At 47.5% G+C, this 110,779-nt stretch overlaps 2 protein-coding genes and 1 long non-coding RNA gene across 9 annotated transcripts; 1 reads left to right on the top strand and 2 right to left on the bottom strand.

The window, feature by feature from the left end:
- Window positions 1-24,946: 24,946 nt before the first annotated feature.
- Window positions 24,947-47,965, bottom strand: LOC119976033. Of its 4 annotated transcripts, none has more exons than XM_038816133.1 (8): window positions 47,896-47,965; window positions 43,841-43,957; window positions 42,425-42,751; window positions 41,593-41,715; window positions 37,921-37,939; window positions 37,336-37,370; window positions 34,372-34,406; window positions 24,947-25,823 (listed from the first exon to the last, which is right to left on the bottom strand). In XM_038816133.1, the coding sequence occupies exons 2-8, from the start codon at window positions 43,899-43,901 to the stop codon at window positions 25,695-25,697; spliced, it is 729 nt and encodes a 242-aa protein (XP_038672061.1). In that variant the 5' UTR covers window positions 43,902-43,957; window positions 47,896-47,965; the 3' UTR covers window positions 24,947-25,694. The 4 variants fall into 4 exon arrangements, with proteins under 4 accessions (XP_038672061.1, XP_038672060.1, XP_038672062.1 ...); XM_038816132.1 differs by having other exon boundaries at window positions 47,827-47,962; XM_038816134.1 differs by lacking the exon at window positions 47,896-47,965 and adding an exon at window positions 47,055-47,156.
- LOC119976035 lies at window positions 47,404-92,291 on the top strand. 4 transcript variants are annotated; one of them, XR_005462859.1, is made up of 4 exons: window positions 47,422-47,555; window positions 54,294-54,413; window positions 59,453-59,526; window positions 91,987-92,291. It is a non-coding gene; the product is annotated as an uncharacterized LOC119976035 (long non-coding RNA). The 4 variants fall into 4 exon arrangements; XR_005462857.1 differs by lacking the exon at window positions 54,294-54,413 and having other exon boundaries at window positions 47,410-47,555; XR_005462858.1 differs by lacking the exon at window positions 59,453-59,526.
- On the bottom strand, window positions 81,625-110,134 carry LOC119976034 (allograft inflammatory factor 1-like). Its single transcript, XM_038816135.1, has 6 exons — window positions 109,980-110,134; window positions 97,870-97,931; window positions 91,959-92,025; window positions 89,200-89,241; window positions 87,014-87,176; window positions 81,625-82,980 (listed from the first exon to the last, which is right to left on the bottom strand). The coding sequence occupies exons 1-6, from the start codon at window positions 109,990-109,992 to the stop codon at window positions 82,896-82,898; spliced, it is 432 nt and encodes a 143-aa protein (XP_038672063.1). The 5' UTR covers window positions 109,993-110,134; the 3' UTR covers window positions 81,625-82,895.
- Between the last annotated feature and the right edge of the window lie 645 nt (window positions 110,135-110,779).

The following is a 110,779-nucleotide window of genomic DNA, read 5'->3' on the forward strand; positions in this document are numbered from 1 at the left end:
TACGGTTCTACGGTTCAATTATATATCATTATACCGATATATAAATCTGTAACTTCACGGTACACACATAGAACATAGAACAGTACAGCACAGAACAGGCCCTTCGGCCCTCAATGTTGCGCCGAGCCATGATCACCCTACTCAAACCCACGTATCCACCCTATACCCGTAACCCAACAACCCCCCCCCCTCCCTTAACCTTACTTTTATTAGGACACTACGGGCAATTTAGCATGGCCAATCCACCTATCCCGCACATCTTTGGACTGTGGGAGGAAACCGGAGCACCCGGAGGAAACCCACGCACACAGGGGGAGGACGTGCAGACTCCACACAGACAGTGACCCAGCCGGGAATCGAACCTGGGACCCTGGAGCTGTGAAGCATTTATGCTAACCACCATGCTACCCTGCTGCCCCGAACACCTGACATAACTCCACACTCCTTAATACCCATTTGTATTCAACATATCAGTCCAACTCAGATTGTATTTAATTAATTGTCTTTCATGGGAGAGTGTTTGACATTGTTTATGACATCATTATAACTCACAACAAAGATGTATCCCAGTGAGCAAGGATGCAGAGAAGGGGGCAAATAAGTCGGAGGTAACCAAGACAGTTAAGATGTGGAGATGCAGGCGTTGGACTGGGTTGGGTGACAAATTAAGTTCTTTTCCCGTCAGTCTGGCCTCAATAAAACTCGAGAGGGATCTGTAGGTATAGCATTATTTATTTTTAAACAACTTGCAAGGCTGACCCGCTCTATAGAGATTCAGAACACATACAGTCTCCTGAATCTCCCAGAACCGAGTGAGGTCGAAGACAAAGAGATCTCTGCACATATCATTCAAATGGCATCAAGTTTCGCATACAAGATTCCCATAGGTCCTATACACCTCCTGACCTGGCCATATATCCTGATTGGCTCACTTCGCATTCCTCAACCCTGAGCCTCTTGTTACCCAGCATATTTTTCACCATCCTCTGCACGAGGCTCCCCTTCCCTCCCTTCCTGGCCATGCTTTGCTGAATTACTTTGTTCTTTGTCTGTGAACTCACTATCATCAGACCGGCTCTATCATCTACATTATTCTAACTAATAATTCTATTTTATATCACATTAGTTTGTTCAATTCCTCATGGGCACAGTAAGAATTATTTCAACACCGGGTTAAAGAAATAAAAAAGATACAATGTGGCAATGATTAGAGGTAAGCCAGAAGATTTTTTTTAAACAACAAAATAAGAGAAACAAATAAAGAGGGTGAAGTTAAACTGCGAGGATAAACTAGCAAGTAATATAAAAACCGACAGAAGAGCTTCTTTAGATATATAAAACGAAAAAGAGAAGCCAAAGTGAGTATAGGTCTCTAAGAGAATGAAACTGGGTAAAAATTGGGAACCAGGAAATTACAGAGGAGTTCAAAACATAATTTGCGTTGATTGTGGTGGAAAACACTAACGACTAGTTAACACTCAAAAGAGGTCGGAAATAACTGCAACTCGGGCGGCACGGTGGTGCAGTGGTTCATACTGCTGCCACACGGTGCTGAGGACCTGGGTTCGATCCCGGCCCGGGTTACTGGAGTTTACATTCTCCCAATGTCTGCCTGGGTCTCATCTGCACAACCCAAAGATGTGCAGGGTAGATGGATTGGCCACGCTAAACTGCCTCTTAAGTGGAAGAAAAAAATAAAAAATGGAAATAAATACAACCACTATCACCAGGGGAAAAAGACACCAGGGAAACTAAAGGATGATAAGTGTCTTAGAACTGGTGGCTTGCATTTTAGAATATTAAACAAAGTATCGATGGAGATGGTTGATGCACTGTAGAAATCACCAAACTGTCCTTTAATTCTGGTAACGCACAAGAGAATTTCGAAAACAACCTTATTCCAAACTGGAGAGAAAAAAGCAGGTAATGACAGGCCAGTCAGCTTAAGATCTGTCATTGGGAAAATGTTAGAGTCCATCATAAAGGATGTAAAAGCAGTGTATTAAAAAATACATAATATAATCAAGCAGAGTCAACATGGCTTCATGAAGGGGAAATTATGACTGACAAATTTATGACTGACAAATTTCTTTGAGGTGATAATGAGCAGGATAGACAGAGGGGGACCAGATATAACATACTTGGATTTCCAAAAAGCAATCGATAATGTTCCAGACAGAAAGCTACTTAATAAGATAAGAGTCTCTGCTGTTGGGTCTAGTATATTAGCATGAATAGTGGATTGGCCAGCTCATAGAAGGCTGAGAGTTGTGACAAGAGGTGCTTTTTCAGGAATGCAACTTGTTACGAATGGAATCCCACAGGGGTTACTGCTGGGGCCACAATTATTTATAATGTGCATTAATTACTTTAACGAGGCAAGTGAGTATACTATTGCCATTTTTCTGGAAGACACAAAATAGATGCGAAGGCAAGTGTTGAGGATGGCATAAAGCGTCTACAGAGTGATAGAGACAGGTTAGGTATATGGGCAAAAACTTGGTCGCTCGAATATAATGTAGCAAAGTATGTAGTTATGTCCTTTGGTAGGAGTAATGAAGCGGCTGAATCTTTTTTAAATGAAGAAAAATTTCTGAAACCTGGAGCATAGAGGGATTTGAGTGTTCGTGCATAAATCACAAGCGGCTAGCATGCAAGTTCAGCAGGTAATAGGGAATGTTTCGACTTTATTCCAAAGGGAATCGAGTATAAAGATAGAATAGTCTTCCTGAAACTATACAAGGCACTCGTTAGACACACGTGCAATACCGTGAACAGTTTTAGCCCCTTATCTAAGAAAATATATACTGGCATTGGAGGCAGTCGAGGGAAGGTTCAAGCAGTTGATCCCGGTTATGGAGGAATTATCTCATCAGAAGAAGTGGAGTCCGTGGCCCTGTACTCAATGGAGGTTTGAAGAATAAGAGACAATTTTATTGAGACATATAGAATTGTCAGGGGGCTTTGTAGAGTAGATGGCGAGATGTTTTCCTTTGTGCGAGACTCTTGGGCCTGAGGGTATAATCGCAGAGTTAGAAATCCCCTATTTAAGATAGACTTGAGGTGGAGATTTTTCTGTCAATTGATAGCGAATCTATGGAACTCTTTATCGCAGCGGGTTGTCAAAGTGGGCCAACAAATATGCGCAAGGCTCAGGTGGCACACATACACATGTTCTTGCTTGCCCGAACCTGGTAAGCATGCTGGGAATTCTGGATATTCAGCTGGAACCAAATCCATTGGGGGCTATTTTTGTTGCGGATTCGCTGGTGCTGCAGACGAGGGTGAAAGCAGATAACCTCGCCGTCGCCTCATTGATAGTCAGAGGCGAATTTTGCGCAGGTTGAGACACCCGGTACCGCCCAGTGCCTCGTTCTGGCTGAGTGACCCAACGGGATTTTTGTACCTTGAAAAGGTGAAGTACACCATGAAGGGCGGGGGTCGTCGGTGGAAGGGTTCTACTCGAGGTGGCAGCTTATCTATTTCAGAGAGTTAGTCACCGCCAGTTGCTGATGGGCTGGGAAAGGTTGGAGGTATGCGTTTTTGTTTGTTTATGAGGAGTTGGAATTTGGGGAGGGGGTTAGATGTGGGTGGGTTTATTTTGAAATGGTGTTTACTGTATTTTATTCTTTTGTTTTACTTTGTTCTAATGGAAAACTGTCCTGAATAAAAATACATATTTACGTCTCACTGTTTTCATTACATTTATAAATGACTTGGCCGACCAGACGAAATAGGAACAGTAGATCATTCAGCCCCTCTAGCCTGTTCCGCCATTTAATAAGATCATGGCTGATAATATTCTTTCGTAATATCACAAGTAGGCTTACATTGACACTGCAATGAAGCTGCTGTGAAAATCCCCTAGTCGCCACAATCCGGCGCCCGATCAGGTATACAGAGGGAGAATTCAGAATGTCCAATTCACCTAACAAGCACGTTTTTGGGGGTTTGTGGGAGGAAACTGGAGCACCCGGCGGAAGCCCACGGAGACACAGGGAGAATGTGCAGACTCCACACAGACAGTGACCCAAGCCAGGAATCGAACCCGGGTCCCTGGCGCTGTGAAGCAACAGTGCTATAAAATCTAATACTCATAAGTCGACTTTCCAATCTTATCTCAATTGCCCTTAATTGCCATACTGATTAAAAACCTATCAATCTCCGCCTTGTAAAAGTTCAACAACTCGGCTCCAGAGCTTCCTGAAGTAAATAATACCGAAAATTTGCCAACTTTGAGAACAGAATCTTTTCCTCAGATCCGTCTTCAATGAGCATTCCCTTATTCTACAACTATCTCTTCTAATCCTATTCTTTCCCATGAGTGTAAACAACCCACCAATCTTTACCCTGTTTGATCCCCATGAATGTTTTATGTTTCAATCCTATCACGTCTCATTCATCTGAACTCCGAGAAGTACAGACCAACCTGTTTAATGATTCCTCATATGGCCATACCAAGGATAATCCTAGTAAACCCCCTCTGTACGGCCTCCAATGATAATATATCTCTGCTTAAATAAGGCAACCAAAACTGCACACAGTCACTAAACGTGGACTCACTATTACCGTGTACGGTTGCAGCAACACCTATTTACTTTTAGACTCCAGCCCCCTTGAAATAAAAGCCAACATTCCATTTGCCTTCTCTATTGTCTTCTGAACCTGTATTCTGGATTTCTGGGTGTAATGAACAAAGACCCCCAAGTCTTTTTGTGCTTAAGCTTTATGCAGGCTCTCTCCATTTAAATAATAACCCACCTACTCATTCTTTCTTCCAAAATGACATGCATTTTCCCATATTGAATTACATTTTTGCAGTTTCTGCCCATTCACTAACCTGACAGAATATCTAGAACATAGAATCATAGAATTTACAGTGCAGAAGGAAGCCATTCAGCCCATCGAGTCTGCACCGGCTCTTGGAAAGAGCACCCTACCCAAGGTCAATAACTCCACCCTATCCCCATAACCCAGTAACCCCACCCAACACTAAGGGCAATTTTGGACACTAAGGGCAATTTATCATGGCCAATCCACCTAACCTGCACATCTTTGGACTGTGGGAGGAAACCGGAGCACCCGGAGGAAACCCACGCACACACGGGGAGGATGTGCAGACTCCGCACAGACAGTGACCCAAGCTGGATTCGAACCTGGGACCCTGGAGCTGTGAAGCGATTGTGCTATCCACAATGCTACCGTGCTGGGGCAACATAGAACAGTACAGCACAGAACAGGCCCTTCGGCCCTCGATGTTATGCCGAGCAATGATCACCCTACTCAAACCCACGTATCCACCCTATACCCGTAACGCAACAACCCAAGTCAGGAACCCAACTTCAGGAACTGCAGGACTATAAGACTATGAGAGGCATACTGTTTAAACCAAAAGAGAAAAATAATAAAGAAGCAAATGAAGAATAACTGCCGAGGGGAGTACAGACCAATTAAGAGTTATACATACTAACGCACCAAGTGTAAGGAATAATCTAGATTATCTGCAGGTGCAAATATGCAACTTGAAGATTAGGATTTGGTAGCTATTACAGAGACATGACTGCAGGATATTCGGGACTGGGAAATAAATACACCTGATTATAACATATACAGGAGGGTCAGGGAAGATGGTGGAGGGGATGGAGTCACCTTACTGATTAGAAATACTATCACCGCATTGGTGAGGGAGAATGTAATGTGGGGAAAGTATCCAATGGAGACCATATGGGTGGAACAGAGGAACAAACAATGATCTAAAACTGTAATGTGTGCTGTGTACTGACGCCCTGGTACCAGTTCTGAGGCGTTAGATTGCAGAAATCAAAAGATAGCAGGAATAAAAAGTTTTAAGTAAGAGGACAGTTCACTTAGATTAGGCCAGCACGGTAGCACAGTGCTAGCAAGGTTGCTTCACAGCGCTAGGGTCCCAGGTTCGTCACTTGGGTCACTGTCGGTGCGGAGTCTGCACGTTCTCCCCGTGTCTGCGTCGGTTTCCTCCGGGTGCTCCGGTTTCCTCCCACAGTCCAAAGATGTGCAGGTTAGATGTATTGGCCATGTTAAATTGCCCTTAGTTCCAAAAAGGTTAGGTGGGCTAACTGGGTTATAGGGATAGGGTGGAGGTGTGGGGCTTAAGTGTGGTGCTCTTTCCAAGGGCCGGTGCAGAATTGATGGGCCGAATGGCCTCCTTCTGCACTGTAAATTCTGTGTTCTATGTTCTAGTATACTCGCATTCCCTTGAACTCAAATGATAAAGGGATGATATTAATTGAGATGTTCAAGAATATTAAAGGATTTGATAATGTGGACATAAATAAACTATTTCCTGTTGAGGGGAAGTCCAATGTAAGGAGGCAGAATCTTAAAATTGGCAATCGGCGTTCACGTGAGAAAACTGTACAAAATCTCAAAAAGCGATTCAGTTTGGGCAGATTTAAAATTTCGTCGATAGATATTTGTTAAATCAGAGTATAAAGGTTTACAGAAGCAAGTCAGTTGAGGTACAAGTCATCCATGATGTAATTGAAAAGTGGAACAGGCTCGGGAGGCCGAATATCCTCCTCCTCTGATGTCCCCATGGTACTTCTTCGTAAATATTGAAGCAGATCTGATGTTACGTTTTGGGTGGCAGTGGTTTCGTGGCATTATCATTGGATTGGCAATCCAGTCGACCGAAGGTAATGCACATTCGAATTCAATGACAAGTCTAATTTAAGGAAGGAAATATGCCATTCTGGTCTGCCCTATCGATATGTGGACTACTGGGGCACACTTGCTTAGCTCTTCCTCATACCTTTATTAGTGCTTTATAGTGCTTACAATATGATACTTGCAATGTATTACAGCAGGACGAATTCATTCTCGGCATACAATGAATGAATGGATGACTGGGCCCGTGATGGACTGTCATTTCATGTTCGTAATGTATCCCGAGGAATCCACAGAATCGTAGAATGAGGCCTTGTTAAAGTACACCAGCCTCAAAGTTATCGCGAGTGTTGCTCAATGCAAGGCATGCTGTGCCTGCACAATTGCAGAATGGTGCCCTCCTGTACTGTATCGTTCTATGAGGATTTGCGTGTTTCCCTGACGCACAATGTGCCAAATGCAAACAATCCGGCCCGTTAATCATACTGTGGACGACTGACAACGAAGCAACGTTCTTGCAGGCAGCACAAGTGAACCCTTACTTGGAGAGATCACTTGTGTAGCTGTCATCCAAGTTCACGCAGATTCACAGAATTCTTACAGCGCAGAAGGAGACCATTCGACCCAGCAAATCTGCATCGACTCTCCGAATGAGCATTTCACATCATGCCACCCTCCTCCCTGCTCCCCATAAACCTGCCAATTGTCTATTTTTCAATCAAATAATTCTCTTTTGAATGCCTCGATTGAAGCAGCCTCCCCATACTCTCAGGCAGTGAATTCTAGATCCGAGCCATTCCCTGTGTAAACACGTTTTTTCCATTATTCCTTCAACTTCTTTTGCCAATTATTTTAAATATGTGGCCTCTCGATGTCGATCCTTTCAGGAATGGGAACAGTTTCGCCTTATCTAAGTTGTGCAGACACCACGTGATTTTGAAGAGCTCTGTTAAATCTCATCTTAGCCTTCTTTACTCTGTTGGAAAGGGTTCCAATTATTACGATTTTACTTCATAGCAGAAGTTTCTCAACCTCGAACCATTATGCTAAATCCCTTTTCTACTCCCCCAATGTCTTCACATCCTTCCGGAAATCCATTGTCCAGAACAGTATGCAGTTGAGGTTTAACTGGTGCCTGATGCAAGTTCAACATAACCTTCTTGCTCTTATACTTCATGCCCCTATTAGTAAAGTCTGGCATGCTGTATGTGTTATGAACTGCTCTCTCAACGTCTCCTGCCACGTTTAATGACTTATATAAGCCTAGATTCGACTGCTTCAGAATCTCTTTTGGAGTACACAACTTTATTTAGTATTGTCTCTCCATGTTCTTCCTACCAAAATGTATAATTTATCATTTCTCATTTCTCCGTATTGAACTACATCTGCCACCAGTCCTCCCATTCCACCAACTTGTCTATGTTATCTTCAATTTCTACGCTGTCCTCTTCATTGTTTACAATTGTAGGAGTTCTTCCTGTTTATTTCTTTTGTGCCCATTTCCTTTATGTTTATTTTATTATTTTTGGTCCCTGGACCAATAATCGGGATGTGCCTTTAAGCAGAAGCTGAAGCAGCCTGCTTGTCAGGACATTGTGTTGCAACGTTTAATATTTTTTGAGGAGAGGTCAGTCTCTTTGGCGCCGAGTGGATCTGAGGAACCAACTTTGGAGGAAGTTGGCTCGATTGGCTAACAGGCAACTGGTAGGTTATCCAGTAACAGTATTCTGCCTGACAACAGTCAATGATTGGTTCCTGCGTGATGCCTTTTGAAAAAATTGGGCAGAAGCGATTAGACCTTGAAATGAATAGGAACAGTCTCTATCTCTCTCTCTCTCGTTGAAACAATTGCTTTATTGTTCTAAGATCAGTAAGTGTCTAGCATGCCTTTGCTGTAAACTTGGAATAATCCTGAATCCTGAAAAAGAATCTCCAGACAATCTTGCTGGAAGTCTCTAGATTCTCGAAAGAAGGGAAGCTGTAGTTTCTCCCCATCTCTACTGACGGCCTCGTGCTGTCTTTGTGAGCCTACAGTCAAGATCGTTACAAGCTGAAGGAAGGGGAGACGTGAGTGTAGTTTTATTGTCACTGAACTGGTGATTCAGATACCCAGGATAATACTCTCGGGAACAAGATTCGAATCCTTCACCAGCAAGTGGTGGAAATTGATCCCAATGAATATCTGGAATTAAAAGTCCCATCAAAGCATTGTCGATTATTGTTTAAACCCAAGATGATTCGCGAATGTCGTTTACAGAAGGAAATCATGGTCTACATGTGACTCCAGATCTATGACACTGTGGTTGACTTTTGAATGCTCATCGTCATTCTGACAGAATAATACCTTACAGATAACGTTCCTGACACTACTTTGATAAGTATATAAGTATATTAGTCCTTGATAAGTATGTACCTGTCAGGCAGGGAGGAAGTGGCCGAGCGAGGGAACCGTGGTTTACTAAAGCAGTTGAAACACTTGTCAAGAGGAAGAAGGAGGCTTATGTAAAGATGAGACGTGAAGGTTCAGTTAGGGCGCTCGAGAGTTACAAGTTAGCTAGGAAAGGTCGAAAGAGAGAACTAAGTAGAGCCAGGAGGGGACATGAGAAGTCTTTGGCAGGTAGGATCAAGGAGAACCCTAAAGCTATCTATAGATATGTCAGGAATAAAAGAATGACTAGGGTAAGAGTAGGGCCAGTCAAGGACAGTATTGGGAGGTTGTACATGGAGTCCCAGGAGATAGGAGAGGTGCTAAATGAATATGTTTCGTCAGTATTCACACAGGAAAAAGACAATGTTGTCGAGGAGAATACTGAGATACAGGCTACTAGACTAGAAGGGCTTGGGGTTCATAAGGAGGAGGTGTTAGCAATTCTGGAAAGTGTTCAAATAGATAAGTCCCCTGGGCCGGATGGGATTTATCCTAGGATTCTCTGGGAAGCTAGGGAGGAGATTGCTGAACCATTGGCTTTGATCTTTAAGTCATCTTTGTCTACAGGAATAGTGCCAGAAGACTGGAGGATAGCAAATGTTGTCCCCTTGTTCAAGAAGGAGAGTAGAGACAACCCAGGTAACTACAGAACAGTGAGCCTTACTTCTGTTGTGGGCAAAGTATTGGAAAGGTTTATAAAGAGATAGGATGTATAATCATCTGGAAAGGGATAATTTGATTAGAGATAGTCAACATGGTTTTGTGGAGGGTAGGTCATGCCTCACAAACCTTATTGAGTTCTTCGAGAAGAGGACCAAACAGGTGGATGAGGGTACAGCAGTTGATCTGGTGTATATGGATTTCAGTAAAGTGTTTGATAAGGTTCCCCAAGGTAGGCTATTGCAGAAAATACGTAGGCATGGGATTCAGGGTGATTTAGCAGTTTGGATCAGAAATTGGCTAGCTGGAAGAAGACAAAGTGTGGTGGTTGATGGGAAATGTTCAGACTGGAGTCCTGTTACTAGTGGTGTACCACAAGGATCTGTTTTGGGGCCACTGCTGTTTGTCATTTTTACAAATGACCTGGAGGAGGGCGTAGAAGGATGGGTGAGTAAATTTGCAGATGACACTAAAGTCGGTGGAGTTGTGCCCAGTGCGGAAGGATGTTACCAGTTACAGAGGGACATAGATAAGCTGCAGAGCTGGGCTGACAGGTGGCAAATGGAGTTTAATGCAGAAAAGTGTGAGGTGATTCATTTTGGAAGGAATAACAGGAAGACAGAGTACTGGGCTAATGGTAAGATTCTTGGTAGTGTGGACGAGCAGAGAGATCTCGGTGTCCATGTACATAGATCCCTGAAAGTTTCCACCCTGGTTGATCGGGTTGTTAAGAATGCGTACGGTGTGTTAACTTTTATTGTTAGGGGGATTGAGCTTCGGAGCCATGAGGTCATGTTGCTGTTGTACAATACTCTGGTGCGGCCGTATTTGGAGTATTGTGTGCAATTCTGGTCACGGCATTATAGGAAAGATGGGGAAGCATTAGAAAGTGTGCAGAGGAGATTTACCAGAATGTTGCCTGGTATGGAGGGAAGATCTTATGAGGGAAGGCTGAGGGGCTTGAGGCTGTTTTCGTTAGAGAGAAGAAGGTTAAGAGGTGACTTAATTGAGGCATACAAGATGATCAGAGGATTAGATAGGATGGACAGTGAGAGCCTTTTCCTCGAATTGTGATGTCTATCATAGCTTCAACTTGAGGGGAGATAGAAATAGGACAGATGTCAGAGGCAGGTTCTTTACTCAGAGAGTAATAAGGGCGTGGAATGCCCTGCCTGCAACAGTAGTGGACTTGCCAACACTAAGGGCGTTCAAATGGTCATTGGATAGACATGTGGACGATAAGGGAATAGTGCAGATGGGCTTTAGAAGGGTTTCACAGGTCGGCGCAACATCAAGGGCCGAAGGGCCTGTACTTCGCTGCAATGTTCTCTGTTCTTCTTCTATCCAGCAGAGTGGTATACAGTCAGGAGGGAGTTCTCCTTGTAGTTTCAACATCGACTCTGGAACCCATGAAATCGCATGGCTTCAGATCAAACCACTGGAAGCGCTGAGGGTGGCAAGGGAACAAAATGTACTCTTGGTAGGGAACTTCAGTGCCCATCACCAAGAGTGTCTCGGTAGCACCACTACTGACTGAGTTGGCCGTCGTCAACCTGGCCGTCTTCAGGTCTCCTGAAGGACATTCCTGCTAGACTGGGTCCACGACAGTTGATGAGGGAACCAACAACCAGGGGAGGGGGGTGACGGGGGTGGGGGGGTTATGTACTAGACATCACCAATCTGGCTGCCCAGATGCATCTGTTCATGACAGTGTAGGTTTGGGTGACCATCGCACAGTACTTGTGGAGACGAAATTCCATCTTCACATTGAGGATATAGTCCATCGTATTGTGCAGCACTACCATTGTGATAAATGGGACATATTCAGAAAGGATCCGGCAATTCAAGACTGGCCACCCATCAGGCGCTTTGTGCCAACACCAGCAGCTGAATTGTGTTCAGCCACAATCTGTACCATTATGGTCCGACAAAACCCCCCACTCTGGCTGTACCACCAAGACAGTGGATCAACCTTAGTTCAATGAAGAGTAAAGGAGTGCAAGCCAGGAGCAGCACCGGGCATACTGAAAATGAGGTGTCAACCTGGGGAAGTTACAACACAGGACTACTCGCATGCAAACAACATTAGCAACAAGATATAGACAGAGCTAAGTGATCCCACAACCAATGGATCAGATCTACGAACTGCAGTCCTGTCAAGTCCAATCGTGAATGATGGTGGATAATTAATCAACTCACTGGAGGAGTAGGCTCAAAAAGCACCCACATCCTCAATATGGAGCCCAGCACGTCTGTGCAAAAGATCAGGCTGAAGCATTCTCAATAACTTTCAACTGGAAGTGCTGAGTGGATGATCCATCTCGGTCTCCTCCAGAGGCACCAGCATACAGATGCCGGTCTTCAGCCAATTTGATTCACCACACGTGATATTAGGAAACTGCAGAAGGCACTGTATACTGAAAAGTCTAAGTCTAAGGAGTTTAGAAGGTTAAGGGGAGATCTAATAGAAACTTACAAGATAATACATGGCTTAGAAAGGGTGGACGCAAAGAAACTGTTTCCGTTAGGCGAGGAGACGAGGGCCCGTGGGCACAGCCTTAGAATTAGATGGGGTATATTCAGAACAGAAATGCGGAGACATTTCTTCATCTAGAGAGTGGTGGGCCTGTGGAATTCATTGCCGCGGAGTGCAATGGAGGCCGGGACGCTAAATGGCTTCAAGGCAGAGATAGATAAATTCTTGATGTCGCGAGGAATTAAGGGCTACGGGGAGAATGCTGGTAGGTGGAGTTGAAATGCCCATCAGCCATGATTGAATGGCGGAGTGGACTCGATGGGCCGAATGGCCTTACTTCCACTCCTATGTCTTATGGTCTTATGGTCTTATGGACCCTGACAATAATCTGATAATAGTACTGAAGACTTGTGCTTCAGTATTTGCTGTACCCCTGGCCAAGCTCTTCCAGTACAGCTACAACACTGGCACCTACCCAGAAATGTGAAAATAATTCCCAGGTGTGGCCTGTACACATAAATCAGGACAACTGCAACTTGGTCAATTACTGCCCTATCAGTCTACTCTCAATCATCAGTAAAGTGATAGAAGGAGTCATCAACAGTGCTATCAAGCGGCACTAACTTAGCAATAACACACTCACTAACGCTCAGTTTGAGTCCTGCCAGGGTCACTCAGCTCCTGACTTAATTGCAGCCGTGGTTCAAACATCAATAAAGGAGTTGGACTGCAGAGGTGAGGTGAGAGTGACTGCTCTTTACGTTAAGTCAGCATTTGATCGAGTGTGGCACCAAAGTTCCCTAGCAAAACTGGAGTCAGTCGGAATCACGAGGGAAACCCACTATTGGTTGGAGTCATACCTGGCACAAAGGAAGATGGTTCTGGTTGTTGGAGGTCAGTCATCTCAGTCCCAGAACGTCACTGCAGAAGTTCCTCAGTGTAGTGCACTGGACCCAACCATCATTGCCTGTTTCATCAATGACCTTCCTTCCAACAGAAGGTCAGATGTGAGGATGTTCGTTGATAATTGGTCAATGTTCAGCATCATTCGCGAGTCCTCAGACACTGACGTATTCCACGAGCAAATACAGCAAGTCCTGGACAATATCCAGACTTGGGCTTACATGTAGCAAGGAACATTTGCACCACACAAGTGCCAGGCAATGAGTATCTTCAATAAGAGAGTGTCAAGCCACCTCCCCTTGACAATCAATGGCATTTTCATCACTGAACCCCTCCCCACTCCTCCCACTAGTAAGACAAACTAGAACCCGAGGCCACGGCCTCAAACTGAAGGGACAACCCTTTAAAACTGAGATGAGGAGGAACTTCTTCAGCCAGAGGGTGCTGAATCTGTGGAACTCTGCTGCAGACGGCTGTGGAGGCCTAATCACTGTGTGTCTTTAAGATAGATATAGATAGGATCTTGATTAATAATGGGATGGGGCTACGGGGAGAAGGTAAGAGAATGGGGATAAGAAACACATGAGCCATGATTGAGTGGCGGAGCCCAGTCGATGGGCCGAATGGCCTAAATGTGCTCCTATGTCTTATGGTCTTCTGGTCTGAGTTGCTGAAATTCTCCTGCCGTTGCGATTCTCTGTTCCCACTGCCAGCTCATGCCCCCTCCCCCCTTCCCGTGGGTTTCCCGGCGGCGTAGCGCATCGTCAAAGGAAATCCTGGTCAGAATTCTAGGTCATTGCGATTTACCGTTCTCGCCGCCAGCGCATTACTTGCCCTTGGGTTCTCCGCCGGAGTGGGGCGGCTTGAATGAGAAATCTCCATTGACAAACGGTGGGAAGGGAGAATCCGGTCGCCAGCGAGCGGGGAGCCGCCAAGAAACACGCGGCTGGCGGGCAGGAGAATCTCACCCACCAACTGGCAAAAGAAAATGCTTGATTATACGACAGAGAGCTGCAATTTTAAAGATTTCCAAATTTAAGTGAGGGTTGATACTATCATGCATTCTCAGGAAGTTCGCCCCCTAGTATTGCCACACAAATAAAGGCAACTTTAATAAACCGTTTCACGTTAACCCTAATTGTTGGGACCCTTGTTGAGAGGGTTCCTGTTCAACCAGCTTCCAGTTGACGCTTTACGTACCTACTGACTGGAAAGGAGTAGGCGTGCAGACGGAAGAAATTTTCTCCGTCGGCCATTAGATGGCGCCAGTTGCAGCGCCGAAGAAGAAAACAACAAGACAGAGCCATTGGTCTAATCCACAGGCAGCATGTAGGAAAACTGACAAAATGGAAGGGAAACGGGCCTCTTCGAGGTGAACTCAGTCATTTACTGAAACTTGGTAATGTTACTCGGCGTGTTAGAATTAGTCGCTGTGTTGGTAACGTCCTGAGCAAAAGCAAAATTGTAATTAAAATTCATAGGTTTGTAAATTAAATAGCAAGTTATAGCAGAGCATTTGATTTATTTGTTAACTATTTCATGGAACTTGTATATTGCCCATCCCTAATTGCCCTGTAGACGGTGCTGGTGAGCTGGCTTCTTGAAATTCTGTAGTCCATGTGCAGAAGGTTAGGTTTTGAGTTCCAGGATTTTCACCCAATTATGATAAAATAATAGCAATTTTCTCCAAGGCAAAATGTTGTATGACTTGTAGGAAACTTCCGTACGATGGTGTTCCATATGCATGTTTACTTCCTCTACTAGCCAGTAGAGGTCGCAAGTCTGGAAGATACTGTCCAAGATGCCTCAGAGTTGCTGTAGTGCATTTTCAGATTGTACACACTGCTGTCACTGTACGCTGGTGGTGAAGGAAATGTGTGTTTAAGGTGCTGGGTGGGGTGTCAAACGAGGGTGTCGCTTTTTTTGGGGGTTGGGTGTGTCATATCAGAGTACCTTTAAGAAATGGGTGTTTATAAATGGGTGTGTCTATAAATATCTGTAGTGAGAGTACTTTTAAGAAATGGGTATTTAATACTGCAGTGATATAAGAGAGTGGGTGGAGTTGGACTGTCTGTCAGCTTCTTACTTTCGTTTTAGGCTGTTTGCTGCAGGGTGTGTTTTAGTTTTGTTTTTAGAGCTGGCTAGCTGCAATCACAGCCAGAAGGGGTATTAGTCTCTCTCTCTGTAATCTAAAGGATGTAAATCGATCCTTTGGTGATTTAAAACGAATAACTGCTCTCAGTAGTGACGTTAACCTGATGTGCTTCTTTTAAAAGTTCTTTTTTTAAGTCTTATGGGTGTTAAAAGGACAGTTTATGGATTACTTAGTGTTGTATTCTTTGGGGGTTGTATTTGAATTAATGGTTGTTAAGATGTTCACTGTATGTTTTAAAAAGGTTAACTTGAGTTCATGGAATAGACATTGTTTTGCTTTAAAAATACTTTTCCATTTCTGCTATACCACACCTGTAGGGTGAGCTGTGTGCTCCCCATACCGCAATCTATTAAAAGTTGTGGGTCAGGTGAACTCCATGATACACTTTGGGGTTCTCTAAACCCGGGCCCATAACATGTATCTGGGCAAGTGCTATATACTACATCAAACTCGTAACATGTAGATGGAGGGGAGGCTTTGGGTAGTCAGGGGTGAGTTACTGGCTGCAGAATTCCTAGCTTCTGAACTGTTCTTCTCGCTACTGGATTTATGTGGCCGGTCCAGTTAAATGTTGTTCAATGATGACTCCTCCAATAGGTTGATGGTTAAGGGCACGGTGATAGTAATACGACTGATTGTTGAGTGGAGGTAATTACACTCTCTTGTTGGAGATGATCATTGCCTGCAACCTTATGGCATGAAAGCTACTTGCCATTTATCATCCCAAGCCTGAATGTTGTCCTCGCCTTGTTGCAACTGGGTACTGACTGCATAATTAGCTTAGAGTAGAAAATGGAGCAGAAGTTTGTGCAACTATCAGCGAAAGTACCCACTTTTGGTATCTTAAACAGGGAAAGTAATTGATGGACAACGAAACTGGGCTGAGCCGAGGACACTGCCATAAGGAATGTTTAGCAGTTCAAGAAGGCAGGTCACCACTACCGCCTGAAGGGCAACTAGGGGTGGGCAATAAATTCTGGACTAGCCAGCGACGCCCACATCCTTTAAATTATTATTTTTTTAAACTTTTCAGCGATCCCCTGGCATTGAGTTGGCTGGCCTATAATAACCACAGTTTTGAAACAGGTATCCTATTGAACTACGTATGACTCCATCACATGGCTAGTTTCCAACTGATTACCTTTGACTTCAGTGTTACGGGGCCTCTTGGTGTCACACTTGGTCAAATGCTGCTTGTATGACAACGATAGGCACTCTCGCCTCACCCCTAAATCTCAGCTCTTTTGTCTATGTTTGCACCTAGGTTCAATAACCGAGGCTGCACGGATCAAACCGAGGCGCATTGAGTAGGCTATTGGTGATTAAATGTTACTTGATATCAGTGCCCATGATAGCTTCCGCCAGTTTACTCATGATTTTACATAGGCCTGTGGGGCACATTGACCGGATGACCAGATTGGAAATACCTGATTTAAGATATGCCTGGACAGCTTTCCACATTGTTGGGTGGATGTCACTCTCTTTAGCCGAACTCGGCCAGTTACAAAGCGAATTCGGAAGCACAGGTCTTCAACACTAGAGCAGGAATAGCATTGAATGTCAGAGCTTTTGCACTATCCAGTATATCCGCCCCGTTTCTAATTAACAATTGGAGTTAATTGAATTCGCTCAAGACTGACATATGTGATCTTGGATATCACGGGAATAGACTAAAATGGATCATCCGCTCGTCGCTTCAGGCTGAAGATAGTTGAAAATAGCTCCGTGTTCTCGTGTTCATCCACGTCATCAGCCTCTATGGGGTAATTCGTGAAGTTTGAATGGTCTCGCCATGCTTAATATCAATTGTGACATGAAAATGAAAAGATGAAAATCGCTTATTGTCACGAGTAGGCTTCAAATGAAGTTATTGTGAAAAGCCCCTAGTCGCCACATTCCGGCGCCTGTTCGGAGAGGCTGGTACGGGAATCGAACCGTGCTGCTGGCCTGCTTGGTCTGCTTGAAAAGCCAGCCATTTAGCCCAGTGAGCTAAACCAGCCCCTTTGCACGGGAGCTAGATTTGTCCTCAATAATTAGTGCACCTGAACATGAAAAGGCTCGAAAAGCATTAGTTAATTTTAAAAAATCTAATTACCTCTAATTTTGTTGTGGGCGTTATTTTGTTTTCTGTATGTTCATTCTTTGCATTATGGCGAGAGGGTTCGAAAGCTGGAAGTGTCCGGGGCCCTTCTGAATCTCTGAGCGGGCCTTGTTGTGAGATCGCTTAGCTATGATTACAGCCAATGTGCAGTCCTGCATTGTAACTAAACTCGGTTGACAATTTATTTCCACTTTTTCCTGGGGCGGTTCCTGGCCTGGTTTCCTACCTCTTCATTGAGCCAGGGTTAATTGCTTTGTGGTTATGTCAGTGAAGTAAAGTGCTAAAATAAAGTTGCACTGCTGCCGATTGACCATATTGCCTCGTTGTTGCCAAGTTCTGAGCGTTTAGATTTAATCCATACCTGTCTCGTTTAGCACAATGGTTGTCAGTGCCACACAACACCGTCTGTTTTATTTAAAAGACCGGGCTTCATATATTCAAGTGATGATAGGTGGACATTCTGTTATGAATAGGTGTACTTGTAACAGGTAGATTTAGTGATGATTGCATGTGGTCAAGTCGGTTTATTTTTCTCTCAGGTTGGTTTTCTCACCGCCTTCTGTAAGGTCAGTCTGGCAGCTAAGTCCTTGAGGACTCTGCCAGCTCAGTTAGCAGTAATGTTGCCATGTTGAGGACCTCGCCCAGGGTAAATTAAAGCCCCTTGCCGCTCGCAGCGCATCTATCTATCAAGTGATGTTCAACACGGAGTACTGATCAGCTGAGGGAGGGCGAGAGTTTTCTTCCTCGTGTTTGAACTGTAGCAATGGGACTACAAGGGGACCAAAGTAAATGTTGAGCTTTCAAAGGCGTATATCCCCCCTGTGTAAACCACTGTGCACCATCTCTAGCCCACCGTTCCTGCTAGTGGTACAGAGCATTCCAAGAGTTGGTGATGGAGCAACCTGGGATGGTGGATCAAAGTTTTAATCCTGTGAGGACGGCTATATCAGGCCGTTGCTAGTCTGTGGAACAGCTCTCGCAAGTTTGACACAATTGCTCAGATTTGAGAGAAGGGAACGTTGCATTGTCGGCTGGACTGGCTGCCCCTGTGATGTGCGCAGTGCCTAGCCTGATATCAGGGTGGTCCGCCCAATTGTTCCTGTAGCAGTCTGATACTCGACTGTGAAAGTGGGGGGCGGGGGGGGGGCGGTTGAGTCAACATCCATCACTTTACTGTAGATCTGGAGACACATAATAGACCATACATGGCAAGGCTGACAGCTGTTAATGGAGCAAGTGGACTTTCACAACAATCACAATTTTTTTTAAAAATATGTTTAGAGTACCCAATTCATTTTTTCCAATTAAGGGGCAATTTAGCGTGGCCAATCCACCCAGCCTGCACATCTTTGTGTTGTGGGGAGAAACCCACACAAACACGGGGAGAATGTGTAAACTCCACACAGACAGTGACCCAAAGCCGGGATCAAACCTGGGACCTCGGCACCGTGAGGCTGCAGTGCTACCACTGCGCCACCGTGCTGTCCGAGCAATCCCAAACTTTGATTGTCACCACTAGCGGTAATGTTTATACTTCCATTTTTTTTAAAAATGTAACAAATTCAATTCACATTCCCCTGATACTGTGGTGATATTTGAATACCTGTCACGTCAACCACAGTTGAAAGCTCTGGATTGCTCGTCCATTGTGTAACTGCTATGCTATCATACACCATCTTATAGCTCCGAGAAGAACAGAGTAAAGGGCGAGAAGGATGAAAACGTCCTCCATCGGTAAGTTTCTCGCCCAACAAGGAATGAAACCATCCTGAATCAAGCTCAATGGAATGGTTCTTGGTATGGGACCGTATTTGGGAAATAATGATCATAATATAACGAGGTTGTAAGTAGTTCTGGAAGGAATAAGAACAAAGAACAAAGAAAAGCACAGCACAGGAACAGGCCCTTCGGCCCTCCAAGTCCGTGCCGACCATGCTGCCCGTCTAAACTCAACTCTTCTGCACTTTCTGGGTCCGTATCCCTCTATTCCCATCCTATTCATGTATTTGTCCAGATACCCCTTAAATGTCACTATCATCCCTGTTTCCACCACCTCCTCCGGTAGTGTGTTCCAGGCACCCACTACCCTCTGTGTAAAATACTTGCCTCGTACATCTATAAACCTTACCCCTCGCACTTCAAACCTATGCCCCCTAGCAATTGACCCCTCTACACTAGAGAAAAGCCTCTGACTATCCACTCTGTCAATGCCCCTCATAATTTTGTAGACCTCTATCAGGTCGCCCCTCAACTTCCATTGTTCCAGTGAGAACAAACCGAGTTTATTCAACCGCTCCTCATAGCTAATGCCCTCCATCCCAGGCAACATCCTGGTAAATCTCTTCTGCACCCTCTCTAAAGCCTCCACATCCTTCTGGTAGTGTGGCGACCAGAATTGAACACTAACATCCTTCTGGTAGTGTGGCGACCAGAATTGAACAGTAAATACAATAAAATGCATGAGTCAAATGGCCCGACGAGAATAAAGCCAAATGGAGCAGGCCTCTCCAGCCCGGGGAAAGAGAGGGAGGAGATCATAGAAGGACCGTTGGGCCCTGACAATTTCCCGGGAGGGGTTTCCCATCTGTGACTGGAACCCAGGATATTTTATTTTTCCTCTTTTGGTCTGTTGGCTCTCTGTCGGCCACAGTTCCCGTGAATTCCTCAGCAGAGACCACCTCGGCCGGTGGCTCAGGGAAGAGGACAGTGCTGCTGGCACTCCGATTGGCTGGCAACCTACTCGCCATTCCCTCGTTTGCCGGTAGGCGGCCATTGTGGCCGAGGGATAGTAAAATTGTGACCTCACTGGCAACTAAGACTCCCTTGTGAGGCGCTCTTTATGTCCATGTTAAGGATATAAAATTGAACTCGGCGACCTTCCATCGCATTTCCTCCTGTGCTGTCTAATCTGTGAGCCAATGATCGAGGAGCCTAACCGGTTCAATGGAGTTGAGGCGCAGACCAATTTTGATAGGTTTGAATGGCGGAACGTGTTCGAGGGGCTGAATGGCTCAATTTCCTCTATTCTGGTCAAAGGTCATGAACTCGGTTTCACATCCGTTTCTGCACATGGGGCCGCGGGTATTGAGCGTTTGCAGCACTTTCTATTGGAACTCAGTTCACATAGCCGGCTCAATTTGCGGCGGGAGGGGGGATTCTACACTCCCCCCGTTTGCCAATAGGATTTCCAATTGAAGCTACCCCACGCCGCTGGGAAACCCGCTGCCGGCAGGAACAGTGAATAGCAATTGTTCCCCATCCTGATTTGTAAAAAGTAGGCAAAAGGACATTCAGAGCGTGGCCAGGATCTATCGGGTTGAAAACTGCAATGAGTAAATGCTGCATAAACAGTCTCTACCATTCGGGACCAGCCCCCTCATGTTAATTCCCCGCCGCATTCAGTGTCAGTGGCCAGCCAGCCTGCAATGGAGGGTCACGCTGAGCTGTACCACTGCAAACCCACAGCCAGCTCACTGGTGAGTGCAGCTCACACTGTGGGTCAAACGACATAAACACCTTATTGCAAAGACCCGCAGAAAGAACAGGAAAAAAAACACGATGGTTAAAGTGTTGAAAAATGAGTAATTCAGCGGATTTGGTAGTTTAATTATCTCAGACACAATCGCTGCCATGCCTGAAAACACCGACAACTTATCTCTCCCTCATTATTCATGCCCGGTTGCTTCTGAACATGTTTTAATTTCATCTCTGTCCCAAAGTTTGAGCGACACGGTGGCACAGTGGTTATCACTGCTGCCTCACAAGGCCGGGTTCATTTCCGACCTTGGGTGGAATGTGCATGTTCTCCCCGTGTCTCCGTGGGTTTCCTCCTGGTGCCCCAGTTTCCTCTCCAAGTCCGCAGGCTACGTGGATTGGCCATGATAAAATTGCCCGAAGATGTTAAGGTTAGGTGGGGTTTACAGGGAGAGGGTGGGGATTGGGCCTAGGTAGGATGCTCTTTCAGAGGAATGGCCTCCTTCTGCACTGTAGGATTCTATATGCACCTTTCCCTTCTCCACCGCTCGGTCTCTCTCTCTCTTGCTTACTTATCGGCCCATCTCTTAGACTTTCTCCCTCTCCCCGATTATTTCACTGTCGCCCACACACTCTTTAATTGAAACTAATATATACTGCTGCCCTGCCTTATTCATGCTCACCAGTTTATCTCCGCCAACAAAAGCTGGCCGCCAGCAGCAAATGGCAAGCAGGAAAATATAATCGGCTGCAGGACCAATGTTAAGCTCACCAACTGGTAGACCCACCAGATCGCCAGAGGCTACCTCTCCCCTCCGGCCAATTACTTCAATGGAGGACATAAACCGTGCCGATCTGGTTAGATTCACCATGGAGGTGGTAGCTTGAGATTGTCTCATGTTTCTCTACTATGAAATGAAATGAAAATGAAAATCGCTTATTGCCACGAGTAGACTTCAACGAAGTTACTGTGAAAAGCCCCTAGTCGCCACATTCCAGCGCCTGTCTGGGGAGGCTGGTACGGGAATCTGCTTGGTCTGCTTTAAAAGCCAACGATTTAGCCGAGTGTGCTAAACCTGCCCCTACTGCCCCTCTACGCCTATTGCCCCTATTAACTGCCCCAATTCCAGGATTATTTAGGTTGCATGCTTCCTGAAGAATACCCCTAATTTGAAAATCCATCATTCTCTGTTTCTAAACTTGTTTACACCGCACTCTTGGGGCTATTACATTTCTCAAAGCAAAGAAAATTTCCCCCGTTTTAGTGCAAATTCCCAAAGGTGGATCCACTGAGCAAGTGGCTCATACTTTTCCAATTCTTGGAATGGAAACAGCAGAAATGGGATATTTAATGCAACATTGTGATAGTGGTGTGCTTCATTACTCTATTTGAAAACACCGCAGATGATTTCCTCACAGCGATGAATAATAATAGTTAGTCGCATATAAATTCAATTGGATTTTATTTCTATCTGATTGTTTTTTATATGTTAGTTGAAGTGATAGATTTGAAGTAATAGATTTAGGGACGGCGGTTAGCACTGCGTGGAGTATATACATTCTCCCCTGTCTGCGTGGGTTTCCATCAGGTGCTCCGGTTTCCTCCCTCTGTCCAAAGATGTACAGGTTAGATGGATTGCCCATGCTAAATTACTCCTTAGGCTGTATTTAAGGAATAGGGTGGGAATAGGCCCAAGCCGGGCATAGGTAAGGTTGTCTTTCGGGGTCTGTATAGACTCGATGGGCCGACTGACCTCCTTCTGCACTGTAGTGATTCTATGATTTGGGATTGAGATATTTCTGTTGAATATCAATCTCAAGTGATGTGCAGCTCAGGTCAGCCCTGATCTAATTGAATGGCACAGCCCGATTTGAGAGGCTCAATGACATTCCTATTTTTTGTTCCTCTTCCCCATGTTTGTCCCCATCAGATATTCTCAGGTCAGATGAATCAGACATACACTGAAGCATAGGTTAAAATTCCATTGAATCACAGAATCCTTACAGTACAGATGGAGGCCGTTCAGTCCATCGAGTTTGCACTGATCCTCCAACGGAGCACCCTACCTAACCCCCACATCCTCGCCCCCAAGCCCCACGCACTGATCATGGCCGCTCCATCTAACCTGCACATCTTTGGGCTGTGGGAGCAAAGCGGAGCACCCGGAGGAAACCCACGCAGACACGGAGCGAAAGTGCAAACTCCACACAGACAGTCATCCAAGGCCGGAATTGAACCTGGGTCCCTGGCGCTGTGAGGCAGCAGTGCTAAAGACCATGCCACCGTGCTGCCCCTTAATTATGTTTTGATCTCCCTATTGTGCGTTTCAGTTAGAATTAGAATTAGAACAGTACAGCACAGAACAGGCCCTTCGGCCCTTGATGTTGTGCCGAGCAATGATCACCCTACTCAAGCCCACGTATCCACCCTATACCAGTAACCCGACAACCCCCATTAACCTTATTTTTTAGGACACTAAGGGCAATTTAGCATGGCCAATCCACCTAACCCGCACATCTTTGGACTGTGGGAGGAAACCGGAGCACCCGGAGAAAACCCACGCACACACGGGGAGGACGTGCAGACTCCGCACAGACAGTGACCCAGCCGGGAATCGAACCTGGGACCCTGGAGCTGTGAAGCATTGATGCTAACCACCATGCTACCGTGCTGCCCCTTATAAGTTATAAGTGAAGAATTCTTATCAGGGGTCTGCTGTGTGAAAGTACCTTCAGACCGATGTTGAGCAACCGCCCCCTCCCCCCGCACATATCCCCACCTCCCCATCCGCTCACTCTGTGCTGGACGTTTCGCAATGTTGCACAGCGGTTAAGATCACCGAGTAAGATCTGAGCCAATGACCATGTGCCTAAAATAAACGAAATATCAGCAGTAGCCAGCGCATCAGAGTTTCCATCAGTCGTTTACTGAGAAACCCTGAGGCCAAAAGGGTGGCAAATGTTGCGCAAGTAGGCAGAAGAACCTGTGCAGGGGAGAAGCAGAGAAAGCTGAAACACATTACAGAACTCGCACTCACAGGTCGCCTGGGTGCCCATTCGCTCATCATCCACGTCCACTCAGACTTTAAATGTGTGATTTTTCAACTGAGAGGCTACGATTATTTCTACCACTTCTCAACACTACCACACATAAGGTTTTTAACAGCACAGAAAGCGGCCCTTCGGCCAATCGTGTCTGTGCTGGCTATCAAACACATATCTATTCTAATCCCAATATCCTGCACTTGGTGCGTAGCCGTGTCCGCCAAGGTGTCCAATTTATAAGAAATGGATTGCGTTTGGGCCCTTTTTTTTCTGTCTGTCCCCCCCCCCCCCCCCCCCCCCCACATTCCCCACCACCACCGTCACCACTCCCCCTGTAGTCACAGTGAGTGAACTTGCACGTTTCAAACGGAATCGGCCCTTAATTCTATCTTACTTTCCATTGATTAAATCTCCCCTTGGATTTCCTGTTGGGTAATTGAGGCAAAAAACATAGGCGCATTTATGGGGAGGGGGGAGAGTGAGTGCACAATGGAGAAAAGTATAGAAGGATGTGGTGATATAGAGGTCTCTGCGTGAGGGGAGTCCTGCGGGATAAACACCGACCTCCCCGAACAGGTTCAATAAGCAATCTCTGTGCCGTCGAATCGATGACCAGATTTGAAATGCAGGTTTAAAAACTGGCTCATGGGGCGGTTGTCTGTTCCGATTGCATTGCAAAGGCAGAAAACCGTCTGCTGTCCAATGAAGGCTAACACCTCCATGCCAGGCTATTTTGAACCATGTTAAGGAAGAGGCCATACGGCCCATCGAGTATGCACCGACCCTCCGAAAGAGCACCCCACCCAGACCACTCCCACGGAACCCCATCTTTGGTCATTAAGGGGCAACTTTATCATGGTCAACCCACGTAACCTGGGCATCTTTGCCTGTGTGGGAGGACCGGAGCACCCGGAGGAAACCCTCACAGACACGGGGAGAACGTGCATACTCTACACCGACATTCACCCGAGGCCGGAATTGAACCCGTGTTAACCGCTGTGCCACCTTACCGCCCTTAAACCTTTATAAAATATCGGTTCATAATATCGCTAACTGCAATTTTTATCTTTGGAAGCTTTGTTTTATTTTGCACATAGGATTTGTTCAAAATGCCTCTTGAATTGAAACATCGAGACAATGGGTATTTTATTTCACAAGTTCCCATTGATCGCAAGACTTTTTTTGGTGGCATTCCAGAGATGGCGGGATATAAATAAGTTGAGGTGACCAGAAAGGTCCTGAGTCCATTGCTGCCCAGCGAGCTCAGCGGCACCAGTCTGATTTACGAAAGCGGGAGGCTCCAGTTGGAACTAGTATCCTGAGGCAAGGCCAGGAAGACTGGTCCGGCTCAATAGGAGCGGATGTTCACTGCCCAAGTTCGCGGGAAATGTTTCCCCGATCCCGCCAGTGGATTGGCTTTTAGACGCCGCCCTGATTTTAATTTTCACTAAGGACAAATGCAGAGGGACGGTGGTTGGGGTATAAAACCGTGGAGGAACACATGAAATCAGAGGGGTTGGCCTTGCGTCTGATAACATACCGTTAAAAATAAAATAGCTTATTAAATTCAAATTGCAACGATTTCACTAAACCACCCCCTTCTATCCAATCGGTGTGGGTAATTAATACAACGATGTTAAGTATATTATTGGCATGGTGAAATTTACATGTTCATTATTTACTGTCAGAAGGTAAAAGCTTAAAACATTATAAACCACTGAAATTCTTTATACCCTTTGGGAAATAATTCGGGATGAACGATAAACCTTAAATAATGTCTGTTTGAGCGGCCCTGTGTTTCTTGAGATTAGGGCATCGTTCCCCGCTGTCGGCCGACGTGGACATAATCGTCATTGTCCTTCGTCTGACGCTCTTTCGCCTTCCTTTTCTTCTTCTTCCCTTCTGGGTCAGAGCTGGAAGTGTGTCCCTCTCGGCGCTTTGAAAACAAAGAACAATGAGAATCGTCAGGTACGTGGTAGGGAGCTACTGAACAAAGAAATGGCTGACCAACCAAATGCATACTTTGGTTCTGTCTCCACAAAGGAGGACACAAAAAAGATGCCAGATATGTTGGGGAACGCAGGGTTTGGCGAGAGGGAAGGACTGGCGGAGATCAGTATTCGCAGTGAAACGGTGTTGGGGAAACTGAAGGGATTGAAGGCCAATAAATACTCAGGACCTAATAATATATAATGCTAGAGTACTTAAGCAGGTGGCCCGAGAATTAGGGGATACATTGGAGGTCATTTTCCAAGATGCTATAGACTCTGGAACAGTTCTTACAGATTGGAGGGAGCTAATGTGAAAAGGGAGGTAGAGAGAAAACGGGGAATAATAGACCAGTACCCCTGACGTTGGTACTGAGGAGAATTCTAGAATCCATATCAAGGATTTTAAAGCTGATCACTTGGAAAACAGTGGCAGGATGGGACAGAGTCAGTATGGATTTATGAATGGGAAATCTTGCTTGACAAATCTACTGGAATTCTTCGAGGATGTAACTCGTAGAGTTGATGAGGGGGAGCCAGTGGATGTGGTTTATTTGGATTTTCAGAAAGCTTTTGACAAAGTCCCACATAAGAGATTATCGTGAAAAATTAAAGCATATGGGATTAGTGATAGTGTATTAAGATGGATAGAAAACTGGTAGGAAGACACAAAACAATGATTTGGAATAAATGCGTCTTTTTCAAATGACAGGCAGTGACTAGTGGGATACCACATAAATCATTGCTGGGGCCCCAGCTATTCACTGTATATATTATTCATTTAGGTGAGGGAATTGCATGTAAAATCTCCAAATTTGCAGATGACATAAAGCTGGGTGTGGGGGTGAGCTGTGAGGAGGATCTATAAATCCTTCAGTGCGATTTGAACAAGTTGAGTTAGTAAGCAAATGAATGGCAGATGCAGCATAATTTGTAAAAATGTGATGTCATCCACTCTAGAGAAGATAGATTATTATCTGAATGGCCATATATTAGGAGAGGGGAAATGAGAACGAGACCTCAGTGCACTCTACACCAGTCACGGAAGGTAAGCATGCAGGTATAGCAAGTGGTAAAGAAGGCAAACGGTATGTAGGCCTACACAGTAGGAGGATTTGAGTTCACAAGAAGGGTTGGCTTGCTGCTATTATATAGGGCCTTCGTAAGGCCAAACCTGGAATATTTGTGCAGTTTAGCTCCCCTTATCTGAAGGAGGATGTTCTTGCAATAGAGGAGTGCAGAGAACGTTTACCAGACTGATTTATGTGAAGGCAGAACAGACATAAGGGAAGAAACGGAGTCAGTTAGGATTGTATTCGCTGGAGTTCAGAAGAATGAAGGGAGATCTCACAGAAATCTGTAAAACTCTAACAGGGTTTGGCAGGGGAGATGCAAGAAGGATGTTCCCAATGGTGGGGGTCTCCAGAACCAGGGGTCACAGTGTGAGGATATGCGGCAGACCATGTATGCCTGAGGTGAGCAGAAATTCCTTCACCCAGAGGGTGATAAATCTGTGCAATTCGCTACCACAGTAAGTAGTTGAGGCCACAAGCTTCTGGCCATTGTGATTCCTTTCCCGCTGGCAGCACACCCCGTCTATGGATTTCGCAATGGTGTGGGATGGCTTCAGTGGGAAATCCCATTGACAAGCAATGGAAGAAAGGATCTCACCACCAGCGAATGGTGTGCCTCTGAGAAATGTGTGGCTTGGGTCTGGAGATTCCAGCCCCGTATGTTTCAAGAAGCAGTCAGATATAGCACTTGGGGCAAAGGGAATTAAACAATGTGGGGAGAAAGGTAAGATCAAGCTATTGAGTTGGATGATCAGCCATGATCATAATGAATGGTGGAGCAGGTTCGAAGGGCCGAATGGCCTCCCCTGTTCCTATTTTCGATGTTTCTATGTTCCTATAGCAAGTCATTCAATCCAGTCTGCATATCGTCTGCATAACACAAGATTTAGAAATTAAACCCGACAGACAGGAAGCTAGATAGACAGATGGATATTGAGACAAACATGTTAACAAGTGCAGAGGTAGGGAAATCTACTATTTCCACAGTGAGAGACAATGCAACTCCAGAATGGCTCATCATGGTGTCGTTTCTCTAACACAAACTCTGCATTATTGTTCCAAGAAGAGCAAGGAAGCTGATCATTTGCAATGTGCAGGATGCGTCACAACCACAATAACCGTGGTTACTACCCAAGAGGTAGCATGCCTTCAGCTATTAAACCGTCTTTGCAAACGCACATAAAAGGAGAAAGGAAATCGGCCTCATCTCTAATTTGTCAGATAATTGTGCTCAACAATGCAGTATACATTCATACGTTGCTTTAAGGGATATGAAACTGAACATTAGCAGGAGACTATTGTTGCACAGTATCATAGGTTGCATGATCAGAAATGTACAAAACCGTGAGGAGGGTAGTAATGGACTTCACGAGGACACAGGCTGATATTTAAGGCAGAGAGTCTCAAGTAATACACCTTGTGAGGAAAATTAGAGAGGCACTGTAAAATATATAGTGCAATTTGAAAGAGGGTGCAGGAACAACGAGACCTGGGGCTGTGTAAGATGGTGGCAGCAGGATAGCAGTGGCAGCAGGGTAGCAGTGGCAGCAGGGTAGCATGGTGGTTAGCATAAATGCTTCACAGCTCCAGGGTCCCAGGTTCGATTCCCGGCTGGGTCACTGTCTGTGTGGAGTCTGCACGTCCTCCCCCTGTGTGCGTGGGTTTCCTCCGGGTGCTCCGGTTTCCTCCCACAGTCCAAAGATGTGCGGGTTAGGTGGATTGGCCATGCTAAATTGCCCGTAGTGTCCTAGAAAAAGTAAGGTTAAGGGGGGGTTGTTGGGTTACGGGTATAGGGTGGATACGTGGGTTTGAGTAGGGTGATCATGGCTCGGCACAACATTGAGGGCCGAAGGGCCTGTTCTGTGCTGTACTGTTCTATGGTCGGAGAAGTTAAGAAGGAATCCTTGTATAAAGTGTGAATGAAGGAAGTCATGTTCAAACTTTTATAAAGCACTGGTTAGGCACAAGCTGTAGTATTGTGATCAATTCAATGCACCTGGCTTTAGGAAGGTGAAGCAATGTTTTGAAAGATCGTTATGCTTTGGGACTGTTTTTGGTTTAAGGTAAAATGGAGGAACGAAGACGGTCGTATGACTTGTTCTGAATGCTGCTCAGGGCAAACGTGCGTGGTCTGGTTGTTCAAGATTGAGGGGTTGTTTTACTGGCAAGAGAGTGCAAGGTTTTCACACCTGTAGACTATGGATGAAACATCTGTGCTTGCAATGATTAGGCTGTTAGTCTTCATAGTCCCAGGAAGGTTTTAGAATTATCATCTTTTATAAACGGTTACATATTAACTGCCTATTTAATTCCAATATATAACGAAATAGGGAAGATAGCAGTCAGCTAATTGGCTACCTGGATACAACGCTCATGCGATTCACCTTTGCCTGCAGAAAGGCTTTATGGCGGTACAGTCCAAGGGAAAGCATTGTAATATCATTGTGTTCCTCACAGAGGCTTGTGGGTCTCTGGAACCCCCTTCTTCAAATTGCAGTGGCAACAGAGTCTTTGAATATATTAAAGATAGAAGTTGATAGATTTTTGATAAGTACGGGGGTGAAATATTATGGGGTAGGCAGGAATGTGGAGGTATCAGATCAACTATAATCTTACTGAATGGCAGATCCTGCAGGGATACAAGAGAGAGATAGAGGCAGAACATTAATATCTCACCACAAAAGAATGCTGGTGGGAACTTGGATTGAAAGTAGATAATTTATCAACATTCAAACAAGGCTGAAAGATTCGCTTAGCTTGAGCTAATTTGCAGGGAAACCCTCATCAAGAACGACAAATCTGGGAGTAAAAGTTACCAAATTGAAAAGGGGGGGGGGGGAATGCTAAAGTAACCTCCCACCACCATACCCAGCCATTAAGAAGCACCTTGGACTGGTTCCAGAAGAACATCATTATGAATATCCGAACAAATGACTAAGGGACAGGAGTAAGCCACTCGGCCCCTCGAGCCTGATGCACCATTTGGTAAGATCTTGGAGGATCTGATTTCTCCATATTCCCGCCTACCCCTATAACCTATTCATACCTTTGTTAATCAAGAAAATGGCTTAAAATATTCAAAGACTCTCATTCCACTGCCCTTTGAGGAAGAAAGTTTCAAAGACACATCACCTCAATAAAGGGGGGAAAGTCCCATCCCTCTGGTAAATTAGGGACCCCTTATTTTTAAACAGTGACCCTAGTTCTAGACTCTCCCAGAAGGTGAAACATCCTCTACATATCTACCCTGTCAAGACCTGTCAAGTGTCAACAAGTCACCTATCACTCTTCTAAACACCTGTGGATACACACCTAGCCTTTTCTCTTAAGGCAACCTGCCCATTTCAAGTATTTATCTAGTAAATCTACCCTGGACTATTTCCAAAAAAATGTTCATCTTTCCTGAAATATGATGAGCAATATTATACACAGTACTCCAGATGTGGTCTCACCAGTGCCCTGTACAACCGTTATATTCAATTCCCCTCACAATTCTATTAGCCTTCATAATTACTTGCAAATGTCTACTTAAGAGAATGACTGTGGTGTGGGATTTTTGGTTGTGTTAAAAATAAAAAGGAACAGTACAAGATGCCTACAGATGGAAACAAGAATACCAGGACCTGAGAGAACATCCATAACAGATTCACTAGAATGGTGGCAGAATTTCAGACCAGCAAAGAATCTGGCCTTGTTTTCCATGGAGTAGACATTTTTTTAATAGAATGATTCAAAATTATTCAGGGTTTGCAAGGCTAAATGAGGAGCAATTGCTTCGAGTGGCTGAAAGGATATCCATCTGAGGAAATTAATTGAATGTAATTGGAAACCAGAAGATGCAGCAGGAAATACGTTTCTAAACAGCAAGCTATCATAAACTGGAATGCATCTGAAAGGCTGAGTTTTTCAACACTAACTTTGTTCAGTAAATTGTACGAATACTTGAATAGTAAAATATCCAGGGTTATGGGGAAATGGGGGAGGAATGAGGATAATTCGATTTTTCTTTCAAAACTACAATACGATAAATAACCTCCTGCTGCGTTGTATAAAACTGATTCTATGATTAAGCAGCACATCTACCGGCTGACCACAAGCAGTTCAATGGGAGCTTCTGGTATTATTAATAATATTAATGAATTTAAAATTCTGCATGGCTAAGGTTAAATATTTTGTAAAACGACTGAATGACATGTCAGCACAGCACTAATTTCATTATGCACGAATTAAATTTTTTAGAGTGCTCTTATGTGAATGTTTGATATTTTCGGGTACAGTAAAGCATTCAATAATAAAATAAAATGTTTTAAATAACTTGGTCATTGGGATCTTTATTTATTTCTTGTATTTTCATAACAAATGAAATCAGATCATTTTCTGATCTGTCAAATAATTGGTTCACCTGATGCAAAATTACTGGAATCACAAAGATTCCATGCAAGATAGCCAAAAGTGAATTGGCTAGCCAGAAATGAGATATCCAGCCTAATCCCACTTTCCAGATTTGGGTATGTGGCCCGGGTTGCCATGTTTCAAGTGCATAGCCAAGTTTTATTTTTAATGCAACAATGGTTTTTACGAGTTCCATCCCTGTAGGCAGTGAGTTCCAGATCTTTAGGAGCCTTGCCATGAAATATTTTCTCCTCAACTTCCCTCTGGTCCATCTACCAACAATACTGTATCTGGTTAGATCGGAAGAAAAAAAAGCCACCCACCCATTCCGACGAGACGCTGTATAATTGCATATGCATCAGCTGAGTCTTCCCTTGGGCTTTTTTGTACTAAAAATAAAGCTTAACCGATCTTTTCCCGCAGCCAAAACTCTCTACTCTTTGAATCCTCACAAATATCATCTATAACATTTCTTGTGTAATCACATCCTCTCTCTGATGTATTGAGCAGAAGAACAGACATATTCCAATTGTGGTCCAACCAGTGTTTCATAGAATTACACCATAACCTGCCTTATATTCTATGTCTCTCCTGGGTTATATTTTCATTCAAATGGACCTGGGTTTGGGTGGCACAGTGACCATCTATTAATCATGCCTAAATGTTCTTCAGAAGTTAGTGGGGTGCTTCTGGGATCTGTTGAAATGTTCTCCAAGGTTCCTCTAATCCCCTACATCTTTCAGCATCCTGCTATTCAAGGTGTGATCCTTTGCCTGTTTGGACTCCTCAGATACACTAGCTCACACTTCTCTGGGTTACATTTCACTTGGGGTTTTCTGCCCATTGATATCTTCCTGAAATAGACAGCTTTCGTCCACACTACCATCACAGAACTAATGTGTGTGTCATCTGAAAACCTCTTAACTGTGTTTCCTAAATTTAAATTTCAATCATGGATATGTGTTGCAAAACGCAAGAGTCCTTGTACTGAGCCATGTATATCTCCTCTCGAAATAGCCTTCCAGTCATGAAACACACAGACACCATTACTCCCTGCTTCTTTTTATTGAGCCAAATTTGGATCCAACGTCTTGCTTTCTCCTGGATTCTGATCAGTCTGCTCTGTGCGATCCTGTTAAAATTCTTGCCAAAATCCAGATAGATTACATCAACCTTCCTTGCTACCTATTATAAAAAAATGAATCAGCTAAGCAGACAGTACATTCCCTTCACAAATCCACATCGACTGTCCTTGATTAAATTGCGCCTTCCCAAAAGTCAGTTAATGCCGTCCTCAGAATTGTTTCGCAATATGTTGTCCACTAAGGTTCTGATCATTAGTCTAGATTAAATGGGTCTACCTATTTCTGATTTTTTAAGCGGCAGTACAATATTATCAGCCCTCCAGACCCATCAATATAGATCGAGTAGATTGAACATTGATTGTCAGAGCCTCCGCATAAGTTCCTTTCTTGTGCCGCGTAACATCAGTTCATTCAGACCTGACTATTTATTCACTTTGAAATACATTACCTCCCCCACTTTGTTTATTCCATTGTAAGGATCCTCCTATTAATCCATATCTATCCCGTGTTTTTCCTTTTAATTTCTGTTACTCTGCTATTTCAATTTCTGTACCTGGCATTTAATGAGATCTATGCCTTTAAGGTGGACTTCACCTTTAATTAATACCAGCCTCCCCGGACAGGCGCCGGAATGTGGCGACTAGGAGCTTTTCACAGTAACTTCATTGAAGCCTACTCGTGACAACAAGCGATTTTCATTTCATTTCATTTCATAAAAAAGGCAGACACCCTTTCAGTGCACACTTTGTTTTAAAAGTGTCTTAGATCTCTGTTGCATCACATTTGTAGCATGGGTCCTTGTGCTCCCATAACCGAAATCTATTAAAAGTTGTGGGTCAGGTGAACTCCATGATACATTTTGGGGTTAACTAAACTCTGGCCCATAACAACAGTGATGCAGTGGTATTGTTATCGACTAATAATTCACAGACCCAGAGTAATGTTCTGGGGTCCTAGGACAGATGGTGAAATATCCTTCCAATAAAAATCTGAAATTAAAAGTAAGACGACCATAAAATAATTAGCTCACTAACGTCTTTCAGAGAAGGAAATCTGCCGTTCTTACCCGGTCTGGCCTACATGTGACTACAGACCCAGAGCGGCTGATTCTTAAGATTCTTGAACCACTCAGTTCAGGGCAATTTGGGATGGGCAAGAAATGCTAGCCCAGCCAGCAACACGCACATCCCAAGAACGAATGGGAGGGGAGGGGGGGGGGGGGGGGGACATGTCATGGACATCAGCAATTTGAGCAGCTGATCGTTCACGATAAAACGTCTTTAAAAGCTGCACATTAACCTCTGAGGGTAATGAATACCTTTATGTGTATATGCAAAATGCGTTATTAACCTTAAGCTGAATTATATTTGGGCAGCAGGGTAGCATGGTGGTTAGCATAAATGCTTCACAGCTCCAGGGTCCCAGGTTCGATTCCCGGCTGGGTCACTGTCTGTGTGGAGTCTGCACGTCCTCCCCGTGTGTGCGTGGGTTTCCTCCGGGTGCTCCGGTTTCCTCCCACAGTCCAAAGATGTGCGGGTTAGGTGGATTGGCCATGCTAAATTGCCCGTAGTGTCCTAGAAAAAGTAAGGTTAAGGGGGGGTTGTTGGGTTACGGGTATAGGGTGGATACGTGGGTTTGAGTAGGGTGATCATGGCTTGGCACAACATTGAGGGCCGAAGGGCCTGTTCTGTGCTGTACTGTTCTATGTTCTATGTTCTATATGAGATCCGAATGCATGCGCTTTTTAAAGTCTCCGATGCTTTAAAGTGATTGAATTCAGTGAGACCTGCATCAATTAGACATTTGTACACACGCACAGCCTAGGACAGTACTGAAATGCATATATTGTTTTCTGAATGTTTTAATCACTGCTCTACTGTGACTTTCAGTAAACAATGGATTGGATACATTACGGGGGAGGCAGATTCCAGCAAGGTCCTGCTTACCTTGTGTTTCCCTTTAGGCTTTAATGGGAGAGTTGCTGTTGAAAATAAATAACACTTTGGTTGGCAAAAGAAAATCAAAGATATAAAATTTAACAGGAAATTCCAAAAGCAGAACATCGCAAATATATCAATCTATCTATTGGTTTAATTAACATTTTCTTCCAATCTGCCTAGCTAAAATTTTTGGCCCGCAAGTAAAATGAATGATTCTTACATTGTTCACATTTACAAAGTACATCAACAGAACAATGTTTATTACTGGACTCTTAGAAGCCCGATGCTATTGATGTTTAACTCGCTCTGGTTTCAACAGAGCGATCAAGTGATATTGCAGAAGATCAAGCCTGGAAATGGTATCCACTCGTAAGGATCAATCTGCAGTTGTTCCACTTTTGCATCGTAAATTGACATGACAGAACCTCCCAACAAATTCCGAGCAGAGCGGATAACCTCATGGGAAAGTTGCATGAAAAATCTCTCCGGTTTTCACATTTGCAGCTATACCATATATTACAGGCCAGGGAACATTTTTCTTCACTACATCATTAAGCTCAGTTAAACTTCCTGGATTTTTTTACTGGTATGCTAGCATGACAAAGAGTGTTTGAAAGGCTGGTAACGTTTGAATCTGGATGGTACAATTAATCTAAATTGCATGCAAGTACAAATGTGCGAATTGTTTGGATCATTTCCTGAAAGCTAAGCAAAATAGGCTTTTATTTTTTTTAATACATGAGAATATAGTGCGACTCCAGGATATCTCATTTTATACAGACTTCACCGTATGAATGTTGGTTATTTAAACGCAAACTTACTATGCAGAAAAAACAGGGCATGCAAGGATTACGAAGTGCCCTAGCTGCATGTTTTTTTTAAGTTATATATTTCCAACGCCACCTTTCAGTTGCCTAATTTAAAAAGAACAGGAAGCAAAGGCGGATTGATCCCTAACTTTGCCATAATTCCAGTAACTGCTTCAACCAAATCGGTGCCAAGGGTCATGCTCTTCATTCTTCTGCACCCAACTGGGGAGGTCGGGAGATGGGTGTTGGGGGTCCGGGGGTTCTGATGTTTGGGCAATCCCGTTAGAATTGTCCAAAGCTCTGCTCTGGAGAGGACAATGCAGTTTTACTGAACACCGAGTTGACCCCCGCCCCTCAAGGCAGATTATATCATGGCTGTCAAATGCTGCCTGTTTAAACTCGTGAAGTATTTTAGAGGAAGCGATCTCCCAAATTGATGAAGAGAGAAGTCATGCTGCTAAACATACTTTGACCTCCCAGCAGTTCTTCACAAAGCATTGCATTACATTATGGTGGCTGTAAACCAAGTATAACACATTAGCCTGGCATCTGAGGGAATGGAGCAAAATGTGAGCCGAAGGGTAAAAACTGACGAAACTGCAACAGGGAACCATATTATAGGCTGATGCCGGCGAGGTACAGGGGGTGGGATTAGAGCGGTGTCAATCGTGTTCAGGGAAGGGAGAGCAAGATGGACTGATGAGTGGCACGTTATTTACCGTAAACATGAACGTAAGGAATTTAGGAGACCTATTTACTTTAATGATAGAATGGAACTTGCCAAAGGGCAAGTTGGTAGATAGAGACCGCTAAGGAGAATGGTTGGGACTCAAGACACTTGCATCATTTCAGTAATAATGAATTACTGAAGATGGTTACATTGGTATAATAAGCAAAATACTGCGGATGCTGGAATCTGAAGCAATAACAATGAATGTTGGAAAACGCAACAGGTCTGGCAGCATCTGGAAGGAGAAAGCAGAGTTTCAAGTCCTTTTGGCTCTTTATCAGTACTGAAGAAAGGAAGAATGCATTAGATATGAAAGTGTAGTGGTGAGTGATTGCAACAAAATGGAGCAACTTTAATAACAAGGGATAAATGGCCAGGGGTGGGAGGGGGAGGGGTTTGTATTTGTGTTGAGGCAATACATGTAAAAAGGACACGTTAAAAAATTTCAAATGGAGTGGAAAGATTACAATGTAAAGGGAAGGTTGGGATCTTGGGGACTGAGTGAAAGCGTTCTGCAAAGTAGTCACCCAGTCTGTATTTAGTCTTCCCAATGTAAGGTAATGGTAAAGTCACCGGAGTCCCAAATGACCTTGGACTGCTTTCACATATGAAGGAGAGAACTAACTGGTGGTGATTTAACCTGTGGATCATCACACCTCAGGTGAGGGGCAAGGTTGAGAAGGTCAGCCTTCATGAATAACCTCAGCCGGCATGGGAATTGAACCCATGCTTCTGGCCTTGACTGTGTATCACAACCCTGCTCTCTAGACAACTGACCTAAAGTGGCACCAGCGTAGAGGAGACTGCACTTGGATCAGCAAATACAATGAACTAAATTGAAGGTAGTGAGAGTGAAAAGATGCTTAATCTAAAAGGAATGTTTGTGGCCTTGAATGGTGAGGAGGGAGGAGGTAAAGGGGTAGGCATTGCATCTTCTGCGATTGGGAAGGTATCATGGGAAGGGGATGGGGAGTTGGGTGTGAGGGAGGAATGGACCAGAGTGCCAGAGAGGGACTGGTGGAATGTTGATGGGGTTGGTAAGGGAAAGATGTGTTCTGTGGTCGCATTTTGCCAGTTACCAGAATTGGCAGAGGAAGATCCTTTGAATGCAGAGGCTGGTGGTGTGGGTAGCGAGGACAAGGCGGGCCTATCATTGTTCAGGGACGGGAGGGGAAGGGCGAAGGTAGAAATGGGTCGAACCCAGTTGAATGCCCTGCCAACAGCAGGTGGGGGGAACCTTGGCATGGAAAACAAGCATGCATTTCTAAAGCATTATTTTCAAAGGTGGCATCATTAGAACAGATGCAACACGGGCGGAAAAACTAGAAGAATGGGATGTGAGATGATGAATTAGAATGGGCTGAAGCGACTTTTCATTGAAATATATTTATGATCTTACGAATTCCCTGCTGCAAGTTGGAAATCAATTACCTGTTGACTTTTCTGTGACGTATGCAACGAACTGCCTATGGAGATGAAAGCACATGGTTAGGAAATATATTCAGCCAGGAGGTTACAATGTGATAGGTTTTCATTTTTCAGTACACGTAGAAACCAGTGGAGGAGACATTGCCTTCGTGGTAATGGTACTGGACTAGTAATCCAGTGGCCAGCTCTTCTGCCCTATGTTTATCTATTGGCATTTAATTACATTTTTTAAAATCTGGAATTAAAGGGGAGTCAAAGCAATGGTGACCAGGAAATTCGCATCCATTGGCATATTTTCCGGTATAATTTAGCAAAGGAAATCTGCCATCCTCGCCCAGTTTGGCGTACATGTGACTCCAGGTCCGCAGCAATGCGCTTGAGTCCTACCTGCCCTCTGACATGGCCATATAGGCCATTGAGTTGAAGGGCATTTAGGGATGGGCAACAAACACTGTCCTTGCTGGCAACATTCACACTCATCAATAGGTAAAGGAATAAAAATAATTCAGAGGAAACAGAGTGGGATGACCCATCGACAGTTCAGGGGGAGCAGAAGGTTAATTCTGCAGAAGTAACATATGAACTTACCTCTGAAGAGCAATGCAAGCTGCAAAGAAGTACAAACACATTCAATCATGAACTGATTCAATTAAATCTGAGTATTTCATTTGCAATTTAAAACCTGATTATGTTTATCTGTATGTAACTGAATAATCTGGAATACATATGAACAGGTCATGGTCCTGGCAAAAAAGTAATTTTACTAAATATTGACTCTTGTGTCATGACTTGTGTAAACAAGACTCCATTTAATGAACAAATTAGAAGCTAAATTTCATGACCCAGTGACTAAGTGCACCTCCTAACTCCCAAAGCCTGTCTACCATCTATCCACAAGGCACAACTCAAGAGTATGACTGAATATTCTTCACTTGCCTGGATGAGTGCAGCTCCAAAAACACTCAAGAAGCTTGATGCCATCCAGGAAGACCCACTTGTTTGGTGCATCTTCCACAAACACACTCCCTCCACCACCGAGACACAGTGGCTGCAGTGTGTACCATCTACAAGATGCACTGCAGCAACTCACCAAGGTTCATCAGGCAGCACATTACAAATCCGTGGCCACTACCACCTAGAAGGACAAGAAAAGCAGATACAAGGAAACACCACCACCTGTGAGTTCCTCTTCAAGTCACTCTTGGAAATATATCACCATTGGACAGCACGGTAGCACAGTGAATAGCACTGTTGCTTCACAACTTAGGGTCCCAGCTTGGGTCACTGTCTGTGCAGAGTCTGCAGGTTCTCCCTGTGTCTGTGTGGGTTTCCTCTGGGTGCTCTGATTTCCTCCCACAAGCCCCGATAAACGTGCTGTGAGATGAATTGGGCATTCTGAATTCTCGCTCTGTGTACCCAAATAGGCGCAGGAAGGTGGCAACGCGGAGCTTTTCGCAATAACGTCATTGCAGTGTTAATGTAAGCCTACTTGTGACAATGAAGATTATTATAACGACTAATATTACCCCTTCAACATCACTGGGTCAAAATCCTGGAACTCCCTTCCTAACTGCAATGAGTGTGTACCTAAATCACGTGAGTTGCAGCGATTCAAGAAGGTCACCTTCCCAAGGGTAATTATGGATGGGGAATAAATACTGGCTCTGCCAGTGAATCCCGTATCCCATGATTGAATACGAACAACACCTTCGCTCATTCTCTTAAATATGACTGGAAAGCATTCCAATACTTGATGCCTTAATTCATGATCTACTTAATTCATCATTCTCAATTTGCTTTTTTACATTTCATTTCTTCACAAAGGAAGACATGAATAATGTACCAGAACTTCTGAGAAATTTTAGTGAGGAGCTGAAGGAAATTAGTATTAGTAAAGAAATGGTTTGGGGGGAATTAAAGGGATTGGAGGTGGACAAATCTCCAGGGACTGATAATCTTCATCCCAGAGTACTTAAGGAAGTGGCCGTGGAAATAGTATATCCATTGGTATAATATATTTCCAATATTCTTTGGACTTTGGAATGATTCCTACAGATTGGAGGGTAACCCCGCCATTCAAAAAGGGAGGTGGAGAGAAAACAGGGAACCATAGACGAGTGAGCCTAACGTCGGTAGTAGGGAAGTTGTTGGGGTCCATTAGCAAGGATTTCATAGCATAGCATTTGGAAAGCAGTGGTGTAATCAAAGTCAGCATGGATTTACAAAAGAAAAATCATGCTTGACGAATCTACTAGAATGTGCTGAAGATGTAACAAGTAGAGCTGACCAGGGAGAACTGGTGGATGCGATTTATTTAGAATTTCAGAAGGCTTTCGACAAGGTCTCATATAACAGATTAATATGTAAAGTTAAAGTGCATGGGATTCCGGGTAATGTCTTGAGATGGATAAAAGGCTGGTTAGCAGGCAGGAAGCAAAAGGTTGGAATAAATGGGTATTTTCTGATTAGCAGGCAGGGACTGGTGGGGGACCTCAGGGATCTGTGGTGGGACCCCAACTGTTCACATTATATATTAATGATTTGGACAAGGGAACTAAATGTATTAGCTCCAAATTTGCAGATGATATAAAGTTGGGTGGGAAGGTGAGCTGTGAGGATGATGTACAGATGCTTCAGAGGGATTTGGACAGACTGAGTGAGTGGGCATATGCATGGCAGACGCAGCATAATGTGGATAAATGTGGGGTTATTCACTTCCGTAGCAAAAATATGAAAGCAGGTGATTATTTGAATGGGTGTAAATTGAGAGAGGTGGATACTCAGCCAGACCTTGGTGTCCTCGTGCATCAGTCGCAGAAAGTAAGCGGGTAGGTACAGCAGCAGTAAAGAAGGCAAATGGTATGCTGGCATTCATAGCGAGAGGATTTGAGTACAGGAACGGAGATGTTTTATTACAATTGCAAAGGACATTGGTGAGGCCATACCTGGAGTATCGTGTTGGTGTCCTTTTCTGAGGAAGGATGTTTTTGCTATGGAGGGAGTGCAGCGAAAGTTTGCCAGGCTGATTCTTGGAATGGCAGGACTGTCAGATGAGGACACACTGCATCAATTAGGATTGTATTCATTGGCGTGCAGAAGAGGGAGAGTGGCTCTCATAGAAACTTTAAAAATTCTAACAGGATTAGACATGGTAGATTCAGAAAGAATGTTTCAGGTGGTGGGGAGTCCAGAACTAGGGGTCATAGTTCAAGGATAAAGGGTAAACCTTTTAGGACTGAGGTGAGGAGAAATTTCTTCATCCAGAGAGTGGTGAATCTGTGGAAATCACTACCATAGAAAGTAATTGAGGCCAAAACGTTGTGGAATTAGATACAGTTCTTGGGGCTAAAAGGATCAAAGGATATTGCGGGGGGGGGGGGGAGAATAGGCGGGATCAGGCTATTGAACTTGATGATCGGCCATGATTATAATGAATGGTGGAGCAGGCTCGAAGGGCAGAAGGGCAGCTTCCTGTTTCTATTTTTATGTTTCTATGGTAAGAAATCTTACAACACCAGGTTAAAGTCCAACAGGTGTGTTTCAAACACTAGCTTTCGGAGCACTGCTCCTTCCTCGGGTGAATGAAACAAACCTGTTGGACTTTAACCTGGTGTTGTAAGACTTCTTACTGTGCTCACCCCAGTCCAATGCCGGCATCTCCACATTATGTTTCTATGAACATACCATGTCACTCTTTATAATAAATTATTTGTATCTATTCTCAGGATGAGTTCATCACAGGCAAAGCAGCATTCATTGTTCCTTTCTAGTTGCCCCATGTGACTGCGAAAGTGAGGCAGTACAGTATGTGTGAAAAAGTGGTCCAGCAGTGCCATTGGACAGGGAGTGCGGCATGTTGACTCAATGTCGGGGAAGGAACCGCAAGCGATGCCCAATCCATTCACCTGAGGAAGGAGCTGAGCTCCGAAAGCTCGTGTTTGAATCAATTGAATCAATTGGACTTTAACCTGGTGTTGTAAGACTTCTTACTGCAATCCAGAAAGGTCCGCAACAAGCAGTTGAGCGATGGGAGGTGGAAGCGAAGGGGCGAACGACGGTAAATAAGTAATGGGAGAGTGGATGAGGACAAGTCCATTGATTTTGAATTCTTCAGAAATAAATTAAGCTGGCGTCAAAAAAGGTGGCATAAAACTTCATATGGAAAGAATGAGGTCCCTGAAATTTAAAATCTAAGTAGGACAGTCAAGCAATTGTCATAACAGTAGCAATAATACTAACAGATTAAATGCATGAAAATACCTTTATTTCTTTGATTGAGAAGTACAGAGACTATGATCAGTGAAATACAAAGCACCCCTATCAATGCAGTAGAGACTCCAATATGCACAGAATTGATGGAGCTGCATTGAACTTGTGCAACACCTAAATTGACAGTAGGGAGAAAGGTTAGACAAGCATCAACACCTCAGCAAATGAATAACGATTATTTCCGTGCACTTGCTATTAAAATTCAATGTGTTTTTCTTTCACATGAAATGTTAGCGCTCTCAGCAACGGTGCATTTATGCACATTCTCTGCAACATTCTCAGTCGCCCACAACAATCACAATGACACACGTACGCAATCCCACATATGGGCTGGCATATTTTGTCAGAGAATCTCTGGCACACTGAGACAAACACATTATCACATAGAGGCACCACACACACACACACATATATATATATCATACCGACACAAACAGTCTCACACAGGCAGAGAGACTCACACACACTCAAATACACATGCACACACATTCCCACACAGACACACGCATATACTCTGGAACTGAGACTCATATAAACGCACGGATGTATGTACGGCTGTCTGTGAGAGTAAATATGCACGTGCGTGCCACTCAACATAGTTCTGACAGACACGCACAATCCCAAGACAAACGTACATGCACACGCGTTCACTCATAATTCCAGACCAAGCACACACACACACACATGTCCATTCTCACAGAGACAGACGCAGACACACACAAAGATACACCCTCGCAGAGGCTCACATAAAACACCCAGGCGGACGTACATGCACACACTCACACGGGTACATGTCGGCACACAGGTAACACAGTGTTCTTACGGGTTACGGTGAGGGTCGTCCCTGTCCCATTTGCCATTTTGCCCGCGGTTTCCAACATGCAATAATATGTTCCCGAATCACATTCTGTTAGATTCTGGATCCGCAGATATGGCAACAGCACTTTCGGATCATTGGACACGCCGATGCCCTCTTTCACCCTTCCTTCGTAATTCCGGATAGCGTGCTTTATCGGATGACCATTCTTTTGCCATTCGTTAGCTTTAGCCCCAGCGAAATTGATGATGCAATTCATAGTCACAGACGCGCCTTCAGCCAGCTTCACTGACCTGGGTGTCTGCTGTATCGTTGGCTGATTGCAGTGAACTCCTATCGGGAACAGCGCCTCCAGTTAGACAGCACTCATTATTCATCCCTACCGCTTGGATACATTAATTAACAGCATCAACGTTTGAGTCATTCAACACGGCTCTCCCTGTCGATTTCCACCCCTTCCTGCCCTGAAGGGACTGGGTCAAAGTGGGGCCCAGTACTTGCCGCACCAGCATCCGTCGCTGGCCCTACCTGGAAACCTCCTCGCTCCTCTCGTGTGGACCGCCAGTTTTCAACCCCTGACTGGGGGAGTGGGAGGGAGAAGGATCCTGAACATCGAGCCGTGCACCTGGATGTGCCTTTTATACCTTTCTCCGGACAAATTAATGTTGGGAAGTGGTGGGGCCGAGGGTGGTGGTGGAGGGGAAGGGAGAGAGATGGGATAGTGCGCTCCCCGCTCGATATTAACCCAGTGCAATTGCGCCAGTGCTTGGGGAAGAAATTCAATCAGCTTCGGAAGTCGCGGAAATCTCCCGGACCTCAATGGATTCCCCTTTCTCCCCCCCCCCCCCCCCCCCCCCCCACCCACCACCTCACCCGTTGTGGAGGGAGGAGGGGTTGTAGGGAGGGAAGAGGACCCTCCGCCCCTCTCCCAGGGCCTCATTCAGGGCCGGGTGTCGTGCTCCACGGGCACACGCGAGTCTTTCCGTTCCCGCCGGGTACAGAAGGGTCTGGGGTTGCTGCTCCATCCACCCTGTTAATCCCATGTTGGTTTGATATTTTAAGTTGCATTTTTATTTAGGGGCAGTTTTCCTTCAAGGGACTTCCCGTGTTACTTTGCCCCTCAGTTTATTTAATTTAGTTTAATTGGTTTCCATCAAGATAATTAGACCCTCCCCTCCACCAACTATAGAAATTGGGTGTTCGGAAATGCAACTAAAGGTTCATCTCAAACTCCCCCCCCCCCCCCCCCCCCCCCCCCCCCACTCCATCCCCAAACACACAGCCAACAACCCAATCCCCGCTTTCCTTTCTGAGCAGCGCGCGGGAGCTCACGCCCCTTTCCCCCCTCACCCCCGCCCCAAAGGCCATTCCCATCCACAGTCACCAAGACCCTCTTTCCCCGGACCGGGAGCGTTGACTTACCCGCGGCAAAGAGGCACGACGTTAGAATAAAGGCGGGAAGGCAACCCGGATCGGCTGGCATTTCCAGTCAGCGGAGGAAACTGCTCCGGCTGGAATACTTTACAGGGCTGCTGAGATCTGGGGGGACATAGCCAAAAAAAATAAACCAAATTACCGCAGTTCAGACAGCAGCAGCTTGCTGGCTGCTTTCAAATCAGGCGACAGGATGTGAGGGAGGGGAGGGGGAGAATTACCGTCATTCTGCCAACAGCCTTAAAGATTCAAAACAACTCCTCCCCCCCACACACATATATATGTATATATATTGTACTATACTAGTCCCTCATAGTCTTGACACCTCCTGCTCTGAAGTAAAACAATATAACCTGCGGTTTCTGCCTTGCCTTCTCTTCTGAGGTGATGATTCACTACCTTCGCCACCTCTGCCACTTTCTGGCTCACTTGCTGAATCTAGTTGCGGCCTTTCGCGTGACTGTTCGCCTCCTCCTCACAGCCTACTTTCCCGCCTAGCTGTGTCTGCAGGGCCGAGCTCTTCATCCGCATCCCGAATATAGGTTGTCGGTCGCTGCGGCTGTAACCGAGCAAGAAGCCTGCCAGCCTGCAAATGTCACTTGCACTGTCCTTTACATGTCTTTACTGTCTCAACATTTTGCCCCCGCCCCATGTATCCTTAACTTGTGCAACTAACTTGAGCCACTTGCCCATGTGGCGCTTTATGTTGTCTGATAGGGAAGGTTAGCCAGACTGGGTTTGTTTTCCCTACAGTTCAGCAGAGTGAGGGGGTGATTTGATTGAAGTGCACAAGATCCTGAATGGTCTTGATATGGTGGAGGTGGGAAGGATGTTTCCGCTTTTCAGTGAGCTCACGACAAGTAGAAGGGGGTGGGGGGGGGTGGTGGTGGGGGGGAGTCGCTGGTTTAAAATCACGGGTCGCCACTTTCAGGACAGTGATGGGATTTTTTCTTCAGATGTTTGTGCGACTTTGAATCATTTAGTCCCTGCAGTGCAGAAGGAGGCCATTCGGTCCATCGAGTCTGCACCGACTCCTTTTTTGAATGAGAGCTCCTCTTTCCAACCCGCTCTATCCGCGTAGCCCCATAGCCTAACCTGCACATCAAGAGGCAATTTAGCATGGCCAATCACACCTAACCCACATCATCTTTGGAATGTAGGAGAAAATCGGAGCAACCGGAGGAAACCCACGCAGACATTGGGATAACGTGCAAACTCCGCACAGCACGGTGGTTAGCACTGCTGCCTCACAGCGCCAAGGACCCGGGTTCAACTCCGGCCTTGGATCACTGTCTGTGCGGAGTCTGCACGTCCTCCCCGTGTCTGCGTGGGTTTCCTCCGGGTGCTCTGTGTTCCTCCCACAAGTCCCGAAAGAGGTGTTGTTGGTGAATTGGGCATTCTGAATTCTCCCTCTCTGTACCCGAACAGGCGCCGGAATGTGGCGACTTGGGGCTTTCCACAGTAACTTCATTACCGTGTTAATGTAAGCTTACTTGTGACACTAATAAAGAGTATTATTATTAAGCTTTAGACACTAAGAAGATATTTAGCATGGCCAACCCACCTGACCTTCACATCTTTGGACTGTGGGGGGAAACCTGAGCACCCGGAGTAAACCCACGCAGGCACGGGGAGAAAGTGTAAACTCCACACAGTCACTTGAGGCACGAATTGAACCTGGGCCCCTGGCGCTGTGAGACACCAGTGCTAACCACTGACCCATGGTGCTGCCCATGAATCTTTATAAACAGTTGCTTCATAATATCACAAACTGCAAGTTATATTTTTTAGAGCTTTGTTTTATTTTGCACGTGGGATTTGTTTAAAATATCTCATGAATTGAAACATCGAATAGGTATTTTATTTCACAAACTCCCACTGATCGCAAGACATTTTTTTGGTGGGACTCCTGGGATGGCTGAAGACGAATAAGATGAGATGACCAGAAAGGTCTGGAGTCCATTCCTGCCCCAGCGAATACAGCGGCACCAGTCTGATTTGTGAAAGGGGGCTCAGGTTGCGACTGGACCCCTTAGGCTGCAAACTTTGGAAGGAGAAGCGGTGGGATGGGGGTGGAAGGAGTGAGGAAGGTGGGGCGCGAGAGTGAGACAGAGAGAAAGGAATGGGTGGATTGGGAGAAGGGAAGGGAGAAGATGAGGAGGGGAAGGGGAGGATGGGAATGAGAGGAGAGATGAATAGAGGGTCGAGGGGAAAGGAGTGGGTCCCCCGTTGTTGCTGCACTCTTTGTTTTGCAGAGTAATAGCAGAAAGTTGTTCTTTTGTCTATCAGCTGGTAGGAAAATGAAAGGAAATGAAATGAAAATCGCTTATTGTCACAAGTAGGCTTCAGTGAAGTTACTGTTAAAAGCCCCTAGTCGCTACATTCCGTCGCCTGTTCAGGAAGGCTGGTACTGGAATTGAACCTTGCTGCTGGCCTGCTTGGTGGCAACCTGTTCAGCCACTGGGCCAGTGCACGCCACTCTGGAAGAGTCAGTGTACACAAGGTAGCTCGGCTTTGCTGGATATATAGCCCATCCAGTGCTGACTGTGAAACTATGCCTGTCTGGGGAGAGAATGGGAAGGGGAAGGAGAAAGCTGGAGCGAGGGACAGTGGTAGGTGGGAAAGGAGGGGAAGGGAGGGAAAATGAGGGTGTGATTGGAGGGAATATGGGGTAGGAAAAGGGGAAGAGAAGGGGTAATGGGAATGGGGACGGGGTGTGGAGGATGAATGTGGGGCGAGGGAAGGGATGTCAAGCAAGAGAAAGGAGAGAGGAGGTTTAGTAGTGTGCCGAGGTGAAGGGGGAGCGCCAGGGGTGTGACCCCAGAGATGGGGAGAGGATGGAAGGAGGGGGAAGGTTGAAGGGACAGAGCGAAGAGGGGAGGGTGTAAAGGGAGTGGAGGGGAAGATTGGAAGTGGAAAGGACGGAGAAAGATAAAAGGGGAAGGGGAGAGCGAGGAGATGAAGAGGGTGGGGGAGGGAATATGTGGAGCGTAGAAGAGGCAGTGGGTGAGGGAAGGAGTAGGCGCCATTGGAGAAGGGGTGGGGGGTGGGAGAAGGGGAAAGGGGTAAGGAGAAGGGATGGGATGGAAGAAGAGGTAACGGGAAGACGTGGGAGGGAAGAGAACAGCGAGCGGGGGAAAGGAGGGGTAAGTGGAATGGTAGCTGAGAGACTCAGAGGGAGATAGAGAGGATGAACATCTACCTTGATAGCCTGCAGTGAAATGCAACTGAAGAACTTCAGTTAATAAATTACACGGAAACGGTGCCAGAATCATTCCGGCTTGTCTGTCGGGCAGCACTGGGAATGTGTCCAGAGACATCCCTTCTGAATTTTCCACAAATTCTAAACGTATTGCTTTCGATTAGCTGAAGAAAGAGCAAGAAGCAAGGATATAAATGTTCTCAAAGATTCACAGTGATCGTAAGCCCGATAACAGTAATTTAACACATACACATTTGCGGGGGCTATAGAGGGAGGACAGGGTGGGGGAGAGGGACCAATTGGAGAGCTCTTCCAAAGAGAGGTGCGATTACCTTTATGTTATACGGTTCTATGTGACAGAGGCGAAGCTGCTTCCTACACGCCGGGGTGCATTTGGTTTGCTATCAAACAATACATTAGTCACGTTGTCTGTGGATAAGATATTCTCAATGCCTACTTACGAAATACCCAGAACTGGCATGATCATGTACTGCAAACAAGGTAAGTGATGCTGATACTTCCCACCACCCCCGTTGTTGCTGCAATCTTTGTTTTGCAGAGTAATAGCAGAAAGTTGCTCTTTTGTCTATCAGCTGGTAATGAAAATGGCAACCTGCTCAGCCACTGGGCCAGTGCACCCTGCTCTGGAAGAGTCATTGTACACAAGCTGCTAACTCGGCTTAGCTGGATATATAGCCCATCCAGTGCTTACTGTGAAACTATGCCTCAGGAAGGACTATACCCGCATTAGACCAACACAACAAGGACCTACCAATTTCAGAACCTGCATATTCCGATTAAGCTACTTTGCTGATGGGTTGAATGCGATCGGATGACTTACAGGAGGGTGGCGGTGTTAGACGGTCTTAGGCAGTGAAACCTCCATCTGCATCAATCTTTAAACAATGAAAGTTCCTTCGTGTCGATATTGTTTCATCACCTAACCCGTGTAGCCTTCGACGCCACATCCTGCCTTTGTTATTTTCTCCAATACATGAAACTGTGACTTTAATCTTCGCCCTCATTTCACTGCCACGTTGGAAGAAGTGCTTCACGTTGGCGAATCCGTTTCGATTTTCTGTAATGGCTTTTTTTTTCTGCTGTTTTTTCGTTGCGGTAACAAATAACTGAACTAGTTTCGCAGGAGAGAAGTGAAAGATGGGGCCAGAGTTTGACTTGGCGCTTATCATCAAAGATGATACGAATTGTAAATTGTAACAGACAATTATCAGCGAACTGACGTTTTCTATTGATTCTTGAGGCTGGCCCATTGACCCTTGAACTGGGCACTTAGGGGCAATTTAACATGGCTAATCCACCTAACCTGCACATCTTTGGACTGTGGGAGGAAACCGGAGCACCCAGAGGATACCCATACAGACACGGGGAGAATGTACAAACTTCACAAAGACCAAGACCCAATGCCGGAATTGAATCCGGGTCCCTGGCACTGTGAGGCGCCAGTGCTAACCACTGTGCCACCCCCATCCCCACAGAATAATACTGAACCCTAAATAAAACCGTCACACAGGCTTTGAGTCAATAAATGTCACACTGTGACAGACTTGAACTCAATAAGTGACAACTGTTACTCAACTCATGAATCGAACTCAAATGACAGTCTAACAGAACAGCTGGCCAAGCTTTTCTCAAGGGATGCTTTACCGGTCACCCAGCCCTTGACTCGGTAATCTTCTGCAATGGTTGCTCCCGGGTTTTCACTGATGCCGTTTCAAATCCCTGCTCCTTTCTACAGTTTCTTCCAACTTTTTGAAGGGTCAATGATATCCGTTTTACAACGGTCCGGTTTCTGACACTGTGTTTTATAGATCCAGTAAATAGGATCCATTTTCTCCATTATGCCATAAAAGAGATTCCAGATTAACAGTTTTTGTGACTGCAAAGGTTATGTGGCCCCTTTGCTCAAGATCTGCAACTGTCGGCAGTTATCTAGTTTCAATCATCGTCCTGCTTTCCTTGTCACATAGCTGTTATATTTTGCCTGATCGTGTAGCTGCTTTCCTTTGCCTTTTTCCACTGACTGTGTTCTTCTGGTTCCTTGAGATGACAATGATTTCCTTTGAGGCCAGGGACCTCCTACAGTCATGCATCATGTTGTAGAAATGCATTCCCAGAAAGCCTCTGTGATTTCTTTAGTATCTTTGTTACTTGGCCACATTTCCCATCAGGCTGCAGTGGCTCTTGTAACTTGGCCATATTTCCCAGTAGACCTAGGGCCAGGGCTACAATATGTCAAGTCCGATTTGGATTTCTAAGTGGTCTAAGTTAAGGTAAAGTCGCCACAGTCCCAGATGACCTTAGGCTACTTCCCCTTTGAGGGGGAGAGCTGACTGGTGGTGGTTTAACCTGAGGATCACCACACCTCAGGCGAGGGGCAAGGTTGAGAAGGGGGTCTTGCTTATTGGCATATTAGTGATTGATCTTTGTGCAAAGAGGGATTGTTTCAACCTTTAAAAAGTTAGTGCATGGGATCTACATATTTGAGTTTCCTGCCAATAACGTGTGTCAACATTTATAACCAATATAAAACATCAGATCATAACCAGGTCGGTGATAATTGTGTATCAAAATTACAATCAGTATTGTCTTTGAATCTAAGCACAAAGTCAAACTTTGACCTCATCTCTTCGGTCAAAATCCTGGAATACTTTCCCTAATAGCACAGTGGGTGTACCTACACCACATAGACTTCAGCGGTTCAAGAAGGCTCACCGTCACCTTCTCAAGAGCAATTAAGGATGAGCACTAAATGTGACATAGTCAGCCAAGCCCATGTCCCATGAATTAATACAAAGGCCAGTTATGTGTTACAAAATACTGGATTGAGAAAAAAGAGAAGCCAGGAAGAATTTTTGTAAGTATGAAAGTTCGAATCCTTTATAATAAATTGATCTTTTGTATGCGGGATCGATTCTTGTTTATAAAGGACGTTTAAGCTTTCTGTCCACGGATGGTGTTACCGACAGTAGAGACAGGCACACTGTATCTATTTCCTCTTACTGCCTGCATCTCAGCGGAAGGTGTTTTGAATGACCTCATAAACGTCACAGTTATCTCTCGGTTTGTGCAATACAATGTACTATTAATCCGCAGCAAACCCACGTTATGATTAACTCGGAAGGTTCATTTGTTTCACATCCAACAAAAACTCCCCGGGTGGCATGTCTGCAACCTCCTATTCCAAACATACAAGCACACACAGAGTAGAAGGGTGGGTGGGTGGCTAGGAAAAGGAAGGTACACACTGCAAGTTCTACAGGAAATCAATATTAATTTCAAGTGACTTCCGTGGTTTGCTGCGGATTAATAGTACATTGTATTACACAAACCGTGGTCTGAGAAGTCAGGTTTAGTTCTGATGTGTTTCTGGTCGGAGAAAACAATGCATAAATCCTTGAAGCAAGAAATGCTGCAGCACTCTGAACTGTGTGGGCTTAGACATCTGACTGGCATTGATCAGGGACTCGTAAAACTAAGCCGGCTTTGTGGAGTTGAGAGATGGTAACTGACTCAGCCAGCCCCTTAATGTTAAAACAGCAGTCTGAGGATTTCACTTCAATGGCATGTGGAGATCTCAAAATGAACACCCGGAAACATGTGACCTTCTTTCTCCACTCTGACTTTGTCGTGGTAACTTCTGACAACCCGCTCGGAGACTCAAGATTGGGACAACTGATGGTTTATTGAAGCGAACGCAGGGAGAGCCTGCCTTCGAACAAACCAGTGAGAAGTCTTACGACAGCAGGTTAAAGTGCAACAGGTTTATTTGGAATCAGGAGCTTAACCTGGTGTTGTAAGACTTCTTACTGTGCTCACCCCAGTCCAACACCGTCATCTCCACTTCAAAAAAATTACTTGTATGATGTGGGCGTCGCTGGCAAAACCAGCATTTGTTGCCCATCCACAGCTTCCCTTAAGAGCTTGATAATGTGATGGCAAGCTGCTTACTTGGACATCTGTGGTGTAGGTACATACACAGTGCTGTTAGTGGCGGGGGAAGGCGGAGTTCTCGGACTTTGACCCAGCAAACGACGATATATTTCTGATGAGGGGAAACATTATTATATCGGAATTAATTTGAAATTAGATTTTAAAACTTTAGTTATCCAATAAGCGCTGAAGGGGTTAAGCACTTCTGTATCAATCTGAATTACACACAGATGTTTAGCTGAAGCTGCCAATTGTAAGAAGACACCCCGAGGACACAATCTGCCACGGAGCTAGTGGCTAGTCAGGAACTAGACAGATGTTAACTCTCAAGGTCTGTATAACAATGCGGGACCGTCGGCCATTTGCACTGACCCCAGGATGTCTGCCGATAACCACAGGGTGTGGGGGGGGGGGGGTGATTGCTAGCATCCGGACCTGAAGCAGAGCCATTGGACAGCAGGGGTGAGGGGGAGGGTGATTGATAGCCACACACCAGATATGGGGCGACCAATATCTAGAACTGCAAGATAGAATACACGTGCCCTTTATACTGATTGGATAGTTTAATTAAGCATGTGGACCTTTGATGTAATTGGTTAATTATTCTCATAAATTATGAATGATGTGGACCTAATGGATAGCCATGATTGGGCACAGATAACTAGTAACAAGTGATTGGTGGTATATGATAATTTCCTGTATCCTAATGCGAAGTGTAACTGTACAGGGTGGGAAGCAGAGTTGTCTGGTGTGCAAGCTGCACATGCTACCAGCCCAGTTACAACTGTAATAAAGGCTTTGGTCATAACTCCAAGAGTCTTTGTCTTGGTCTCTCATGTATGTGCGGGTGAAGTACACTATAGTTGAATATAGAACATAGAACATAGAACAGTACAGCACCGAACAGGCCCTTCGGCCCTCAATGTTGTGCCGAGCCATGATCACCCTACTCAAACCCACGTATCCACCCTATACCCGTAACCCAACAACCCCCCCCCCCTTAACCTTACTTTAATTAGGACACTACGGGCAATTTAGCATGGCCAATCCACCTAACCCGCACATCTTTGGACTGTGGGAGGAAACCGGAGCACCCGGAGGAAACCCACGCACACAGGGGGAGGACGTGCAGACTCCACACAGACAGTGACCCAGCCAGGAATCAAACCTGGGACCCTGTGCAAAATAGCTGTGCAATTTTCCCCATTACAATTTCCAAGTCAGGATGGTGAATGACTTCCAGGGGAACTTACAAGCAGTTGCCTTCTCTGGTATCTGCTGCCATTATATATCTATGAGTCGGGGAACACTTCAGCAGTCAAGGGCATTCAGCCTCTGATCTCCGGGTAAGCGTTCTTCAAGGCAGCCTTCAGGACACGCGACAACGCAGAATTGCCGAGCAAAAACTTATAGCTAAGTTCCGCACGCATGAGTTCAGCCTCAACCGGGACCTGGGATTCATGTCGCATTACATCCACTCCCCACCATCTGGCCTGGACTTGCAAAATTCCACCAACTGTTCTGGCTTGAGACAATTCACACCTCTTTAACCTGTGATTATCCCTCTCTCTGGATCTGTAATGATTTGATTACCTGCAAATTCTCGCATTCCAAGCATTGTCCGGCATCGCTGACTTTGTCTATATAAATGTTTCTGGATCATACCTCTCCAGTCACCTGAAGAAGGAGCTGCGCTCTGAAAGCTCGTGTTTGAAACAAACCTGTTGGACTTTAACCTGGTGTTGTAAGACTTCTTACTATTATGTATCTAGACTGTAATGGTCATGAGTTTGGAAGCTGCTATGTAAGGACGCCTGGTGAGTTCCTGCAGTACATCTTGTAGATGGGATACTCTGCTACCACTGTTCATCTGTGGTGAAAGGATTAAATGTTTTGTGTATGGGGGTGATAATCAAGCGGGCTGCTTTGTCCTGCAGAATGTTAAGCTACTTGACCATTGTTGGAGATGCACTTATGCAGGTAAGTGAAAAGCATTCTATCAGACTCCTGACTTAAACAGTCTGAGACTCTGCTAATTTCAATATTTCATCTATTTGAATACATGTCTTGTCAAATAGCCCACTCATTACTCATTTCCGTTTTTACCATATGCTGACCACGCCTCTCCTATTTGTCGATTATTTGTTTCCCATTTTTACATAGATTCGGATGTTATCTCATTGCTTCCAATTGTGTCCGCTGATTGTGCAAGCTGAGTTTAAAATGAGCCTTGTTTGCCGCTGCAGTGTTACGTGGCTTGGCTGTTATTTTGCTTGTCTAAATTCCTCATTCTTTCCTTAAGAGGTTTGCAGAAGCTTCTGATTCCTGCTGTCTTGCAGTTTCTGTTGCTTTCTGCAAGACCTTCCTCTTCCTACTTTTAGCTTCTGCTGACCTAACATTGTTACTTTTCTTGCCAAAGTAATGTACTTTGCTATGACTCCTTTGTTACATTTATTAACTAAGCTAAAGCTATCCCTTTTCGCTCTTTTCAACTTCAAAGGGGCTATTTATCCAGTGTCTGGAACTGGCGTTGATTTCAGGGCTGATAATGTTCCAATCATTAGTTGTTGCAAGAGTACCATTCATATTGAGGGTCTGCTGTTGGGAAACCATTGTCTAGGCAGACCCACTGACTCTGCCGGCAAGGAGAGTTTATCAGTTGTAAATGGCATTGCTTTAGTTCCCCTTTGAAATTGACAGCTCTTTGAGCATAACTATTTTCAATGTGCAGATGTCCTGGTTTTTTGATTATAAAATGGCCTGTGCAATGAGGTATGACATTCCATAGCCTTAGAAAATAATTATTTTGTTTTTGTAATTTCCGGGGGAGTAGCTCACGGGCAAAGGGCCAACCTCGTGGCCAGGTGACTTGTAGCAGCCATGTTTTATGGTTCAGCAGGGTATTCCATTTTTCCAAAATAGCAGTAAGAATAAAGTTCTGGATTTCTTATTCAGGTTCCCAACAGTGATTTGATCATTTAGTGTGTAGAATTGCTTGGATCTGTTATACAGAAAAAAATTGATACACCACACACAGAAAATGTTTATTTGTTATTGTTGATAGGATGTCATTTCATAGTATTTCATAGGATTTCATTTCATGTCATGTGGAATTCACTGGAAATGCAGCATTTATTGACCTTTCTTATTTTCCCTTGAGAAGGCGGTGGTGAGCTGCCATATTGAACCATTGCAGTCGATGTTATTTAGTTACATCTGCATTGTTATTAGGAAGAGAGTTCCAGGATTTAATCAAACAATGATAAAGGGACAGCTATGTGTTTCCAGGTCAGGATTGTGAGTGACTCATAGGGGAATTTTCTAATGGTGGTTTCCATCTGCCTGCTGCCTTTGTCCATCTTGGTGGCAGAGGTCCTGGATTTGTGAAATACGTTTGAAGACATCTTGGTGAGTACCAGTGGTTGGTTTACCAGTTGGTGGTGGCATGGTAGCACAGTGGCTAGCACTGTTCATTCACAGCTCCAGGGTCCCAGATTTGATTGCCGGCTTGGGTCATTGTCTGTGCAGAGTCTGCACATTCTCCCCATGTCATGTGGGTTTCCTCCAGGTGCTCCTAGGTAGGGTGCTCTTTCAGAGGGTTGGTGCACATTCGATGGGCTGAATGGATTCCCTCTATGATTCTATACTATGATTCTATAAGAAGCATCACTTTGTGGGTGGGAATTTGCTTTATGTTTTATCAGGATTTAATTTAGACTTTTGCAGATTAGTTTGTATATATGACCTGCATGGCACAAGTCAGCAAGGTCATGGAATACTCTCCAAATGCTTGGATGTGTGCATTCCAACAACACTCAAGAAGCATGATACCATGCAGGACTGACACCCCATCTGTTATCTTAAGCATTCCACTCCCAGCATACAGTGGCAGCAGGGTGCCCAACTTCATGATGCACTGCAGCAATTCATAGAATTCATAAAATTTACATTGCAGTAGGAGGCCACTCGGCCCATCAAGGCTGCACCGATCCTTGGAAAGAGCACCCTACTTAAGCCCACACCTCCTCCCAATCCCCTTAACCCAGTAACCCCACCTAACCTTTTTGGACACTCAGGGAAATTTAGCATGACCAATCCACCTAACCTGCACATCTTTGGACAGTGGGAGGAAACCAGAGCACCTGGAGGAAATCCACGCAGACACAGAGATAATGTACAAACTCCACAAAAACAGTGACACAAGGCTGGAGTTGAATCCAAATCCCTGGTGCTGTGAGGTGGCAGAGCTACCCACTGTGCCACCAAGCCACCCCTTCTTGCCTAAGGAGGAATTTAGCTGTATATGTCATGTGAGAGTACCTTTAAGAAATGGGTGTTTGTAAATGGGTGTGTATGTAAATATCTGCAGTGAGAGTATCTTTAAGAAATGGGTGCTTACTACTGCAGTGATGTCAGAGAGTGGGTGGAGCTGGGCTGTCTGTCAGCTTTTTACTTTCGTTTTTGAGCAGGCTGCAGGGTGTGTTTTAGTTTCATTTTCAGAGCTGGGTAGCTGCAATCACAGCCACAAGGTGTATGAAGTTATCTCTGTAATCTGAAGACTGTAAATCGATCCTGGTGATTTAAAACTAATAACAGTAGTGACTTTAACCTGATGTATTTCTGCTAAAGGTTTTGTTTTTTAAGTCGTATGGATTTTAAAAAGGAAAGCTTAAAGGTTTAGAACATAGAACAGTACAGCACAGAACAGGCCATTCGGCCCTCAATGTTGTGCCGAGCCATGATCACCCTACTCAAACCCACCCTATACCCGTAACCCAACAACCCCCCCCCCTTAACCTTACTTTTATTAGGACACTACGGGCAATTTATCATGGCCAATCCACCTAATCTGCACATCTTTGGACTGTGGGAGGAAACCGGAGCACCCGGAGGAAACCCACGCACACAGGGGGAGGACGTGCAGACTCCACACAGACAGTGACCCAGCCGGGAATCGAACCTGGGACCCTGGAGCTGTGAAGCATTTATGCTAACCACCAAGCTACCCTGCTGCCCTTACTTAGTGTTGTAGTCTTTGGGGGTTGCATTTGAATTAATGGTTGCTAAGATGTTCACTGTATGTTTTAAAAAGGTTAACTTGAGTTCATAGAATAAACATTGTTTTTCTTTAAACAATACTTTTACATTTCTGCTGGGCCACACCTGTAGAGTGGGCCGTGTGCTCCCCATACCACAATCTATTAAAAGTTGTAGGTCAGGTGAACTCCATGATACACTTTGGGGTTCTCTAAACCCTGGCCCGTAACATATGCATATGGGAATTTACAAGATATATGTTTTAATGAACAGGGATCTATGGGATTTCCAGGCACAAAAAGAAAGCAACCACATACGACAAAAGAACTAATTCTCATATACCAGAAAGCCACCCCAATTTACAATAATCAGCAACCACTTGAACAAAAATAGACCTCATATATAGAAACTCAACACAATATTACAAGAAAAATCATATTTAAAAAAACAAAGTATCAAGGTGCCAAGAGAAGAAGAAGAAAATTTCACTGACACAAGAGGTTCAAGTTTCTTGCTGATTTCCTCATGTCCTCAATAGGCACGTGAGTCAAATCTTCCTACTCAAAGATATCACACACCCAGACAGAATAAACAAATGTATCGTGCCAAAATAATATCAAAGCCTTCATTCATAAAATACTTAAAAGTAGTTGTAAAACAATTAAAGCATTATATACAAATTAAATCAAAATGTGAAAGCAATATTATGATTCGAAAAATGTCAAATTCCAATGTGAAAAATCTGTCTGAATGTAAAATAACAGAATATGTTAACAACAGAATAAAATGGGTGGAAATTGAAAGCAACATCGATTCATTTTTCCAGTTCCAGACAAGATGATGAAGTGGCACCGACACAGTGATCGCCACACTAGAAAAATAATGCAGGTGAGGGGAGCATGTGTAGGACTGGAATGAGGAATGTTCTACAGACCTAACATAAAAAGATAAGCACAACCAGGGCCCATGTGGGGCCTCACAGGGGCACCTTTTATTTGGAGGAAGTGAGACAAGTTACAGAGAAATTATTAAATTTCACAGTAACCTGATTGCCGTGTTAATGTGAGCCTACTTGTGACAATAAAGATGATTATTATTATTATTGGGGAAAATATAATTGGGCACTTTATATTTTTTTTAAATAAGTTTTTTTTTAAAGCTGGCGCAGAAACCCTGGTCCAAATGGCTTCCTTTTGCACCATCACATTTCTGTGATTCTGATATCGGATTTCCAATATTCACTGTGCTTTGACATTGTTTGAAATAGGGATTTTGTTCAATTCAGAAAAGTGAGTTTGAGACAATAACAGGAAAAGGAACAGAGAAAACGTGAACAAGGTAGACCTGAATAAGCTCATACTTGTAATGGGGCAGGGAGTAACGTTTGCAAGGGCACATTATGGCCGATTCCTAGACATCTTTGAGAAGGTGGTTGTGAAACCATTTCTTGAATCATTAAAGTCCAAGTTATTTGGAATTATGGCTCCTCCCATGTCCAGCCACGATGAAGGAATGGTTGTATGTATAAGTACAGTGCTTAAATTCCTGGAAGGAAAAAAATGACAGAGCTCTGGGGAAGGAATAGGAGAATGGGACTAACCAAATAATGCGAGAAAAGAACCACAATGGGCTGAATGGCCTCCTTCTGTGCCATAGCATTCTCTATCTTATGAATACTGACGGAGTTGTGGACAGAGACAGACATTGTGAAATCACCATCAAATAACCAAAACATGGCCTGATGATTGAGGGAAGTCATCAATGAAACAATCAACAGGTCTGGCACCATCTGTGGAAAGAGTTAACACTACGGGTCTGTATGACTCTTCTTCAGAGCTAAAGAGAGGGAGAAATTAGCACCCACAGTATTTTGCTTTTATATTGAGGAAATCAAACGTGGTTGAGTAAAGGTCATTTCTGCTGTGCACCTGTCATTGTGATACCCCAGTAATGATGATAACTGTTGTCCGTCGGTCACAACCATCTCCCCATGTTTCAGCCATGTCTGAAACCACTTGAGTGTTTTGACCCCCATTCACCGCAGGTTTCTTGATCTTCGGTATCATGATGTTGAAGACATTTCCTCCAGCCTAGCCACAGCATTCCATTCTTGTATCCCATATCTGGGTCATGAGCTTGTAAGGTGCGGAGTGACATGATGCCAGGGAGATTGAAACTGAGCATCATTGAGCATGAAAGAGTACAGACTCATCAGGTGAGGTCAGGTATTGGATGGTAACCTACATGTGATGTCCTTGGCGTGAAGGCATGAGACTTTATGGATGTAGAGCTATATGTTGAAGATTCCCAGGCCATTTCTACCCAATAATATGCCCAACAGCAGTTATAGTATAGGTAGGACTGGAGATTGTTCACTGAAGTATGTGATATCTCTGCCAGTCCTGAGGTGTTAGCGAGAAGATCATTGTGAGGTCACTGGTGTGTTGCCAGGGCCATTGCCAGTAGGTCGATCTGATTTGCACTTACCTCCGCACTTTGGCTTTTGTACTGCATATTGGCTACAATGCTTTGATGGAACGAAAGGTCAATAACCTAGAGAGTGACTGGAGTTACATATAGACCACACTAGATAATGTTGGCAATCTACCTTTCCTTAGCACACCCAGTTGGGTTTCTAAAATAATCTTGAAGTTATTCCTATAGCATTTCTGTGATTCGTTAAGTAACTTAAACAGTATTTTTCAAACTTTTTGTCTTGGGATCCACTTTTACCAACCAGTCAACGTTTGGGACCCATGCCAGCCGACTTTTATGGCCCACGCAGCATACCTTCACAACACACCACTTTTTCTTACCTTTAATGCGACAAATGAGCCTGCTTGATCCTCACAGTCTCACATCAGGGTCACAGGAGGAGAGGACAATGCACATATTAGGTTCAGAGCTCAGCCGGTTCATGTTTCTGGGGACAGAAAATTCAACCTCGCACATGTAAGTCATTGTGAAGGGCAATAGCAACAAAATGCTTGTTTTACTCTGCACTGGGCATTCCTCAGATATGTTTCTCCAGAATGCAGGCAGCCTCATGGACTTGTGGCATGTTTTTAATGTGCTGTCTCAGGTGAGGTGCAGGAGTTCAGTCTCTTCATTTGGAGTCAGCTGTAAGTTAATAATTGACTCTGGGGTCTCAAACTCGAAAGGATATTTCACCCACCTCTTCTCTTTCAAAATACTGTATGAAACTTCTCCTCTGGAAAGTATCGAAAAAACTGTTGATCAGCGTAGCCAGATACAACTGAATAAGGCTTGCTAGTCAATTGACAGTCCCCTTACTGATGTTGTTTTCTTCGATGTGTCACAACAGTGTGGAGAACATGTTGTAGTTTTGGCTTTGTACTTGCACTTGCCAAACTTTCATTGACTTTTGGAAACCATCTATTTCTTCACAGTGCTGAAAGCAACCATCATCCTTCCCTTGCAATTTGAGGTTCAGTTCATTTGGAATTGAAAAGATGTCTGCAAGGTAAGATATAGTTAGCATGTAACTCTCATTTGCCAGTACTTCCCCGCATATAACACACATGGGCTTTGCATCCTGCTTTGCAATGGCACAATTAACAAAGCCATACCTCCAGAAATCATCTTTATACTGCTTTGTTCCCGATTTCAGTTTCTTCCTAATGGGAAGTTCACCAGTGACCCTGGAGCTCTGTCTCCAGCTCACACCAGCACTGCTATGTCCTGCCTTAGACTCTCCCAGGCAGCTCCCTGAATTGTGAGATCCAGGTCTGTTTGTGTCTCTGGCCCTTTCCTTCTTATTACAAAATGACCCAGCTTCAGCTCTTCACAGTCCTGTTGCTTGCAGTCCAGCAGCTTCAAAATGGAGGAATCACTCCTCCGTGATTACCCACCCAAATCACGCATGTACAGAGCACGTGCGTCAGTGTATGTGCCAGGCGCAGGATCAACTCTCTGCTCACTGGTGGGAAGGCTCCAGCGTTCATATTTAAAGGCCATTCATAGTCGGCATTCTCAATTTAAAAGCCGGCGCAGCCATTGGGTGCTTCTGTCGCGACTGGTAATGCTGCGAATGCTCGCTCTGCAACTCTCCCAACACCCACCTGAGGTTCACGACCCCCAGTTTGAAATACCCTGCTTTGATCAATTATCCAATGCATGACTGACAACCCAAGGTTCTTTCAATTGCCAAAAGCCAAAATGTTTCTCTACGTCCCATCAAAAAACCATCATCAACCAAGTTGCAGTGCTACCTGACAACCTCCATATTTCTTCCATGCCCCGCCCTTGACTAGTTTCTAAATGAAGATTGGCAGCTGTTTATTTAAACACTCTAGCCACATTTCAAATCTAACTGGAATTCACCCCACCTCAGATACACCACAGGCTAGAGATGAAATAAAGCAATCCCTACAATGTCCCATTGAACACTCCCAGGACAGGTACAGCATGGATTAGATGCAGAGTAAAGCTCTCTATACTGTCTCACTGTGTTTGAGGAGATGATTGCAAACACCTCCTCCATTAAATCCATGCCCTCCACCAACACTCTGTTATTACCCTCTTATTAACTCCAATTAATTCTTGGTGCTTTTCCCTCCCTCCTGCATCCACCAGCACAGGACTGGGCTGCACCATTTTAATCAGAGTTAATGAACAGGTTAAAGGTTTGGTTAGAAGTGAAAATGATTATGGCCTGCTTCGCGATGACTACCCGAAGCTTTAGTGCGTCCCTCAGTTCTGGACCTTGGACTGTTCCAGTCTGCAACACTCGATTGGGGACAACTCTTTGTAATGGAAGACCAACGGGTTTTGGGAGGACCAAAGGACATCTTTCACAAAGTTGATGGTCCTCCTTGCACAGTTGATGCTTACCTCGATGTGTAACCTTGGGAACAGCCTGTAGAGCACAGCATCCAGAATCATGGAGCTATTCAGGACGAACCTCGACAAAATCATTGCTTCTTTTTATAGACCTATTTTGCAAAATCACATTCTGGACCGAGGTGAATGATGGTCTCTTCCCCAGTGCAGACCCCTCGAGGGCAGTGTGCAGAGGTGGTGAGGCATCAGGCGTGCATGAAGGATCAGACTGGGAACGTCTCTCACCAGCAGCCAAGCAAAGACTTGGTGCTTGTTGAGAGTTCTGGCGATGAGGCCAGACTGACTTTCACAGGCTGATCTGTCAACTCAGTTCCCTCAGAAAATTTCCTCACTCTTGGGCAATATTCTGTCAAAGGCTTTCTCCAGGTCCAAGAATGAGGATGAGGCAATTGTCCACTCCCTCATCCTGCACTTAGGCAATCATATCCCTGAGTTACCCAAGGCTAACTTTCTGCCAGAGACAAGGTAGGTTTAGCCAGGGTGGATCAACACCAGAGTGGGCTTGACCCGATTGTACTGACCTTGGGCAGCACTTTCTAGTCCATGTTAAGCAGCGTAATGGGCTGCCACTTCCTGATTTTCTCTTTCTCACCCTTCCACTTATTGTTGAGGTTGATGATGCCTTTTCTCATAGATTCTGACATGCTCCTAGCCACAAACATACTCTTGTATACCATCAGCAGATCAGGACGATCCAGTCCCACAGAGCTGATTACAACTTAGCCGGTAAACCATTGTTTGTGCATGAGTTTTACACCGATGGACCTGCCAACCTTTGTCAGCTCATCCAGAGTTAATGGTTTGTCCAGTCTCCCTGATTACTGTTTTTAAGACCTCCTTGATGGAGGACAGGAAGGACTGCGAGGCCACGCTGTCTATGAGCTTAACGTCATATCATCCGGCATAAAGGATTTGCTAAGCTTGATTTAGTATGTCAGGCTGTGATGATGTTACCGACCCATGAAAATGTGAACATTTTCCGGTGAAGCTCCAGGAAGGAGAGCTGATCTGGGAAGGTTGCCATTTCATCCGATCAGGACTAGCTTCCGTTATCCGGGAATCTGGGTGGCCTATGATTGGGCCTCGCTCCATGAAAACTAACTTTCCTGGACTGGTCGATGGGATGAAGGCTAACTTGAAAAGGTGGGATCCCTCCATCTGATCTTAGCGGGATGGGTGCAGGCAGTGAAGATGAATACTCTCCCGAGCTTTTTGTTATTTGTTCTGGTATCTCTCAGTCTTTCTTACCAAGGCTATCTTTTGCAGGGTTAATAAATTGGTTTCTATTTTCGTTTGGGCTGGAAAGACCCCTCATAATCTTGTAGATTATCAGATCACTATCAGATCATCCCTCAACCTCTGGGGGGCCTCACGGTAGCATGGTGGTTAGCATCAATGCTTCACAGCTCCAGGGTCCCAGGTTCGATTCCCGGCTGGGTCACTGTCTGTGCGGAGTCTGCACGTCCTCCCCGTGTGTGTGTGGGTTTCCTCCGGGTGCTCCGGTTTCCTCCCACAGTCCAAAGATGTGCGGGTTAGGTGGATTGGCCATGCTAAATTGCCCGTAGTGTAAGGTTAATGGGGGGGTTGTTGGGTTACGGGTATACGGGTTACGTGGGTTTAAGTGGGGTGATCATTGCTCGGCACAACATCGAGGGCCGAAGGGCCTGTTCTGTGCTGTACTGTTCTATAAGCTCTATAAACCTCCTTCTTTCTAATGAAAATAGTCTGAGTTTATTCAGCCTCTCCACATAGCTAACACCCTCCAGACCAGACAACATCCTGGTAAACCTCTTCTACACCCTCTCCAAAACCTCCACATCCTTCTGGTAGGGTGGCGACCAGAATTGTGCAGCTTTACCAAGGTTCTGTACAACTTTTGCATGACTTGTCAGTTTTTATACTCGAAGAACAAGTATATCATGAGGGGGTGGATGGAATGGTTCTACTTGAGGTGGCAGCCTTTTACCTCCTTTTTCAGAGAACTGGTTGCCATCAGCTGTTTGGGGAGGGGGTGTGGAGGTTTGTCTTTTTGTTTTTGAGGTTTTGTTTTCTTCATGGATGGCTGTGCACGGTGCAGTTTGCTGTATCATTGTCATTTTGTTATAATGAAAACCTTTTATGAGTAAAGAAATATGTTTTTAAATATTACTGAGAGACATTCTTTCTTCAAGCTATTGATCACAGAGATCTCATTGTCTACTATTTAGAAGGAGGAATGTGAGCATGTCTCATCCTGCACCACAGAGTAGATGCTGGAGCAGAAAACGATCCTGGAGGCCTCTGTAATGAACATGAGGTCTGCTGACCATGGAATGATATAGACATACTGGTCAGATGGGCTGAACAGTGGCAAATGGCATTTAACCTTAGAAAGTGTGAGGCGAGGCTTCCGGTTGCGGCTATGACCAGCTAAGTCGCACGTTTGGCTGCTCCTGCTACAAAGGTGTTTTCGGGCCGATTGGAGGGCCCCAACGGCGCTGTAAGGACAAATCCCGGTGGGGGAAGGCTCCCTGAAGAGAACCAGACCAACTTTATGGTCGGTACCCGGAGTGGGGTGGTAAAGAAAGCAACAGCAGCTCCCCAAAAAAAGCGGGGGAAGAAGACCAAAATGGCGGCCGGTGGCGCACCCGAGGAATGGAGGAAATGGGCGGAGGAGCAGCAGGCCGCTCTCCTGCGCTTCTTTACGGAGCTGAAAATGGAGCTCTTGGAGTCAATGAATGCGACGACCACCAGGCTGATGGGAGCCCAGGTGACCCAAGAGGCGTCGATTCGGGAGCTGCAGCAGGAGATGACCGCGAGGGAGGAGGAGGCCACGGTCCTCGTGGGAAAGGTAGAGGTGCACGAGGCACTCCACCTGAAATGGCAGAGCCGTTTTGAGGAGCTGGATACCCGAATGAGGCGGAAGAACCTGAGGATCTTGGGCCTGGCAGAAGGCCTGGAGGGGTCAGACCTCCCGGGATATATAGCAGAAATGCTGAGCTCCCTGATGGGGGCAGGGGCCGTCCCTTCGCCCCTGGAGATGGAAGAGGCCTACAGGGTCATGGCTAGGAAGCCAAGAGCAAATGAGCCCCCGAGGGCGGTGCTGGTGCGGTTCCAGCGACTCAGCGACCGTGAGAGAGTGCTGGAGTGGGCCAAGAGGGAAAGGAGCAGCAAGTGGGAGAATTCAACGGTGAGGGTCTACCAGGACTGGAGTGCGGAGGTGGCAAAGCGGCGGGCCCGGTACAACCGGACGAAGGCGGTGCTACATGCAAAACGGATCAGGTTCGGAATGCTGCAGCCAGCGCGCTTGTGGGTCACCTACAGGAACCAAAACCACTATTTTGAGTCCCCAGAGGAGGTGTGGGCCTTTGTACAGGAAGAGAAACTGGACTCGAATTAGACCCAGGGGATACTTGGCGGCCGTAGCCGCTCGGGTACTTTCAGCTGAACTCTTTGTTTGGATCTTGAACTCTTGCTGGGGGTTTTTCTTCTGATGTTTTTTCCCCCCTTTGCCAACTTCCCTTAGTTATTGTTATTGTGGTTATTCATGGTCATTTACGGTTATTTATGCTGTTTGGTAGAGGGCGACTGTTAAGTACATTGTTATTGGTTATCTATCTGTTATTTATAATGTTAAGTTGGGGAGGCGGGACGGGGGGGAGAGCAGATCGGGGATATGGGCTCCTAGGGGGGGCTCTTTACAGGCATGGACGGGGACGGGGGTGGAACTGAAGATGGCGGGGTGGGGTGGGGCAGGGCGAAAGCGCGGGCTTTCCTCTGTTTTCCCGTGCGCGGGGCAGAGGAGGGGGGAGGGGAGGAGTGCGGGGCGTGGCTAGCAATGGCGACCTTTCCCGCGCTGGAGCGGGGCCAGGGAGGAGTGGCAAGGGGGGGGAGCCCCCCCCCCCGAGCCGGGGGGAGTCGGAGTGTGGCAGGAGCAGCCGGGTCAGCGTGAACCAGCTGACTTACGGGAGTACGATGGAGGGTACATCGCGGCTAGGAGGGGTCCTAGCCTGGGGGGGGGGTGGGGGGGAGGGGGGTTAGGGAGGGACACCGGGTTGCTGCTGCAAAGACCAGAAACGGGAAGTGGAGGACTGGAGAGGTGGGGGGAGGGGGACATCGCCATGGGGAGCGGGTCAGAAGGGGAGGGTCGACCCGGGGCGAGCAGGGAACAGGACATGGCTAATCGGCAGGGGAAGGGGGCGGGTCGTCCCGCGACCCGGCTGATCACTTGGAACGTGAGGGGGCTGAATGGGCCGGTCAAGAGATCAAGGGTATTCTCACACCTGAAGGGACTGAAGGCTGATGTAGCAATGTTACAGGAGACCCATTTGAAGGTAGTGGACCAGGTTCGCCTGAGAAGGGGGTGGGTGGGACAGGTGTTCCACTCTGGATTGGACGCAAAGAACCGGGGGGGTGGCTATTCTGGTGGGAAAGAGGGTGTCGTTCGTGGCGGAGGAGGTGGTGGCGGATAAGGAGGGTAGGTATGTGATGGTGAAGGGTAAGCTGCAGGGGGAGAAAGTGGTGATGGTCAACGTATATGCCCCGAACTGGGATGACGCGGGTTTTATGAGGCGCCTATTGGGCCTCATTCCGGGACTGGAGGCAGGGGGCTTGATCATGGGGGGGGACTTTAACACAGTGCTGGACCCCGGGCTAGACAGATCGAGCTCAAGGACCAATAGGAGGCCGGCAGCGGCAGAAGTGCTGAGGGGGTACATGGAGCAGATGGGAGGAGTAGACCCATGGAGGTTTGGTAGGCCAAGGGCGAGGGAGTATTCCTTTTTCTCCCACGTTCATAGAGTGTACTCCAGAACCGATTTCTTCGTGTTGAGCAGGGGGCTGATCCCGAGGGTACGGGAAGCTGAGTACTCGGCCATTGCGATCTCTGATCATGCACCACATTGGGTGGATGTGGAAATGGGGGAGGCGCGGGACCAGCGCCCGCTGTGGCGGCTGGATGTGGGGCTGTTAGCGGACGACGAGGTGTGTAAAAGGGTCCGGAAGAGCATTGAGAGCTATCTGGACTTGAACGACACGGGTGAGGTGCAGGTGGGGATGGTCTGGGAGGCCCTGAAGGCAGTGATCAGGGGAGAGCTGATCTCCATAAGGGCACACAGAGAAAGAAAGGAGAGGCAGGAGAGGGAGAGGCTGGTGGGGGAGCTATTGGAAGTGGATAGGAGATATGCGGAGGCACCAGAGGAGGGGCTGCTGGGAGAACGGCGCAGCCTGCAGGTCAAGTTTGACCTGCTGACCACCAGGAAGGCAGAGACGCAGTGGAGAAGGGCACAGGGCGCGGCCTATGAGTATGGGGAAAAGGCGAGCAGGATGCTGGCACACCAGCTTCGCAAACGAGATGCGGCTAGGGAGATTGGGGGAGTGAAGGAGAGGGGCGCGAAGGTAGTGCAGAAGGGGCAAGAAGTGAATGGGGTCTTCAGGGATTTTTACAAGGAGTTGTATCGGTCTGAGCCGCCGACGAGGAGAGGGGGAATGGAGGACTTCCTAAACAAATTGAGGTTCCCAAGGGTCCAGGAGGGGCTGGTAGAAGGGCTGGGGGCGCTAATAGGGCTAGAGGAGCTAGTCAAGGGAATAGGTCAGATGCAAGCGGGGAAGGCGCCGGGGCCAGATGGGTTCCCGGTGGAATTCTACAAGAAAAATGTGGACTTGGTGGGACCGGTACTGGTACGAGCCTTTAATGAGGCGCGAGAGGGGGGGGTTCTGCCCCCGACAATGTCGCAGGCTCTGATCTCCCTGATATTGAAGCGAGATAAAGACCCCGTGCAGTGCGGGTCCTACAGGCCTATCTCGCTTCTGAACGTGGATGCCAAGTTGCTGGCAAAGATCCTGGCAGCTAGAATAGAGGATTGTGTGCCAGGGGTAATCCATGAGGACCAGACAGGGTTCGTGAAGGGGCGGCAGCTCAACACGAACGTGCGGAGATTGCTGAATGTAATTATGATGCCGGCAGTGGAGGGGGAGGCTGAGATAGTGGTAGCGCTGGACGCGGAGAAGGCATTCGATAGGGTGGAGTGGGAGTACCTGTGGGAGACGTTGGAACGGTTTGGGTTTGGGGAAGGGTTTATTAAGTGGGTGAAGTTGCTCTACTCGGCCCCAACGGCGAGTGTAGTGACAAACGGGAGGAGGTCGGAGTATTTCGGGCTCCACCGAGGGACCAGGAGGGATGTCCCCTATCCCCCCTACTTTTCGCACTGGCGATTGAACCGTTGGCGATGGCACTGAGGGGTTCAGGGGGGTGGAGAGGACTGACTAGGGGAGGGGAGGAACATCGAGTATCGCTGTATGCGAATGATCTACTGCTGTACGTGGCAGACCCAGAAGGGGGAATGCCGGAGATAATGGAACTATTAGCAGAGTTTGGGGACTTTTCGGGGTACAAACTAAATTTGGGCAAAAGCGAGGTTTTTGTGATACACCCGGGGGATCAGGGAGAGGGTATTGGGAGACTCCCCTTCAAGCGAGCAGGAAAGAGCTTTAGGTACTTAGGGGTGCAGGTGGCAAGGAACTGGGGGACCCTCCACAAGTTGAACTTTTCCAGGCTGGTGGAACAGATGGAGGAGGAATTTAAGAGGTGGGACATGGTACCGTTGTCGCTGGCGGGGAGGGTGCAGTCAATCAAAATGACGGTCCTCCCAAGGTTCTTGTTTTTATTTCAGTGCTTGCCCATCTTCCTCCCTAGGGCCTTCTTGAAAAAGGTGACGAGTAGCATCATGAGCTACGTGTGGGCGCATGGCACCCCAAGGGTGAGGAGGGTCTTTTTGGAGCGGAGTAGGGACAGTGGTGGGCTGGCACTACCCAATCTCTCGGGGTATTACTGGGCGGCAAATGTGTCAATGGTGCGCAAGTGGATGATGGAAGGGGAGGGGGCAGCTTGGAAACGAATGGAGAGGGCGTCCTGTGGCAACACAAGCCTGGGGGCCCTAGTAACGGCACCATGGCCGCTCCCCCCCACGAGGTACACCACGAGCCCGGTGGTGGCGGCCACCCTCAAGATATGGGGGCAGTGGAGGCGACACAGGGGGGATGTGGGAGGTCTGTTGGCGGCGCCAATAAGAGGGAACCATAGATTCATCCCGGGGAACATCGACGGGGGATTTCAGAGCTGGTACAGGGTGGGCATACGGCAGCTGAAGTACCTGTTTATAGAGGGGAGGTTTGCGAGCCTGGGAGGGCTGGAGGAGAAGTTTGAGCTCCCCCCGGGAAACATGTACAGATATTTACAAGTGAAGGCATTTGCTAGGCGGCAGGTGGAGGGGTTCCCCCTGCTCCCCAGTAAGGGGGCGAGTGATAGGGTGCTCTCGGGGGTCTGGGTCGGAGGGGGGAAGATATCAGACATCTACAAGATAATGCAGGAGGCGGAAGAAGCATCAGGGGAGGAGCTGAAAGCCAAGTGGGAAGGGGAGCTGGGAGAGCAGATAGAAGACGGGACGTGGGCGGATGCACTGGAGAAGGTCAATTCTTCCTCCTCGTGTGCGAGGCTGAGCCTCATTCAATTTAAGGTGCTGCATAGAGCTCACATGACGGGGACAAGGATGAGCCGGTTCTTTGGGGGTGAGGACAGGTGTGTCAGATGTCTGGGAAGCCCAGCGAACCATGTGCATATGTTCTGGGCATGTCCGGTGCTGGAAGGGTTCTGGAAGGGGGTGGCAAGAACGGTGTCGAAGGTGGTGGGGTCCATGGTCAAACCAGGATGGGGGCTTGCGATCTTTGGGGTCGGGGTAGAACCGGGGGTACAGGAGGCTAGGGAGGCCGGAATACTGGCCTTTGCGTCCCTAGTGGCTCGACGAAGGATATTAATTCAATGGAAGGACGCGAGGCCTCCAAGCGTTGAAACTTGGATTAACGATATGGCCAGCTATATTCAGCTAGAAAGGATCAAATTTGCCCTGAGAGGGTCGGTACAGGGATTCTCCAGGCGGTGGCAACCTTTCCTTGACTTTTTAGATCAGAGATAGGCGTACGGGGTCGTGGCAGCAGCAACCCGGGGGGGGAGGGGGGAGGGGAGGGGGGGGGGGAGGGGGAGGGGGGGGGGAGGGGGGGGGAGGGGGGGGGAGGGGAGGGGGGGGGAGGGGGGGGAGGGGAGGGGGGGAGGGGAGGGGGGGAGGGGGGGGGAGGGGGAGGGGGGGGAGGGGGGGGAGGGGAGGGGGGAGGGGAGGGGAGGGGGGGGGCAGCAATGGTCGTGGGGGGACAAGCACGACTGTAACGCGGGCAAATCTGCTCGCTGCTCATGTCTGAAACTGTAGGCTGCCTTGTTTGTTAAGTTGTTGCTTGGGGGGGGGGGGGGAGGGCTGGGGCGCGCGAGAGGGCGGGCGAGGGAGGGATATTTGCCTAGAGGGATTGTGTTGTAAATAATTTAAAAATTAGTGGGGGTAAATGTCTGTATGGAAAAACTCTTTCAATAAAAATTATTTTAAAAAAAAGAAAGTGTGAGGCGATGCATTTTGAGGGGACTAACAAGGCAAGGGAATACACAATGAACGGTTGGACGCTGGGGTGAGGATTAGAGGGACCTTGGAGTGCATGTCCATAGATCCCTGAAGGCAGCAGGGCAGGTAGATAAGATGCTTAAGAAGGCTTTTCAGATACTTGTCTTTATTAGCCGAAGCATAGAATATCAGAGGAGGGAATGTCATGGTGGACCTGTATAAAACACTGGTTAGGTCACAGTTAGAGTATTGTGTGCAGTTCTAGTCACCAAAGCATAGGAAGGATGTGATTGCATTAGAGAGAGAGCAGAGGCGATTCACCAGGATGTTGCCTGGGCTGGAGCGTTTCAATGATGAAGTGAGGCTGGTTAGACTGGGGCTCTATTCCTCAGAGCAGAGAAGGCTGAGGGAGCATCTGATCAAGATGCACAACATTCTGAGAGACATAGGTAGGATAGGAAGAAACCTTTTCCGTTAGTCCAGGGGTCAAAATCACAGATTTACGGTCAGGGCAGGGAGGAGATTTAGAGGGAATTTCAGAACAAACCTTTTCACCCAGAGGGTGGTGGGAATCTGGTATCACTGCCTGAAAGGATGGTAGAGGCGGAAACCCTCACAACATTTAAGACGCATTTAGATGGGCACTTGAAATCCGCAGCATACAAAGCTACTGACCAAGTGCTGGAAAATGGGGTTAGATATGATGACCAGTGCATCCACGATGGGCTGAAGGGCCTCTTTCTGTGCTGTAAACCTCTACGATTCTATTACTCTTGGAGACCTTCCTTGATATCGAACCCCATCGACTGCAGTAAGAGCAGGTTCTGCAAGCTATTCTGGATTAACTGCACTTCCTCCATCTCTCTCTCTTACCTTCTATACATCTTTGAGGGTGAAGACCCTCTCGATCCTCACCTTGATTGCTTCCCACCAGACCAACGGAGACTCAATGAAGGGGTCCACGGTTCTCTTTTGAACACCCCAATGTGTTCTGGGGTCAACGATTTCATGTTCAGCTTCCATATCCCCCCCCCCCACCAACCCTCTGGCCACACATCTTGGCGTCTTCCACCGTTTCCACCAGGAATCTGGATGTGGCATCCAGTTTGCTGTCGGCCCTACCGCACCAACAAAGTTGATGTCACGGCCTATAATGTGCAACCTGGACGCTGTCAACTCATTTTCCAAAATAACTCCATTCAGAATCTGCTGCTGCTCTGAAAGACCCACTCTTGGCGAGCACTGCAGCAGAGATCATCGATCATAGTCCAGAGCACTCACTTCCTGCAAAGCAAATAAACCCAACCTGTTGATGGACCCTGCGCTTCAAATGATTCAGCCCCACCCTCTGCTGGGCAACGGAAGTACTACACCAATGGAGGCAATAAACATCTGGTGGCCATTGAGGGGGGTCAGTAGCCACCTTAGGGCTGCGATGCCCTCAGGAAAACATCCTGTTCACAGTGGGTGAAGAGAGCTAGAGGGAAAGCGCTTTGCTTTTCAGAGCAATGGCAGCTTGTGGCTCCCAGACACTTAGCTGGTGGGAAATTTACTCTTTCTATAACACAGACCACTCGCTCTTCACTCGGCAAAATACCCTGCACCTGTGCACTGCCCCAATCTGCTTCTGCCAAGCAGGGACGGCATGGCGGCCCAGTGGTTATCAATGCTGCTTCATGGCGCCAAGGGCCCGGGTCCAGGTCACTGTCCATGTGGAGTTTTGCACATTCTCCCCGTGTCTGCAGGGGACTCACCTCCACAACCCAAAGATGTGCAGGGTAGATCGCACTAAATTGCCCTTTAATTGGAAAAATTAAAACATATATAGATTGAAAAAAAATGCGTCAGCCAAGCTTTTTTTTAACTCTTCCACAACTTAAAGCTTTCAATTTTTCAGGTTCAAATCAAGAAGCCGCTTCTCACGGTTGCGCGGTGGTTAGCACTGCTGCCTCACAGCGCTAGGGATCTTGGGTGACTGTCTGGAGTGTGCACTTTCTCCCCATGTGCACCTGGGTTTATGGGTGTTCAGGTTTCCTCCTAAAGTCCACTGTGCAGGTTAGGTGAATGGCCGTGCCAAATTTCCCCTCAGTGTCCAGGGATGTGCAGGTTAGGCTATGGGATTACGAGAGTGGGGCAGGGTGAATGGGGGAGTGAACCTGGGTAGAGTGAGCTTTTGGTGGGTCGGTGAAGACTCAATGGGCTGAATGGCCTCCATGTGCACTGTAGGAATTCTATGGCTTCCATTTTGTATGATTTACTTTTTCTATAATTGAAATACATTTCTGGCGGCTTTCAACACAGAACTGTGGCTGGCAGGCAGGGGCAAAGAGTCATTTAGGGCTCAGAACGAGTCCGTTCAGCCCATCGGGTCTGTGCTGGCTCTCCACCAAGCAATTCAGCCTGTCCCAATCTCCTGCTCGATCTCCATAGTCCTGCAGGTTTATTCCATCCGAGTGCCTATCCAGTTTCCTTTGGAAATCATTGATTTCTTCTGTTTCCTCCATCCTTGTGGGCACTAAGTTCCCAGTCATCACCACTCACTGTGTAAAAAAGTTCTTTCTCATATTCCACTTGTATCTCTTGCCCAGTACCTTAATTGCCCCTACACGATAGTCCTTGTACCATCAGCTAATGGGAATAGTTTTTCCTTGACTACCATACCGAACCTGTCATAATCTCGTCGTCTATCAAACCTCCCCTCAATCCTCTTGTCCCAGGAGAACAACCCAACCTTGTAACTAAAATCCCTCATCCCTAGGACCATTCCGGTAAATCTCTTCCCCGCCAACTCGAGGAACCTCACGCTCTTCCTAAAGTGTGGTCAGAGGTACTTGTTCTTCATCCCTAATTGCCCTTGAACTGAGCAGCTTGGCAGGCTTTTTCAGAGGGCAAGTAAGCAGCAACCACGTTACTATAGTCCTAAAGTCACATATAGGCCAGACCAAATAAGGATGGCAGATTTCCTCCCTAAAAAGACATTTTGCAACAATTATTAATAGTCACTATTACTGAGACAGGCTTTCAGTTCCAGATTTTATCAATTGAATTTAAATTCCACCAGCTGCCGTTGTGAGATTTGTACTGTGCTTCTGGATTAATAATAAGAAGAATCTTGGGCAGGATTCTCCCCTACCCAGCGTGACGAGGGGTCCCGGCGTAGGGGAGTGGCCCCAACCACTCCGGGGTCAGGCCTCCCCAAAGGTGGGGAATTCTCCGCACCTTTGGGGGCTAGCCCCGCGCCGGAGCAGTTGGCACCAGAAGACTGGCGCAGAAAACCGGTGGCGGCACCCTTTCAGGCCCGCTGCCCGGCAGTGGGGCTGGCCGAAAGGCTTTCGCCGGTCATCGCATGCGCCGGCGGTGACGTCAGCAGCCAGCTGCTGCTGACGTCACCATCGGCGCATGCGCGATGTGGGTTTCTCTTCCGCTTCCGCCATGGCGGAGGACGTGGCGGCGGAGGAGAAAGAGTGCACCCAGGGCACTGGCCTGGAGTCTGAGTGGGGGGCCCCGATCGCGGGCCTGGCCACCGTGGGGGCACCCCCCGGGGTCCAATCGCCCCATGCCCCCCCAGGACCCCGGGGGCCGGGTCGCGACGCCGATCCCGCCGCCACCAGAGGTGGTTCAAACCTCAGCGGCGGGAGAGGCCTCCCAGCGGCAGGACTTCGGCCCATCGCGGGCCGGAGAAACGCCGCAGGGGCCTCGCCGATCGAAGTGGCGAGATTCCTGCCACCGCCACTTCCCGGGTGGCGGAGAATCTCTGCCACGGCGGGGGCGGGAGTTTCGGCGGCCCCAGGCAATTCTCCGACCCTGCTGGGGGTCGGAGAATTTCGCCCCTTTATTGTCAAAAGTAGGCTTACACTAACACTCCAATGAAGTTACTGTGAAAATCCCCCGGTCCCCACACTGGCGCCTCTTCGGGTACACAGAGGGAGAATTCAGAATGTCCAATTCACCTAACAGCACATATTTCGGGGCTTGTGGGAGGAAACCAGAGCACCCGGAGGAAAGCCACACAGACATGGGGAGAATGGGCAGATGCCACACGGACAGTGACCCAAGCCAGCAATCGAACCTGGGACCCCGGCGCTGTGAAGCAACAGTGCTACCCACTGTGCTACCGTACCGCCCTTGATCAGTGACTTTTCCACGGCACCACCACTGGTGCAGCCAATAGGAAAGCACATTAAAGAGTTCATCTAGGACTGGATACCATAACTAGTTGGGGCCTAACCATAGATTTTTTTTGTTTTAATTTTGCAAGTAAGAGGCAATTTAGCGTGGCCAATCCACCTGCCCTGCACATCTTTTGATTGTGGGGGTGAGACCCACACCAACAGGGGGAGAATGTGCAAACTCCACACAAACAGTTACCGGGGTCCTTAGCACCGTGAGGCAGCAGTGCTAACCATTGCACCAACCTGCCACCCCAATGCCTCTATTTATGAACACAGTAAGAAGTCTTACAACACCAGGTTAAAGTCCAACAGGTTTGTTTCAAACACGAGCTTTCGGAGCACGGCTCCTTCTTCAGGTGAATGTTCACCTGAAGAAGGAGCCGTGCTCCGAAAGCTCGTGTTTGAAACAAACCTGTTGGACTTTAACCTGGTGTTGTAAGACTTCTTACTGTGTTCACCCCAGTCCAACGCCGGCATCTCCACATCATGTCTATTTATGAAGCCCATGATCCCATATTCTTCTTTAAGCACTCTCTCAGTAAATCCTGCCACCTTCAAAAATTGATGCACATGCACCTCTGGTCACTCTGTTCCTGCAAAACACTGAGTTAAACTAAAGTCCGCATTGCCACTATCTCACATTGGTGCAATTCAATCTGTCCATTCTGCCACCCCATCTATCCCATGTTGCAAGCAATTTGTGTCTTTCACACTGTTCACCACTCCTCCGGGTTTGGTCTCATTGGCAAATTTTGAACATCTACTCTGTATTCCAAGATCCAAGTTATTTTTTAAAATATTTTTATCGGCACTTTCAATTTTACATAACAAAACTTCATGTCCAATATTTATAGTTTGTGCATTTCTTACAATCTTACAATCGTTCTTGATGTTTCCGCCCCCTGTGCTGTCGGTAGTTCCAGGTCTTCTATCAATTTGCTCAGTGTCGCTAATCGGTCTCCCATGTAAAAGTCCCCAACTGTTTGTTTCTCCATTTTTTGAAAGTGGTTGCTGGGTACTTATGGTTTCCACAGATGGGGGCCATGGGGGACATCTCTGTCAAACCAAAATGTTGCCTTATCTGGTTCCATGTCCTTGATGTGGCTACCTCCACTGGGCTGGATGTGCGTTTTACCTGGGGGGGGGGGGGGGGGGGGGGGGGGATTGGAGCACTGCCATGGCGAGGGCCCGGAGTATCATTCTCTTTCAGGAAGACTCCTCCATCCTCACCCATTTCATGGTGGGTTCGCGTATCCATCCCCTCACTCGCTCTGCTGTTGCTGCCCAGTGATAGTATTGTAAATTTGGTCATGCCTGGCCGTCCATGACTTCTCCTCTTCAGCACTGATTTGGGTCACTTGGATTCCTACCCAACACACAAATGGCATGATCATTTTGCCTATGTGGTGGAAGAAGACCTTGGTATGAAGATCGGTATGGATCCAAACAGGAAGAGAAACGTCGGGGGTACGTTCATCTTGATCATTTGCATTCTGCCCGCCAGGGAGAGTGGGAGTGCGTCCCATCTCTGCAGGTCCTTTTTAACTTCCTCCGCCAGACTGATCAGGTTCTACTTGTGGACCTGTGTCCAGTTATGGGCAATTTGGATCCCCAGGCAGCGGAATTTGTTTTGGGTTTATTTGAATGGGAGTCCCTCCAGATCTGTCCCGCCCCCGTTTGGGTTCACCGGGAATGCCTCGCTCTTGCCCAGGTTAAGTTTATAGCCTGATAAGGTTCCTTACTCTTTCAGGAGCTGCATGATTGCTCACAAGCCTTTGTGCGGTTCCGTGACATAGAGGAGCAAGATTATCCGCATAGAGTCAGACTTTGTGCCCTCTATCTGCTCTTTGGATGTCCTTCCAGCAGAGCTATCACCAGGAGTTCAATTGCTGGAGCAAACAGGAGCAGGGACAGTGGGCTTCTCAGCCTTGTGTCTCTTTGTAGCTGGTGGTGTGGGTTTGAACGCTCACCTTGGGGGCGTTGTACAGGATTTTCACCCAGGAGGTGAACCCCGCTCCTAACCCAGACCACTCCAGTATCTCGAGGGGGTACTGCCATTCGACTCTGTCACAGGCCTTTTCTGCGTCCAGGGAGACAATCACCTCTTGTGTTCTCTCTCTGTTGGGGGAGGGGGGGTCATTATTCCATTCACCTGCCACCTGATGGTCTCAGTGAGCTGCCTACCCTTGACAAAGCACGTTTGGTCCTCTGCAACCACTCTGGTACGCAGTTCTGCAGCCTCTTGGCCAGAGCCTTCGCGAGGATCTTCACGTCTACATTGAGCAGCGAAATGGGTCTGTACTATCCGTAATCCATCGGGTCTTTGTCTTTTTGGAGTATCAACGATATTGCGGTCTGTGTTAGTGTAGAGGAAAGGGTACCCCTCACCAGGGAGTCTGCGAACATGTCCCTTAGGTGTGGGGCCAGGGCCGACGCAAACATTTTATAGAAGTCCAAAGATGTGCAGGTTAGGTGGATTGGCCATGATAAATTGCCCTTAGTGTCCAAAATTGCCCTTAGTGTTGAGTGGGGTTACTGGGTTATGGGGATAGGGAGGAGGTGTTGACCTTGGTAGGGTGCTCTTTACAAGAGCCGGTGCAGACTAGATGGGCCGAATGTAAATTCTATGATAATCTGTGATTAACCTAGGACATGGTTCGGCACAACATCGTGGGCCGAAGGGCCTGTTCTGTACTGTATTTTTCTATGTTCTATGTTCTCAGTCCGCTGGAAACCCATTGGGTCCCGGCGCCTTCCCCGTCTGCACAGAGCTGATGCTCTCCGTGATTTATCCCAGATCCAATGTTGCTTCCAGCTCCCCTGGCCTGTCCTCTCTCACAACTGGCATATCCAGTCCATCGAGGAACTGTTTCATCGCCGCTCCCCCATTGGGGAGCTTGGAGGTGTACAGTCCTCTGTAGAAGGTCTCAAATGCCCAGTTGACCTCTTTTGGTTCTGTTACCAGTGTGCCTCTGCTGTCTTTTATCTGGGCTATTTCCCTCGTGGCTGTCTGCTTTCTCAGCTGGTGAGCCAGTAGGTGGCCAGCCTTTTCTTCGTGTTCGTAGAAGGTCCCCGGTGTCTGGCAGAGTCGGTGTAATGCTTTCCTAGTGGATAGCAGGTTAAAGTCCATTTGTAGCTTTTTCCTCTCCGCCAGCAGCTCTACGGTCAGGGCCTCAGAGTACTTCCTATCGACTTCCAAGGTGGAGTCAATCAACTGTTGCCTGGCAGTCCTCTCTTTCCTGTCTCTGTGAGCCTTCTAGGCTATAATTTCTCCCCTGATCAATGACTTCAGTGCCTCCCAGAACGTGGAAGGTGAGACTTCCCCGTTTTGTTTATTAGTAACGTACTCGCCTCTGACCTGTGATGTTTCCTGGCAGAAGACCTTTACGGCCAAGACCTTTCCTCCTTCCAAAGTGCTAACCTCACACTTTTCCACATTGTATTTCATTTGCCACTTCATTGCCCACTCTCCTAGCTTGTCCAAGTCCTTCTGCAGCACCCTTGCTTCCTCAATACTACCTGTCCCTCTACAGATCTTTGTATCATCTGCAAACTTCGCAACAGTGCCTTCAGTTCCTTCTTCCAGATCATTAATATATATCGTAAAAAGTTGTGGGCCCAGCACAGACCCCTGAGGCACACCACTAGCCACCGGCTGCCATCCTGAGAAATACCCCTTTATCCCACTCTCTGCCTTCTGCCAGTCAGCCAATCCTCTATCCATGCCTGGATCTTACCCTGAACACCATGAGCTCAACTTATTTAATAGTCTCCTATGCGGCACCTTGTCAAAGGCCTTCTAGAAATCTAAATAAATCGCATCCACTGGTTCTCCTTTGTCTAACTTGCTTGTTACCTCCTCAAAGAACTCTGAGAGATTTGTCAGACACGACCTCCCTTTGACAAAGCCGTGCTGACTCTGTCCTATTTTACCATGCACTTCCAAGTGCTTTGCGATCTCATCTTTAATAACAGACTCTGAAATCTTACCAATGACCGAAGTCAGGCTAACCGGCCTATAATTTCCCGTCTTCTGCCTCCCTCCCTTCTTAAACAGTGGTGTTACATTAGCCACCTTCCAGTCCTCTGGGACCCTATCTCTTCTCGGACCCTGGGGTGTAGTCCATCCGGTCCAGATGTAGAAAATCGGATTGGCTTTGGCAGACAGGGAGTAGGCCAAGGAAACAAGATGGCACCGCAAGCAGCCACTTTGGTGGTCTCGAAACAAAGGGAAACCCCAGAGTACAAGAGCGCACCCATGTGGCGTGCACTCAGTTGACGGCCATGTTGGGTGCCCTCTGGACACTTATTGTGGAGGTTGGTAGGAGATGACTATTGTGGAGTATTCCGCTCTTACTATTCCTGGAAGCGCCGATTTCCCTACTGCAAAGTCGTCGATCCGGGTGTATACTTTGTGGACCGGTGAGAAGAACGAGAATTCTCTCTCACCGGGGTACAGGAACCATGGGTCCATGGCCCACATCTGTTCCATGAATGTTCTCAGTTCCCTAGTCATGCCTGTCTTTTTCCCCATTCTGGGGTTTGATTTGTCAGTCAGAGGGTCCTGTAGGTATTTAAAGTCACCCCATACATCAGTCAGTGTGAGTCAATGTCAGGAAATTCCACCATGCTCTTCTTTATAAAGTCTGTGTCGTCCCAGTTGAGCGCGTACACATTTACCTGTACTACAGGTGTCCTGTCTAGGACACCGCTGACCATAACATACCGTCCCTTTTACCGTAACCATCCTGGTCTCCGTAAACCTCGTCCTCTTGCTAATCAGTATGGCTACTCCCCGAGCCCTCGTCTGTCCCACTCAGCTCTTTCTTACCAGCAGTCGGTACTTCTCCCTCAGGTGTGTCTCCTGCAGGAAGATTATGTCGGGCTTCAGGCTTCTTAGGAGGGGGAAGGCCCTTTTCACTGGGCCTTTAAGACCCTTACAACATTCCAGGTGACTACCTGATTGGGGGGGGGGGGTGTTTCTGTCCCCACCTTCCTGCAGAATCAACCATACTTACCTGATGGGTGTGCCCCTGCCCTCCAGGGTTTCCCTTTAAAGGGGGTCGTCTAAAATGGCCGTGGTCACCGTTCTCCACCGTGAGGCCGGGCCCTTGCCCTCCGGAGTTTCCCTTTGTCCAGGGGACACCCAACATGGCCACCAACTGCATGTACGCCACGTGGGTGCACCACTGCACCCCGGGGTTTCCCTTTGTTTAGGGACCCATCAAAGTGGCTGCTTGCGGTGCCATCTTGTTTCCTCGGCCTAGTCCCTGCCTGCCATAGCCAATCCAATTGCCAACTCTTTTTCACCATTCTATTCCCTATGTATTCTTTGCTCCCACCTGATTCCCCTGCTCATTTCTCCCCCTCTCTGTCTCCCCCTTGTGTCCCCCCTCCCTGCCACTGTGTCCCCCTCCACCCCCCCCCCCCCCCCCCCCCCCCCCCCCCCCTCTAGCCAGGCGCTATCTGTCTCTGCCAAGAAGTGCGCCATGGCTCCCCTTATTGCCTGTCTTCCCATGCTAGCCTTCCCTGCTAGTACGGTGGCTCCCCTCCCAGGGCTGGTCTAGCCCCATGCCTATGCCCACCTACTGCCTGTTTTCCCTGTCTGGCTCCTCACTTGCTTTCCCTGTCCTCGCTCTCTCCTGTGCCCAGTCTTTCTGGTCAGAATGAGGCAGGACAGTCCCGCACAAACACATAACCTAGACTACAAGTCCCTGATTCTGCCTCTTTCACCAATCCTCTTCCGAAACGCCTTCATTGCTGCCGCGCCTGATCTTTGTCTAGGCCGTTGGTCCATACAAAGTCGTTTGCTTCTGTCGGGGCGTTGAACTAATATTCTTTGCTCTGGTACATGACTCAGAGTCCGGCCAGGAATAGCATGCCGTATCGCACCCCACTATTGTAGAGCGCAGACTTTGCCTTGTTAAACTCGGCCCTTTTCTTTGCCAGGTCTGCCCCAATGTCCTGATAGATCCGTGTCCTTCCCATGTGCTTGACTTAGTTTGTCTGGCCCACCACAGGACCCTTTCCCGATCCTGGGATTGGTATGGCTTCGCTATGATCGCTCTCGGCTGCTCCCCCGCTTTGGGCTTTGGTCCAGGCTACCTGTGTGCTCTGTCAAGTTCTGGGAGATGGGGAAACTATCGACCCCAACTGGGTTGGCCAGCATTTGAGTGATATACTCTGTCGGGTCTCTGCCTTCGATGCCTTCCAGCAGGCCCATGGTCCATATGTTCTACCGTCGGGACCTGTTTCCCTGGTCCTCGACCTTTCCCTTCAAACTCCACTGGGCCACCACCAACCTTTTCACCTCTGTCTCCAGGGCGACGATGCTGTCGCTCTGGTCCATCGAGGCTCCCTTGAGGTCTTGGATCGTCTTCTCTTGCACCTCCACTTTCTTTCCCAGACTGTCGATTGTACGTTGTAGGGAGACCATCGCCTCCGTCACCACCACCTTCACTGCCACCTGGATCTCAATTTTAATTGCCATCTTCACGGCGGCCAGTTCCTTTTTGAGGAATGTCCTCCATCCGCCTCCTGGTGGGGAGGGGGAGGCTGGTGTTGGTGCCGGTGTTCGAGTCGCCGGTCTTCCTCGCTCTTGGGTGGCCAGAGCCAGCTCCTCACCTCGTGGGTCCACCGGCTCATCTGCCCATTGCTCATGGCCCTTTCCGCTACTCCTGCTCTCTCGCTGGCCCCTCGAGCTTCCATTCATTGACATCTTCTCCTCCGCTGCTTCTTTTCCTCCATTAGCGTTGTTTTCTGTTGATTTTTCGGGTCAAATTCTTCTAAAAGTGTCTTTTTTGGTCCCGGTTGAGAGGAAAGCCACTTGATGCGCGTCTACTCAGCACATCACCATCACCAGATGTCTCAGATCCAAGTCATTTATAAACAGGGAAAAGAACACAGATCCGAGCTCCGACCTTTGGCGAACATCACTGTGAAAAAATAGCCATTTACCACCATTCTCTGATTTCTGTCCTTCAGCCAATTGATTTGTCCAATTGGAGATTGACTTTCCTATTCTGTGAACATCATTTCATTAACCAGCCTTTTACGTGATACTTCGTAGAATGTTTTTTTCAAATCCATATAGACAACATCCAGTACATTCCCTTCATCAACCTTCTCTGCTTCTTCATCTGAAGGACTCAGTCAAACGTGATCTATCTTTTACAAATCTATGCCGGCTCTCATTAATTAATTAACTCAAACCTCTCCAAATGCTTGTTCATTTTCTCCCCCCCCCCCTGATTTTGTTTCTAAAACCTTAGCCGCTGTTGATGTTGTCCTCACTGGCCTGTATTTACTAAGACTGGCCTCACATCCCTTGTTGCATAGTGGTGCAATATTTGCCACTCTGGTAGCTCCCCCATATATGAATCGCAATCACTACCATTCACTGTGTCATGATTGGTTGTTCCCTTTTGAACAGCTCGTAATCGGGGGGGCCATGACCATCGGCAATCTCTGGGCAGCCGCAGCTTGAACAGCAAGTGACCCTCCCCCATGGTTAGTGCTGTTTTTAGCATGAACTTCTTAAAAGGACCGATCACCACCAGAAATAATTTTGTAATAAATCTTTATTGTTACAAGCAGGCTTACATTAACACTGCAATGAAGTTACTGTAAAAAGCCCCTAGTCGCCACATTCCGGTGTCTGTTCGGGTACACAGAGGGAGAATTCAGAATGTCCAAATTACCGAACAGCACGTTTTTCAGGACTTGTGGGAGGAAACCAGAGCACCCGGAGGAAACCCACGCAGACACGTGAAGAACATGCAGACTCCGCACAGGCAGTGACCCAAGCCAGGAATCGAACCTGGGACCCTGGTGCTGTGAAGCCACAGTGCTAACCACTGTGGCTTCGCAGCGCCAGGGTCCCAGGTCCGATTCCCGGCTTGGGTCACTGTCTGTGCAGAAAACATTAACAAACTCTTAAAGAGACCATGTACCACCAGAACTGTCCCAAATTCATAAAGGGATCCTGAACCACCAGGACTGTCCAAACTATTTAAGGGGACCTTGCACATCAGACCTGCCCCTTAGGGTTAGTCCTTTGGGCGAGTCAGCATGAGTTTGAACAAGGGTGGGAACAAAAGGAAGTGCAATATTTCCATCATTCTTTAATTCTGCAAGTGTCCAGTCGCATTTTCCATTAACTGGTGCTCATAGATCAGAAATTACCAGATAGGAATGTTAAATTCTCCACATTTGTCGAGTTTAGCAGACATTTAGAAATCTCTCCCATACGAATATAGTCTGTGTTTCAAAAAGCAAAATTGGCACCTGTCAGCACCTCAGGACGTCCGAAAGAGCTTCACAATGAATAAAATGCTGTTTGAAGTGTTGTTACTGTTGTAATGTAGGCAGTCAATTTATGCACAGCAAGCTCCCATGAACAGCAATGGGTTAATGACCTGATCATCTGCCTTTATTGGTATGATTAAGGGCTCAATATTGATAAAGAAATCAGAGACAACTTATAGAGCAGGAGGAGGCCCATATTACTGTGTCAGCCCTTCGAAAGAGTGATATCCAATTGCACCCACGCCCTGTACTTCCCCCCCCCCCCCTCCCCCCAAAAGCAGTGTGTTTCCCTTGTCAAGTGTGTATCCAATTTCCTTCTGGAAGTGACTATTGATCCTGATTCCATCATCTTTCAGGCAGTGCATTCCAGATCTGAACAACTCACTCCCTAAACATTGCCTTTTCTCCGCTCCAACTCCTCTGCCAATTGTGGGAAAATGCATTGTGCAATGCCTTCTCTCCTTTGCTTCACAGTCACTGCATGGTGCAATGGCACGCTGCGTTCTGACTTTGATGGGATGGTACAAGATGCCGCACCGTCATCCGATCACAAGGGGCTGAGCCAGTTTCCGAGGGATTTCTAGAGCTCAGGGTCTGGGCATCTGAAGGCATGGCTTCATATTGTAAGCACAGAAATCCAGGAACACCAGATTTGGGCTGGGCGCAGTGATCTCGGACGGCTGTACAGCTGCAGCATGTCACAGTGATAGGGACAAGTGAAACCCCAGGGGGATTTGTAAGGGGGAATCAGGATGTTACAAATTGGGGCCTTGCCCAACCAGTTTGGGTCAGCAAGCACAATGCAGTAATGGGCCAAAGTGACTTGGAGCGAGCTTGGATGTGAGCAAAAGAGCTTTAGATGGATTCAACTGTACAGAGGACAGAATGTGGGAGAGTGACCAGCACAACATTCGAATGCACAAGCCTGGATGGACAGAAGGCGCGAATGAGGATTTCAACAACAGATGAAGTAAGGCAGATGCCTCGGAGCCAGGAAATGTTAGAGGAATTGAATTAGGCGTTCTTGATGACAGACAACATATGTGGGTCAGAATGTTCATCTTGGGAGGTCAATGTTGGCAAAGAAAGGATTATGGGAGGTCGCTGAAGGTTTTCTTCATCGGAAGTCCAATAGGCTTCACAGGCTCTTTTGCCTTCTCTTCATACAATAAGATTCTGTGCAGAGAGAATCAGAACAATGTTAGCTTCGTCTAGCTGAATCTCAGAAACACACCTTCACTTCACCACAAATCATTAATAGATTTCTTATTGCTATGAGATGAGAAAAGCTTTTACCTTCTGCATATTATCATGAATCTAGTACAGTAAGAAGTCTTACAACACCAGATTACAGTCCAACAGGTTTGTTTCGAATCACTAGCTTTCAGAGTGCTACTCCTTCCTCAGGTGAAAATTGTTCTTCCTAGGATTCACCTGAGGAAGGAGTAGTGCTCCGAAAGCTAGTGATTCAAAACAAACTTGTTGGACTTTAACCTGGTGTTGTAAAACTACTTACTGTGCTCACCCCAGTCCAGAGCCGGCATCTCCACATCATGAATCTAGTGGACAGCAGTAGACAGTATTCAAAGGGCAGCAATTGCAAAGAACTACTCCCTGCAATGAGTTTAGAATGGCACTTTAGATAAGAATCAAGTTTGAATAGCTTATGGAGGAGAAACTGATATAGGCGATTGGGGAGGTCCCTGAGATATACATATGTTAACGTATAGTCAAGGAAGTTGATAGGGGCAGACAGCCGATTACACAGAAGACATAATCAAAGAACAACAAAGGTATAATTGCCCAGACTCTGAGAAGCTAGAAGAGGCAATTACCATCTAACAGTCTCAGGAAATGGACAGACCAGTTTCCAGCCACTAAGCTTGAAGGCCAGGTTTACAGCAAACAAGCTTCTCAGTCTTAGAGCCAAGGCAGTGCTGAAAACCTTTGTCGCAGCAGTTTTAAAATATTTTCACTGGGCCAGGAAAAAGATGGTTCCCAGATCTGAGTATCATCCCTGTATTGTGTAGTAACTATAGCTGATTATTCAATTTGCATGTTGTTTGTGGAAGAGGGGAAGTCTTACAGAGTTCAGGTATAGTACATATATATTGTAACAAAGGGGTATGTTCTGTATAAACTGTGTGTGTGTGTTTTTAGTAATTCATACACCTTAATTGCATGAGAGTACAATAGTTCTGTTAGTGTGCATTGTCTCTTCTTCACTTTAATAAATAGTCTTTAATAATTGTTACACAATGGCTGGGCTATTTATTCTCACTGGAGTTTCATTTGTCTCCTCACACAAACACAAAATAAAACTATACACCCCAAGTCACACAAACACAAAATAAAACTATACACCCCAAGGAACCCCTGTTCCAAGTTGGAATACCCTTGCAGATAAGATCAGCGTGCTTCCTGACTGAAAATTGGGGGCTGTGTCCTGAATCTTAAAACGGCATAATTCCTTGGCTGTCGGGAAGTTTTGACTTTTGAACATAACAAGAATGGAAAACAAGTGGACCTGAGTAACAACATGTTATATTAAGTAATAAGGCTGCAGTAAATGACTCTCAATCTAGCTCGGAACGAAAACAATGTTTAAAAATTAATTTACGGGATGCGGGCATCGCTGGTATTTATTGCCCATCCCTAGTTGCCTTTTAGAAGGTGAGTTGCCTTTTTGAACCGCTACAGTCCTCAAGGTGTAGGTACACCCACTATGCTGTTAGACAGTGAAGGAACGACGATATATTTCCAAGTCGGGGTGGTGAGTGTCTTGGAGGGGAAACTCCCAGTGTTGGGTTCCCAGGTATCTTGTCCTTCTAGATGGTAGTGGTCGTGAGTTTGGAAGGTGGTCGTGGGTTTGGAAGTTGTGTAACCGCAGCAAGTTTGAAAAGTGTGTCTAAAACCAAACTGAGGGATTTGGCAGATAAGTTGGAAGTAGTCTTATCTACAGGAGCTAAGAAGGCTGAAATAATTGAGCAGCTAGTAACACAGTTAAGTATACGAGCGGGGTTGGCCAGACCCAAAATTTCAAGAAATGAGGATTTTGAATTAGCGAAGCTTCAATTACAAAGAGATATAGAAATTGAGAAGTTAGAGATGCAGAAAAAAGAGAGGGTGAGAGCATCGCAGTGAGAACAAGAAGAGAGGAAATGGAGAAAGCCGTCTGGGAGGGCAGAGAGAGAGAGAGAGACTTTCAACTTTGCACACAGGCAGCAGCAAGTGAAAGGTTAGAGCAGACGGCAGAGGAAGCTGGTTAAAGACGGGAACCTAGTGGGGAGATATTCAAATATGTACAAGCTCTGCCAGATCCGGTGAGAGATACCAAAACATGTTTCTGTGCTTTTGAGAAAATAGCTAAACAGATTAGATTGTTACAAAATTGTTGGGCCCTAATCTTACAGGCTAAACTTATGGGTAGGGTTAGGGAACTCTATGCGCCCTTATCAGAGAAAAGGTCTGGACACTATGAAGCAGTGAAGAAATCTATTTAAGGGATATATGAGCTCATACAGGAGGCGTACAGGGAGAAACAGAGCTGTAAGAAAATACGCTGAACGGGCTCACCATGAATTTGAATTCTCATCAGAGACTCCCACTCAAGACTCCCACCAGAACCCACCCACCCCCATCAGAGACCCCCAAAAGGCCCTCCCCATCAGAGACCTCCATCAGACCTGCCCAGCAGACGTCCATCAGACCTCCCCATCAACCCCCATTTGTGCCCCCATCAGAGAAACCCCCATATCAGCATATTGGAGACCCCCCATCAGGGACCCCCACCAAACATCCCATCAGAACACCCATCAGAGAACGCCCCCATATCAATGATCCTCCTATATCAGAGAACCCCCTCATATCAAAATCCCCCCCATCAGCCTTTGCGTCCCTAGTAGCCCGGCGGAGGATTCTTCTTCAGTGGAAGGATGCGAGGCCCCCAAGCGTGGAGGCCTGGGTCAACGATATGGCGGGGTTTATTAAATTGGAGAGAGTGAAATTTGCCCTAAGGGGGTCAGTGCAGGGTTTTTTCCGGAGATGGCAACCATTCCTAGATCTCCTGGCAGAACGGTAAAAACAAAAGGTCAGCAGCAGCAGCAACCCGGCGGGGTTGTCTCTTTGTTTTTGTTTTGGGTTGAATATCTGTTTTTTGCCAATGACGGGCGTTAATTTATTGTTTCTCTTTTGTATTCACGGCGGGGGGGGTGTTCTGTTTTTTTTTGTTCTTAGAATTTTCTGTTATTGTTTTCTTTTTTGTGAAAATGTGAAAATTTCAATAAAATTTTTTTTTTTTTAAATCCCCCCATCAAGTACCCCCCATATTAGAGACTCCCCCCTCCCCCATCACAGAAGCTTACATCAGAGGCCCACATAAAAGTGCCCAATATCAGAGATCCCCCGTATCAGAGAACCCCCCCCCCATAACAGAGAGCCCCTCTCATATTAAAGAACCCCCAATCAGGCACCCTCCATATTTGAGACCCTCCCCCTATCAGAAGCTAAAGAGCAGTCCAGGGAGTGAGTCACTGCTTTTTTCACTGACCTGCCCCTTACACCTACCACCTCAGACAGATATCTAGATAGCAGCAACTGTTAGAAAGTCAGTACACCTCACAAGGTTTGAACCCCTCTCAAAACCTTCCACCTGCAATGAAAAGAAACACACCCATCCTCTCAAAAGAACACAAAACCTAGGAATTGGAGTGGGCTATTTGGCCCCATGAATGTGCTCTGCCTTCGCTGACCTGGGGCAGGCTTCTCCGCTCCCCCAGCCGCGCGTTTGTCAGCGGCCTCCCACTCGTGGTTTCAATTCTTCTCTGTCCCTCGTACCCCTTGACTGCTTTGTCAATCAAAAGCCTGCCCAGCTCATCTTAAATATATTCAATGGCCCAGCCTCTGTTGATCTCTGGTTAAAAAAATTCCATAGACTAACCACTCTCTTGAGTGAAAATCCCCCGTAGCTACCTCTTAAATGGGACACTGCTCATTTTTAAACTGTGCCCTTAGTTTCCAGACAAGGAAGCAGCTTCCGCCCTGTCAAGTCCCCTCAGAATCATGCATGCTTCAATAAGACCACCTCTCATTCTACTAAACTCCAAAAGGTATTGGCCCAACCTGTTCAGCCTTTCTTTATGAGATAAACACCTTCATGCCAGGAATTAGCCTTGTTAACCTTCTCTGAACTTCTTGAAGAGGGACTTACATTTTAGCAATGGCAGACCGTTTTCCCAGCATCATCTTCACAAAGTCCGAGTACGAGATGGTCTCGCCCATGTCTCCTGCCACTTCCTTGATCATTTTCTTCAGTTCCAGGTGGGTCTTGGCCGCTCCGAGCTTTTCCAGCATTCTCTTCAGCCCCATGATATCTGAGTGAGGGTGAAAGACGGGAAGGGTGAGAGGAGGAGAGGCAAGGTTTTGACACAATGTCGAAATGACGTAGTCTAACTCGCTTCCACCCTCTGATACCTGTCCTTGACCTCTTGGCGGCCTCTGTGTCCGCTGATGCTCCTGGTTCTCATCCTCGGAGATTCCCGTCGGAAAGCACAAAGGATTGAGTTCTGCCTCAGCTACCATCAGTCCATGGCCAGGCAATGGTGGGACAGGGTCGTGCTGCGGGCATGGCGCCCAGCTCAGACACCAAAGGCAGGACTCCAAAATCTAACAACAGAACTGAGTAACCTAAGGACCCAAAAAGCTGCCAGATTTTTCAGAAATCCTGCCGTTCTTCAGCAGTAAAAACAGGACCTCTCCCGCCCAGTTTGGCCTGGCCTGACCTTGCCCGACAAAATGTGGTCGACTTGTAATGTTAAAGGAGAAGGCTCAGCATCTTCGTCAGAGCAACTTGAATTGCAACGTACTGCTGTGCAGAGGGATCTGGGTGTTCTGGTGCATGAATCGCAGAAAGTTGGTTTGCAGATGCAGCAGGTAATAAAGAAGGCAAATGGAATGTTGTCCTTCATTGCTAGGGGAATGGAGTTTAGAAACAGGGAGGTTATGTTGCAGTTGTGTAAGGTGCTGGTGTGGCCACACCTGGAGAACTGAGTAAAGTTTTGGTCTCCTTATTTGAGAAAAGATGTACTGGCACTGGAGGGGATGCAGAGGAGATTCACTAGGTTGATTCCAGAGTTGAGAAGATTGGCTTATGAGGAGAGACTGAGCGACTGGGACTATACTCATTGGAATTTAGAAGAATGAGGGGGGGGATCTGAGAGACACATATAAAAATATGAAGGGAATAGTTAAGATAGAAGCAGAGAAGTTGTTTCCACTGGAGGGTGAAACTAGAACTAGGGGGCACAGCCTCAAAATAAGGGGGAGCAGAGTTCGGACTGAGTTGAGGAGGAACTTCTTCACCCAAAGGGTTGTAAATTTGTGGAATTCCTTGCCCAGTGAAGCAGTTGAGGCTGCCTCGTTGGATGTTTTTAAGGCAAAGATAGATAGATTTTTTGAACAATAAAGGAATTAATGGTTACGGTGAGCGGGCAGATAAGTGGAGCTAAGGCACAAAAAAATCAGCCACGTTCTTATTGAATGGCGGAGCAGGCTCGAGGGGTCAGATGGCCTACTCTTGTCATTCGTTTTTATGTCCTTATGCACAAAAAGAAAAGGTGGCCTTGCCAGGGTCATCCATATCCCAGGAACAAATTGAAAGGAGATTTGATAGAGGTGTACAAGATCATGAGATATCTGATAAGAGCAGATGAGGAAAAGATGCTCACACAAGGGAAGGATCGAGAAAAAGAGGAAACAGAATCAATGTAATTGGCCAAAGAAGCAATGGCACACCATGACTATGTGTGAAGATGGATTGGAGAGACAGCGGTTGAGTGAAGCAAATGCTGCGAAATGGAAAGGAAAGAGCAGATTTGACATTCACAAAGGTCACAGCAACATCTGAGGGCCTGCCAGGTCCCGAAACCATCCAAGCCAACCTTCAGACCCGAGGCAAGGGGAGCTGAAGAGATTTTTTTTTTGTAAATGTAGAGTACCCAATTCATTTTTTCCAATTAAGGGGCAATTTAGCGTGGTCAATCCACCTACCCTGCGCATCTTTGGGTTGTGGGGGCGAAACCCACACAAACACGGGGAGAATGTGCAAACTCCACACGGACAGGGACCCAGAGCCAGGATCGAACCTGGGACCTCGGCGCCGTGAGGCAGCAGGGCTAACCACTGCGCCGCCGTGCTGCCCCTGGGAGCTGAAGAGCTGAAGTAAACCAGAAAAAAAACAGGGTGAAATTTTCAGCTGTAATGGAGAGTTCTCAAAGCTTGAAACCTGCTTATTGAGGCCCTCGTGCAAAGGTAGGTCGGTAATGTCAGCACAACACCAGTTCATGGGTGGGGGGGTTTTCACTGTGTCCACCGATTATTGTGAAACATCAAACTTACCAATGTCTCCATGATTATTGAGGTCAAACTCCATGTACTTCTCTGGAAAGTAATGAGAGAAAAGAACATTTACTGAGATTCAATGGGAATTAAAGATCAGTCTGGAATTTTAACCTAACCGCCCTGGGCTGGGTTAGAAGATTGATTTACACTCTGTCCAATTTAACATCAAAGTTAAAGCACTAGAACAGACAATTCAGACCAACATCTCTAACCCAGCCTTTACACTCTACCTTAGTCTGCACTGGCTCAGCTAGGTTCATCAGTTAGATGACGGCTATGTACCCAAAGACCTTCTGTGTAGGGCAGACAGCAGCGTAGTGGTATTAACACTGGACTAGTAATCCAGACACCCAGGCTAATGCTCTGGAGACCCGGGTTCAAATCCCACCAGGCAGATGGTGAAATTTGAATTAACAGAAAAAAGTCTAATGATGACCATTGTTGATTGTCGCAAAAACCTACCTGGCTCACTAATGTCCTTTCGGGAAGGAAATCTGCCATCCTTACCTGGTCTGGCCTACCTATGACTCCAGACCCACAGCAAAGTGGTTGATTCTTAAAAGGCCAATCAGTTTGAGAGCTATTCGGGACGGGTAATAAATGTTGGCCTTGTCTGTGATGCCCACGTCCCAAAAACGAATAATGGGGGAAAAAATGGTCACCGGATCGCAACCTGCTGTTCGTCCATCCGCCATAACAATATGGCTGACTTTCGCACACTGACAACTGGGAGACAATCAATGAAGGCCATGACATTGGTGAGGGGTGGTCTGACTGTTTGGAGGTATATTGGAAGAGGTTAGCAGAAATGGAAAGCTCAGCTGGTTTAGGAGAGTACCTGGGGAAAATAGAGGCCAGCAAATCCTGTAACTTTCCAGCCCCAATCATCATGCCAGAGTGCATGAGCTAATGCTCAACAAAGAGTTGACCAGCAAGGCACAAACCATCATCTCAAGTGGTGGAAGGCTGCCAACTGAAGCCTCCTCCAACCTGATCTGTTCACCAGCTACTCATTTCTCCAGCAAATACTCATGGAGCTTCCCCTTACCGTTCCACTAACTTCAGTACAGTGTAAAATCAAAGGAAGTGTAAAATGATTATCCAAACTCCAAAAACTTGATTAAGGAGGTAGGAACTCACCAAGGTTCATTAGGCTTCCAAAGCCACAACCTCTACCATCTAGAAGGACATGGGTAGTGAATACTCGGGAACGTCACCACCTGGAGGTTCCCCTCCAACTCACTCGCCACCCTGACTTGGAAATATATCGCCTGCTCCTTCAATGTTGCTGGGTCAAATTGTTTGAATTTGCTCCCTAACAGCACTGTGGGTGTACCTACACCTCAGGGACTGCAGCGGGTTCAAGCTCATCGCCAACTTCTCACGCGCAACAAGGGACGGGAAATAGATGCTGGCCTAGCCAACGACATCCACATCCTGTAAATTAATTTTTTAAAAAAGATTTGAAGGTGCGTTTTAAATGAGGAGAGAGAGGCAGGGTGGTTTGGGGAAGGAATTCCAGAGCTTGGGGCCAGGGAAAATGAAGGGACGGCCGTCAGTGGAGAAGGGAAGAACATCAGGGATGCTGAAATTGTCACACTTGGTGGAGTGCAGAGATCGCCGGGATTGGAGGGCTGGTGAATGTTACTAACAGAGGCTGAGGGCGAGACAATGAGAAGGATTTGGCATCAAGAATGTGGGGCGCGATTCTCCCGACTTACGAAAAATCGGAGAATAGCGGGCGGCGTAAATTTTTACGGACACGCTGGTCCGACGCCCTCCCGCTATTCTCCCCCCCCCCCCCCCCCCCCCCCACGCCCGCCTCCCGACATGAATCGCTGCCCGCTGTTTTTTTACGGCGAGCAGCGATTCACTCCTGGCCGATGGGCTGATTTCCAAGGCCTTTACGGTCGTTTTTACAAGCGTAAAACACACCTGGTCTGACCGTTCGTAAAAACGGCCGTAAAGCCCCGTTCTCGGGAGCCATGGCACCGATTGGCATGGCCGTGCCAAGGGTGCCATGGGCCCGCGATCGGTGGGCACCGATCGCGGGCAGCGGGTACTTACCCCGCGCACTCTTTCTCCCTCCGCCGCCCCACTGTATCCATTCGCGGGGCGGATGAGCGGCATACCGGCCCGCAAATGCGCGGGTTTCACGCATATGCGTGATGACGTCATCCGCGCAAACGCGGGTTGGAGTCGTCCAATCTGCGCATGCGCGGCTGACGTCATCTGACGCGTCAGCCGTCGCTAACTTTGGCTAGCGGGCTTAACGAAATTCGTTAAGCCTGCGATGTCGGAGTTCACGGCCGTGCGATGCTAGCCCCGACCGGGGAGATGAATCGGTTCCCGGTCGGGGGGGCAGACGCTGGCGTCAAACGCGCCCGTTTTTGACGCCAGCTTCCCGATTTTTCATAACTCGGGAGAATCGCGCCCGTGAACTCTAAAATCGAGGCATTGCTGGTTGGGAGAATCAATGTGAGTCACACAAGATTGGTGTGAGTGAGTGTCTGAATGACTTGCTCAGTCCTGTTGTGAGGGAACATAGAACCACACATGAGAAAGATCATCACGATTTGCCTGAACTCCCTGAGCAGCTACTTAATTAAGGCTCCCCTCTGCACATTCCCCCCGCTCCACGCTCCCCCCCCCCCCCGCCCCTCTCCACCAGCCCTCAACAATTCAACAGGTTAAAATTTGACACATCAAAATCTCAGATCATCAATCTGCAGAAGGCAAGTTAACAAAAGAGTTACGTTTGAAAGCTCTGAGTTTCTCTTCCAGGTCTTCATCTGTGTTGTACTTCGGGTTATCTAGGAAGTCCTACAAAAGGAGAAACAGCTCAGTCACCATAGGAAACAGGATTGGAGGAGAACAGACAGAAGATGTAATTGTTGAACCAGCATTCAGTTACGACATGACGTTGCCTCCCACTCTTGAATTCTGCTCATCAACGAGAGAGTGGTTAGTGCTCAGAGGTAGAACATCACACTTCAGCTGGACATAGTCTCAACTGCGACAACTTGTATTTGTATAGCATCTTTAATGTAACAAAATGCCCCAAACTGATGGGTGGTAAACTGATGCAATGCAGGGTTGACACTAGATTGTACGTGTGCAAGAACTTTATTTACAGTGCTTGCACACATCTCTGCAGTCACAAAATGCCTGCACTCATGCTTATAGCTCAACTTCTGGTAGTTTATGTTTGTTTACTTTGCTGTGAGTCAACAATCGGGCTTAACTAATCAAGCACAGTGAGCATAGATTGGTTACCAGGCTCACACTATCAAACACAGAACAACTGAACAATTGAATAATACGGTCCATGAGATATAAGAAATAGAAGACCACAAGACGTAGGAGCAGACTTAAGCCATTCGGCCCATTGAGTCTGCTCCGCCATTCGATCATGATTGATATGTTTATGGGCATCACGGTAGTACAAGTGGATAGCACTGTGGCTTCACAGCGCCAGGGCCCTAGGTTCGATTCTCTGCTGGGTCACTGTCTGTGCAGAGTCTGCACGTTCTCCCCGTATCTCCGGATGCTCCGGTTTCCTCCCACAGTCCAAAGACGTGCAGGTTAGGTGGATAGGCCATGATAAATTGCCCTAAGTAACCAAAAAAGGATAGGAGGGGTTATTGGGTTACGGGGATAGGGTGGAAGTGGGGGCTTAAGTAGGTCGGTGCAGACTTGTTTGGACGAATGGCCTCTTTCTGCACTGTATGTTCTATTTTCTATTTTTCTCATCCCCATTCTCTTCCCTTCTCCTCAAAACCGCTGATCACCTTACTTATCAAAAACGTATCTATTTGTCTTAAAGACACGCAATGATTTGGCCTCCACAGCCTTCTGTGGCAATGCGTTCCACAGATTCACCACACTCTGGCTGAAGACATTTCTCCTGATCTCTGTTTTAATGGATCATCCCTTCAGTCTGAGCTCTGTCCTTGGGTTCTAGTTTCTCCTACTAGTGGAAATAGCCTCTCCATGTCCACTCTATCTAAGGCTCTCAGTATTCTGTAAGTTTCAATGAGATCCCCATATGGCTTGTTTTGTACAACTGTCCTAGTCAGATTTCTACCCACCTGACAACTTGTGCCATTTCTTTCTCTAACTCATTCTATTCCATTATCTCCAAACTTTGGAAGTCCTCACTTCCCTCAGTCTTACTTCCTTTCCACACATTATTGCCTGACCTCAGCTAACCACAGTTCCTTGATCTACCTCACCTTCACCTTCACCCCACTCCCAATGACTGTCACCTCCTCCGGCCCCTAACAGTCTCACAAAAGTTTGTACTCTACACTTCTGTGCCTCAGGATTTGAATGGATCCACTATTGTCAGCGATGCCTTCAGTTGTCTGGGCTCTAACCTATGGAATTCCCTCCCTAAACCTCCCCCACACCTCCTTCAAGACACTCTGTTAAACCTATCTCCTTGACTAAATTTTGGGTTATCTGTCCTAACACCTCCTTATGTAACTCTACCTCACACGTAAGCCTGTTAATTGCCTCTCTGAAGCTTCTTGAGACATTTTTATGACCGTGAAGGCACTACATAAATGCAAGTCGTGGTACTTTGTTCAACTGTTATTTTGCTCTGTTGCCCCATCTCTGAACTTAGGCTTTCTTCCATCGGAAAGGGCTACTTTTGGCAATCAGTAACACAATCAGTGGTACTACCAGCACTGAGTTCCCCCAAAATCAACATAGAATAGAATTATCATTATCATAGATTTTACAGTGCAGAAGGAGGCCATTTGGCCCATCGAGTCTGCACCAGCTCTTGGAAAGAGCACCTTACCCAAAGTCAACACCTCCACCCTATCCCCATAACCCAGTAACCCCACCCAACACTAAGGGCAATTTTGGACACTAAGGGCAATTTATCATGGCCAATCCACCTAACCTGCACATCTTTGGACTGTGGGAGGAAACCGGAGCACCCAGAGGAAACCCACGCACACACGGGGAGGATGTGCAGACCCTGCACAGACAGTGACCCAAGCCGGAATCGAACCTGGGGCCCTGGAACTGTGAAGCAATTGTGCTATCCATAATGCTACCGTGCTGCCCCGAAGGTTGCCATTGACCAGAAGCTGAACTTGGCCAGCCATATAAATGCTGTGGAAGCCTGTCCAGTATCTACATGGCACAAGTGAGGACGGCAAGGGAATTCTCTCCACATGCATGGAAGCGTGTAGCTTAAACAACACTCAAAAATCTCAACACCATCCAAGACAGTGCAGCTCTCATCCACCCCATTAAACATTCACTCCCTCTATCATTGGCGCACTCTGTATGTGTACCATTTACAAGATGAACTGCAGCAACTCACCAAGGCTCCTTTGACGGCATCTGCCAAACCCACGACACCTATCATCTAGAAGGACAAGAGCAGCAGACACGTGGGAACACGTTGGAAGTCCATCTCCACGTCGCCCATCATCCTGACTTGGAAATATATCGGCAGTTCCTTCACTGTCGCTCGGTCAAAGTTCTGGAACTCCAACCCTAACAGCATGGCAGGTGCACCTACACCACAGGGACTGCTGCGGGTTCAAGTGGCAGCAGCTCACCGCCACCTTCTCAAGGGCAATTAGGGACGGACAATAAAAGCTGGAACTAGCCAGCCAGCCACCCGCCACATCCTGTGAAATATGTTTTTTTTTAAATCATCTGTTTGTCTCTGTGCATTACAAGCAGTTAGATTCTGATGTGCTTTTAAGTTTCAATTCCTCCCTCTTCCCTGCAATTGAATGTCACACGCCTCACACTGAGCTGCAAAACAACACATCAATGGGGTTGTCGGTTCCTTCGCCCCCACACATTCACCACACAAGAAATGTTATTCACAGCCCCTTGCTCTGGTGCAGGGGGCTGGGATAATGCTTCTTGGCTTCTCTCAGTTGCGGTGCACTGACAGCATAACACACAGTTGTCAAGATTTACAACATGTCCGACACAAGAACTAAAAAGTGTCAGAGTTAATTTCTTTAACTCTGCAGCCCAGAAGCATCGCAGCCCCGAGTTCACCCAGAGCTGCAGACAGCAAGAGTCAGGTGACAGGATTAATCCTCTCATCAGAACACAGGAAATGTTGAGGAGAAGGCCATTCAGCCCCTCAATCTTGCTCTGCTGTTCAACTGTTCATGGCCAATCTTCTCCCACAGCACAGTTTCCCCCACACGACCCGCATGTCCCTTGATACCTTTAATATTCAGAAATTTATGTTGAACATGCTCAATGGCTAAGGCTCCACATCCCTCTGGGGTAGAGAATTCCAATGATTCCCCACCCTCTGAATGAAGAAGTTGCTCTTCATCTTAATCCTAAATGGCCTACCTCTCATTTGAGATTATGTTCTCGACACCTCTCCACCGCCACTGGGAGCTGCTGGCAACTCACTGCAGTCCCAGCATGTGGCCAGTGCCCCTTGGTGGAGCTGCACAGGGGGAACTCACTGCAGTCCCAGCATGTGGCCAGTGCCCCTTGGTGGAGCTGCACAGGGGGAACTCACTGCAGTCCCAGCATGTGGCCAGTGCTCCTTGGTGCAGCTGCACAGGGTGAACTCACTCAGTCCCAGCATGTGGTCAGTGCTCCTTGGTGGAGCTGCACAGGGTGAACTCACTCAGTCCCAGCATGTGGCCAGTGCTCCTTGGTGGAGCTGCACAGGGGTAAATTCACTGCAGTTATAGCATGTGGTCAGTGCTCCTTGGTGGAGCTGCACAGGGTGAACTCACTGCAGTCCCAGCATGTGGGCAGTGCACCTTGGTGGAGCTGCACAGGGGGAACTCACAGCAGTCCCAGCATGTGGTCAGTGCTCCTTGGTGCAGCTGCTGGGATCAGAGCGCTGTCGGCCACTTGATTGGCGGGATTACCGCTCCGATTGGGGCTGAAGGCCTACCTCAAATCAATTAACAGCTGTTAAAGGACCTCAGGCCAAACCAGCCAGGCAGAACATATGAACACAACAACAGGAATCATTCAATAAGACCATGACTGATCAGCCACTTCAATGCCTCCACATGCAATAGTCTCCACATTATGCTCATATCTCTTTATGTTATTGACATTCACAAATTGGTCAATCTCTGCTTTAAACACACTCAATGACTGAGATTCAACAGACCTCCGGGATATAGAATTTCAAAATATCACAACCCTCTGTGTAAAGAAATTTCTCCTCGTCAGGGTCTAAAATGGCTCCCCCCTTATTATAAGCTTCATGCCAAACTCTTTCTTTAAAATTTAGAGTACCCAATTCATTTTTTCCAATTAAGGGGCAATTTAGCTTGGCTTGCACATCTTTGGGAAGTGGGGGCGTAACCCACGCACACACGGGGAGAATGTGCAAACTCCACACGGACAGTGACCCAGAGCTGGGATCGAACCTGGAACCTCGGCGCCGTGAGGCAGCAGGGTGAACCCACTGCACCACCGTGCTGCCCTTTCACACCAAACTCTTGACTACAATTCCAGTGTATCAGTGGAATCTATTTTGTACCAAACCCCTACTGCACCTGTCCTGGGAGTGTTTGATGGGACAGTGTAGAGGAAGCTTTACTCTATATCTAACCCCGTGCTGTACCTGTCCTGGGAGTGTTTGATGGGACAGTGTAGAGGTAGCTTTACTCTATATCTAACCCCGTGCTGTACCTGTCCTGGGAGTGTTTGATGGGACAGTGTAGAGGTAGCTTTACTCTATATCTAACTTCATGCTGTACCTGTCCTGGGAGTGTTTGATGGGGACAGTGTAGAGGTAGCTTTACTCTGTATCTAACCTCATGCTGTACCTGTCCTGGGAGTGTTTGATGGGACAGTGTAGAGGTAGCTTTACTCTATATCTAACCTCATGCTGTACCTGTCCTGGGAGTGTTTGATGGGACAGTGTAGAGGGAGCTTTACTCTGTATCTAACCCCATGCTGTACCTGTCCTGGGAGTGCTTGATGGGACAGTGTAGAGAGAGATTTATACTGTATCTAACCCTGTGCTGTACCTGTCCTGGGAGTGTTTGATGGGACAGTGTATGTCATAATATATACACAAGTATATGATGGTGCATAGACACACACTGACTGACACACTGAAAGACCAATCAAGACACAGAACACAGCAGCCAATCATCAGACAGGACACGGTCACTATAAAGCCAGAGGGCACTAGTTTTCCCGCTCATTCGGGTTGCAGCCTCTGAGACAGCCAGAGCCCGTAATCAGTAGTACGAACATCTACCATGTGCTAGCAGTATAGTCTGGTCAGGTTAGCCATAGGGCTTCAGTCAACCTAACATAGTGTCGACCCACAGTGCAAGTATGTTTAACAGCTCATAGTTAAATAAAATAGAGTTGTACTTCTTTAAGTGTTTGGTAGCCTGTCTCTTCTACTGCTCTGGTAAACACAGTCATCACAGACCCAGCATACCCAACACATCAGTGTAGAGGGAGCTTTACTCTGTATCTAACCATATGCTGCCTGTTCTGGAAGTTTTTAAATGTTCTTGCGGATGCATCAAGCTGTTATTTGGTGGCTGTAATAGAGACACTTTCACTTACCAACATTATAAATGCTTACTTGATGAGCACACACTTGCGCAAAATAGTTTATTATCTCAGTCCTGTGTTATTGAGCACCTTTCTGTTCTCTGTCTTTTTCCGTACCTTATTGATTGCTTCCAGCCGGTCATCCTGTTTTGCTTTAAGGATTCCAAAGGCTTTACCACCTGAAAAATTTGAAAATACAAGCTAAAAGCGAAAGAAGGAATCCCGACAAGAAAGCGCAATATAATCTTTATTCTGTATCTAACCCATGCTGTACCTGTCCTGGGAGTGTTTGATGGAATAGTGCAGAGGGAGCTTTACACTGTATCTAACCCCGTGCTGTACCTGTTCTAGGAGTAGTTGATTTAACAGTATAAAGGGAACTCTACTTTACATCTAATCCCTGTTCCATCAGTTCTGGGAGTGTTTGAGGGGTGGGTCCTGAAATAAGAATGCAGATCGTCAGGGTTGGCAATTTCATTTAGCAATATGAGTTAGGGTTGTTGCTGGAGCTTTGGGCTGTTTGTGTGGCTGTGAGCTCTGTGGGATCTATGTCAAACAAATGCATCATTCAGGCCAACCAGTCCATGCCTACTTTTAAGTTGCATTCGAATCTCCTGCCATTTCTCAACTACTTCTACCGTCCCAACCCTTCCACTTCATTTTTTTTGTCAGACTTCCCCTTACACCCACTATCCATTCCCATCAACAATTCCTTGTGGTAACGAGTCTCACACTCTCACCACACATTGGTAAAGAACTTTCTTCTGAATTCTCTATTGAATTTCTTGATGACTATTTTCGATAAAGGCCTCTTCCCCGCAAGAGTAACACGAGGTCAGTGGACGGGCGGGTGGGGGGGGGGGGGGGGGGGGGGGGGGGGGGGGGGGGGGCGCGGCGGCGGGGGGGGGGGGGGGGGGGGGTCAAAACACCAAACACTCAAGTGGTTTCAGTCATGGCCGAGTGAAAGGGAGATGGTTGTGGTTGATAGATGTCAGCCATCACCATTCCTGAGAAGTCGCAACAACAGTTCCGCAGGGAGAATTACATTCAAACAACCATTTTTCTGCTTTTTGCCGCAGCGGTGACCTGCCCTCCATCAGAAGGCCAAGAGCTAGGCTGTTAAATAATGATTTCACAATGTTCAATACACAGTATCCTCCAGCATTCATAGATATTGAACAATACAGCACAGAAGGAGGCCATTCTGCCCACTGTGGCTCGACCGTCGTGCTGTCCAGCCAGCCCAGAACTAGGGGGCATAGTCTCCAAATTAGGGCTGGGCCATTCAGGAGAGATGTGAGGAAGAACCTCTTCACTCAGAGGGTGGCAGAGGTTTGAAACTCTCTCCCACAAACAGCATTTGAAGCGAGATCAGGTGTTAATTCTAAATCGGAGGTAGATCGATTTCTGTTAAGCAAAGATATTAAGGGATATGGGCCAAAGGCAGGTATGTGCAGTTAGGTCACAAATCAGCCGTGATCTCACTAAATGGCAGACAGGCTTGAGGGGCTGAATGGCCCACTCCTGTTCCTATGTTCCGATGTCCCACTCTCCTGCTCCTTCTCCATTGTCCTGCAGTATTTATTTCTTTCAAGTCTTTAACCAATGTATCTGTACAGGCGTTCCGTTATCAGATCAAATCAAACCATGACAATCTACATCCGGAAACATTTACACCATCCACAATAACCTGACCTTCAACAGCCAATCAGGGTTTGCTGCCATCACCACCTTTTGAGGGTCACTCCAGGCCAGAAGCTGCAAGAGGGTAGCAGACAGCTGGGGGTCTACAATGAGTCTACAATCCCCCAAAGTCTCACCACCATCTAGAAGGCTCAAGCTAGGAAGAGAATATTAGAATCATAGAATCCCTGCAGTGCCGAAGGAGGCCGTTTGGTCCATCTAGTCTGCACCGACCCTCCGAAAGGGCCCACAACCCACCCCATACCTATAACCCTGTAACCCCACCTAACCTTTGGACACTAAGGGGCAATTTAGCGTGACCAGTCCACCTAATCTGCACATCTTTGGACTTGCTCGTATCTCAACTCAACCACCACCTCCACGTTTACACACACTCTCCGAAACTTGCACTTACACCTGTTCCTTTCCCGTCACTGAGTCGGCATCAATAATGCCACCCTAAATAGACTGCAATGATTCACGAAGATGGCCCATAAACATTCTCTCAAGGTCAACTCAGGAATTAGCCATCGATGGACCCGCGTCTACGTCATCCACTGCCCCATAAAAATATGCGATTATTGAGGTTTAGTGTATCCATTTGTCATTGTTGATTTCTTCTTTCTGCTGCCGTTGCAAATTCACATTTCCAACAAAACAAACTCGAACTACCAAACGCAAGAGAAACAAAATACTGCAGGTGCTGGAAATGTGAAATAAAAACATGGAATGCTGTCAACACTCTGCAGGTCAAGCAGCAACTGTGTAGAGAGAAGCAGAGTTAATGTTTGATGCCTGCAACCTTTCGTCAGACCTGGGAGTACTTGGAGATGTCACAGCTTTCAAACGACGGTGGGTGGGGAGGAGAGAAAGCAAAAGGGAGCGTCAGTGAGGGTGGGGTTGGCAGGGGAGATTGAATCATTAAGAGCACAAGGCAAAAGTTAATGAGACAAGTAAAGCAGCAAAAGAGGGAAATGGAGGAGGTGTAAGTGGGAATAACAGAATCAAAGCCATGCAGGAGCAGAGGAAATTGTTGGAACCCAATGTAGGGGGGGCCGCAGCAGAAGCTAAAGTGCTGTTCCCGGAGCTTAGGTTGAGTTTCGCCTGAGCAGTGCAGGAGGCCAAGGGCAGAGAGGTCAGAGTTCGGAGCAGGGTGGACACTTTAAAACGACGGGTGACTAGAAAGGTCAGAATCAAGTTCGCAGACTGAATGAAGGAGTTCCACAAAGCTAGCCTGCGTTTGTTCCCCCCCCCCCCCCCCCCCCCTCCATTATAGCGGAGACTGCATCGTGAGTAGAAATACTTTGCGATTGAAAGAAGTAAAATCACCTGAAAGGAGTGTTTGGGGGCCTTGGATGGTGAGAAGGGAGGAGGTAAAGGGGAAGGTGTTGGGTCTCCTGCACTTGCATGGAAAGGTGCCTTGGGAAGGGGTAGCTAAAAATAAAGACGTGGATGTCGCAGGGGGAATGGTCCCTGCGGAATGCTGATTGGGGGGAAAATCTGTTCGGCGATGGAGTCACTTCCGACTTGGTGGAAATGGCGGAGGATGATTCATTGAATACGATGGCTGGTGCAGTGGAAGGTGAGGACAAGGGGAACCCTGGGCGAGATTCTTCTTTAATCGGAGGGGCGGGCAACTCCGGCGGGCCGGAGAGGGGTGAACCACTCCGGCATCAGGCCACCCCAAAGGTGCGGAATCCTACGCACTTTCAGTGGCTAGGCCCGCCCCGGAGTGGTTTGAGCCCCGCCGGCCGGCGGGAAAGGGACCTGGCACCACACCAACCAGTGCCGAAGGGTCTCCGCCGGCAGGCGCGAGTTGGCGTATGCGCGGGAGCGCCAGCGCGTGTTGGCATCATCCCCGCGCAAGTGCAGAGGGCTTTGTTTCTGCACCGGGAATGGTGGACCGATACAGCCTCCAGTGCGGAAGGATAGTGCCCTCACGGCACAGGCCCGCCCGCGGAGCAGTGGGCCCCGATCGCGGGCCAGGCCACCATGGGGGCACCTCATGGGGCCAGATCGCCCCGCGCCCCCCCCAAGAACTCCGGAGGCCGCCCGTGCCGCCAGGTCCTGCCGGTAAGGGATCTACTCCAATTTACGCCGGCAGGACTGGCAAAAGACGGGCGGGACTTCGGCCCATCGCGGGGAAGAGAATCTGGGCAGCCCCGGTGGCAATGAGTTGCGCAGGACCCCGCCATTCTCCAAGGCGGGCAGTGCGACTCACGCCGGGCCGACTTTTGGGGCCGGAGAATTAGGAGGATGGCAGGGGGCAGGATTCACACCAACCCCCGCCGATTCTCCGACCCAGCGGGGGTCAGAGAATCCCGCCCTCTATTGTGGTGTTGGGGGAGAGGGGAAGGCGAGAGGGCAAAAGTGCGAGAATTGTAATGGACACAATTGAGGGCCCATGTCAGCCATAGTGACAGGAGACTCCTCGGTTGATGAAAAATGGAGCCACATTTGAAGCCGTGGAACTAAATACAAGATATGCGATGGAGACAGATAACCTGGGAGAAAAGAATGGAATCCTTACAGGAAATAGGGGGCTAGATTATCCAGAAATGGGGCTATGTCCCCACGCCAGCGTAAAAACGCTGGAGTTTTACTCTGGAGATGCCTTAAAAATACTAGCAGCTGTTCACCGACCTGCAAGAGGCCGGCAGGGCCCCGAATGCTTCTCACAGATTCAGCTTCGAATACGGGCCAGGCACGTCCGGTTCCGAGTCGTGCATGTGCACGGTGGCGGCTTCAAGCGCCATGGCAGACTCAGCCGGCGGACCTGGACGAAGAAAGAAGTTGCCAATGATCGGCCCCGCGCTGCTACATCTCACACGCGCGATCTCTGCCCCAGCCGCCCATAAGGCACACCCCTCCCCGTCCCGCAGCTATCGCCCGAGCGTCCCAATTGGCTAGACGTAGTTAGAACCACACCATCGGGAAGGGTCTCTGGCAATGGCCCCCCAGCCGCGTCACGTAAATCGCGCGCGAGCAATGCTCTGTGGACCGGAGAATCGCGGGTGCGGCTCCCGGGCTCGATTCAGGCGTAAAAGTGGATTCTCCGCCCCCGCACCAATCGCAATTTCGGCTGCAGAGAATCCAGCCCAGAGTGTGTGGAGTCAGCGGGGATATAGTGAATATTGATGATAGCTTATCCCCAGAAGCAGGGAGGAGTCGGGGAAGGGACGGGAAGAGTCTAAGATGGGCAGTGTGAAGATGAGTGAAGCCTGGAAACTGGATGAAAAAACGATTAACCTTTCAACTTCAAGCTGAGAGCAAGAAACAACAACAACAGCCATCAATGTGCTGGAAAAAGTTGGAAGGCAGGGTGCCTTAAGTAGAACTGGAACACAGAAATTTCCACAAATCCCACAAAAAGGCAGGCATAGTGAGCACCTGCAGGTATCCATAATCATTATTATTATCATTTGGAGGAAGTAAATAGAGTTGACACAGAAGTTGTTCAATGTGAGAACGAGTTCAGCCAATCAGAGAAGGGTGATGAAGGATGGGGACTGGTTGGGCCTCCGTTCAAGGAAAAGGCCGAGAGCCCTCAGGCTGCACTGCTGAGGGATTGAAAGTCCGTGGTGAAGACCAGATGGTGAAGGCTAAGACATTTGAAAAAAAAAGTTAATGCGACAGAGGATATCGGAAGAGTTGCAGGTGAAGGTGGGAAGAAAATGGACGAGGGGAGAAAAATCTGGAGTCAAAAGTGAAAGAAATCAGTTCAACAGGGCAGGAACACTCTGAACCAATAGGTCTAACGGGGCAGTTCTGTTTATGGGATTTGGGGGATGGCGGGGAAACAATGTGTTGGAAACTATGACAAGAAGATCTCCAGAAGAGATGAGGTCAGTGACAGTCCTGGATTATAAAGGCCTGGTGTCTGGTGGTGGGGTCATGATCCATTGAATCATACAGCACAGAAGGAGACCACTCAGCCCATCATTTAATATAAATTTAGAGTACCCAATTTCTTTTCCGTTTGAGGGGCAATTTAGCATGGCCAATTCACCTACCATGCACATCTTTTTGAGCTGTGGGTTAGCTCCTCGCAGACATGGGGAGAATGTGCAAACTCCACACGGACAGTGACCGGGGCCGGGATCGAACCCGGGTCTTCGGCGCCGTGAGGCAGCAGGGCTAACCACTGTGCCACCGTGCATCCCCCCGAGCCATTCAGCCCATCATGTCTGTGCTGGCTTCCTAAAGGAGCAATCACCGAGAGCCACTCCTCCAACTTCTTCCCGTAACATTGAACATTCTTCCTTTTCAGATAATAATCCAATTCCCTCTCGAACGCCTTGATTGAACCTGCCTCCCCCAGACCTTCTCAGGCAAAGAATTCCTAGAAATGGGGGAGGAGAAATGTCAGAGAGTTGACGTTTAGCCTCTGCAAAGTAGAGACTGGTTCACCAGAAAACAACGGCACTACCTTTGTCAGCAGGTCTGAGATGATCGGGCCTGGGCCTGGTTGGGCTTGGGCGATCAGAGCGCTCTAAATTCAGAGGTAGTCAGGTTGGAGTGAATGAGAAGAGCTGAGGAGATGCTAAGACGGCCAATGTCACAACAGCAATCCTCACAGAAATGATCGAGAGAGATTGAGAGACCAGAGGAAGGGGAATACGTCGAGGGAAAATGGGTATGAGGGTCCGCTGAACCAGGATGAGGGGGTGGAGGAGAGCTCAGCATTGAGTAAAGCTCAAAATGCATTGCGGTGGGGGCTGAGACAGTCAGAGGGTGAAAACACAGCGAGGGCTGATATTGGAAGAAGGGATGGCGTCAAGGGGAAGTGAAGCGGAAGAAGAATCTGGAGAGGTACCGGCATCCATGAGATACTGAGGCTAGTGATCCTGGAAGAAAAACCTTTTCTTGTCATGAGGTGAAAGGTGAAATGGCAGGACAGCTTTGAGATAAAGTGAGTGGGAGATGCTGAAGGAAGAGGGTGAGAATGCAGACGTGGAAACACATCCCTTTGAGCGTGGATCTGAGCCTGCGGAGAGAACGACGACTTGCGGAACTCTGAATATCTAGGAGATACCTATAATCAGGGGCGGCATTCTCCCCTACCCGGCGTGACGGAGGGTCCCGGAGTAGGGGAGTGGCGCCAACCACTCAGGGGTCGCGCCTCCCCCATGTGAATTCTCCCCACCTTTGGGGGCCAGCCCCGCGCCGGAGCGGTTTGCACCAGAAGACTGGCGCAAACACCCGGTGCCCCCGGTAGCAGGGCTTGCCGAAAGGCTTTCGCCGGTCGGCGCATGCGCGATGTGGTGTTCCCTTCAGCCTCCGCCATGGTGGAGGCCATGGCGGTCGCGGAGGAACATAGTGCACCCAGGGCACTGGCCCGGCCCCGGATCGGGGGGCCCCGATCGCGGGCCAGGCCACCGTGGGGGCACCCCCCCGGGGTCTGATCGCCCCCCGCCCCCCAGGACCCCCGGGGCCTGCTCGCGCCGCTGATCCCGCCGTTACAGAGGTGGTTTAAACCTCGACGGCGGGAGAAGCCTCCCAGCGGCGGGACCTCGGCCCATCCGGGCCGGAGAATCGCCGCAGGGGCCTCTCCGATCGGCGGGGCGAGATTCCTGCCCCCGCCACTTCCCGGGTGGCGGAGAATCTCTGCCACGGCGGGAGCGGGATTTTAGGCGCCCCCAGGCGATTCTACGACCCTGCTGGGGGTCGGAGAATTTTGCCCCTGGGATGGATCCGAAACGTGAAGGCAGTAATACTTGTTGGAATGCACGTGGAATAGATCCACAGCAAATTCTCCGGCCATTGGGATTCCCGGTTCCCGCTGGCTGTGCACCCCTGCCCACGGGTTTCCCAACGGCCTGGGGTGGCCTCACCGGGAAATCTCATTGCCAAGCGGCGGGAAGATAGAATGCCGCCGCCAGCGAATGTCCCACCGCCGGCTGGGGGGGAATCAGAGAATCCAGCCCATCGGCTCAGGGTGCAGATGCGGCTCCAGAAGCAGGCCTCGGTAAAGATCTAATCCAGCGGGAAGGGCGGCAACGGAAAGACAATGAAGTAGAACAATTAGGTGGGAGAGACAAACAGGAATCACATTGAATGGAAGGTCAGAATATTCTCCAAGGTGGACATTCCCTGTGAAGAGGAAAGTGACAGTGAATTAAACACTAATACAAAAGAAAAACACTGTGGGTGCTGTAAACCTGAAACAAAAACAGAAAATGTTGGAAACACCCGGGAGTTCCGGCAGCTTCTGTAGAGAGAGAAACAGAGTTTCAGGTCAGTGACCTTCCATCAGAACGGGCAGTAATAAGAGATGCAAAACGTTCAAAACAATTGGCAGGGAAGGTGGGGTGGGTAGACGGGAGGGGTGGACAAAGGGAAGATCCACGCTGGGAGTGGAGGGTAAGGGAGATTTATCGACAAAAGTAATGATGTTTTCTGGCCGGGATTCTCCCCCAACCGGCGGGCGGGCCGTACCGGCGCCAAAGAGTGGCGTGAACCACTCCGGCGTCGGGCCGCCCACAAGTTGCGGAATCCTCCGCAGTTCCGGGGGCTAGGCCAGCCCCGGAGTGGCGGGGTGGGATTCACCCCCCCCCGACCCGGCAAGGGGTCAGAGAATCCGGCCCATACTTTTTCACACAGGGAGTGGTTCGGATCTGGAAAGCACTGAGTGGCAGTGTGGTGCAGGCAGGTTCAATCGAGGCATTTGAGAGGACGCTGATCAGCACTTGAGTAGAAACAATGTACAGGGGTTACGGAGAGAAATGTGGGGGAATGGCACTAAGTCACGATACTGGTTTGGACAGCCGGTGCAGACACAATGGGCCAACAGGCCTCTTTCTGTACCTTAACAATTCTGTGATATCGCGAGCAGCAAAAGGAAATGCTAACAGGGGAAGTAAAGAAACAAAAGATTTGAGGGGTGGGGTTGAGATAAAAGAGAGGGGGGGGAAATAAGATTCATCACCAACAGCAAATGTGCGGGGTGGGGTGGGATTCTCTGTTAGTCGATGACGAAATTGGGGCGTGCGATTGGGCGGAGAACAGCTTCTGATGGCAAAGTCGCAGCAGGCGCTGGTTTGATGCCAAATCGTGATGCTCTGTCATCTCGAAACAGCATCAATGCGACGCACGGCGCGCATATCTTAATAATCGTTTGCACATCATTAGCGGGCCCACCTGCGATTCTCTGTCTCCGATGCGGTGAGTTACTGACGGCACGGTCCACGTGTGCTCTCAACAATCGTCAACCTGACGTGGTGGCTGCTGAGAGAGAAAGAGAGGGCGTTTGGACAGTGTCCAGCACTGCCGTACCTCACCGACAGTCATGCCGCTGGTCGGGGGCCTTCTGCCAGGGCCGGGGGTGAGGGGTGGGTGGTAGTGGGGAGTGTCCAGGCGATGGTCTGTGGGGTCAGGGTGGATGGGTATGCAACACCATTACCGCAGCCGGCGAGGCAGCTGCACATGCCGCTGACAGCCCACTTTAAACCGGGTGCCCTGGGTCGTATAGGTGACCTCCCCGGGCACCCACATGGGTGCCCTCTGGTCCCAGCTGACCCGTCAGCTGCATAGACACTTAGCACAACCTGTCCCAACTTTTCGGCCTCGATCACTGTTTTTAAAAAAAAAATTTTAGAGGACCCAATTTATTTTTTCCAATTAAGGGGCAATTTAGCGTGTCCAATCCACCGAGCCTGCACATCTTTTGGGCAAACACGGGGAAAATGTTCAAACTCCACACGGACAGTGACCCAGAGCCAGGATCGAACCTGGGAACTCAGCGCCGTGAGGCAGCAGTGCTAACCACTGCACAACCGTGCTGCCCAGGGGGTTATTGTTTATGCGCGGCTGCAACTTCTCCGTCCTTCGAGTGTCCATCATGGATCCAGCGATTCCTGCACCATTTTCCGTGTGTTTCGATGGCGTTCCAAATGGCGCCGGTGCGAGCTCCTCCCTGTTAGCGGAATCGGCGCAGGTGCGGCGCCGATATTTCTGTCGTGGAAGTCCGCGGACTCTCGGTTAGCGTCAACACTTAGTTACAGAAACGGAGAATCCGGCCCTGCTTTTATGGTCTGTAACCTCTGAACTCAATGATGAGCCTGGAAGGCAGTAAAATGCCTAGTCGAATGCTTTTCTTCGAGTAAAATGTAAACTTTCAGTGAGGTGATTTGAAATACTGCTTGTTTACATAGAATTTTCATAGAATTGATGAAAATTTTATGTAAACAAGCCAGTGCAAACAACCTGCCCGCATCTATATGATAGAGGTTGAGTAGACTGGGACCGTACTCGTTGGAATTTAGAAGGATGAGGGGGGATCTTATAGAAACATATAAAATTATGAAGGGAATAGATAGGATAGATGCGGGCAGGTTATTTCCACTAGTGGGTGAAAGCAGAACTAGGGGGCATAGCCTCAAAATAAGGGGAAAGATTTAGGACAGAGTTTAGGAGGAACTTCTTCACCCAAAGGGTTGTGAATCTATGGAATTCCTTGCCCAATGAAGCAGTTGAGGCTCCTTCATTACATGTTTTTAAGGTAAAGATAGACAGTTTTTTGAAGAATAAAGGGTTATGGTGTTCGGGCCGGAAAGTGGAGCTGAGTCCACAAAAGATCAGCCATGATCTCATTGAATGGCGGAGCAGGCCCGAGGGGCCAGGTGGGCTACTCCTGCTCCTAGTTCTTATGTTCTTAACCCAACGATGTGCAGGGTGGGTGGATTGAACACGCTAAATTGCCCCTTAATTGGAAAAAAAGAATTGGGTACACTAAATTTATTTTAAAACAACTCAACTGGGAAGAAAATCTGTCATCCTTACTTGGCCTGATCTACACATGACTCCAGATCCACAGCAATCTGGATGAGTCTTAAATGCCCTCAGTGATGGTCAATAAATGCTGGCCCAGAGTGGCGTCCACATTCCATTAACTAATTTTAAAAATTTAACCAGAGATATTTTGCATATGGGCGATCTCTCCCACACCCTCCTACTTAAAATACTGACTATGGCAGCCTGGTGATGTCCTTAACCCTGTTATGCAATTTCTGCTCGATAACAGGGCCAAAACTGTCGACTAATCTCTCGTGGGAGGCAGCACATAGGATAATAAAAGCCATGTGTCCTCCTGTGGTTTCTACCTACCCGCCCAACTTCCCGCTCCGCTTCCTGCTGCTGCCCACTTTGACCTCTGCCCTCTGACTCTGACACGGCGGGGTGCAGGCATGTTTAAGTGAGGCTGAGGAGACAGAGCCTCACCATTCAACTCTTGGATTCCTGGTCTCTCTGAGCACGTCTGGAGGTTCGGAGTTACTACGGCCAAACACCCAACATATAGTCGGCCATGCCTTAAGCTGCCTGGGACCTAATCCCAGGTAGGATAAGTTCTCCGCATCCCTCGCTCTCTCTTTCTCTCTCCCCATTCTTCTGAAACCCTCCTTAATTCACATTGCTGTCTTCTTAACCTCAGATGTTCTGGACTTGGGATTCTGAACTGCAACAACTCAAGACCAGAAAATCACAGGTTTGTGCAGTCTTTCGGACAATAAAGCAAAACAATCCTTTCGAAACATAATGAACCTTTGAGCTTATTTCCCTTTGCGAAGTTGGCAATAATGTTGTAGCTTGAACAACAACAAGCCTCCAACGCCCTGTCCTTCAAAAGCAAAAACAATGTGGCAGAAAACTTGCAGATAGCTCACAGATCCCAGTATTAAACATAGACCGGAGATCATTTTCTCACGTCAAATTGTCATATCAACACTTTTTATTTCCTTTGCGGGGAAAGGTTGAATTGCCCAAGATGTCAGCAACGTTCCGAGATCCCGGAAGATTTCCAATCCGTTTCACCCGTTGCGGATAACAACTCAAGTTGCAGCATCAAAACAATCCCAGACCTTCTACTAGGAGTCACACTATTGTGGTTAGCTAGCAACACAGGCGGGGTGGGGTGTTGGATGCGGGTGGGACAGCATTATGAGGACAGAAGCAGCAAACAGTGGCACTTAATGGCTATGCTGCCATTTGGACGTTCTCTCGCCTCGGAGCTCAGGAGGTTGTGGGCTGACAGCACACCCCTGAGACTTCAATACAGGCTGACGCTTCGCATGCAGTCCCGAGGGAGCCCTGCACTGCCTGAGGTGCTGTCTTTGGGATGGGATGTTAAACCGAGGCCCTGCCCACCCTCTCAGGTGAATTGCAAATGCAACAAAAGTGCTTTGTGGAAGAAGGGTAGAGGTGAGGAATTCTCCCGGGTGCTCCTGTGCCAGCCTCCCTCCCTTGACCCGCAGCGGCTGACCAAAGACACGGTCTTCACATTATCGAACTGGAAGAGATGACTGTGAGCAAACTGGCCGCCGTGCTTCCTCCCCTCGGGAACTGGCGGCCTCTCCTCTACTTCACAAGCTAGTTCACAAGGCTGGTCAATCAGCAGTCGAAACAAGTACCGATAGGGTGAACTGATTTGCTCTTATCAAAAGAATGTTGGAAACTCAAAATACCAGCAGAAAATGTTGAAAATACACAGCGGGACCACCAGCACCTGTAAAGGGCAGAGAGAAGCGATTGAATTATTTCTATCTTACCTTGAGGGTTCATCGTTGGATTTATTTTTGCTCTTCAGCCTCTCTCTCTCTCTCGTTGGACAACAACTCAACTGTTTCTTTATCAAAACATCAGGAAACAATGATTCCGGAGGACTTCAACTTCCCTCTGGTGATGTCACAAAACGATGCTTACACTTCAGTTGCTCTTTCCCCGCTCCCCTTAAAAAGGCAACAGTGTTCCTATCTGAACTTTCACAATGACGTTTATATAAAGATGAAACTGCCCAGTCCCCGGGTCTATTTTAAGGCAAGTGACATAACAGTGATGAATCAGGGTGGATGCAGGGAGGCAGGGCAGTCTGCTCAGCCAGTCAATATCTCAGTTTTGGGGCGCTGTGGGGTGAGGGGAGGGGGTAGGTAGGAAAGAGACTTCAGTGGGGGGGGGGGGTCTAGATTGCACAGGGCAAAGTGGCCTGAATCACTTTTCACATCCGCTATGGCTTAGTGCGTACTGTTTGAGGTTTGGGTTAGAGGTCTGTGGGTTCAAATCCTTCCCCCCCCCCTCCCCCCATCCCCGCTCGAACTCCGGTGGCTTGAGTGCAGAATCTAGGTTGATACTCTCAATGCAGTACAGGGGGAGTGCCGCACGGGTGGGGGTGCTCTTTGTAAGGGCCAGTGCAGACACGATGGGCTGAATAGCCTACTTCTGCACTGTAAATTCTATGATTGTATGATTCCTAAAGCTGCAGAGCGAGCAAATCCGTAGGGGGTGGAGGGATCTCTGTAGTGCGGCGACCATCGAAAATGTCAGTTTTACACCCAGGTTTGGAGGGGGGGGG

This window comes from Scyliorhinus canicula, chromosome 13 (assembly GCF_902713615.1).
Source record: "Scyliorhinus canicula chromosome 13, sScyCan1.1, whole genome shotgun sequence".
Taxonomy (NCBI): Eukaryota; Metazoa; Chordata; class Chondrichthyes; order Carcharhiniformes; family Scyliorhinidae; genus Scyliorhinus; species Scyliorhinus canicula.

Excerpts from the sequence above, each read along its gene's own strand:
- LOC119976033 (XM_038816133.1), bottom strand. The coding sequence starts at position 43,901 with ATGCCAGCCGATCCGGGTTGCCTTCCCGCCTTTATTCTAACGTCGTGC. Across the intron at positions 42,752-43,840 it reads GTCGTGCCTCTTTGCCGCGG|GAGTTCACTGCAATCAGCCA; the intron begins GTAAGTCAACGC and ends TGTTCCCGATAG. Across the intron at positions 34,407-37,335 it reads CGTCACAGAAAAGTCAACAG|CAACTCTCCCATTAAAGCCT; the intron begins GTAATTGATTTC and ends TATTTTCAACAG.
- LOC119976034 (XM_038816135.1), bottom strand. Across the intron at positions 92,026-97,869 it reads GGCTGGAAGCAATCAATAAG|GACTTCCTAGATAACCCGAA; the intron begins GTACGGAAAAAG and ends CTCCTTTTGTAG. Across the intron at positions 82,981-87,013 it reads CGGTCTGCCATTGCTAAAAT|AATCTTATTGTATGAAGAGA; the intron begins GTAAGTCCCTCT and ends CTCTCTGCACAG.